We start from the raw sequence: 141,298 nt of genomic DNA, 5'->3' as shown, positions 1-141,298 counted from the left end.
AAATATAATTAGATGATTGTGAAAAAAAATTTATACAATTAATACATAAAAATTAAATTATTATTATTTTCGTCGTCATCTAGAAGTGTAACTTGATTGGAAATTTCTACTCATCAATCATGTTAATTGTAAATGTTCAGAATCATTGATCAAATAATATTTTTATTGCAGGACTCATCATGGTAAAAATTGACGATTAACTAATTGACATAGTAAGGTGAATTTTGTAAAGAACTAAATTATCCATGTCAATTCCTATATCATCTTAAGAATGATTTGGCTTCTTTTGTACTAACTTCCTTCATGATTTCAAGGATGAACTAAAGGACTAATGACATTTACTCTGCCAACTATGGAGCAAAGAAATTATCAAAGGATGTAACAACGTCTCTCCCACTACGTGTATATATACGTACAGAATTGGATTTGAGTACACGAGATTAATGCTAAAAATCATATATGATAAGAAGATAAATTATTTTAGTGGCTGTTGCGCCATCTGCAATGTTTGATCTTGTTTGAGAAAATTATTGTAAGGTGTAATGGTGGGTACAAAATTTCTCATCTTGAATTAGGAATTCAGATTTTTCCATCATGTGAATGTAAATAAAGATGAATGTTGAAAATAATTATATCTTCTCTCCCATGTTAGAAATAAATTATATAGAGAGCAAAATGAGAATGGAGGGGAAAAATCCCACCCTATGATATCTTTTAATATGATTCCTCCTTATTGTTTTTTACATTTTTTTTAATTCTTTTGTATTTTTTGGTTTGGATTAATTATTACAAGTTTCACGTCTCTCATAAAATTTTTAGATAGTTTATAATATTAATAAGACATTCTCAAAATTTAATTTTATATTGTTTTTTATAAAAAAAAATTAATTGATAATTTTATCATGTGCCATTTAACTAAACCCTTATTTTTTATAACTTTTTAGATCTTTTAAAGATATTTTATTATTTTATTCAATATCAAAATATTTTGAGAATATTTTTGATAATTTATCAATATAAATTTTTTTCTCTTAAAACTTTAAAAAGTTCAATAGAATTAATGAATCATTCTATATTTAATCGGTTCACTCAATCTCAATTCTAATATAATACTAGAGTCTAACCGATGTAATGCTATTATTTTTTTTTATTTGAATAATTAAAAATAAAAGGAGTACAAAAATCAAAATTTATTCCTTTTTTTTATATGTATGTTGTAAATAAGTATTTAAATATTTTTAGAAAATTTAAAACAAATACACAAATAGTTTATTATATGCAAAAGTCAGTTAACACTTAAAAGAATTTTTTTTTTGGGTTCAGCTAATCTTAACTTATCTTATAAGTAATAAAAAGTTTTAAATATTTTCTTTTAATAAATACATTGAAAATTTAATTTTATATTTTTTTTATAAAAACTTTTTTAATTGATAATTTTATCATGTGTCATTACCCTTATTTTTTATAACTTTTTAGATCTTTATTTAAAGATATTTTATTATTTTATTCAATATTAAAATATTTTGAGAATATTTTTGATAATTTATCAATATAAAGTTTTTTCTCTTGAAACTTTAAAAAGTTCAATAGAATTAATGAATAATTCTATATTTAATAGATATTAATAAGTAGAAAAAATCTAAGATAATAACACAAAAATAAGAAAATAAATAGGTATCAAGGAAGATGAGAAAAGTTTGTCTTTATTACACTTGTTGTATACATATGATGATTGATGAGTGATATGCAATAGATCTTCATCAAATGTTCCTTATGTGGTGTTTAAAGTACTACCTGATTGATTTCACAAACATTCAAAGAAGACAAAAGAAAACATAAATAAAAAAGAGCGTGACACGAAACACATTCTTAGCTTCACATATATATACGGCACAGTTGCATACAAAATTGGAAACCCGAACCACAATTTCGCGCTTCAAAACAAAGTGCTACGACTATGAAATTTTCACAAGTGTTAACTACTACTCTTAACTAAAACACATTCTTCTCGCTTCTTACTTCTTAGTACTTACCCAATCCATGGAAAAGAACGCATCTTTCCCAACAAAAAAGCACCTTCACAAAAACGACTTCGATCCACCACCACCACGCCCATGCCACTGCCTGCTAACATGCATGCTCCTGACTCTTCTCTTTGTGGCCTTGGTCGTCGTGTTATGGCCCGGGGAACCGGACGTGAAGATCACGCAGCTGAGCGTGAAGCGCGTGAAGGCGACGGCGATGTTCATGCTTTCCGTGACGATTAAGGTTCAAAACCGCGACGTGTACTGGATGGATCTGAAGGAGGTGGACGTGGGGATGAAGTACAGAGGGAGAAAGCTGGGTCACGTGGAGTCTGGGAGGTGGCACGTGAGGGGGTGGGGATGGTGCCATGTGTACGGTGATTTAGAGTTCGGTGGATTGCCTCCCGTGGATGTGGTGCATCTGATTGAAGATATCAAGAAGGGAAGTGCTTTATTTCATGGTGTTGCGGAAGTTTCTGGCCAACTTGGCTTTTTTGGATTTCGCTCTCCGTACGTCTTTAAGGTATATACATTAACCAAAGAATTTTGAAATATGGTTTTGCATTTATATATATAGGTGGAAACTCAAGTGCAGTCGACTTCACGTAAAGTTGATAATAGAGAGTCGTTAGATGATTTGACTTATTTGACTAAATTTGCATGTAACGACTCTCAGCTATTAACTTTCCGTGAAATCGAGATTCCACCATATATATATCATCTATCTATTTTTTTTTAATTTGAATAGAGTGCATTAATTTTGTAATACTGTCACTATTCAATAGTATACTTTCAATTTAGTTTAAGAAAAAGGTTAGAAATTAGTTTTATTTCTGCCAACAAAATGTAGAAGGGGAAGAAAATATGGTTTGGATTGTTATCTTAGAAAGGGAAACATAAATTTAACTTATAGAGAAAAAAAATAGTTATTTTATTTAGAGTTTAATTTTGATGTACTGATATATATAATCATTCAATTATATTTATTTTTTAAATGATCAATTATGTGATCAATGTAAATTAAAGATAATTATTTTTGTCGACTTGACATTCTGTAATTAAACGTACATATAAAATTGCTTTCACACTGATAATGTATCAAATTAAATTTTTTATTTAATAAAATATTTACTAATCTATATATATAATTCATAATAAAAAGGTTGATCATAAACTTTATTCAAAATAAATAGATATGATTTAAGTTCTCTTAAATCTTTATACCAATATGTTCTAAAATAATATGTTAGACTTGTGTTTATACCATAGTTGTTTCGTTATATCTATACCTACATTAATTTGGATCGGATTTGTATGTCTCTTTCAATATAATATGGTTTGTAAAGTATATAAAAAAGAGAGTTAGAAACTAAAATTTTTTTGAATCAATAATAGTTTTCTGATGATAAACGAGTGATATGGGAAAAATATATGATGCCAAACTATTTTTGTTGTTACTCGTACGGAGTGAAACATCGTGAAAAAGTTAAGAGAACTAGGGCGGTAGAAGGGTCAAGAAGAAATTAGTGTTCTAAAATTTTCAATGTCATGTATGTAATAATGATTAGTAACTTTTTAGGAATTTCCCTTTATGTTTTCTGGTTTGATTTAGTACTTATTAGTAGGATCCTTAATTCTCTTGGGGTCATATTTTGTACTCTTGTTCCATTTTTAATTTTGACTAATGATGATGATTGATGAAGTTTCATTATCGGAAAAAATAAAATTAATGGAAATCTAAGAGTTTTTAAAGAATGTATGTTCTTCTAGGTAGACCAAAAATAAAATGTTCTTTGTATGAACCATTTTAGAACAAGTATCAATTACTCTTATTTCCTCTTCTATTATCTCCTGTGTTTTTCTTAATAGTTTGAATATTTTAATAATGATCTTTATCTTGAAATATCTCAACAGGCAGTACGGGCATGTGACGTTTTGGTTAATACAAAAAATCAAACAGTTGTTCATCAACATTGTATCCGTAAGGTAATGAGCTTAATTACATTATTATTCTAGATTGAATAATAATAATAATAATAATAATAATAATAATAATAATAATAATTTTGCATTATAAACTTATTGACTCATTTTTTTATTTAATAATAAATAAATGACTCAGTTTGATGTAAAAAATAATAAGTCACTCATATATATGTGAATTTTTTTATGAAGAGTAGTGGAGTTAATCGAAATGTGAAGATTTTTACTAAAATTTTAAGACAGTGTATATTTTATATGATATTTTTATTTTTTAAATATTTTTTATCATGATACAACTCATTCTAAAAGTTTAAGCCGATAGAAATAAATAACATAAATAGTTATATCTTTAATTTTCTCCCTCAAATAAGAGATTTTTTTTTAATTTTTTTTATTTTTGCATGAGTCTTTTTTTTTATTTTATTTGTCTTATGATATTTTTTTTTTTATTTTTAGGATTCACTAAAGATCAAACTCTAGACCTTTTTAATATAGAACTCTAGTATCATATTATGATATTACTCATTTCAAAAATTTAAATTGATAAAAATAGACAATATGAATTATTATATTTCTTAACTTTTTTTATTGAAAAAAAAAAAACAATTTTTTACTCTATTAAAAAACACACTTTGCCGTAACATTATCCTATATATACTGTTTTATCAATGGTTTGGCTTCTATTATACTAACTCTGTTCATGATTTGAATGAAGGACTAACCACACTGGCTTTGCAACTATGGAGCAAATATCAAGATATAATAACGTCTTATTATTACTTGATATGTATATAATAACGTCTTATTATTATTAGCTAGCGGCACATACATATTGCAAGATCAAAGATAACTTGCTTGCATTGGGAGACATATAGAATCATCCATTTTGAATCACAATCGATATCAAAACTTTAAATCAGAGTTTCAACCGTCATGAATCAAACATGATAATGTATTATGTAAGATATAGTTAAAAAAATTTTAGATTCACTACTACATGTATTTTAGGGAAAAAAATCCTAGCAATATTTCTAGTCAAATTTGGCATTTTATTAATACATGGCTGGCTATTTTTGTCATTTTCAATGTCCAACATACCCAGTTAATATCTTGGGAGAAATAATATTTTAGAAAACCAAGAGGTCTTTTAAAATAACAATGTAGATTGAAAGATGTGGGTTGTAATAATAGTTATACAAGAAAAGAATAAATAATTTTTGACTTTTTAGTAAGTAGATATTTAAATTTTTGAAAATATATTTAAATTTTTGAATTTTTTAAAATTTAGATAGATTAATCCTTTTGTTTATTTGAGTCTGTCAAACTTAACGAAAAATTAAATGTGACTCCCATTATACTAATCTGGCTGATACAGATATATATGCAAGAGAGTTTTTAAAATTGGACAAATTAGACAACCCAGATATTGATGTGTCCAGATTTTAAGAGAACAAGAAACTTAAATATATTTTCAAATCTTCAGAGACTTAAATATCCACAGACCAAAAAATCATGGATTAATTTATTCTTTTCTCATAGTTACGCTAAATTTTAAAGAGATAATTTTTTTTTGTTTTTTTTAAATAATATATATAAATAAATAATCAACTTCAAATCAATTATATATTTTTTATATTTATTCTTATTATTTTATATATTTTTAATATATAATTTTATATTTTAAATTATCTAATAATTAATTTTTAGTGTGCATATATATAATATTATTTTTTTAGGTCAACATCTTTTCTTTTCCTTCTTTGATCCCTCTTTCCTCCACCCAATCAATGACCCACAAATTTTCTACGTAAACATTTTTAAAAGTAAAATAATCCACAAAACTTTTCTATATGCTACGTTGGCTAACTTTCTTTTTGGATGCATCGTTTCCATTTTTTCATCCTAAAAAGAATGTTTCCATTTTACTTTCTTCGTCACTAACTTTATGTATGTTCATTATTTTCTTTTCAATTTTGTTTTGAATGTTCATATTTTCAAACAATACCAACAACAACTTGCCTTTGAGCTGATTGGGTTGGTCAAGGCCGAAAGAAGCGAGCAACTAAAAGTAATGACTCATCATATCCCAAAATAAATAAATAAATAAACAAATAAATAAAGGAGATAAGATACCAATGACTCATACAATTGTACAACAATGACTCCAAAAAAAAAAATGCGCATACAGCTGAAAGAAAATTATTTTGATGTTCAATAATTCAAGTAAGCCAAACTAAGGGGATTATCTATATTTGTAAAATAAGAACAAAATCATTTTTGAGATAATACTTGTTACGATGGGTAACCGGAGATTATTGGGCTGGACTCACTGGGTTGGCCCGATCGTCTGAGGAAGGAAGCCTTCGAGCGGGTCTGCGTCTTGGGGGCCTCCGTCCGACTTGTGAGTATGAACGAATGGGGGGTGATACCTGCAAAGACACTCTGATGCCTAAGTTAGCAGGGGGTTAAGCAGGTTTAGAATGTATCGGAACTTAGAGATACCTGAGAGATGTCAGTGTATTTATAGTGGTGAACCAATAACCACCGTTGAAGTAGTACCACTTTTTAAGGGGAATAACCGTCCCTTTATCTTAGGGTGGTTGAGATATGGCTCCTGGAAGTGGTTAGAGAGATTCTAGGGGCAGTTATCCTCTTGAGGGAGGGTTTATCTGCCAGCTAATCCTCGTACCGACTTCTTTAGAGCAAGTCGTGAAGATAGCCGACTTCGTGGTATCTGGTCGGTGTAATGAAAGGCTCAACTCTTTTGGGTTGGGCCTTTTTTCTTGGATCTTGGGCCTTAGTGTTGGGCCAGGGTATGAACAGTGCCCCTAATCGAGCCCAATTTCTCTTCAAGATTTGGGTTCGAGTATTTTAATCGGGGTCGTAGCTGACTTGTTGGAGGACCGACGTGACGGTCTGTAACCGACGTGACCTTTCGTGACCTTTTGGTTCTGACAGTTACGTCTAATCAAGGGTCGCGTCCGTTAGGAATTTGCGTAGGGATTGATGGCCTTGGTAACGGTGCATTCTTATTAATGATTGCTCCGCTTTTACCATTATGCCCCTTGCATGTTTATAAATACTTTCCCTCTCCTTCGTTATTTCGTTTCTGCGATTTAAAATTTTCTCTTCTACTTTACTTGCTCGTGGTGCAACCTCTGTTCGAAGGTTTTCATCTTCCTTTCCTTCACGCCCAGACAAAGGTTAGTCCTTTCTTCTCTTTTCTACGAAAAAATGCTTCTGGCTTTCATGCTTAGAGAGAAGTTGGTTTGTAGGTTTTGACTCCGTGTTCCCCTTAGAGACCATGTTTTTTATTTTTCTTTTTCTTTTTCTTTTGTAGGTTTTTCTCACCTTTTAGGAAAAATAATGGCCTCTGTAGACATTCTTGCTCAGTGGGTCGATGTCACTGTATTAGGAGAGAAACCTTTGGTTGATGCCGAATTTATCACCCACCTTCGCATTCATCACAGGCTTTGTACGTCTGAGGAGGATGAGCCGAAATATAAGTTAGTGGCCCCGGGTCCGGAGGACCGGGTGTGTTTTGGGAGGGTCACTGAGGCGGCCCCTCATTTCTTCTTCATGTACGAGAGCATGATTACCCGTTTGGGTGTTTTCTTCCATTTTCTGACTTTGAAGTTGATGTTTTACGCCACTGCCGAGTTGCTCCTACTCAGCTTCATCCCAACTCTTGGGATTTTTTGAAAATTTACCAGTTCATCAGTCATGCCCTGGAATTTCCGACGTCTTTGAGGATTTTTTTCTATCTCTTCCATATGACCAAGCCCTTTAGTGGGCAAAATAATAAACAACAATGGGTGTCCTTCCGAGCTATCCAAGGTCGGAGGGTTTTCACCCTTTTTGATGAATCTTTTCATGACTTCAAAAATTAATTTTTCAAAGTGCAAGCTGTAGAGGGTCACCGCCCCTTTTTCTTGAATGATGACTCTTCTCCTCGCTTTCCTCTATATTGGCTAGAGGCCTCCCCCTGTGAGAAATATGGCCTGGATGACCTGGATGAAGTGGAGGCAGCTATTGTGGGGTTCCTCCGAAAAGTGTGGCGGAGGGCCCCATATTTGGACACTAAAAAGTTTCTCCAGGGGTCTCCGACCTTTATCCAGGCACAACTAGGTGGCTTTTACTTGTTTATCAAATTTCTGACTTGTCTGATTTGCCTTTCTGACTTGTCTAATCTATTGGTTGTTACTTGTTTTTACAGAGATGGCGAAGAGGAATTCGAATGAGTCTTACCAGAGGGTGCAGGAAGCTAAAGCGAGGTCCCGGACCAGGACTGGTGGGGCCAGGGCGGTTATCTCTCCTCCTCCCCCTCCTCCCCAAAATTTGGGGACTCCTTCAGAGCCCATTGTGATTTCAGCTTCTTCTCAGCCGCCCCCCTCTCCCCGTCCTTCTCCTGAGCCAGAGAGAAAAAAGCGCAAGGCTTTGGAGCCTGGTTAAAATTGATGCTCCTGCATTCATCCGGAAATACATCTATCCCCATACTCGTATAGGTATGGATGATGTTTCTGTCCGGAACCACCTTACCTCTCTGGCTAAGGAGAGTATCAGGGCAGCGGGGGTCTGTACCAAGCTCTTAGATATCTTTGAGAAGGGTCCTCTTAGTTCTTTGGGTTCAACCTCGAAGGTTGAAGAGTTAGAGGGAAGACTTCTCATGTATCAGGAGCATGAGAGGGAGTTGAAGAAGGAAGTTACTAAGTTAAGGGAGGAGATGGATAGTCTTCGAGAGAAGGAGAGCAAGCTGCAGGCTCAGTGCAATATGGAGGTGGGCCTGAGGAAGACTGCCCAGGAGAGTTACCAGAGCTTGTTCGAGGACCTTGTAGGGGTTAGAAAAGATTTGCTGAATACTCGGACTGCCTACGCCGAGTTGGAGGACTCCATTGCTGAGGGATCTGAGGAAGCTTGAAGGATATTTAAGGAGTAGGTCGGGGTTATTGCCCCCGACTTGGATCTTTCCCCTTTAGATCCCGACAAGGTTGTGATTGATGGGGCCATTGTTTATCCCCCAGCTCCTCAGGTTGTCTCCGAGTCAGAGTTGAAGACTCGGCGTCAAAGAATCATTGAGTCCCCTCCTCGTTCGAAGGATGCTCCGAGTTCCTCAAAGCCCCAAGGTTCCTCATCTCCGACTCCTATGGATACTTCTCTCCCTAGCCCTGAAGCTGTTCCAACTACTCTTCCTGGTTCTGGTGGTGATCCGTCTACTCCTCTGCAAAAATAATTTTATTGGCTATATGAGGGCCCGGCCTGTGGGTCCCCCCTTTTTAAACTCTTTATATTTGTTTGTTGGTGGTGGTGTTTGTTTGAACGATTTCTTCTGGCCTTTTAATTAAGGCCGTAAACAAAAAATACCCTTTTTGATAAGGGTTTGAGTTAACAAAATAAATAACCTTTTTTGGATAAGGGTTTAAGTTACCTTATGCGTGTATGCTTTTCTGATTTTTATTTTTCGAAGACCCCTTGATCTTTTCTGAAAACCTTTCCTTCGGCTTGCCTGAACCTTTTTGTTTTAAGGGTTCTAGGATAGCTTTTAAGCTTTTTCCCTAGGTTTTTCAATCTCTTTTTGTTATTCCTCGTACTCAATTTTGTTTTATTGAGTTCTTATGACTTAGGTTATTTTTGCGATTCGCTTTCTTTTCTACTCGATTTCGACTTATGAGTCGAGATGTTTCCGAGTTTTTTACGATCAACTTTCATAACCTCTTTACACCGACTTGTACCTCGTCGTTTTATCCTGACGACCATCTAGGTCGGTTCATGGGATTTTCACGCTTTGTCGAGCTTAAGTCGGCGCGTTTCGTAGAAAGACTTAGAAAACAAAAAGGAACTTATAAGAGATATTGAAAAAGATCTTTATTTATTGGGGAGGTACCTTTTTGCTACTAAGGATTTTTGACAGCCTATTTTCCCTTAGCCTCTACTATGATGCCTCGTTAAAAACCCTACTCCAGAAAAAACCCTTTATTTTCGGGAAAAAATCATGAAGTTGGAAAAAGAGTACATCAGGGAGTAGAGTTCGCTTTTAACTATAGTACCTTTTCATATTACAAGCATGCCACGACCTTGGTAACTCGGTGCCGTTCAGGTCGGTCACCTTGTAATATCCTTTTCCTAAGACCTCATTGATTTTGTATGGTCCCTTCCAATTGGCGGCGAGTTTTCCTTCCCCCGACTTGTTGACCCCAATGTCGTTTCTGATCAAGACCAAGTCGTTCGGGGCGAAGGTCCTTCGAATGACTTTTTTGTTGTACCTTGTAGTCATCCTTTGCTTCAACGCTGCTTCTCTTATCTGGGCTTCTTCTCAGACTTCGGGCAGCAAGTCGAGCTCCTCTTTGTGCCCCTGTATGTTTCCGAACTCATCATGGAGAATCACCCTTGGGCTTTGTTCATTGATTTCTATGGGTATCATGGCTTCTATGCCATAGACTAGTCGGAAGGGCGTTTCTCCAGTTGCGGATTGAGGCGTTGTCCTGTAAGCCCATAACACTTGTGGGAGCTCTTCAGCCCAAGCTCCTTTTGCATCTTGTAGCCTTTTCTTCAGTCCTGCCAGTATGACTTTGTTGGCCGCCTCGGCTTGTCCATTCGCTTGCGGATGCTCCACCGAGGTGAACTGGTGTTTAATTTTCATACTGGCCACCAGGCTTCTGAAGGTAGAGTCGGTGAACTGGGTTCCATTGTCTGTAGTGATGGAATATGGTATCTCATATCTTGTGATGATATTCTTGTAGAGGAACCTCCGACTTCTTTGGGCTGTGATGGTAGCCAGTGGCTCTGCTTCTATCCACTTTGTGAAATAGTCTATTCCCACGATCAAGTATTTAACTTGTCCTGGCGCTTGGGGAAAAGGAACCTAACAAATCCATTCCCCATTTTGCGAAGGGCCACGGAGAAGTTATACTGATGAGCTCCTCGGGGGGAGCCACGTGGAAGTTTGCATGCATTTGGCATGGTTGACATTTTTTCACAAATTCTGTGGCATCTTTCTGTAAGGTCGGCCAATAGAATCCAGCTCGGATTACTTTCCTGGTAAGCGATCTGGCTCCGAGATGATTTTCGCAGATCCCGCTGTGGACCTCCTCTAATACCTCGGTGGTTCTCGAGGTCGGTACGCACTTTAACAATGGTGTTGATATTCCTCTTCTATAGAGAATATTTTTCACCAGAGTGTAGTGTTGTGCTTCCCTCCGGATTTTCTTAGCCTCTTTTTCCTCCTTAGGGAGGATGTCGAATTTTAGGTATTCGACCAAGGGGTTCATCCATCCGAGGTTTAGTCCGGTTACCTCAAGGACCATTTGCGTTTCCTCCGTTTTTACCACAGAGGGTTCCTGGAGAGTTTTCTAGATCAGGCTTCTGTTATTCCCTCCTAGCTTGGTACTTGCTAACTTAGATAGGGCGTCTGCTCTGCTATTTAGATCCCGAGTTATATGTTTGATCTCGGTTTCCGCAAAGCGCCCAAGATGCTCCAGAGTTTTTTCCAAGTACCTCTTCATATTTGGGTCTTTTGCCTGATACTCTCCACTTATCTGGGAGGTCACTACTTGGGAGTCGCTATATACCATCACTTTTGTAGCACCGACTTCTTCTGCCAGCTTTAACCCGGCAATTAGAGCTTCATATTCTGCCTGGTTATTTGAGGCTGAGAATTCAAATTTGAGGGAAACCTCTATCTGGGTTCCCCTTTCGTCCACTAATATTATGCCTGCACCGCTCCCTGTCTTATTTGAGGATCCATCTACATAGAGTTCCCATGTCGTTGGTTTTTTCTCTTGATCTCCTGCGTATTCTGCTACGAAGTCGGTAAGGCATTGGGCTTTAATTGCCGTCCGAGTTTCATACCTCAAGTCGAACTCGGAGAGCTCTATTGCCCATTGAACCATTCTCCCTGCAACATCCGTCTTTTGGAGGATTTGCTTCATGGGTTGGTTCGTGCGGACTCTTATTGTATGAGCTTGAAAGTAAGGCCGTAGCCTTCGTGAGGCTACCACTAAGGAGTAGGCAAACTTCTCTAGTTTGTGGTACCTTAGCTCGGGGCCTTGTAGAACTATGCTGATGAAATACACCGGATGCTGACCGACCTCGTCTTCTCTTATCAGGGCTGACGCGACAGCCTTGTCTGCTACAGATAAGTATAGGACGAGGTCTTCTCCAACTGTAGGTCGGGTCAGAATCGGGGGTTGACTCAAGAATATTTTGAACTCCTGGAACGCCTCTTCGCATTCAGGAGTCCATTCGAACTGACATCCCTTTCTCAGAAAGGAGAACAAGGGAAGGGATTTTAGTGCTGACCCTGCCAAGAATCTGGAGAGGGCTGCAAGTCGGCCGTTTAGCTGCTGGACCTCTCTTAAGCAAGTCGGGCTTTTCATTTCCAGGATGGCTCTGCACTTATCGGGATTTGCTTCGATTCCCCTTTGTGTCAGCATGAACCTAAAAATTTTCCAGCTTCCACCGCGAAGGTACACTTTGCGGGATTTAGTCTCATCCCGTGTGACCTTATGGTGTCAAATACTTGCAAGAGGTCTGACAAGAGGTCGATTTCTTCCTTGGTTTTTACTAGCATGTCGTCGACGTAGACCTCCATTAAACTTCCAAGGCGGGGAGCGAACACCTTATTCATCAGCCTCTGATATGTGGCCCCTGCATTTTTCAATCCAAATGGCATGACCACATAGCAGAAGTTGGCTCTGGGTGTGATGAATGATGTTTTCTCCTGGTCTGGCTCGTACATCGGGATTTGGTTATACCCCGAGTAGGCATCCATGAATGATAAGTATTGATATCCCGAGCTGGAGTCTACTAGGGTATCGATACTTGGTAATGGATAAGGGTCCTTGGGACATGCCTTATTTAAATCGGTATAGTCGACACACATTCTCCATTTGCCATTTTGTTTTTTGACTAGCACTATGTTAGCTAGCCATGTTGGGTATTTGACTTCTCTGATGAAGCCGGCTTCTAGGAGCGCTTGTACTTGTTCTTCTATTACTAGGGCTCATTTTGGGCCGAGCTTACGTCTTCTCTGTTGTACAGGTCAGGACCCTGGGTATACCGAGAGCTTGTGGGACATAAGCTCGGGGTCTATCCCGGGCATGTCGGAGGCTTTCCAGGCAAAGAGGTCGGAATTGTCTCTTAGGAGCTTAATCAACCATTGTTTTAGGGCTTCCCCTAGGTTGGCTCCTATGTTGGTGTTTTTTCCTTCCTCTTTGCCGACTTGTATTTCCTCAGTTTTTCCTCCCGGCTGTGGTCGCAGCTTTTCTCGGGCCCTTGCACCGCCGAGCTCTATGGTGTGGACTTCTCTGCTTTTTCCTCTCAGATTCAGGATTTCATTGTAGCATTTCCTTGCCAATTTCTGATCTCCCCTCACCGTTGCTATTCCCGCTGAGGTTAGAAATTTCATGCAAAGGTGGGGAGTGGATACCACTGCTCCGAGTCGATTAAGGGTAGCTCTACTGATTAAAGCATTATATGCTGACCCTACGTCGATGACTATGAAGTCTACACTCAGAGTCTTGGATTTTTCTCCTTTTCCAAAAGTGGTGTGGAGGGGCAAAAATCCCAGTGGTTTTATCGGCGTGTCGCCTAGTCCGTACAAGGTGTCGGGGTAGGCTCTTAATTCTTTCTCATCCAACCCTAGTTTGTCAAAAGCGGGCTTGAAAAGGATGTCCGCTGAGCTTCCTTGGTCTACTAGGGTTCTATGGAGATGGGCATTGGCTAGGATCATAGTAATTACCACTGGGTCATCGTGCCCAGGGATTATTCCTTGCCCATCTTCTCTTGTGAATGAAATGGTGGGAAGGTCGGAAGACTCTTCTCCGACCTGGTAGACTCGCTTGAGATGTCTTTTGCGAGAGGACTTGGTGAGTCTCCCTCCCGCGAATCCTCCAGAGATCATATGGATATGTCTCTCCGGGGTCTGCGGTGGTGGGTCTCTTCTATCCATATCGTCTCGCTTTCTCTTCCCATGACCGTCCGACCTTTCTATGAGATATCTGTCGAGCCGACCTTCTCTAGCCAGCTTTTCTATCACATTTTTAAGGTCGTAACAGTCATTTGTCGAGTGACCATATATTTTATGGTACTCACAGTAGTCGCTGCGACTCCCCTCTTTTTTATTTTTAATAGGTCTGGGAGGAGGCAGTCTTTCGGTATTGCAAATCTCTCTGTATACATCCACTATGGAAACCTTTAGAGGAGTATAAGAGTGATATTTTCTTGGTCTATCGAGACCGAGTTCTTCCTTCTTTTTGGGTTCCCTCTCCCTCTTTTTTGTTGAGGGGAGATGCCCAGGTCGCCAACTCGAATCTTTCAGCCTAGCATTCTCCTCCATGTTGATGTACTTTTCAGCTCTTTCCTGTACATCACTTAAGGAGGTGGGGTGTCTTTTTGATATGGACTGTGAGAAGGGACCTTCTCTAAGCCCATTGACTAACCCCATTATGACTGCCTCAGTGGGCAGGTCTTGGATTTCTAAACATGCTTTGTTGAACCTTTCCATATAGGCTCGTAAGGATTCTCCGACCTCCTGTTTTATCCCCAGGAGGCTTGGCGCATGTTTTACTTTGTCTTTCTGGATAGAGAACCTCATCAAGAAATTCCTTGAGAGGTCTTCAAAACTGGTGACCGACTTCGGGGGGAGGCTGTCGAACCACTTCATCGCCGCTTTCGACAAGGTTGTCGGGAAAGCTTTGCATCGCGTAGCATCAGAAGCATCAGCCAGGTACATCCGACTTTTAAAGTTGCTTAAATGATGCTTCGGATCTGTGGTTCCGTCATAGAGGTCCATATCGGGGCTTTTAAAGTTTCTTGGAACTTTTGCCCTCATTATGTCCTCACTAAAAGGATCCTCCCCTCCTGGGGGCGACTCTTCTCTATCGTCACGGGAGTTCCGACCTTTGAGAGAGGATTCTAACTTTAAGAGTTTCTTCTCTAACTCTTTTCGTCGATCCATCTCCTCTTTTAGGTGCTTTTCTATCTCCCTTTGTCGCTCCCGTTCCTGTTCTAGCTGTTCCAAGCGACTTTGGTGGACATGGACTAATCCCATAAGTTCAGTTGCGTGGGACTGTTCATCCTTCTCCGAATCGCGCCCTTCTGAGGAATTCACCTTCGGAGTTTTGACTCCGGAGGTACCCTCTTTGTGTTGATCGTTGGTTCCCTGGTGGAGGGTTAAGTCCACGTCATTATTTTCGGTGTCCAGATTCTCTTGTTCGGAATCTGCCTCCACATGACCCTCTTCAGGGGATCTGTCCGCCATCACTGGTTGATCTCTCGGGTCCCCGGCAACGGCGCCAATGTTACGATGGGTAACCGGAGATTGTTGGGCTGGACTCACTAGGTTGGCCCAATCGTCTGATGAAGGAAGCCTTCGAGCGGATCTGCGTCTTGGGGGCCTCCGTCCGACTTGTGAGTATGAACGAATGGGGGGTGGTACCTGCAAAGACACTCCGATACCTAAGTCAGCAGGGGGTTAAGCAGGTTTAGAATGTATCGGAACTTAGAGATACCTGAGAGGTGTTAGTGTATTTATAGTGGTGAACCAATAACCACCGTTGAAGTAGTACCACTTTTTAAGGGGAATAACCGTCCCTTTATCTTAGGCTGGTTAAGATATGACTCCTGGAAGTGGTTAGAGAGATTCTAGGGGCAGTTATCCTCTTGAGGGAGGGTTTATCTGCCAGCTAATCCTCGTACCGACTTCTTTAGAGCAAGTCGTGAAGATAGCCGACTTCGTGGTATCTGGTCGGTGTAATGAAAGGCTCAACTCTTTTGGGTTGGGCCTTTTTTCTTGGATCCTGAGCCTTAGTGTTGGGTCAGGGTATGAACAATACTCAATTTGGTTCCTAAAGTTACACTTGAGCCTCAATTTAGTCCTTAAAATTTTAATTGTCTCAATTTAGTCTCCAAACTTTTCAATTGACTCTGTGATGGAAACCACTGTAGGACTAACGTGATTAAAATTTGAAAAGTTCAGGGAGTAAATTGAGACAATTGAAACTTCAAGAACTAGATTGAGGCTCGAGTGTAACTTTAAGGACCAAAATGAATATTTTCTTATCATTTTCCGTTGATAACTTATAAAATATTATTAGATTTATGTATATTTAGTTTACTAAAATAAAATACTTTTTGTCTTTTTCCTTTGCCATATAATATATATATCTTGTTTGAACTTGGGATCCTATATATATTATTTAATAATATTCTATCTATATTATACTCCCTAAGGCTAAATCTTAATTTTATTTTTCTTTGCTTTTTTAAAGATAGAGGTTACAACTAAAAAATGGTCTTATTGATTATTTAATTTGAACTCCTATTCTATGTTTGGGCACCCTTACATAAATTAAAATAGAGAAAATAAAAAAAGGAAAACCAAGTGAGAAAGTAAAAGTTCCAAGATTGTGAGGTTCATTTTTGGTATTAAACACTAAAAACTAAAAAATAAAAAATAAAAAATAAAAATAAAAATAAAAGATAGAGAGAGAAAGAGAAAAATAAGTTGAGAGAATAAAATATTTAAGATTATGAAAGAGCAAAAAGATATATATTAAGTAATTATCTAAATGAATATATAACTTGGATAGTGGTGGGCTTGGATTCACGGTATATGCTCTATACTTTTCCATATCCACCTTGGACCTCATCACATGCATGTAGATTTTGGTTCCTTTTTCATCATCACTTGATCAGAGAAGCTACTTGCATTCTTCTTTTCTAATTCTAAATTAAATTAATGTAAAAACTAAGGTGCAGTTAATTTTATATGAAGTTGATATATAGTTGAGAGCAGTTAAATAATTTGATTAATTTGACTAAACTTTTATGGTGAAAACTCAGGTGAAGTCGACTTTACGTACCTGAGAGTCGTTGGATGAAAATTTAGACAAATCAGTCAAATCATCTAACAGCTCTCAAGCATTAATTTCAGGTGAAGTCGACTTCACCTGAGTTTCCACCAATTTTTATTTAACCACTTTTAGTAATCAACTTCAGAAAAAAAATTAACTGCACCTGAATTTATATCTTAATTTATGATTTTGTGAGTTAGTGGTGTGGGTTGACCAAAATTATATTCTATTTTATTTACTGTAATATCCCAATACTAAAAAATATTTTATATAATTATTATATAAAAAATATAATATAACTGAAATTTCTAATTGTTTATACATTTGCTGTTATAACATTATTGAGAATAAACGGCTAACCTATTGACTTCAAAAGCAATTTAAAAAAAGAAAAAGAACATATATATCAAAGCGAGATCCAAACCAACACATGGCATAAATAAAATAATGGATAACTGATATTGACCAGTCTTAAAATTTGGTGAAGTTTCTTGTGAGTCTGCTCAATTTCAAAATATATATGTATCACACACACTTCAAGTCGCCGACCAACGTTTATTTATGATATATGGTATTCCTGTTTTGAAAAACATTGCGCACCAATACACACAGAAACTTCCTCAAATTGTTCCTAGTTTTCAGGGGTATTATTGCAAATAAAAAATAATATTAGTTAAAAACATTAGCAAGACTGAATTATTACTTGTATACATGTTAAAAATATAATTGTTCATGATTTTTTTATCAATCTAAATTTTAAAAAAACATAATATTAAAAATAGATTTAAAATTTCTATGACCGAAAAATCTAGAGTTCGATCTTTAGAATTTAAGCATAACACTAATAAAAAATAAAAGAAAGCATATGCAAAAAAGAAATTAAACAAATTCAAAAAGAGACTTTTTCTTGAAAAAAATATTAAAAATATAATCATTTTTATATCTCTTTTTATCAATTTGGATTTTATATATATATATATATATATATATCTTTGAAAGCTTTTAGATTTTTTTTTTCTGGAAAAATGTTATCTGTCTCTAATAATTTTTATTGGGACATATGTCCCAATTGTATAAATTTATGTTCTACGACTATAAAAGATATCCTAATTTCATATTCAAAATATATTCTTTGTGTAAAAAAAAAATTATGAAAGGTAAATACGTAGCAAATAGTAGAAAATACTTAAAAAAATTATATATAAAGTGATAAAAAAAATTTACATGTCAATAATTTTAATGTAGACATAATATATAATAAGACAAAATATAATGTTTGAATTATGTAACTAACCTCACTGTGACTTTAATATTATTATTTTACATAAAAAATATTATTAAATAAGTACTTATATAAAATACATAATAAAATATAAATTAAATAGATGTAAAATAACACATATATACACATTTTTTATTTACATATTATTAGTCACTATGACTAATAGTCTTAAATGAAACCTAACCACAAAATATTTTTTATACATGTTATTATCTATTAGTAGCAAACATTTACTAAATGTTTAAAGAACTCAACTAAGTACCTACTACTAGTTTTAATTTGCTATATTATTCCGCGGCTTCATTTATTTATTTTAATTCTTTTATCATTTATTAAACTTATTATTGTTAATGCAAAGCGGACCGGCCCGTCCCAATCCGCTCCACCCTGCCTAGGTCCGTCTCATAAACGGAGTGGACCGGCCCGCCTCGCCAACTAAAATGGGTTCAAAATACTAGCCCGTCCCGCTTTATGGCGGATTGGCGGGTCAGCGGGCTAGCCCGCTTGATTTTTTTTTGAAAAATAAAATTCATTAAAATTAACTAAAAAATAATAATTAAAAAATCAAATACAAATAAAAAATAGTCAAATTATAATATAATTTTTTTACTATCTTTTTTTTAATTTCTAACTTCAATAAAATTGTTCAAAATAATATTTGTCAATAGAACTATCTTTATTTTAAAAAATAAGTAACATAATTCGAACAAATATACGAAATTGTAAAATAAAATAAAATAAATAAAGTTAATAATTAAAAGAAGAATAAAAATAAAACCAAAAAAAGTGTTTAAAAATTTTATAATAGTAATCATTCTTTTATTTAATAAAAATAAATAAATAAAAATTTTCGACCTGGCGGACTGGCCCACCCCGCTACGCCAAAACCCGTCAATTTAGCGGATTTTTTTAATTGAGCGGGTTTCAAATCCTAGCCCGATCTGCTCTTTTTAGCGGGTCGGCCGACAGGTTAATCTATTTTGCCATCCTCTGGTTATAGCAACGACCTTGACCATGTGACCCACATAGATTACATCCCACAAAACACTTTCTAAAAGTCATCTAATTGCAATGCTGACATCCCTATAAGAATTTCTTTTTTCTTTTTGAATAATATAATTAGTAGAGTCTTTATTAATTACCTTAATCCTATCCCACTATAAAGTATAAACCATATGCTGAGGTGTTAGTGAGTAGGTTCCAAGAAAAAGATAAAGAAAAAAAAAAGTGATGACATTGATGCATAGATTCATGCTCTCATAATTAATAGTGTCACTCTATAAATACAAATAGCTTCTCATAGTTGAACCATATTAACTCTTATATGCTCTCTTCTATTATTATTTCTTATTACTAGTACTTCTCTGTTCTCTATGGAGCTTGAAAATTGCCAGTGTCTAAGCATGATTACAAGTTATGAGAGAATTGGTGGTGGCTATGATGATTCTTCTTCTTCTTCTTCTTCCATTATTGTGTGTGTGAATGATGAAGAATCTATGACAAGATTGAAGATGGCTTGTTGGAGAACATTGTGGAGGAAGATCAAGAAGGAGAAGAAGAGATTCTTCAACAATAATAAGAAGAACTCTTCTTCTTCTTCACATGTTCTTCATTATCAATATGATCCTAACTCATACTTGCAGAACTTTGATGATGGCTACTACTGTTCTTCCTCTGATCCTGACATATTCTCTAGGTCATTCTCTGCTAGATTTGCCATGCCTTCCAAGTTTTTTGAGAAGAATAATGATGAAGTAGCCATTGAAGAAGGAGAAGAAGAAGAAGAAGAAGAAATTCTAGATCAATGATGATTATTAAGATAAGAGCAACTTAATTAATTAATTAGTGTACATTTTTAGTATCCCTTCTCCCTATTATTATTACCATGAAAGGAGATTAATCCTAGGTAGTTCTTTTGTATAAAAAGTTTTCATTTTTATGTTGAATTATGATGTAATCCTCTGTACATATAACAAAAAAAATGTGGTATTTTTTAAAGATATGTCTCTTGGTATTTTATTTTTTTATTAAACAGGTTTAAATATTTTGCTGAATTATGAATAGATTAGCCAAGTTGTTAATTTTTTTTTCTGACTATTAGATGCTAAAAAAGTGAGTGTTCTCACTTCTCATTAATGTGGCCAATTTAATTTCTTCTTTATTATGATATAATATACTACTAGTAATATTAGGAGACAAAAAAAACTGCGAGAATTTATCTTATTTAATATTTATTAATTATCGCAATAATTAATAAATATTAAATAAGACAAATTATAATTGTTTTGACTAATTTTCTTTAATTACCAATCATTTTCGTTATACATAAGATTAGCCAACTTGAATGTAAATCTATTTGACTATTTTAAGGGGTTAAAAAAAGTGAGTGTTCTCATTATCATCATCATCATGAGTGCTGATGCTTCTATTTTCTTGTTTATTCTGTCTTCTCCTTTTGTTCCTTTTCATCTTTTTCTCCAAACAAGTGATGTAGTTGATGACAGAATTTCATCCAATTTGGTATTTCAATGGGCCCTATGACTCATTACACACAACTTTTGAGTCATTTTAGAGTCTCAATCTAACAACAATTTCATAAAAAAAAAAAAAAAAAAAAAAAAAAAAAAAAAAAACAGCATTCACAATATCATTAAAGAATCAATATGCATGCCTTGGTGCCTACAACCTTAAAATCTTCATAGCTTGCTTACACTGCAAAATCATTACCAATAATAATAACCATAATTAAAAATCACAATTTTTCATCACAAACTTGGATTTGATATTATTATTATTCCGAGACTAAAGGTGTGTTTAGTTTATGTTTATGTTTTTATTTTTTGCTTTTTTTTTTTTTTACAATTTTATGAAAAAAATAGGATGTAAAAACAGAAATATAATTTTATTATTTTTATACTTTTAACAAATTAAAAAATAAAAATAAAAAATACAAGCCAAATCGCACCTAAGATATTTTATTTCATCCTAATAACTATCCCTAATAAGGAATTAAAGACATTGTATGCTAAGAGTTTTAGCAAGGAATTTGTCTACTACTAATATTATTATACCAACCAACAAAAGGATTAATAATTAAAGAACTTGTATATTTTAATCATGGTGTGGTCCTATATATATACATAAGAAACTGCTGATATTTATGGACCACATCATCTGCTTAACCAGAAAAAGGAGTTAACTGCAGCAAGCCATGTGCTGTGTGTGTGTGAACATGATGTGTAAGTGTAAGTGCTATCCAACTCTCCTTCAATTCTTTATCACTTGGGAATTTATTTCTCCTTTTCTATCCACAAATCTTTTCTTCTTTTTTTTTTTAATATTTATTTTTATTATGTTTTTTAGCTAGCTTCTTTTTCTACAGGACCTGATTCAGCTATTTAATGCTAAAAAGTAGAAAGTAATCCATGCAGAAAAAAGCAGGGGAAAAAAGTAGACAGCGTATAATTTGTTTTAACGGTTCCCATAGCATTTTTTTTAATGAAGATCTAATATATATTATACGAAGAGTTTTAAGTGTACTGAAAATACTGGTATTCTAATTATTTTAATCGTGGATTTAAATTATAAAAAATATATATAATATATATTAATTAAAATTAACGGTTAAAATAACTGAAATACCGATATTTTCAGTACATTTAAAATTTTTCTTATATTATAATATTGTACAAGTATTAATTTATATTTATTATATTCCAACTTCTACAAATAGAGCACCTAATTAAATGATAGTGTAGTCTATTTTATTCTTTTAAACAAAAGTAGTAAAATTACCATTAATTTTAATTACTAAAATAGTAATTCATAGGACAATCAAATCAATCACTGAACTGTGAACTAAATCGTCAATTTTCTTTTTTATATATAATCAACAGAACTAAAGTTAAATAAAAATAAAAAAAATTATTTTGAAAAAGATATCTCTAGCTAATATCAACAGAAAATTAAAAAAAAAATCACACTAATAAATAAATTATAAACATCTAAATAAAAAATTTAGTGTGTCCAAATTTATTTAATTCATTCACAGTCTTTTTTTTTTTTTTAAATACGTGATTAAGTATCACATTTCATTTTTTAATTAGCAAAATCTATCAATTAAACAAGAGAATACTATATTGTGTTCATGCACAAATTAAATCATTATTATCTTTATTTTTCACATTAATCCCACTTTAATATAAAAATTCTTAAATTTTTAAGATTAATTATAACCTACTTGTTCATATTCCTAAATATTTAAGTAAATTTTATAGAAATCACCTTAATTAAAGTAGCTCTTCAAGTTTTGTCAACATTAATTATAAAAGTACTTACAAATAACTAACTAAAATAATGATCACATCTACAACTAGAATTGAACATTGAATCATTGTTGAATTTGAGTATATTAATTCTTACCCACTTCTAACCATGAAATTCAAAAGCACAGTAACATTTTTACCATCATATATGAATGAACTAAAATCAAATAAATATAGCAAAAGCAATAGGGAACTTTTTTTTCTTGGATTCTTATTGGTTCATCTTTATTACCTACCTATCACTGAAGGGGTTCAGCCTACAGAATCTTTGAGACAGTTGCATTGGTGGCTCATGGAATTTAATGCTTGTCCTTATAAGTAAGCTACCATTATAACCCTACCATACCTTCTCATTATACATTGGACCATGCTGTCTAACCATGCCAACAATGTCCTTACAAAATTAGAGACAAGGACACACTTGGGACCTCCATAAATTCACTACCCAATTAAGGAAAAAACATTTTTGGAACATCAAAATTATTTTGTATTTTATGAGGATATTTATTTTTTAATTTTAGTATGGTTTTTGCTTTTTTAATTTTGAATATTCAAGACTAATCACTAAACTATATATAAAATTACCACTTTTTTCAAAAATATAATCTCTTAATTTTTTTATCATTAGATTTTATTGCATTTTTTTTATGGCATTGGTTGTTGAATTGTGACACAAGCTTTTATTCAGTGATCCAGAAAAAAAATTTTAAGATTTAAAATTTTAAATCCACATATAAAATTTAAAGTTAAAAACTTCGGCTAATTTGTTTTATATGGAAAAAATATTGGTGTTTTTGTTTAATATATAATTATTTGGTATAATTACAGGTGGGTAGATTTTGCACGTGAAGGGTCAACACGTAGTGTGTGTTGGACACACGTGTCATCATTCTCATAACGTGCAAGGTACGTGTTAGACACGTGTCATCATCCTGACAACACGCAGAGTGTGTGTTGAAAACGTGTCAATATTCTGACTTGTATTAGCTAGACACCATTTTTGCACATCTACAATACTGTAATACACTTCAAATATCAATATTCAACTAAATCACTATCTTTATCTCCATATTAAAAATAATTTCTGAAAAAAGTTCTGAATAAAAACAAAATATATTTATATCATTTCATTCAATGGTGTTGATATATCGCAAGTAATAATCAAATGTCCAATTTTGTATGTTTCATATACATTAGTAATATTAAGGAGACAAAATCTAGAATTATCTTATTTAGATTGACATTTATAATTTTATGTATATAATATTTAAAATTATATATTTATTAAATTTAATATTATATATTTATTTTAAAAATAATTAATAAATATAAAATAAAATAACTTTAAATTAATTTAGATTAATTTTTATTGTTTTTCAAACATTTTTGGCCCTACACATATGTGCTATGCTTCTAATATAAGGTTCAAAAAAGAAGGAAAATATTCTAACAAATAATCTCTGCTCTAATAATAAATGCAACAAATAACCTCATGCTTTCGATAGCTCATATGTCATCATAACATTAACCAAATAAATGGCAGTTTAGTCACAGGAAAAACAAAAGAGATTGAATCATTGAAAAGGACTTATCTCTTAATGAATTGATGTTGAAATTTAATAGTAAATTAGTATAATAATCTAAATACTAGGATTGTGATTTAAATACTAGGCAGTCTAACCGGAGGGAATATAATTTTATAAAATGTGTTGTGTATAATTGTTTTTAATAGTTGGTAAAAGTATATAAATGACTTCATATTTTAGAAAAATGCTAAATAAACAAATATATATTTGTAACCAAGTCTACAATTAAGTCTTATTATATTTTAATGAACATCTCAATATATCTCAATTCTCACCTTATTTAAAGTGTCAATTTACATAATTTTAGTGATTTTTATTATGCCAATAAACTATAAAAAAAACTTAATTAAACTTAACTACCAAAAAAATTTGATCATATACGTTGTAGCACCATTCTATATTGATATATTTTAATAAACTTCTTAGTTTTTACGTCAATAAATTATGATAAAAATTCATATGCAGTTATCTTTTATGTGAAGTTAATATTTTTTATTTAAAAAATTGACTAAATTATCATCTAATAATTTTTAACTATAAATTTTATATGTAAACAATTGTATGTGAGTTTTTATCGTAAATTATATATATAAAAACAAAAAACTTTTTCTCGATCTATTTAAAAGACTTTGGAGAAAATAAACTTGGAACAGTAGCCCCATGCCCCCATCCTTTAGTTACAAATGGAATTGGAACCACACAATCTATATATATGTGTGTGAGCGTGTGTGTCAATATATAGCAGATAGGCATGATTGCTACATATCATGCAAAGAAATTAAAAATTGGTTGGTGGTAGGCCTCAGTAATTATTAATATGGATGGAAACCGTAACTTTTATTAAGTCACATGCAATCAAACAAGTTCTATTAGTAAATATTAAATAACACTCGATCAAGAAGGTGTAATGAGATTCAGTGATGCACATGGCTAAAATAAAGAGTACAATTAAATAATACCTAATAAAACAAATCAAATATATATGATGGTGCCTAGAAAGTTTGTATGTTTAGAACGTGGACGAAGAGATTAAAAATATTTTTTTTTAAGACGTTTATATATATTATGATATTATTGGACATTTTTATTAAATTAGTTAATAATTTATTTTTTTATAAATTAAAATAAAATTATAAATCCAATTGTTTGCATTATAATTATTAGACCCGATTTGATCCGATCGATTTACACAATTTGAATCGAACCATGTTTAAATTTTTTGATAAAAAAATATATATATATATTCTTGATTTTTATTTAAAACAAAAAAAAATCAAAAAAACATGGTCCAGTAGATTTTATAAATTGGTCAGTTCGACTGAATATGATAACAATTGAGTTTATTGTTATTGTTATAAAAAAATTGGTTTTATTCTGATTTGTTAAGAAATTAAAAAATAACCATTAATACGTTCAATAATAATACGACACATAAGTGTCTTTATATGTATAGAATTTATAGAGATTTTACCCTCTAATAATGTCACTATAAAAAAATAATTTATTATCATGCTTTAAAAGTATGTCAAAAAATGAAAAAAAAAATATAAGAATAAAAATCATGTTTTTAAATTATCGACACGCTTTTAAAATGATCATATCTGCGACTGTATCAATTGTTTTATCACCATATTTTTATCGATTTATTAACATACTTAATTTTTTGGCACATTTTTATATGTCTATTACAACATTGAATTCAAATTAAACCATAATCTTCCTTTAAATTAAATTTACAAAAGAAAAAACTTCTATAAACTTTACATTCTTGCTACTTAACAAGAACAAAAGTTAGCTTCCTCCTCAAGAGTAGTTTGCTTCAAATTCTTTTCTAAATGAAAAATAAAGGAAAAATTTCGACTTCCAACACATACACTAATTAAATTAATTAATTTCTTGGAAGAAATAAACTCTTTATTTAGTTCCATCAAAATTGTTTTAAAAACTATATCATTTCCCATTCCACAATAAGAATTTAAACCAAACAAACACTCAAATGAAGAAGTTTCACTCAGAAAACAAAATTCGAAACAAACAAACCCTAATAACAAAACGAAAATATTTAGTAACAAAAAAAATTTAATCAAAATCAATCGAAATTTATTTTATTTAGTATTCATTAATTACTGCAGCAATTAATAAATATTAAATAAAACAAATTCTGACGATTTTTTTGTCTTTCTAACATTACCATTACCGTAACAAAAACCTTAAACCATTGAAACACCACATACAACAATCACTAAGTAAATACTGCAATCTATGAAAATCCCTCTAATGGCTTGATATGCAACCAAACCTCTCTCCAAGAGTCTCACTGCATCTCCCCAGCTTTGTAGATCCACAGGGTCTTCATTTACGCCATTGGTTTCTTCTAGAAGCTTCGCTTTTTCGCTATACAAGCGACTCAGCACGATTGTGACATTGGTTATCAAGAGTATGTAAAGTGGTCTCATGGCTTCCACCCTAGCCGAAATCATGTAACAGAAAACAACTATCATTGCTATCATCAAAGAGCTGAGGGCTCGTTTTGTCTCCGATGCTATGATGCATGCGTTGAGCTCTCTTGAGGAGAAGAATGGTGCCGGCTTAGGCGGTCCGGTTCTCTTTGACCGCTTTGCTTCAAGGGCTGCTTTCATCTGAGCAGCCTTTGAAGCTAGCGGCAGTTTTATTTTGCCACTATTGTTTTCGTAGCCATCAATATTCTTTGACATATTATCTTCTTCGGAATCTTGTTGCTCCAATTGTTTCTGAATGTCATAATCTTTAAAATTTGAGTACCTAAATCCACCCTGATGTTTTAACCTTGACAAAGCTGTAGAGGAATCTTGTTCATTCTCAGAACCACCTAAAAAAAATGACAACAATAATCTCAAAAATTATGGATCTATCTAAATGTATATTATTAAATAGTCGACTTCACGTGAAATTGATAGTTGAGAGTCATTAGATGAAAATTTAGTCAGATCAGTCAAATCATCTAACGGCTCTCAGCTATCAACTTCACGTGAAGTCAACTGCGCCTGAGTTTCTACCATAATTTAATATCATATCAATGCATCGATATTAAATTCAATATAATTATAAATTTGCATGACCTAAAAATATAACATGTATGTATTCGTTGTTGTAAATATTATGAAATTTCTTTGCATTTTAACTTATTATTTTCCCTTTTTCATTCAAATATTAAAAATCAAATTATATGAAATATAACTGAAGCATGCATAAGATCATGCATTTCTAATCTGGTGTCATCACCTACACTGTCAGATTCCTCTCACACTAACTAGTCACTATTTTCTAAGGGTTATTACATAATTGCAATTTTTATTTTATTTTTTATTGCTGCATGCATAAGATCATGCATTTCCAATCGTCAAACAATTATGGAGATGAATTGCAATGACAATTTTATTATTGTATCGGGTGATGATTATTCCAAGGGAATTTAGTTCTTTAAAAATTTTATTAATTGGATTGCAAATATAATCGTGATCATATATTACCAAGAAGATTGATTAATTGATATCTAAATTTTGTAACCATAAATATAATTAGTTCCTTTCATAAATTTCGTTTTAAACCTTAGCAGGTAAAAATTGAATCAAACTAATTGTTTTTGCAAATAAAAACATTAAATGTGAATATTACCCATGTACTCTTCTTCATATTCAGAAGCAAATGCAGGGGACAAAGATTGAGGACGCAAATGACGAAGAAGATCTTCAGCATTGTCCAAATGCTTATCGAAATTTCCTAATGATTGCGTTTGGTAATGATGGGGTTGCCTTGGGGAGGAGGTTCCAGAGGGAGGTTGCGGAGGAAGGGTATTGATCTTACCAGTAATCAATGCCATTCTGTCGCTACCTCTCTCTGCGATCCTCCTCCTCCTCTCTTCCTTTTCCCTTTCCTTTGCGGCCGCTTTTCCATTGTTGCTAGTAGCCATCTTTCTCCCTCTCCTTCTCCTTTTTTTTTCTTCTCTTTGTTTTGTTTTCTTTGTTTGTGTTCTGAAAAGGTCTTTCTGTTATTTCTGTTATGAGAATCTTTAGCATTGAAGTACGCATGTTTTCACCAATGCCATTTGATAAGACATTTTCTATTTTCCTCACACCAATGACTACCCACCTCTCAATTCTAATCAACATTTAATACATAGATAACTTATTAGTAGCATGGCCAAAATAATTCACATAGATACATAGATACATTTTCTATTATTATTATTATTATTATTATTATTATTATTATTATTATTTACCACGTGTATTAAATTTATATTTTTATTACAATTTAGTTTCTGTATAATGTTTATTAAATATATTCTATATGTAGCACATTCTCTTCTCTGTATATAATATATACTTTTAAAATTCTATTCATTTTATTTATAGGAGGGTACAAATAAAAAGTATTGATTACTAAATTGATTATCTCATTACTTTATCAGTTTATCTGTATGATATCTCTATATATCGCAAGTAGTTAAATTCTATTTGTGTAAGACGAAAAAAAAATATATATATATATATCCGAATTTAAAATACACAAGTTGCTAAACTAGAAATAATAACAACAATAATAAGGCGCACCGAATGCCAATCTGATTAACGAATACACCACATTTATCGTATTATTTGCTTTACTTAGTGTATTAGGAATCAATTGAATATTATATCACTAGAAAAACATTTAATTAGAAAAGAAAAAAAAATATAACAAAAACTTATAATTATTTCTGTATAAAAATAAAATAATAACTATATTATTTATACACAAAAAATTAGTCATAAAATTATTTATTTATATAAAATAATATAAAATATTACATATACATTAAAAATAAATTAAATAATATATATTTATTTGTACATAAATATACAATGATTGATTTAGTGATTAATTTTTGTATAATTTTATAAAATAATTGAACATTATAATCAACACACTTATTTTTTCTCCTAAGCCTTAATCTTTAAGGTGTCTACTAATATATTCTTTATTTTACTAAATATATTACTAAATAACTTGCATTAATAACTTCGTGATACAGTTGTATGTTATTATTAGCTCTGAATTAAATGAATTAATCGTTAATTCAATGTTCTCATGAGTTTTAAAGCATAATTGTTAGTACATTTAAATTGGCATTTAAATAGAGACATTCTTTAATTTCATATTTTCATAAAATAAATTTGAACTCCACGAAATAATATCATCTATTTATTTAAAAAAATTTAATAAAATAAGAAAGAGAAAAAAAATAAGAAACAATAAGTGGTCAATAAATATATTTAAAATGTACTCATGGCCCATGGGTATAAAAAAAATTGATTTTCACATTATAAAAAAATATATTTAAAAATGAATAAATAATATATATTTATTTATACATAAATATACAATAATTGATTTAATAATTGATTTTTATGTAATTTTATAAAATAATTGAACATTAGAATCAACACACTTATTTTTTTTTCTAAGCCTTAATCTTTAACGTGTCTACTAATACACCTTTTATTTTACTAAATATATTACTAAATATCTTGCATTAATAATTGTATGTTATTGTTAGCTCTGAATTAAGTCAATTAACCGTTAATACTTACGACGAAAGTTTATGTTTTTTCAATTCAATATTCTCACGTGAGTTTCAAAGCATAATTGTTAGTGCATTTAAATTGGCATCTAAATGAAGATATTCTTTAATTTCATATTTTCATGAAATAAATTTGTGCTACACGAAATAATATAATCTATTTATTTAAAAGATTTTAATAAAATAGGAAAGAAAAAAAAAGATAAGAAACAATAAGTGGTAGATAAATATACTTAAAATGTACTAATGTAGTATAGGAAAAAATTGATTTTCACATCATAAAAAAATACATTTTAAAAATGAATAAATAATATATATTTATTTATACAAAAATATACAATGATTGATTTAGTGACCGATTTTTGTGTAATTTTATAAAATAATTAAACATTAGAATCAACATACTTATTTTTTTTCTAAGTCTTAATTTTTAACGTGTCTATTAATATATCTTTTATTTTACTAAATATATTAATAAATAACTTGCGTTAATAAGTTCGTGATACGGTTGTATGTTATTATTAGCTATGAATTAAGTCAATTACCCGAATTTTGTCGATGAGTAATAGCTCAAATGGCATAAATTCTCCATACTCAATTAAGAGATTGCGGGTTCGAATATCATATCTTTGGTTAACAAATTAAAGAATTAAGTCAATTAACGGTTAATACTTATGCCAATAAATTGGCGTCTACGATAAAAAAATATATTTTATAAATAAATATAAAATATATTTATTTATAAATACACTTATTTTTTTTTCTCTATGCCTTGATCTTTAATGTGTCTACTAATATATCTTTTATTTTACTAAATAACTTGCATTAATAAATTCGTGATACAATTGCATGTTATTATTAGCTCTAAACTAAGTCAATTAACCATTAATACTTAGGCGGAAGTTTATGTTTGTCTAATTCAATGCTCTCACGTGAGTTTCAAAACATAATTGTTAATACACGTAAATAAATAGAGACATTCTTTAATTTTATATTTTCATGAAATAAATTTGTACTCCGCAAAATAATATCATCTATTTATTTAAAAGAATTTAATAAAATAGGAAAGAAAAAAAAAGATAAAAAACAATAAGTAGCCGATAAATATACTTAAAATGTACTAATGCAGTATAGAAAAAAATTGATTTTCACATCATAAAAAAATGCATTTTAAAAATGAATAAATAATATATATATTATTTATACATAAATATATAATGATTGATTTAGTGATTGATTTTTGTGTAATTTTATAAAATAATTGAACATTAGAATCAACACACTTATTTTTTTCTCTAAGCCTTCATCTTTAACGTGTCTACTAATATATCCTTTATTTTACTGAATATATTACTAAATAATTTTCATTAGTAAATTCGTGATATGGTTGTATGTTATTGTTAGCTCTAAATTAAGTCAACTAATCGTTAATACTTACGCGAAAGTTTATGATTTTCCAATTCAATGTTTTCATGTGAACTTCAAAGCATAATTGTTAGTGCATTTAAATTGGCATCTAAAAAGAGACATTCTTTAATTTCATATTTTCATTGAATAAATTTGTGCTCTACGAAATAATATCATCTATTTATTTAAAAGAATTTCTTAAAATAGGAAAGAGAAAAAAAAGATAAGAAACAATAATTGATTGATGAATATACCTAAAATGTATTAATGTAGTATAGAAAAAAAATTGATTTGCACATCATAGAAAAATATAATTTTGAATAAATAATATATATATTTATTTATACATAAATATATAATAATTAATTTAATGATTAATTTTTGTATAATTTTATAAAATAATTGAACATTAGAATTAACACACTTTTTTTTTTCCTAAACCTTAATTTTTAACGTGTCTACTAATATATCCTTTATTTTACTAAATATATTACTAAATAACTTGTACTAAACTATCAATAAATTTGTATACGGTTGTATGTTGTCCTAACATGATGAATGTTGTTCCCACATTCATGGTGTTGGGATGCGATTTAGTAATTCACAGTTGTTTGGAGTATTAAAACTCCTCTTAAAAAGCTAGAAATAAGTTACAGTTTTATAGTTTAAATAATATTTTTTTTGGGTAACAGATTAAATAATATTTGAGCTAAAGTTATTTTTTGGTTTTTACTTAGATCTATTTTATGTAACACCCTACCACACTAAGTTTTACGCTTAAGTCGTAAAATAGAGGTGGTGTGGTATTACCACCTCTAAAATAAAATGAGTACATATAATAGCAGAAGAATTATAATATGTTAGGAGTCTTGAAGAATAGGGGAAATAAAAGTCGCGAAATAAAAGCGCAACGCTCAAGGAACGAGTTAACTTGCGTGCTAAGAAAACCATAACTATTAAACATAAGATAAAAAAAAGTAGGAATAGTGTGCCAAAGATACAAAATAACAAGCTTCTAACTCAGCCTGCGAAGTCAAGACTGGCCGGAGAATATTTACACATATATACATACATATCCAAAACCCAAAAGTACATATACACAATCCTGCCTCTCCATAAATCTCTAAGAGGATAAAAAAGAACAAGTTATACGGAGAGAAAGCTAAGTACATATTTATACATCACTGTACAACAACATAGTATGGAATGAGAACCGGAGGTTCTCAGTATGGTAAAGGTCACACACATAATATATAAGGTCCTGAGAATGCCAGAGGCAATCCTAGAACGCCGACACTCAGATTATAGAGCTTAAAGTATTAAACAGGAGTCATAAAAGGTGATTTTCTAAGAGTATCTAAACCTAACTTAACCTTAAATCTAAGTCCCATACTGCCATTCCTCCATACCTCCAACTCCATCATGCATTTTCACAGACAAATAGACAGATAAAGGTAAGCACAAGAAGGTTACAATTACTACAGGTAACAAATACACATTTAGCATGGCAAGTACATATAGTCACACCCAATTAAAGCACAAGCAAGTAATTCAAGTAATATGAATATGATGCATGCCTGTCCTATGGTTGATGAGGCTCATCTGTCGGTTATCCAGCCAACCCGACAAGTCTGAATTGTCCTTAGACTGTCCCCCGACGTGCATCCCTAAGAGTCTATGCATAGCTTTTTCTCAAATAATCAATATTACTCAATGGGGGTAACATTCCCGGGAATTTATATAGTGCCCGGTCACACTTACGTCGTAGGGTCAACAGAGTATCGAGTTTTCAACCTGGTACACGTGGTGGCAAGCCACGGCACTTGATCCAGGGAATCTCGTATCTCAGATTATTCAAATTCATAAGCCATATAAATAATTCAATTATAATTCATCAACATCCACATCATTCTCAATCGCATCTCATTCATCATTATACGTCAATCATATTCAATCCTTATCCTTCATTATCACACTTCACATTCCGTCCATCAATAGTTCCAATTCAAAACATAATTCATTCTTTTTTAAATAAATCAAACTTAAAACATGCTCATTTTCTTAACAACTCAAAATCAAACTATATAACCTTTGAATCTAAATCTTTTTAAATAATCATATAAACAAAATCTCTAATTTTTATAAAATTTCGGCAGCATCTCCTCTAATTAACATTAATAAAATACTAAAATTTAAAAAAAACGTTACTTAATAAGTAAAGATGAGAGATTAATATTTTATAATTATTTTATAGTTTTTATTTAAAAGTATAATTTTAAGTTAGTGTTAATTTTTTAAATATTAACTTTTTCAAAAAATATAATTTTTTGGTATTAATTGTTTAATGATATTATCAATATACAATACAAACTCTATTAATAGAATACCTCTTACAATAATATGTTAACGTATATTACAATATTAATAATGTAAAGGAGTTTTAAAACTCCAAACATTAAGAGAGTATTATAACATCCACTTTGTATGTTATTGTTAGCTCTGAATTAAGTCAATTAACTGTTAATACTTACATGGAAGTTTATATTTTTCAATTCAATGTTCTCACGTGAGTTTCAAAGCATAATTGTTAGTGTACTTGAATTAACCTCTAAATAAAGACAATCTTTAATTTCATATTTTTATGAAATAAATTTGTGCTCCACGAGATAATATCATCTATTTATTTAAAAGAATTTCATAAAATAGGAAAGAGAAAAATAGATAAAAAAAACAATAAGTAGTGGATAGATATACTTAAAATGTACTAATATAGTATAGAAAAAAAATTGATTTCCACATCGTAGAAAAATGCATTTTATCAAAAAAAGAAGAAAAAAAAAAGATAAAAATAAAATATCGGGTAACGTTGTAAAATAATTAATACCTTTGACTGTTTTTCTAAGCATAAAGATTTGTTTTCTGAAAAGCAGAAACAATCTCCCAATTATTCTCCAAATTTGTCAAAAAATGATACTAATAAAATATTAAAGATCTTGCTAAGCAAGAATACCCATCTTTTTATAGAATCAAATTATTTTTTTTAAAAGAGATTCGGTAAAAAGTTTGAATTCTCAACCATGCTTTTCACCAAATTCCTAATTCCGTTAAATTAAATTAAATTGCTAAAATAATTATGCACCATAGAAACGTCAATTTTATTTCTTTTATAAACCACTGCACTCTCCAAAACCTTCACTAAAATCATAACCAAATCATGCCCAAGAAGATTAAAAAATCTCTCAAACATTACATATCCAAGATCAAGAACACTTCTCACCCACAAATTCATTTAGTACCCTCCAAGAAATGGGTTCTCTCAAGTTGCAAGCATCCAAGGACACCTTCTTTTGCCTTGGAAAACAAGAAAAAAGACACCAACAAAGATGAAGAAGCGACCCTAGCAGATGTGGATCGCTTCCTCTTCGAAAATTTCAAGTCACTTTACTTGAAAGACGACGATGAAGAAGCTACCACTGCCACAACCGCCACAAAAAATAAGGAGCATAATAAATCTAAAAAGGTGGCGGAAGAAAAAAGCTATGATGATGAACACAAAGGTATAAAAGTAGGATCTTCTCCTATTTTTTATGATGACATAATTGATCTAGGTGGATCTAATAGATTCTTTATGCCACGTGCACTCTCAGAGTCATATTCGTTTAGGAATACGACTCTGAGAGGTGATGACGATGAAATTATATCAAATTCAACTTCAGTATCAACACATAATAATTCGTCACCATCTTCACAATTATACCATAGTGCAAAAACTTATGTCCAAGGCCATAATCATCACGATCGTGATTATAGTGAACGTGATCATAGGCTTGTGGATAACTGTGTGGCCGTGTTGGCATCTTCGGAGAGCCCTTATGAGGATTTCAAGAATTCCATGCAAGGAATGGTGGATGCAAGGGTAAGGAACAACCAAAGGGTGGATTGGGATTTCATGGAAGAGCTCTTGTTTTGTCATATAAATTTGAATGACAAGAAGTTACACAAGTTCATACTAAGTGCTTTTGTGGAGTTGGTCACTGCCTTGCGCCAGCAGCCGGAGAATAATCCTCCGGCAACGGCTGGGAAGCCACGGAGCGTTCGAACGGTGAGAAGTGGAAATTTGGAAGGGAGGTAAGGAAGAAGACCAAAGAGGTCATGGTGGAATTTTGGTCTGATTAAGGTAAATTTTTCATGGTAAAAAAAAATGACAAAACAGCAAAAGGTATAAGATTATACGAGAAGATTGAATTCAAAGAAAAAAGTGTTGAGTATTTTTCATTTCTTTAGTTTTTATGTAATTTTTTTTCCATTATCGTAATCATATGCAAATAAGATGGTTTAAATTTTTATGGCAATCACCTAATTAAAGAGATTTAGCTAGCATTGAAAATTTGTATTTAGGTGTATTGCCATATTTATGACAGTGGGAATTTATATGTCATTTCAATTAGTCAACGCGAATGGATATATTCAATATCAACAATGATAATTCATCATCATTCAGATTTTTTGTTAGGGAGACTAGCATCTATATGACTATATCTCCTTTGTCTCTCTTTTGAGATCACCAGATAAATTAACTATTAAACAACTTCTAGTGGTTTGACTGAAATATTTCTTCAATTTAGCTAATATTGTGTTGATCTTAGAGACTAAACCAAAAAATACCTAAATAATAATAATAATAATAATTTAACAAAGCTATGTCAAGGGAAATAGGGCCAAAGAAGTTTCGCCAACGTTGTAAAACAACTACTCAAAATTACATTAAGAATTCAGCTATAATAATAATAAATAAATTGACAGCAGCTACAAAATTGGGATATTTAAACCGTTCTATTTAAGATTTTCCATCTCTATGATCAATTCCAACCCTAGGGTATCTTCCCATGATCCCAAAGGGTGAAAGAAAAAAAAAATTGGATCCCTGTGCTCTAGAAAACTGTTAATAAGGTCTAAATTTTCTGGCAGCTCTTAATTGCTGCAGTCTCTTTTTGTCGTCTTCAAATTTGCTCTGCAGCATCATGATCTCTGCAAGAAAAGCAAAAATGATTATCTCAATAAAAATAAGGTGCAAATTCAACAAATCCTGTACAAAGTTACGACTTAGAAATTCAAAATAAAAGTAAGGAAGCTTCTGCATACACCATTTGATTAGACTATTTGTTTTTGAAATTGAAATGATAAATTCAATGCAGCTCATACCATTTCTCTGGGCTTCTTTCTTTTGAAACCGGTAGAAATCTCCCTTCACTTCTTTGTTCTTCTTTTTTGCCATTTTGTTCTCCACTGCAGCTTGTGCAACAGATCCCACAGCTACTCCGCTTTCGGCATCGGTAGTTTTCTTCCTACCCTTATGATGTACAACAACAGTCCAACCCCCTTCTGCTGCACGTTCTTCTCTCTCTCTCCTTTCCTGAATTGTGCATAACATTGGAAACCAAAGATATGGAGTAAATTAATGTTAAGATCTTACATTTGGCAATGGATTGTTAAATATCAAAATATCATTGGAATAGAATAACTTGATATGATTTAACAATATATAAAATGGCTTAGGATTCAGCCAGATTATGGAGAACAGATATACATTTCAAATGTGTAGTTTTGAACAGAAGGGATTAACAACTGGAACATGTTAAAGTCTACCACTGGATTGTTATTTTTCAAAGCCTTGAAACTACTATAGGGAAATAAATGCAAGCGGGTTATTAAACATTTTACCTGCTCCAGTTTTTCCTCATGAGCAGTTATGAATTCGTCAATTTGCTCCTGCAATATATTCAGCCCTGGTCTACTTTGATGGTATTCCGTGATCCACTCTGCAGTTTTAAGTAACCACGTCAGAAATAATAGGCATAGACGACATCAATGCAGAAAAATAAAAATGATGAATTTGAATCCAACTTGCTTCAGGACCAGTAAATAGTCGATAGATAAATATTAATCATGTTATGACTACAAATGCTTAATATATAAGTCCATTATCCATGCATGAATCATGCAAATATAAGATCAATGGGCACAATTTTTCTAAAGAAATGCAAACTAATCCCAATCCATTCGAAAATTCATACTTCTCATTCCTTTTGAGAAGTCCTCATCCCCAGAAGAAATAACATAAATTTGATCCTGATCAGGGTCCCCTCCCTTTTTTGGAGAATTTTCCACCTCATTTACAAAACTAGCTTCCTTTTTCCTCTTCTTTTTAGATTTCTTTTTACCTACAAGAGAAAGACGAATTCCATGAGTAACTAAAAATAAATGGAAGTTCAGAAAGGCCATTTTATTTCCAATAAATAAAACCAAATTGTTAATTACGGGATTTGATGGCTGCTCCAGTATCAGCATCTCCATGCTCCTCAGTATCTTTGATTTCTTGAGCTTCAGAAGGATGGTCATGAACAATCCCATCTAATAGAAGTGGAAACAAATTTAATATCAACATATGGCACTTTGCTGAACCATTAAAATGAAATTCAATGCTTATTGACACTAGCTCACCACTATTCTCCTCTAAATCAACTTCACCCTTTCGACGATTTTTATCTTTATTCTTCCTCTTTCTATTGATAGAAGATTTCTCCTTTTTCTCCTTTCCAACTTGCATTCCATTATCCACTGAAACAGTACAGTAAGCCAGTTGTTTCATTAATAAATAAATGCGACATGATAACATTTCAAAAAGGGGAAGAAAAAACATCTATCAAAATATTATACCTTCAGCATTCAATGTATTATCTGTCTCAATGACAACAATTTTTTCCAGCTTCCTTTTCCTCTTCTTTTCCACGGCACACTTTTCGGTTTTGCTTTTTAATTTCATCGTGACAAATTTGAAACTGAAAACAACAGCAGAAGGCCAGGATTTATTTACTTTCTTGCAATGGCCATAAAACAACCCAAAACATAATGAAAACATTAAATCAATTGACAATACCACTTCAGGAAAGGATAATTGCAGACCTCCAATCACAAAAAAATAACAAACCGGAATAGCTATTAATGTTAATTAAGAATTGGCTCGTGAAAAGAAGCTATAGCTCATTTTTGCAGCATTATAGGTACTTATGCAAGAGGGGACAAAACATCCTTGAAAATGATCAAAATCATCGCAATTTTATTTAACATGGAACTTTGCATCTCATTTGTGGCCTTGAGCAAACACTTGCACAATCTTAGAACAACATAACCAAAGCTCAAATTGCAACTTCAAAACTGACAGCCAACAAACAAAAATACCATATGTCATTACTCAAGTTTGAGAAGTATTTGTTGACAAAAAGGTTCAGGGAAGACCTCAGGTAACAATTAACCTCTAATTTCATACTAAACACTGCAGTTCTTTCAGTTGTTCTATCAGACATTTATAAGAAGTTCAATCAAAACTGTAAAATTTTACTGCAGCATCACTACCATAAGAATCCATGGTTGGTTAGCTTTATATGAACATCTGATGCTTAAATAAATAAGTAATCAAATGTACCGAGCATCACAAAAGTAAGATATATTCCTTCTTGTGCAACTTTGCACCTGCATGTGTGGATTAATAAACACTGTCAGCTCCAACCCAACTGCAAGCAGTGTTTTTTGATATTCCCCTCTCTTTCATTATTTCTCTAAGCTCACTAACACTATCCCATTTCCCAGCATCAGCCAAAGTATTGGATAGTGCAACATATGCCCCCGGCCTTCCATCAGAATTTAGCTTAAAAAGCTCATCTGCAGCTAATTTTGCCATCTCTACATTACCATGGAGTCTGCATGAACTAAGTAGAGCAGCCCACACATCAGAATTGGGCTTCTCAGGCATCCTCATGACAAATTCCCATGCCTGATTCAGCCTCCCTGCACGTCCTAACATATCAACCATGCAAGCATAGTGCTCCATCCCTGGTTTTACCATGTACTCATTGTTCATTCTCTCAAAGATCTCCCAACCCTTTTCTACAAGCCCAGCATGTGCACAAGCTGAGAGAGCACTGAGGAATGTTACAAAATTGGGTACAATAAAGTCATCCTTCTGCATCGTTTCGAACAGCTCAAGTGCTTCATCAGGAAACCCATTCTTACCATATCCATCAATCATGGATGTCCATGTAAATACATTCCTCTCAAGCATGTGGTCAAAAACTCTTCGGGCATCTACAATTCTTCCACATTTGCAATACATGTCTATAAGAGCACTTCCTAATTTAATGTTCATAAAAAATGGAGTCTTCATCAGCTGACTTTGTACTTGTTGACCAATTTCAAATGATGCAAGCATTGAGCAAGCACCAATTATGCTAGCAAATGTAGACATATTTGGCCTGAAGTTCATTCTCTGCATGTCAATGTAAACATCAAGAGATTTCATGGCAAATTCAGCTGTTCGACTGTAGCCTTCAATCATTGCATTAAACACCACTACATCCTTGTTCAATGTCCTGCGAAATATACATTCTGCATCCTTGGTGGAGCCTTGATCCATGTAACCAGAGATGAGGGACGTAGAACATATCACATTCTTCTCAGACATCACATCGAACACAGTCCTAGCAAAAGCAACTCTCCCATTCTTAACATAAGAATCAATTAGTGATGTATAAAGAACTTCATCTTTCTCAGCATCAGATTTGATTATATGGGCATGTACCATTCTGCCTAGATCACTAATCATAGGAACACCACAACCCAAAGTAGATGCCTTTAACACCATTGAAAAAGTAAAACCATCAAGCCTTTCACCAGACACTAAAAGCCTATGCACCAAGCCAAGTGACTCTTCTACTTGCCCTTGTTTGAGATAGCCACTGATCATATAGTTATATGCAGTTAAAGTTTTATCATGTAAACCATCAAACATCTGGCGTGCATATCTTAAACAATTGCATTTAAGATACAATATCAGTAACTTTATGGAGATGTTAGTGTTTGGAACAAAGCCAGATTTCAGAATCTGGGAATGGATCTTTTGGCCATGGTAAGGGTTATCAGAATTGATATAATTCTGCAGCGCATTGGATAGAAAGGTAGGCTGAGAAAAAAAGAGATTGTATTGCGAAAAGAGACGATAAGCTGGGGTCAAGGAACAAGTAGTGTGACATAATGGTATCAAAGGCCTAAATATTGGATTATTCATCATTCCCAATGGAAATGCCAGTGCCACGTTATGAAACCCAGGGTTGCAGGGCAAACCTGCAGAGAGACGGTCCAATATGACTTTGGTAAATGTTACCTAAATCAAGCTCTCTTACTGAGCAGAAGGTATATCTGATTTATCAGACAAAATAAAACAACAAAACACAATCAAACCTTTTAAGACAAATTCAAATGGCATAACCAACACTGCACTCATCTGTTAAGAGTTGAACACAATTTTTCTTTCAACTAAACCAAGTATAGATTTCTGATATGTGTTTGAATTGGTTTTAAACTAAAAAAGTCAATCACTAGTTTTTTTTCCTTCTGCAGTTCAGTCAAAATTATGAAAAGTTCATGTGAGAAGTAAGATTTCACCTAAAAATATAGAAATATATCAAGCTCAACATTAAACTAGTCTAAATAGTCGACATTACATCTCAACATACAATAAAAATAAAATACAGTATTTAGCAACAACAAAAACTAGAACACAAATAGAACAATTTAAATCAAACTGAAACCCAAATAAAACTTCCAGAACAACACAACAGCTCCAAAACAAAAGAAGAGAGAGAAAGAGCATACTAACTGAGCATACTAATAGTAAATGAGAAAGAGAAGCAGATTCGAACCAACAAACGACAGAAAGAAAAAAAAAAGGAATAACAACCTGTGAACGTCGGTGGCCGGAGGGAGTAAATCGCAGTTCCCGAACCCGCGGGTTTGAGCTGCTAAGGGTTTTGTGTGTGCACGAACCCAATCCAAGTCTGAGGATAATTAACTGCATTTTTTAAAGACTTCTATTAATGTAACTAATATATCTATACCAACATCTAATATAAAATAAAAGAAATAAAAGAAATGTAAACGAATGTAAAGCACGCAGCTATAAAAATATATACAAACCAAAGCATCAGTTGCTTACCAGCCAAATAAAGAACGAAGAGGACGTCGTTCACCGCCGTCCGCCGCAGAGCTGAGAGAGGGGGAGAGAGAGAGAGAGCACCTTCGCAGCTGTGAGGGAGAGAGAGCCAGGTACTCCGGTGGGAGGGAGAGAGCCGAGTCGTCGCCGCCGGTGCTCTCTTTGCTCTGGGCTGTGCTACGAGAGAGAGAGAGGGAGAGAGAGCTATGAGAGAGGGAGGGATGATATCTTATTCCGGTGCGTTCGAGACGTGAGGGAGAGAGAGCTAGGGACGCCAGTGGCCGGTGCTGCCTGTGCTGCGAATGAATGTCGCCGGCGCCGCTGGAGTGAGGGTGAGCCTGAGTCGGAACTTCTGAGGGCAGAGGCCGTCTGTTTGAAGTTTGAGCCCTAATCCTCTTAATTTCATATTTATATTAGCATATATTTTTTTTTTACTTTTATAAAACCTACAACTAAAATTAAAAATTGAATACTAAATTACGGGCAATTTACACAAATAAAATGAATGAATGAAATCTTTATGCAAATACAACAGCTAATTTTTTTTTATATTGGTTAAATATATGTGTAATATATTGTTATTGAAAAATTAGGTGTTTTTTTTTACATGGTGTTTTATTCAAATCGGACGGTCCGATTTGTTTGATAAAAAAAAATAAACTACAAATCGGAGAGTCCGAGTTGCTTGAAGAAGAAAATAAACACCAAATCGGAGGGTCCGATATGTATTTTTTATTTTTTTAATTTGTTAAAATGAAAATCGGACGGTCCGATTTCAACATTAAAATTTTTTTATTTTCGAAATTACAAATCGAACCGTCCGATTAGTTTAGTTTTCTTTTTTTTTTTCTTTTTTAAATCAAAACGGACTATCCGATTAGGATTTTTAAATCAAAACGGACCATCCGATTAGGATTTTTAACTTTTTTTATTTTTTTTTCAAACTTAAAATGGAGGGTCCGTTTTCTACTAACACCATATATATATATATATAAAACATCTCTCTTCTCCACATTGTTGTATTGCTACATTCTCTTCTCCATATAAAAAATCAAAAGCGAAATACAACATTGACAATTTTCATACGCAAATACAATAAACGCAATTGTATATAATCCGTTATGCCCTGTAGCGGAACTCAATTGCACGTAATCCGCTACAAGCTATCGCGAATTACGTTGAGGATAATAATAATCATAAACCGCTACACCTTGTAGCGGTTTATGCTCATATGGTGCTAGACTCATAATCTGCTACACCCTCTAGCGGATTATGAAGAGTGTGAAAGCTTGGGAAGATGCCTATCAATACTAGTCTAACAGTAACAACTCGTGATGCAAAATGTACGAAGTTATACAAATATAGTCTCCATAAACAATAAGCCGTAGAAATATAATAGGTACCAGGCATTAACACTAACACATATTTAATTTCTACATTAGTCATAAGTCATAAGTCATACAAATAGGTCGGAACCAACACAAACACAAACACACCAAAAGCACTAACACTAACACCCGAAAACGTAAATTGCTACAGGAGAATATAAAATTCAAAAAACTAGAAGTACACAGACTAGAAGTCCTACGAACTACCGGCAATGGTGGAGCCTCTCTGGAGGCAAGACCTACGCGTGTGCCCAGACTGTCTGCAGAGCCCGCATCGCTTCGGTCGGTTAGGGTCGGCCTCATCCATGTTGTTCCGGATTCTGGTAGACCTCGGTCGCCCATCACGACAACGCCTCAAGCTGGGGTCCGGAATAACAGTCGGGCCGTCATAAGGTGGCCAAAGTCCCTCTGGTATTGGCGGCACAAAACCCATCTGATACACCCTGAACACCTTCTGCATGGTGTAGACCTCATCGACATAGATAGACCAGTCAATTCGTGACTGAGCACAACATGCAATCGCATGGCAACATGGGTAATGGAGAGCCTGAAAGTATCCACAATCGCATGTACGATGCTGAAGGGAAACTCGGTACGTCCCAAGTAAAAAGCTCCCGGTGGGCGTCGTCTCGGCAACGGTGTACTTAGACTGGTGTCTATCGAACAGGGTGACAGTGAAGCATCTGGAGTATTTCAAGTTGCGCTCCATCTCTTTCATAAAAGACTGGCAGAACTTGGCACCGCTGGCCAATTGAGCCTCTGCCGTTTGACCACGAATCACGAACAACTCCGCTAGCTGACCATATATGGACTTCACTAGGGCGGTAACCGGAAGATTCCGTGTACCCTTCAGAACAGAATTAATACACTCAGGTATATTGGTCGTCATGTGACCGAACCGTCTGCCACCATCCTGGTGCCGAGTCCACTTATCGTATTCTATTCTGTTCTCCCAATCACACATTGCCGGATTCTCAGTCCACATTATATCAAACCAATAGTGAAAATTTGCCTCAGTCTTCGCATAAGCAGCGTTCACAAGCAAACGCTTTGCATCCGTGCCCTTGAAACTGAGTGCAAAGTTAGCTGCAACATGTCGAATACAAAATGCTCGGTACGCATGCGGGGGTAACCACCCACTGTTAAGGTTCTCTAATGCAGCCTTGATGCCGTTGTGCCTATCTGAGATGACCAGTATCCCCTGTTGCGGAGTCACATGTTGCCGCAGGTTGGTCAGGAAGAAAGACCAAGACTCGGCATTTTCCCCCTCCACGAGACTGAAAGCAATAGGCAAGATGTTGGAGTTTTCATCTTGAGCGATGGCCAGGAGCAAAGTCCCTCCATACTTGCCATACAGATGAGTACCGTCTATGCTGACCAATGGCTTGCAGTGTCGGAAAGCTTCAACACAAGGAGGAAACGTCCAGAAAAGACGATGAAAGTACACGGTTGAGTCGTCGACGTCATCACCGACTCAAACCAGAGACGTCTTCAAGAGGAAAGATCTTCGCATAGATCACGTGATAATCTAGTTGTCGGTGGTCACTGGATATCGATGTAGCCAAGCATGTGTGTGGTCCGTTGTACTGCCGAACCTCCCAAGTTCCCTTCCGTGCTCGAAGGCTGATGCGAATCATCCACGTGCAACCCTTCACAAACTCCTTGCATCTCCCATGGTACTTAAGATGATCCGACTCCATCACTCTATACTCAACACCACGCCGAATGCTGTAATCCTTTACAGTAAGCACATCTTCCTCCTTAATGTGGAAAGATTGGCCAACTAGAAATTCAGCTACATAATTTTTCTCGTGCAACCCTTGACCCCCAAAGGTTGGTGCTGACTCCGTCGGTTGGCCGGTGGCTCCCAGATCCAGGGTAGAATAATGTGCAGGTTGCTCATGTGTGCCGGCACTTGACGGTGGTTGACATGTTGCTGGGTTTGTCGGAATTTCATCATCGTTGTCCCCTCTAATGTCAGCAGGCTCTTCGTCGGAATCATCCTCTAGCATAGCATTTTCCACCCGATTTGGTTCTCCTTCATGTCCTACATCTAGAGATGGATGAGTTGAGGTGAATGTCCCAACTGGATCGGCTGGCCGATACTCCAACAAACACTCAGGTGCAACGATGGGCATCAAGGTGGAGGCACCCCCCATCGTGGTGGACTGGGAGTTTGGAGCGGATGCACCAGAACTATCGATCTCATGTTCCAGGTTCGCAAACAACTCATGTATCCTCACTTCCAGAAAACTCCGACGACAATGAAACAACACCTGCATATCTTCATCTGTTCGTAACACGAACGTGTCATATTGCACGCCGGTTGACACAACCGCAATAGGGATCTTGTAGAACAACTTTTTCACCCACTTTGTGCCACCCGCGCCCAACTTCTACAGTATACTACTCTTCAGATCCAACAATGTATCAGACGACCTGATAAAAACACTCAGCGATTTTTTATCTGTAAACTTCACACCGTGCCTCTTACTCTTTTTTATTTTTCCAAAATGGTGCACTAACACCAAAAAGCTCTCTTTACTCTCCATTCCCCAAGTTATGAATGAATGAAAATTACACTCTACACAACTTGTTGGGTATATATAGGCATCTTCCCAAGCTTCCACACTCTTCATAATCTGCTAGAGGGTGTAGCGGATTATGAGTCTAGCACCATATGAGCATAAATCGCTACAGGGTGTAGCGGTTTATGATTATTGTTATCCTCAGCGTAATCTGCGATAGCTTGTAGCGGATTACGTGCAATTGAGTTCCGCTACAGGGTGTAGCGGATTACATACAATTGCGTTTGTTGCATTTGCATCTGGAAATTGCTAATGTTGTATTTGCGTAAAGGTTTTGTTCATTCATTTTATTTGCGTAAATTGCCCCTAAATTACTATAGAGTTATTCTCCACATATAAGCGTTTTTCCATACAAGGCATACAAGTCATTTATATTCACGCGCTTTCACGTTTTTCTCTGTGCCTCTTCTTCTTCTTCTTTTTCTGTGCCTCTTCTTCTTCTTCGTAATTTTTCTTTCCCGTTATCATCGCCATCAACACCACCTCTTCTTCCTTCTCCTCTTCCTCCTTCTTTTTTTATTGAAATTTCTTCTCATCTTTTCTTTTTATTGAACCAGAACGAAATTGATTATTGTTTTGAATCCAATCAAGTGGCTAAGGTGTGGTTTAATTTAGAAGAAAAAATATAGCATTAGAGAAAATATTTTTCTGCAACAAATTTGGGTGTAGCATGAATATATTTGGGTGTAACACGAAGATATTTGAGTATATTTTAAAAAATTTTGGGTGTATTTTTATTCTGATAAGTTATGCGTAATTTAAAACTATTCCTCTTCCTCCTTCTCATCTACTGTTTCTTCTTTTTTTTTTTTATCATCATCACCATCTTTTTCTTCTTTTTTTCTTATTCATATTTTTCTTTTTATTTTACCTTCTCAAGTTTCTTCTTATTTTACTCTCTTAACAAGAATAAAAATAAAAAAATTAAACAAAGAAGAAGAAGAGAAACACATAATGCTGCAAAATTACTTGAAAGAGGATGAACTTACATTCATTTAACTAAAAGAAAGAAAGAAATAAGGAAAAAAAGAAGAAAAAAGTGCAGCATTATAGAAAATATTTTTCTGTACTTATAGCAAATTTGGGTGTAACACGAAGATATTTGGGTGTAATAAGAAGATATTTGGGTGTATTTTAAGAATTTTTGGTATTCTGATAAGTTTTGCATAATTCAAAACTCTTCCTCTTCCTCCTCCTCTTCATCTTCTACTGCTTCTTCTTCCTCATATTCTCATTTCGTTTTCTTATAATTCTTCTTGGGAGAAAAAATAAATAAAGAAGAAAAAAATATATAATGTTGCAAAATCAATAGAAAGAAGAGGACGAAAAAAATGCAGTAACAACAACAGTAATAAAAAAAACAACGATGAAAATGACACACGCGAAGAAAAAGAAGGAGAAACGCAAAAAAGAATGAGAAGAAGAAGAAGGAAGAGGAGGAGGAGAAGGAGGAATGTGAAGAAGAAGTATCTTCCATAATGGTGAGTGAGAGCGCGCTTTGAAAACGGTTAAGTGACGCGCGTGTTATCACGTTCTAGTGGGTGAATGTAGTTTTTGTTAGACTTTGCCCAACTTGCAAGACTTGTAAGCCAAAAAGACTTGTATGTGTAGCACAATGTTCTGAAAATCGGTTCGAACCAACCGGTCGGACCGGTCAAACCATGAATCGGACCGAAAAACGGATCGGTCAATCATTAAAATCGTGAAATTAAAAAACTGGAATTGAACCGGCAAACCGGTCGGTCGAACCGAACCGTGACCCGGCCGGTTTTTAAGTTAGCAACAAAACGCTGCCGTTTTTTAGTTTTTTTCCCTCTGAAGTCTGAATCCCTAAATCACGAAAACTCCTAAGGCTGAGACTGAGATCCCTAATTGGCTTCGCTGCTCTCTCTGCTTCAATGGTTCCAATTGTTGATGATTCTTCTTCGAGCAAGCTTGCTTCACTGAAGTCACTGGCGTCACCGCGTCACACAAGTCGAGGACTCGCCGTCGAGACACCGCCGTCGCGCCACCTAGAGCCGTCGAGAACTGAGAAGTGAGAACACCTTACTCTCACACGGGTCGAGCCACCGCCGTCGAGCCACCGCAGCAGTCGTGGAGAACTGAGAAGGTGCCTTCGCTGTCTCAGTGTCTCCCACTCTCCCTGTTTTATTTTTCTTTGAACTATGTAGTGTGATTAGTTGATTACTCAAACTGATTGGAGGTATTTTACTTTGAATTGAAACTGAGCTGTGATTCAAGATGATGAACACCGAAACTGTGAACTTTGAAATTCTGTCTCCCTGTTTAATTTTTCTTTGAACTGTGTAGTGTGAAACTGTGAACTGATTCAAGATTCAACATGAAACTGAACTGTGATTCTCCCTGTACTGTGATTATTGACTAGTGAGTGATTAGTGAAACTGATTACTGAAACTGAACTGTGATTCAACATGATGAACTGTGAACTTTGGTTAATAATTGTTGTTTACTCATTAGTGATTAACTGATTACTTAAACATGAACTGATTTTGGTTTGTTTACTAAACTGGATTTTGTTGTTTGTTGGATAATTGTGAATAATTTTGAATAATTTTGGATGTTGTTTGTTGTGAACTTGAGAGTTGAGATTATTGGTAATGTTTAGTACTTTTGAATAATTTTGAATAATTCTGGTTTATGTAGTACTTTTAATTTGAATGATATTTTGAAGTTTAGATTAGACTATAATTATATTTTCATGTGTTTATTTATATTTTATTTATTATTTTATTATAAAACGGTTTTTCGGTTCAACCACGGTCGAACCGATTAAACCTATGAATCAGTAAATCAGTAGCTAGAGCGATTTGATGACCGGTTCGATTTTCAGAACCTTGGTGTAGCATAACTCATTACTATAATAGTTTTATGGGTGGATATTATTATTCTTCATTTATAATTTTGTCGTTGTATATCATTTTCAAATTATTTTTATAATAAAAAGCTTTTTCTTCAATTTTTTCTATATGAAAGTAAAATATACTTCCAAACTAGTTTAAAAAATTTTATATTAAACAATTTTGTATTCTTATTGTTTTTAATTTTAGATCTTCGAAAATTATTCTCATAGTATAAATTGATGTTTTGATTAATTTTAATCAAATTTTAAATATATATGTTAGATAAATAATTTTGTAACACATTTTATTATAAGATAATTAAGACAAAAAATATTACTATACTAAAAATTAATCATTTTCATAATTTAAATAGATCTATTCAAAATAATTTTTTAAAAATAAATATCTTGGAGATCAAAATATTTTATATGTAATTTTTTGAAACTAATTTAATTATTTAGTCATTAATATATAAAGAATAATTTAAAAATTAGTGACAATATTAATTATGGAGTGATTATTATTATTATTAGTGTAAAGTGACAAATAACCTCCTGAGAATTTCGTATTCGGACAATTTAGATCCTGAAAAAAAAAGTAACAATTAAATTCTCCAAAAAATAAAACGTGGATATGTTACATCCTTCTGTTAGTAAGACTAACAGCGCCTTTGATATAGACTGTTAATGTGATTGAGGTGTCCGTTAAATGTTACATTGAAATTACTCTAAACGATGAGAACAAATTGGTCCTTGAATGTTGTTTAATTTTAACATGTTTCAAACTCTAATTGTCCAGAATCCTCAATTATTCACTCTGAAACAAAACCTTAGCACAACACAGAATGAATAGCACTGGAAGTTCCAGAAGCACAAGGTGCCAAAGAGAAAGAAATGAAGGCAGCGGTTGAAATTATAGGGGTGACTCAACACATGCAAGAAGTTTCAGCAATAAAATCGTTTCCAAGTGTAACTGTCAGCTATATGCAATAATATACAAGTCTGGAACAGTTGAGAATCCAAATAGGTTTTTCTTAGGGTGCCTAAATTATAGGGTAATTATTAATTCAATTTATTTTTATTTTTTGAGTTTTGAGTGTTCCATTAAATTGAAATTTATATCTCTCATTCATGGTATGTTTTTTGGTTATTATAGGACAATTTGTCATACTATAAGTTTTTTAGATGGTTGAATGATGTTATTGGAGATGTGGAGGTTCAAAGTTCTAAGCAGAGAGTGGAAGATAAATTAATTGATTTGGAGGAGAGAATTGTGAGATTGAAAATGGATTGTAGAAATCAGAAAATTCCAAACAAAATTTTTTATAATAGATTTAGAAATGTCATGTATTTTATGGCTGGTATTTTAATTATAATTATTGTGAATGTATGGAGCAAGAGTTTTGAGTGAATCAAATTAGATAGCTGATGCATGAATGTATTAGTATTTATAATTGTATTATTATGAATACAATAATGAATAAGTATTTTTGAATCATTAAATGATTTATCATGGATGTTAGTGTTAATGAATATAATATTCACAATGATAAAATGAAAGAAAGAAATCACATAACCATAATAGCCATAAGAGCATTGTTATAATATCTAAGCTTCTAAAAGATTGTTTCTAATTACAGGGGTTAATTCAAAAAGAGACTGAACACTTGGGTAGTGTTTGTTTTGAGGTACTGAGACAGAAATTGGGAGACTGAAACTCAGTATCATGTTTGTTGGTTCAGAGACTGGTACTAAATTTTATGTCTCTGTCCCCAAAATTTCAGTATTTCAGTACCTCCAAAAAATAGGGACACAGGGAACTAAAATTTTTGGAGATAGAGACTGAAATTTTAATATTTTATACCTAAAATACCCTCATTTCAATTAATTAATTTCAATTTTACCCTTTGTGCAAATTAAATTAGAGTTTTATTCTTGTTTCAATTTCTGTCTCCCACTTTACACCAAACAGAATATTGATGAATGGATTTTTGACGGTTTAGAAGTTCACTAATGAAATCTCGTTGCAAGTATAGTTTCGAAACCAACAATAATCCTTTCATACAAAAATTTAGTTGTCACTAAGTAACAAACCCCTAAGATAATAACCGAAGTATTCAAACCTCGGGTCGTTCTCCCTAGGAATTGTAATAAAGTGTTCTTGTTATTGGCTATGAAGTATGTTTGGGATTTTTGAGATAAGAGACATGAAAGATAAATGGCAAGAAAGTAAACTAATAGCTAAAAAGGTCTTAGCAAGGTTTGGTGGTCAAGGATCTCTATCCCTATCACTAACCACAACATGAGAATTGGCAAGGATCAATCCCATTAAATCATCTTCTAACTAGTAAAGGAAAGTCAAATGAGCTATATCAATCCAAGTCCATAAGTCCTAACTCTCCACCAATTCAATTAGTGAGACCTAGAGTTAATGGCTCCCAATAATCAATTACTTGGACATTAGTAACCTAAGTTACATTCCCAAACCAAGAGCATAAAATTCAACTCTAAAATCCAACCAAGCATTTTATCAAACACTTGGAAGGCACAAAAGGAAAACATAGTAAATCAACAACAAAAATAGAATCTAACAACAATTATTGCAAGGAATTAACAACAACAATCAAAAGAAGCACAATTATTATGAATTACCTCAAATTGAATTGAAAGAAAGTAGAAGAGACAATAGTAGATCTACAACAAAGTATAGCAACAAAATAGAAGAAATTACAACAAAAGAATAGAAGAATGATGATTGCAACAACAAAGAATTGAGAAGCAAAAGTAGAAGAAAGCACGAATTAAAACCTAGATCTAAGATTATTGAACTAAACCTAATCCTAATTCTAATCATAGAGAGAAGTGAGAGCTTCCCTCTCTAAAACTAACTAAAATAATCCTAATGAGTGTGAATGATGTGAAGTGATGAGTGAATCGATGATTTCCCCTTCAATCCTTGGTCCTTTTATGCATTTTGGCGCCAAAGTTGGTTGTAGACTGGGCCCACAGCTCTCAGAAATCGCTGGTCATGTTTTCTATTTAAAAATCACGTGCGGCCACCGATGCGTACGCGTACAGCACGCGTGTGCGTCCCTTGATATTTTGCGATCCACGCGTACGCGTGGATGAATATATCTAAATCTTTGACTTTTCCATGTGTTCTCCATTTTGCATGCTTTCCTCTTCACTCCTTTGATCCATTCCTAGCCTTTTTGAATCCTGAAATCACTAGCAAACACATCAAGGCATCTAGTGGAATCAAAGGTGAATCAAAATAATCAAATTAAATGTCTAAAAGCATGTTTTCCCATTTAAGCACAATTTAAGGGAGAATCACAAAACCATGCTATTTCATTGAATAAATGTGAGAAAAAGGTTAATAAAATACTCTAAATTCAACACGAGATAAACCCTAAAAATGGGGTTTATCAAATACTGAGATTTATTTCAATCTCTGTCTCTCCACCAAACGCTACCTTGAAGTCTATGTTACTAAATCAAAAGAAAACCTACATGGAAACATTAGCATAATTGCACAATATACTGTGTCTAATTCAAAATAGAAATTAAGTCCAAAGAAAGTATGCACAAAATACTAGACAATCATATCCAAAATACTAAACAATCATATTTAAAATACTACAGTTTCATCCATTTAAGACTTCAATTAAGGCTTAAATCTAGGGTGGGAGTGAACTGAAACATTCTTAAAGCTGTTCCACTACTTGTTGCGGCCAAAGTTTCTGTAGAAATACCATCAGTTGAACTTGTTGTTGATTGTTGTGGTGGGTTTCGCTGTGTAGCCCGTTCTTGTAGTCTTTAACTCCTCTTCACCTTCTTATATTCCTTCTTATTTCGACATTTAGGGGAATTGCTAAGTACAGAAATATCTTCATTAGTAACTTTCTTTTCGTTTGGAGAACAATTACTGCAGCCTTCTTCTTTTTCATCACTCTTGCATGCTCTTCTTCAATATCAATGTCTGATTGGTCAACACCAGGAGGTGGGGGCTTGTACAACTCATCTTCAGTACTCTCATAGCCATCATCATCACTGTCATCATTAGAAATAGGAGGATCACCAGCTTCATCACACCCTATAGCATCTTTACCACAAAAAATATGATGCTCAAAATATATATAGAACTCCTCACACTCTTTGTTTTGAATTTTGAGCTCCCTTAAAGCATTAATCTCTGAATCTCAAAAAATTGGATGCAAATCAGCTTCAAAATTAGTAGTATTCATTCGGATCAAACTATATTATTACTTTATAATCATCGTATCCTAAACTCTTGAACAATTCCTTCAAGCCAAAGAAGTTCATAAGGCCCAGATCCATCTCTGAAAACTCCTCAACTAACCCATTCCGGTAACTCAACTCTCCTCATTTGTTTTTCACAAATTTTCTCCCATCATAGTTAAACATAGAAATAGAAAATTCATCCATCTGTTAAGTAGAAACACAATTATCATTTGAATATATTGGAACAACAATTAACTAAAGAATCAAGAACATGTTTATCTTTTTTTTATTATGACATAAAGTGATACTAGTCTTTCTGCTAATTATTAGTTTCAGTAATCATAAACAAATAAGCAGAAATTCCAAAAAGTAACAACAAATGCATAAATAATTCTAAATGTGGTAAAATGTGTCATACTCAATAAAATAAGTTAAAACTATGCTTTGCAGAAGATTAAACAATTTGTTCCAAACAATGGGATCACCATAAAAGGAACTGAGAAAGAGATACACTAACTGATAAAAGCATCAACATTTTTTACTTGAGTAAAAAATGTCTCTGCTAACACCAGTTTTCTTGACGACGTCTTCTTCGTTGCTGATACTTCGAAGGAAGAATCGTGACTTTTGTTATTATAGAGCCAAGACTCTTTGACTTCAACTTCTCCCTTAGGGTTAAGGGCAAAGTGAAACAAATATGAAGGAAGGAAATTTCAAAACGACGTCGTTCAACCGCAGATGTGGCAGAAACAAACACGTCAGTTCACGTAACGGGACAGCAAAGTAACTCCGTCCCGTTTTGTTACATGGACTAACAGAAGGATGTAATGTGTCCAACGTCTCATCTCCTAAGAGATCTAATTGTTACTTTTTTCCTCAAGGTCTAACTTGTCCGAACGCGAAATCATCACGGATCTAATTGTTCACGTTACTCTTATTATTATTATTTGATAGGTAATATATTTTAGAGTAGAGTGACAATTAAGTCTTCGAAAATTAATTAGTCCTTAAAGAAAAAAAGTATCACTTCGATCCTTCGATAATAAACGGTAGACACATGATATCCTTCTATCAATTTATCACCTAAAACGTGACCGTAATATTTATATGTACTGTTAATTACTCTAACGTATCTATTTATGAAAGATAGTCATGTAAATAACAATTTTTGGAGTGAAACTTTATTTGTTTTAATAAAATTTGTGATATATAGAGAGCAGTTAATAGAAAGAATATGAAAACTCAAAAAATAATAAATATTTTACTATTTAAAATTATATTGTTTTCCTGCTTATGTGACAATAATGAAATATCCACAAATGTAAATAACGAAATATATGAACAATTCCATTTTGTTTCGTACTATTCAAAAAATAATAAATATTTTATTTAAAGACTAATTAGTCTAAAATCAACATCTTAAAGGACCTAATTATTACTTTACTCTATATTTTTATTGTTAAATCTTTCTTTAATTAATTAATAATCAAATAATATTCTATTAAAAAATCTTAAAAACCTAAACTAGAAAATTCTTAATTCTATTGTGTAGTCCCCACTGAATCTTCAGTCTTCTCTTTACGCCTTTGGGAGCTGCCAATTGAAGTGGTATTTATAACACAGATTATTCCTGAACAAAATAACAGAACCTCACAAACCTTTTCTTTCTGTTCCTTCGTGGATCCCTACTTGCTACGCCATCGCCAGGTATAAAACCCTATTCCTTCATTTTCAGATTCACGTACCGTACTTTTATTTTCTAGATCTGTTCCTTATGCTTCATCTTGATGAATCTGTAATTGTTGTTCCTGTTCATTCGCAATTTCTCGATTTCAATTTCGTGTAGTTTCCTATCTCAATTTTGATGCAATAGTCTATTTTTTGTATTTATCAGTGTTCTTCTTCCATTAATCGTTGATAGTGCGTGTGTGTGGGGATTTGCTTTGCTGAATTTAGTTGTTTGTCTTAGTAATGGTATGCTGTATAATTCTAATGATCCTCCTATATACTAAATAAGGGAAAGAAATAGATACAGTTACTGTCTTGTAATCTTAAAGTATAATAAATTCGTTCTCCATTTAGTGTTTAGGAGGATTGATCAGGAAATTAAATCATTTTTCTTCATTTTATTAAATTATGGTTTGACCATTTGATTCTCCTTGTTATTTTATGCGTGCTGTTATGCACATCAATGTTTAGAAAATTGGATCAGATCACTCAGTTGAAGTAGTTTAGTATTGAACTGATTATCAGTACAGTCTTTGTCTAATCATGGTTCAATAATATATGTGACCTACCAAATATGTTGCACACGTACAGAAGAATAGGGAAGGGAACAGAAGAACACATTTTATGTACAACTATGAAATCATAAATAATCAAGTGTGACTAAATTATATGATAAATATGTCTTTAATAATGTGCTAATTCTAGTCTTTTATCGAAGTATAACGAAAAGATATCAACAGGTAAAGATATATAAAGAGGCACATGATTTGAATATATAAAGCATTAGTTGATTCTTTTGAGCTGTTAGCTGTTGTCTAAGGAATTTGATTTATCATTTCTTTTTACATTTTTGGTGCAACTATTTCCATTTATGCAAGTGAGATTTCTGTTTTTGTCTTCACCATGCTTCCCAGTTGTAATTTTTTTTTTTGGCAGATTTTCTTCTTGGCTGGCGGATCAAATTTTAGTTAGCAAAAATGAGCGTGGTGGGTTTTGATTTTGGCAATGAGAGCTGCATCGTTGCAGTTGCAAGGCAGAGGGGAATTGATGTTGTACTTAATGATGAGTCGAAGCGTGAAACACCTGCCATTGTGTGCTTTGGTGACAAGCAACGCTTTATTGGGACTGCTGGGGCTGCATCAACTATGATGAACCCCAAGAATTCTGTCTCACAGATGAAGAGACTCATTGGCAAAAAATTCTCTGATCCTGAATTGCAGCGGGATATCAAGTCTTTGCCTTTTAATGTCACAGAAGGCCCTGATGGATTCCCATTAATTCATGCACGCTACATGGGTGAAGTTAAAACATTTACACCTACTCAAGTATTTGGAATGATGCTGTCAAATCTTAAGGAAATAGCCCAGAAAAATCTCAATGCTGCTGTTGTTGATTGTTGCATTGGAATCCCGGTTTATTTTACTGATATTCAGAGGAGGGCTGTCTTGGATGCAGCCACTATTGCTGGTCTGCATCCGCTTCGCCTGTTCCATGAAACAACTGCAACTGCCTTGGCTTATGGGATTTACAAGACCGATCTTCCTGAGAATGATCAGCTGAATGTTGCTTTTGTCGACATTGGACATGCTAGCATGCAAGTGTGCATTGCTGGCTTCAAAAAGGGACAGCTGAAAGTATTGGCTCACTCCTATGACAGGTCTCTGGGTGGTAGGGATTTTGATGAGGTTCTGTTCCATCACTTTGCCGAAAAATTTAAGACGGAGTACAAAATTGATGTTTTCCAGAATGCCCGGGCTTGTTTGAGGCTTAGGGCTGCTTGTGAGAAGCTGAAGAAGGTGCTTAGTGCAAATCCCGAGGCACCTCTGAATATTGAATGCTTAATGGATGAGAAGGATGTCAGAGGCTTCATCAAGCGCGATGAGTTTGAGCAACTAAGTCTCCCAATTTTGGAACGTGTGAAGGGACCTTTGGAGAAGGCACTAGCTGAAGCAGCTCTTACAATTGAAAATGTTCACATGGTTGAGGTGGTTGGTTCAGGATCTCGTGTACCAGCTATAAATAAAATATTGACAGATTTCTTCAAAAAGGAGCCTAGACGAACAATGAATGCTAGTGAGTGTGTTGCTAAGGGTTGTGCCTTGCAATGTGCAATTCTTAGTCCAACTTTTAAAGTACGAGAGTTTCAGGTAATATTTCCTTTGAACTTTCTCTATTTTCACTCCAGATGCACTCATGTAAAGAATTTGTTGTGGAAATTTATTTGTTATTCTCTGAAGTGCTTACTCACGATAAAACTCTGCAGGCCTTTAGGAATCATGAGTTTTATCTTCCTATTCTTCTTTTATAAAGGGGAACTTTTGCAATTATATTTGCTATGTCTCTGCAGTAAACTGTTCATACACCAAGACTAAGTTTCCCTTCTCCATCCGGTATGACATTGTCTTCTTATGTTGGACTGTGTAGGTCAATGAAAGTTTTCCTTTTGCAATTTCCCTTTCATGGAAAGGTTCTGGACCAGATGCACAGGGAAATATTGGATCAGATAATCAGCAAAGTAGCCTTGTTTTCCCCAAGGGCAATCCCATTCCAAGTATTAAGGCATTGACATTCTACAGGCCAGGAACATTCTCTATTGATGTACAATATAGTGATGTGAGTGAACTGCAAACACCTGCCAAGATCAGTACATATACTGTAAGTCGTATTTGAAGTTTTTTTCTTGTTTCTGTAACATTTTCCCCCTTTACTGGTCCTCTGACTCTCAAGTGCATGCAGATTGGTCCGTTCCAAACTACAAAAACTGAAAGAGCAAAAGTTAAAGTGAGAGTTCGTTTGAATTTGCATGGAATCGTATCTATTGATTCAGCAACTGTAAGTGTAAAAGCTTTAGTGGTTTATTTTTCTCGTTTGACATGACTTCAGAGACCATCTGCTCCTGTGATCTAATAACTTCTGCTTTCCTGTTTTAGCTATTGGAAGAGGAAGAAGTTGACGTTCCGGTTTCCAAAGAATCAGCTGCAGAAAACACCAAGATGGATACTGATGAATCCCCTGCTGATGGTGCTGCTCCTCCAACCTCCAATGACACTGATGTTAACATGCAAGATGCGAAGGCTAATACTGATACCACTGGGCCTGAAAATGGTAGCCCTGAGACTGGAGAAAAGCCTGTTCAAATTGACACCGATACTAAGGTTTGTCCCGGTGAAAGGAATACACAAGCATATGGAAGAAGCTTTCTGTTTTCAATTAACTTTGCATTCATTAAATTTTGTGACACCACGTTAATTATTTTTAAAATTTTATACTTCTGGGTTTATGTGGCTTCCCGCAATGGAGCATTGACATTCTAGAACTAGCTGCTTATTTATATTGGTATCTATGTCAAGAAGAGGATGTGCTTTTTCAGGGGTTACTTTTGCATTGTTTAATTTAGTAGGATGATGTTACCATATTTTTCTGTTCAACAATCTGAGAGAACATCATATACATGATAGTTTTGCAGATATGACCTCATCATTGAGTGTATGTGATTCTTTTTATTTTTTGGTGGTATTTCCATCAGTTCACATAATATTGGAATCAACCTGCATGAAGTCTCTTCGGTTTAAAGTGAATCTTACACCTTATATTGATAATTTGCTTACTATCATGCATAATTAATCATAAAATATTGTTGTTGTCCAGCATGAGTCGGTATTTATAATTTGGCTTAGTGTGCCTTGAATGTTGTTGGTTCAGGCTCCGAAGAAAAAGGTTAAGAAAGCAAATATTCCTGTAGCAGAGGTGGTTTATGGAGCTATGGAACAAGTGGATCTCCAGAAAGCTGTAGAGAAGGAGTTTGAAATGGCTTTGCAAGATCGCGTGATGGAAGAAACAAAAGACAAGAAAAATGCCGTTGAGGCTTATGTTTATGAAATGCGGAACAAGGTGAGGCTTATCTTTTCTCGTTTCTTGCCTAATTTTTCAAGTACAAATGCCCATTATTTGATGTTTATTGAAGTGAAACTTTTGTTACCATTTCAGCTTAATGACAAATATCAAGATTTTGTCACTGCTCCAGAGAGGGAAGATTTTACTGCTAGACTTCAGCAGGTGGAAGACTGGCTATATGAGGATGGTGAAGACGAAACTAAAGGCGTATATATTGCGAAACTTGAAGAACTTAAAAAGGTAAGAACTAAGAAGTTTGCGGGCTAGAGAACCCTGCTTGTCCCCCATTGAAACTGTAAAACTTCATAGAAAAAACAGGGACCGAAAATTCCTTCATGTTGCTGCTACTTTCTTTGTTGCTAGTTGCCACACAGTAACATTAGCAGCAGGAAGTATTTCTGTGATTTTTTCTGTAATTTTACAATCTTAATAGAGTTTTGCATTATTGCAGCAAGGTGATCCTATTGAAGCTCGTTATAAAGAACACACGGAGAGGGGCACAGTAATTGATCAGCTCAACTATTGTATAAATAGTTACAGAGAAGCTGCAATGTCAAGTGATCCCAAATTTGATCACATTGACATCAATGAGAAGCAGAAGGTAGTTGCTTGCTAATTTTCTTCCTGCCGGTGATTCTTCTATGGTTAACAACTTGACATCAATGACATAAATGTTTGTAGGTCCTAAATGAGTGTGTTGAGGCTGAAAACTGGCTTAGGGAGAAAACGCAACAGCAGGAATCACTCCCAAAATATGCCAACCCTGTACTCTTGTCTGCTGAAGTAAGAAGGAAAGCGGAAGCTGTTGACAGGTATTTCTGGATTTGATTTATTTCTTGTTATGCTTTGCTGTCTTCCAGTTTGTAAAACAAACATCTTGGACAGTTAGTCACTGTTCCTTTTTAAATTATTCATTTTAATAATTATTTATGTGACAGGTTCTGCAAGCCAATTATGACAAAGCCAAAACCAGCCAAGCCAGCTACTCCCCCAGCACAAGCAACAACCCCACCACAGGGTGGTGAGCAGCAGCAACCTCAGGGTGGTGCAAGTGCCAACACTAATGAGAATTCACGGAACGATGGTAGTGACATCCCACAAGAATCGATGGAGACCGAGAATAAACCATAGAACACAGGGTCTTCATAATTATTGCTTGTTTATTGCGATCAAGTTCATTGAGTCAAAGACCAATTATTCTATTAATACCTTCTATATAAGCATGCTGATGGGACTTGGGAAGAGAAAGGTGGGTTTTGTGCCTTGTGATTGAGTGGCTGCGCTGGGAGGTTTGGGTTTTGCACTCTCGCTTGGTTGGTTGGTTGATTGGTCAGGTTTTTAAGTACTTAATATTATGGTGATCTTTGAAATCCGGATTTTTTTATCAAAGGGTTTTGAAGAGGATAATGTGCGGTCTGGATTCCCAAGCCCAAGGGGAATAGGCCAATTTTATGTACGATGTTGATTTCTAGAGGTTGAATTATAATGTTTGTTTCCCATTTTATAATTAATTTTCATTTTTAGTGACAATGTAACCTTTTTATATCACCACGATTTTCCTTTTATTTTAGTCTTACAAATAAAGAATGAATTGTTAGAAGTTAGTGCAATATTTATTGTTAAAACAAATGGTCGAATTTTTAGGTAATCGATTTGTATTTGTTGATGGGCTATGATCTGAAGTAGACAAGACCAAGAGTAAGTTGAGTAAAAAATCAATATTATGAAGTTCTTTGATGTAAAGTAAGGCTCAAGTTACTTAATTTGAAAGTCCACTCAAATTGGTTTTCAAACTTCTTTTCGGTGATTTAATTTAAGAATTTAATTTTGATGTATTTATTCATTTATCTAATTTTGTTTTGGATAATCTTTTATGCAAGGAATGTAAAGAAAAGCAAATATTTTTATTGGTGTGGCAACGTGATATGTAATTTGATATTTGTACAATTTTTTTACATTATATTAAAGTTAAATTTCTAATTTCATATGTGAACTTAACTTTTATAACCAATCAAATCATATTTGGTATATTTTATCAAGAGAAATGTTAAAAAATTGCTAGATTAAATATATTAAAGTAATGGCTAAAAGTACTTCTTTGCTTCGTTTACGCTACTATGATGTAGATAGTGAAGAGCTAAGTTCTTTTTTTTTTTTTTTTTAACCAAAGATAGGAATATTCGAACCGACGACCTCTAAATGAGTATGGGGAGACTATGTCGTTTGAGTTATAGCTCGTTGGCTCGCGAAGAGCTAAGTTGACGATGATGTGATAATAAATGATATGGAATCAATTTAGTCTTATTTTTTCAATTCTAGTTAAAAAATATAAATATAAATTAACTTTTATGAATTAACAATAAGCTTTTATATATATATTTTTCAAAATTAGGAATGTGATTCGAATCCGCAACTTCTAGGTGGCATAAGCTCGTTGGCATAGTTATTCTATATTCATCTAAAAGTTGCGAATTCAAGTCTCACTTTGAAATTTAAAAGAATTAGCTTATATTTTTTTTCATTTTAACTTTCTTTTTTTGAAAAAATGTTTATACGCTCCAAATTATGGTTTTAAAAATCGGACCAAATAGTCGAATCGGTCCAACCGAGAACTGACAATGAAAACAGTTCAATTCGCTATAAATAACCGTTTATTAGAAAATTGCTCGAAATCGCTAAACCGGCAGGAAACCGGACGGTTGGACCGGACCAGTAACCGCCCGGTTCTTGTTAAATGGCACCGTTTTGGTTTTAAAGAAAAAAAAAAAAAAATCCCCTAACGGTCAGCCCTCACTCACCCCTTCTCCCAACACCCCCTGTTCGTGATCTATCTCTGAACTCAAGCAAAGTTCAAAATCACCCAACCAAACCCTAGGTTCTCCCTGCAACGGTTCTGAGACAGTGCCGCCGCCGTCCGTGCTGTCGTCGCCTCCGCGTCCTCTCTTGTAGCCCAGGCCCTCTCTTGTAGCTCGGCGTCCTCCTTCCCGCTGTCCCCGTCCTCCCTGGCTTCTCTTTCGAGGTTGGAGTAGCTCGCCGCCGTCTCGCCGGTCGCCGTTCGTGTCTCCACTGAAGGTTAGTGGCACTGCTTTCACTTCTTCGGTTCTTCTCTTCCTTTTATGCTCTGTTTGCTGATTTTTGAACGTGAAATTGTGAATGGATTAATGGAAATCAAATAATTGATTTTGTGCTGCTGCTCTTTTTTTTTAATTCCTGAAATTTTTGTTGAAATTTTCTTGTTGCTGCTAAAAATGGAAATCAAATCATTATTGAAATTTTTTGTTTAGCTTTATTGATTTCAGGTTTAGTGTGATTAGGGATTATTTGTTGCTGTTTTGTAATGTTTGTTGCTGAATGTTAAAAATCGAAATCAAATCAAATGCTGTTTGTTGCTGAATGATAATTTTTGTTGCTGAATGCTGAATGCTGTTGGTAGTATTAATTTTGTGCTGCTATTAATTTTCTGGCTGTAATGCTGCTGCTGCTGTGGGTTCTGGATTCTGGTGTGCTGTGGTGTGTTTTGTGGCTCTGCTGTGTTGATCATCTTTCTCAACTGTCAATGTTCGCTCTCCACTCTTCACTTGCGTTGTGTTGATCATCTTTCTCAATTGTCAATGTTCTTTATCAGAACTGAGAAGGAAAATGGCAATCTGAACCAGCAAAAGGAAATAGATTTCCACAGCATCAGCGCATGCTCACACTCGCAGGAACAAGAAAACTAACTCTTTTTCTGCCCTCTGGTACCTCTTCATCTTTCCTTCTATTTCTGCACTCCTTCATTGTATAGTAAGTCAACTCTTTGGATTACTGGTCTGGCATAATTGAATTGGAGATTCAAGAGACACAGTTAATTTCTTAATACTGAAAATTCACCCTTAATTTTGATCTAATTGTTTTGTTTAGTAGGAACTAATAGAATCTCTTCATGGCTTTATCATTGTTGTTTTCCAAGTTATACTAGTTTCTTGTAAGAGAATTAAAGCTAGCTAGTCTTGCCTTCCATCTTGCACAAATAGGAATATGTAAATAGGGCCATCTTATCAAAACTATAGTCACAATTAAGAAGTTTAATTTAATAATATATGATGCAGATATGCCTATGGTACAGATATTTGAGTAGAAACGAAGTATTTGTACATTATAGCTTGCATATGTTGCGGAATAGGATAATAACAATTAAGAATATCGAGTATTGATATACTTGTTCTCTCTCTTTGAAATGTTACTTTCTGTATTTACTGTTTTTAATTTAGCTTTGCATTCTCTTAGGACTTCTTGGAACAGCGATTATAGTGTTGTTTATTGGGTTTCTTTCAATATATCATGGTGTTATCTGATATCTTCACACTTTGTACTATTTGAATTGGCATTTCTTTCAATAGTCACTCACAAGCTGCTTCTATATTCTAGAAGTTTATTTATAATTTATTTATTATTTTATTCTAAAACGGTTTTTTTGGTTGAATCACAGTTAGACCGGTTGAATCAGTGAATCAGTGAACCAGTGATTAGAGCGGTTCAATAACCGGTTCGGTTCTCAGAACCTTGCTCCAAACAAAATAGAATTCCCTAAACAAGAGAGAGATTACAGTACAGACGCCAGACGCCAGACGCCAGACGCCGTTGAGAGTTGAGAAACTCCAACTCTAACTAGCCAACCCTGCGGTTCTTCTTTGAATCCCCATATGAGAAGCAGCAGCAGAATACTTGTAAAGCTCCTCAAACGACATTCACACACTGCCACGTCATCATCACGATTCTCCACTCCCCCTCCCCACGAAGTCGTCGAACCCTTCTACGACCTCTCAGACGTCATCGTTTCAGCCTCCCGTGACCCTCCTTCCCCATCCCCATGGCTCCCCCAAATCCTCTCCCTCCTCGACGGTTCCCCTTCCATGGAATCCAACCTCACCTCCTTCTGCAACAAATTCCTTATCACTCTCTCCCCCAACTTCGTCTCCCACACCCTCCGCTCCCTCACCAACCAACCCCTCCTTGCCACGCGCTTCTTCCACTGGGCTCACTCTCAACCTAGCTACTCCCATTCCCTCCATTCCTACGTCTCTCTCATCGAAACCCTCTCCTTTTCTTCATCCTTCGATTCCACTGTGTTCCAGAACATTCTACAAGAATTCAAGTGCCGGAAGTTTAAATTAACTGCCGCCGCCGTTAACTCCTTGCTCAGGAGCTTTGCCGCAGTTGGCATGGTGGAGGAGCTGTTGTGGATGTGGCGGAACATGAAGGAGGATGGCCTTGAGCCGAATTTGTATAATTTCAATTCGTTGATGAACGGATTGATTAATGCCGGTATGGTGGAATCGGCGGTTAGGGTTTTCGAGGCGATGAGGGAGGTTAATGTGAGGCCGGATTCGGTTAGTTACAATACGGTTATTAAAGGGTATTGTAAGGTTGGGAAAACTAGGAAGGCCTTGGAGATGATTAGGGAGATGGAGGCTGGGGATGATGGTGGTAATGTGGGGCCGGATAAGGTTAGTTACATGACGGTTATGCAGGCGTGTTATGGCGAAGGGGATGTGGATTGTTGTGTGAGGCTTTACCATGAGATGAAGGAGAAGGGGTTGGTGGTTCCTCCACATGCTTATAGTTTGGTGGTGTGTGGGCTTTGCAGGCAAGGGAAGGTTGTTGAGGGTCTCAATGTGTTTGAAGAGATGAGAAGGGATAGTTGCGGAGCCAATAAGGCGGTGTACACGGCGTTGATCGATGGTTATGCAAAAACTGGGAATGTTGACGGGGCGATGAGGTTGTTTGAGAGGATGAGACAGGAGGGGATTAAACCGGATGAAGTTACTTATGGGGCGATTGTTAATGGTTTGTGTAAGGGTGGGAGAGTGGAGGAAGCTTTGGGTTATTTAGAGTTTTGTAAAGAGAATGGTGTCATGGTGAATGCAGTATTTTACTCGAGTTTGATTGATGGCCTTGGGAAGGCTGGGAGAGTTGATGAAGCCGAGAAGTTGTTTTATGAGATGGTTGATAAGGGGTGCCCCCCGGATTCTTATTGCTATAATGCACTTATCGATGGATGGTGTAAAGGTGGGAGGATTGATGAAGCATTGGCACTGTTTAAACGGATGGAGGAGGACGGTTGCGAGCAGACTGTGTATACGTATACCATACTTATCAGTGAGCTTTTTAAAGTGCACCGGAATGAAGAGGCATTGAAATTATGGGACATGATGATAGATAAGGGCATAACACCAAATGTTGCTTGCTTTAGGGCTCTTTCAATTGGACTCTGTCTTTCGGGCAAGGTAGCGAGAGCTTGTAAGATCTTGGATGAGCTGGCACCCATGGGGATTGTTCTTGAAACAGCTTATGAAGACATGATTAATGTGTTGTGCAAAGCCGGCCGGGTGAAGGAAGCCTGCAAGTTAGCCGATGGGATTGTGGACAGAGGTAGAGAAATTCCTGGAAAAGTTAGAACATTGATGATCAATGCGTTGAGGAAGGCTGGTAATGCAGATTTGGCTATAAGGCTGATGCATAGCAAGATTGGTATTGGGTATGACCGGATGCGTAGTGTTAAAAAGAGAGTGAAGTTCCAAACCCTTATTGACAGCTGACTCTGTTTTTCGCCAGGTATTGCACCTTCAAAATTGACAAAGGTCAAAGCTTGTATATGTATGGAAGTATAGCCATGCCTGGTTGTTGCGTTGTTAGTGAACTTAACTGTTTGTTGATACCAGGAACTATTATTAATTGACTGGGTTGGGATGATTAAATTCAGGATCTAATATTTCATGTTCAACCGAGGCGATTCATGTAACATGAGTCTTGGTTACATCTCTTCAGGTGCTGGAACCTTGGTTAGTAACTTTACAAGATTAGAATGTCGATAGTTGTGGCGACCGGCAACCTATTTGTCACCACTGCTGCAGGTTTTGCTGCATCATATTTATTGTATTATACAGAATCAAGTTTCGTGGAAGGTGGAAGCTTTTGCCGGCAGCATTCTTTGCCTACATTTTCCCATCTAAATGCATTGATAACATGTGCACTAAATCATTGATCATGTGATAGAATGTCATTAGTTAGTTACTTGTATATAAGGTGAGAGAAAATCAGTTGAGAAACTAAGGGGTTTTGGTGAGTTTTGAGGAGAAAAAGGAGAGAAGCTCTTGAATGAGCCTCTCATCCCTGTATTTAATTCAGGTTCTTGAATCATGTTGACTAATATCTTATTCAATAAACATATTTCTTACATTTTTTTAATACTGCTCTTCAGTCTCTGAACTAACTTCATCATTGTTAGATTCTTATAATGGTACTACATTATGGGACCAAAATGCAAATGGCGCAAGAAATCTTTCATACATTGAAAAAAAAATTGTACAGAACAAAACTAATTTCTTTGGCACTCCAAATTTCCAAATCCTAACTTGCAAGTACACATTGTAGCATTCAAATTAACAAAGTTGACCCCCTTTTCACATGACTAACTAGAAGAGGAAAGGCTCAACATGAAAAAAGGGTAGAGAGGGTAGTTTTTTTATGGCGAACAAGAACAAAGAAAAGTTATTGTCATGTTACGTATAACGATATTCAATTTGCATGTTACATACTCTTCAAAAGTAATTCATGTGAACCAATGAGATCTACTTGGTCCCCCCTCTTTTTTTTTTCATTCTCAGTACTTTAGGGCAGAATTGGTATTTGGTTTCATTTTCTATCTTTCATTATTGATTTTATATCTTACATGCTAATAAAAGATTTTTGCAATTTCCTTTTTAATATCCCCCTCTTACGTGAATACCAGGTGAAGAATTTTGCCCATTAATGTGTAAAATTGAGTCACTTCTTGAAGACGAATAAAAGACCTTGCATCAAATCCATAGCACTCATGAATTTTGTGTGGAGTATTGGTGTTTCATATCACTGCATGTTTGATAACCAATACTAATTAGTTTGACCCAATTTCTTGACTTTTATTTTCAATTAGAACAAAAAATAGAACATTAGTCTTATGGTCGTGCCATCAAGTATTGATGATTAATTCCTCAACTACCAACTTACTTTTGAATTCTCCATCAGTCTTATGTCCGTGCCATCCAGTTGGATGATAAGATGGTCTTTGATTTGGTTGAAAGTGGAAATATCTCATAAACCAACCTTCATTTAGGAAGGTACTCCTCGTTAATAATGAATTCTATTTTCTTGCAAATCCTTTCATGAATTTTTGGAGGCTGTTCGACCACATCCAATTGTTTATATTCTATAACTATCTGTGAAATTGTCTTCGGGTTTTTCTATATGTAAGGGAGTTGAACAATTTCAACAAGCTTTGGATATTTCATCACAATGTGTGCTTGCACAATATGAACTTGCTTTTGGGGCTCCTTTGTTTAGCAAAAGATTGCATGAACTTGGGACCATTTATGTGGGGGGCTTCTTTGTTAGAGGTTTGTTTTATAGAAATTGTTTGGATGCTGTGGCATTCGTTTTTAAGTTCAAATAAAATCTTCCATTTAAACAACTTTTAGTAACGCTTGAATTGACTGCAGGAAGCATCTGAGGTTGCAAGAGCAAGTGCTTATTCTGTTAGGAATGTCTCATGTATTGGGAAATTATATGTTGATGTTCAGGTATCATTTGTTTTGTTAGTATTAAAAGGATTTCTTTGTTTTCAACATTTTATATTTTCAGGCATATGTTGGTGTCATGGCATGGACGTGGATCTTCTTCTCTGGTAATATATTATTCAATGATGTCTTATTTTCAATTTCTGGATGGCCTATCATTGTTAGTTTCATACTTATGAACTGATTTTTGCTGAGATTCAATATTAACAGAGGCCAATTCTCCTTGAAGATTGAGTGTGCCTTAAATGCCCCATTAAAGAGTTGTTTAAGACATGATTCAGGAACTGGATAAGAACATTCAGAAAATATACTGCAGCATTGCTATCGGTTGCATTGCTGAGGCTTGCTTGGATTGACCGACTACCCTTGCCAGATATATGAAAAGTAGTATGAAAGAAGTTTACATGTCAAAGATAGGTAGTTAATGCAGTTATGCGTATTTCAGTTTATATGTTTATGCCTAGCTATGAAGATGGAAACTAATAAGCTAAAGCCTTATCTCGGTTGTCAAACCCGTGAGTTGTAATTATTGAACCAAATAATTTCGACAGTGTAGCATTAAGAGTTATAATACCAGGAAGTTCATGACCACGGAGGTATGACCATTATAAAGCAGCCCGCGCGTATGCGCGGGTCATACACTAGTTGCATAAAATTGGCACACAAGTTTATATAAAAAAGCAATAATACATGAATTAGGTGTTCTTTGATCCAAACTCATAAAAATGCATAATTAAAAGAACAAATAAGTAGTTGATATAGATTAGACAGCTATTGAGCACAACGGAACATCCATCCATCCTGTTCTAGTTTCAAAGATATTGCAACAATAATGGCAAAAAGCATGGATCATAAATCACAAGAAAAATTGGAAGGGGAAAAATGTTTCAAATATAATGTTAATGTAGCAGAGTATGTCACATAACAATGTTACAGAACATCAAATGCCACCCTTACACTAGTCATCATTCTCCTCCTCATCATCATCTCTCTGATGTAGTTTTGAAATTTCACTCTGAATTCTCTCTAGGATCTGCCTCTTTTGTGTTTCAAGATCCTTATGGAACTCCATCCTCATCTTTTCCAGTTCCACCATCTGCTGCCTTCTACTGCTCTCAATCTTCTCATATATCTCGCCGAATTTCTGAATGGAATTGGCAAGCAATCTGAATGAGGATGCATCATAGTCGCTGTACCTTGCATACCTTCTTTTCTTATGTTTATGTCCATTTGAACCTTGTTCGCCAAAGGATTCAGAATTCCCAGGACTATCCCTCATCTGATCAAACCCATTTGCGCGGTTCAAATAAACTCGAGGATTCGTAAACACATATTCTCCGGAGTCCAAACCGCATGAGAGACCTGATTGCTGCGCTGGAGAGGACATCAGCTTATCCATCCTCTGAAAATAAACCCACTTGCAAGTTCCACTACCCATTTTCTCTGATTTAGCCTTCTCCTTCTTGTACTTCTTCTTCAAGGTATCTAACCGGTTTCGACACTGAGCATCTTTCCTTTCAATCTTGGAAACTTTTGATACCTTCTCTCCAACTTCTTGCCATTCCTCAGACCGAAGACTCTTCCTCCCATGTTGAAGAAACTTATCACCCCAAGCATCAAGAAGAACGAAAGTCTCGCGCTCGGTCCAATCAGTAAGGGAGTTCCTACCACCAGAAGATGGTTTAGGGGTTGAAGGAGCCGCAGCCGATGGCGCTGGTACCCGGGGTGCAAATTCATAAGCTGAAATCAAACTCTTCAGCTTTCGCTTTTTCGGGTGCCACTCCATATCATCATCAACCTTCATGCTATATATTTTCGGCTTAGCATCATCATCATCTTCCTCATCCTCCTCATCATCCTCCTCCTCGCCATCATCATTGTTACCACCAATTTCATCCCCATCCCTGTCTTCATCATCACCTTCCTCAACATTGTTGGGGACAGCATTCCTTTGGGAATCAACATCATCACCATCATCATGATCTTCTTCTATTATCTGTTCTTCATCTTCATCTTCTTCATCCTCCTTCTCCTCCTCATTATCATTGGCATTGTCATTATGTTCCACAAAATCATTTGCAACTGGCTGAATATACTGTGAAGTCCGAACCGGAAGTCTCCTATGACTCAGATAGCCATAACCCTGGTGATTAACACCATATGGGTTAGAGGGATACCTTAGATCATCATCCTCAGTTCCATCCATTTAGAAAACAATAACCTCCAATTGCAAGGAAATAAAAACAAGAGAACAAATATTTCCCTCAATTATTACTTTTTTCTTTTAAAGGAAAAAATTCCAAACTTTGAACAATAAAATTGTCAATTAACAACTCATATTTGGACACAACATTTGAACATATGTTACATATCCCAGGTTTGATTCCCAAAATCCAATCCCTCCAGGTAAATAGATTCTTATTCCAGATTCAACTAAGGTTCAATAATTTATTGAAAAAGAAAAAAAAAAAATCTAACATGAAATAAACTTATCCTTTGTTTCTAATATGGAAACTGTGAAGCTTCATTGGCACAAATCAGTAATGCAGGGAGAAAAAGAAAAATGCTTCAACCTCTCAATTCCCAATTATTTTTCATCTTTCATTTCACAACTTAAATCATCATAGAAATAAATAGGGATGATACCCAGAGAGTAAAAAAAAATTGATTGAACTGAAAAGGAAAGTAGAAATATTTTAAAGAGACAAATAATTCAGAAGCTCAAATCAAATTAAAAGAAAATGAGGAGACATGACTCTTACCTAAAAGAAGGGCAATTTTTCCATAAACGGAAAAGAAAAGAAGGAAAACAGAATTCAAATTCACAAACTTTACCCTCTGAAGTGATTGCAAAGGATGCAAAGTTTGTAAATTTCAAATTGAATGAAGAGCAAAATCGAATATTGAAGAAAAGTAATGACAAGAAAATGGGTAGAGAGAGAATAGGTGAACTGAAAAAAGCAGAAGCAGGTGCAGAGTATAGAACTACAGATACTATATAGATAGAAAATAGTTGCTGCTAATGTACGCCTCATGTGTTCACACTTGCTATATTTTATTTTATTATTTTTTCAGTTATTAATAAAATGATATCTGAAAATTTATATTAATTATTTTAACATTACTATATAATTTTTTTTAATATACATGGATAATATAATATTCAAATATATTATATCTAATTAAGAGGTTGCGGGATCGAGTCTCCTATTTTTCCAAATTTTTTGCCAATGAGTTACAGCTCAAATGGTATAGTCTCTCCATACTCAATTAAGAGGTTGCGAGTTCGAGTCTTATATTTTGGTTAAAAAAAAAAAAATTTAACACTGTTTGGATCAACAATTTTTTTAATTGGAGTCAACACATTTGATTAATTATTAGGTCGGCGGCATTCATCAATCAATTGGTTTTGGATTTTTTTTATTGCTATTATTATTTTTCTTTATTAATCATGGATTAATATTTTAATATCAATGTTTAGAACGAATCATTCTAAATGGGTGTCCCACATCTAAAGTGGCCCATTTCAGTGATTTGCAAGTAAGATACGTACATTGGCCACAATATACCAAAAAGAAGAATTCAACATTTGTAGCTCTTTTACTGTTTCTTGCTCAAATAATTTTCTAAAGAATATATTTAGGAATAAGTTATTTTCGTGTTGGCATTTATATTTTAAGAATATAGTATAAGTGTATAACTATTCTAAAATGCCTCCAATAAATTCAACTCAGAAAATTATTCAACAACTAATCAAACATGTTCTACATATAAGCATTTAAGTCCATAAAATTTCACCAAATTTTCAATTAAAACATGATCTTTATACTATAGAAAATTGTACTTTGTGCATTATCATCAACAGAAAATTGTGCTTTCTAATTTAAGTTGAATCACTTTTTCATTTGTTGTAACATTTACTCATGTTTGGGTTCTTTCCACAAATTGGGGGAGTAAATTCAAACTTCATAAGTATGATATGTCAAATCTAATACCTAATCAAACCCGCTCTAAGGGCTAGCTATGAATTCATGAAAAAAAAAGCATTGATTCAAGTCACTTTTGTGCCCAAAACATGGAGTTAAGACGACTGGTTAAGAATCACAGAGACAAATTCAGATCTATCTTCTGGTGCAACTGTGAAAATGCTGTCAAGCAAGTTCTTGTTCATCACAATGGTAACGGCAGCCCTCATCCTTTGTTCAACATTCAAACCATCAATGCCTTTCAGGAGTGAATTTAGATTCTGTGCTCGTTCGGATCGCTCTTTCTCAAGCTTGAAGCAAGAAATGAATTCACTTACAGCGTTTGCTAATTGCTCCTGAGAGCTATGGATCATGTTGATTGTTTCATTTACTGTGTTGAGCACATTTACATCACCATTGTTAGCTCTTTTTCTTTTCTTGTTTGCTTGGATAGTAAAGGCAGAAGAAGCTGTATCATCCTGTGATGTATTCTCAATTTCAGGCACCTAGAAGTTCAAGAAAGAATAAATTCAACTTGATAGAAGATAGCCGGAAAAAAACAGGGATCTGAACCACAGAATCAGAGTTTCTCACAATCAATTTGATTATATATTTATACCTGAGAATCAGCTTCATGTTCAGCTTCTACTTCACCAACACTTGAATCTGAATCCGAATCCGAATCCGAAGCCATTGCTATTTGACTACTACGATTCAACTTTCTTCTCTTATTTTTCTTCTTGAAATGCTCTACAACCAATTCTAAACAAGTTATTAGGACCTTCATGGTAAGACAATTCAGCATATGCAACTGCACAATGAACATTGCAATAATTTTCTCCTTCTTGTTTCGCAAAGTTTGATCATCCATGCTGTGAAAAAAATACCAAAAAGCATAATCTCAAATTTCAGATGAGAAAACGCATTAACTTTAACATATTAGCTTAAATTGTTCAATGTTACATCCCAAACTAAGAAATTATCATCCAAAAAAAATTATGAAACAATTACAAAGCAATCTAAATTCTAAACCTATATACACATATAACCAAAGCAACATGAAAAACAAAAATACATGGAGATTTATACAAATTCAGAATTCTAACCCTATAATTGCACAGAATGTGGATTTCGTACTCCAAATTTTGCCAACGATTGCGTTACGTACCACTCTTAATCTGTAATTGATTGAGTTTCCATAAAAAAATTTCACTGTGTTGCATCTACGTGTATTCACTTGCATTTTATCGTTATATGAATAATTTAAAAAACAAATGAACGAACGAAAGAAAGCTAAGGAATCACCTTATCGCCGTGGAAGGTCACCGGAGAAGTGGTTCCGTCGTCCGCTTCTGTCGTCGATTGTAAGAAGGAAGAGACGAAATGGGAGTGGAGAGTAGGTCAACAGTGAAAAGAAAATGGGATTTTGGGTAAATTTTGAGCGTTTAGTTTTTTTTTTTTTGGAAAAATCTAGGCCAGCAACTTTGTTAAATTTTGGCTGTAACCAGTAAAAAAAAGTGAGCCATTGAATGAAATTTCACACCAATCTCACACCATTAAAATTATCATTAGTGACTATTTGATGGCTACAAATCACAAATATTATTTGTCCCTAACATTCTTCTTTTTTTTTTTTCATTTCTAGTAATTTTTGTTTTTTAAATTTTATGCAAAAGAAGTCATCAAGTGAATACAGAAGGTGAATTTTTTTTTTTGGTGAATACCGAAGATGAAAATTTAATACACACTAAACAGAATTTATTATTTTTTACATTTTGTTTGTGAAATTGTATAAATAAAAAAATATTAAAAATAAAACATAGAATATAAATCAAATTCTTCTTTATTTTTTTTAGCAAAAATATTACTCACACTCAAAATTAGTCATGTCTTTTTCTAATTATTGCAAGAAATGTGGGATGCGTAATAATAGGTAATACACCACACTTCAACTGTAAAATGGCCTGGAAATTGGTGTTACTCAGAGTTATAGTAGTTGCCTAGTTGGAAATGTATAACTAGGATTGGTAATATTAATCTTATTGGCGGATATTCAATCTGATCTTTTCCGTTCGAATAGGGTCGATAATTCAATTTGTAACATGTCATGTTAAGAGCTATGAGTTTAAGCTAAATCTAATTTAATCAACTAGCATCTTTAAATATTATAATTATAATGTGTAATTAAAAATTATTATATATATATATATAGTAAAATTAATGGAGATTAAATTTGCATTCTCTTACTTTATAATTTTAACATGAATTTTATTATAATTTTATCGCTTTTAATTTTAATATAAATTTAATTTTATATTTTTTATTTTATTAATATGTTTATAAACTATAAAATAATTAAATAGTATGTTTGATTGAAAAAATTTATTTGTTGTGAATCGAGTTAAAATAGAATGAAGTGTAGAGTTTTAGAATACAAATAGAGTTAAGATCAAGAAATTTTTAACATTTGAATAAAATAAAATTAAATTTAAAAAAAAAATTTACAAATAAAATTAAGATAAAATCTAAAATTTAAATTCTATCCTACTCTATTTATTACCAACTTTATATATAATCTTGATGTGGCCAAATGCAGGCTTCTCGCCCAGCTGTAGTCCATATTCATGCATAACTCCACCTAGTCCCAATTTGGGGAATTCTACCATTTAATGTCCAATATTCAAAATTTTCAGTCATAATACACCCGATGTTATTCTTCAACACAAACTTCATGCTCAGCACCATAGTAATTAGGACAAAACACTATAATAAGCCAACATGAATCCAAATTTACCTATATGAGCCAAAATGAAAATCGATACAGCAATAAGCCAGATCATATTATTATGTAATTCGAACCAGGCTAGTTCGAACTTCATCCTCAAATAATTCTAACCAGAGCAGTTCGAATTTCAAAGAAAAAATTGAATGTAAATCGAACCAGACTGGTTTGAACTACTTATGCAAGTAATTCGAACCACTCCAGTTCGAATTATAGGGAAATGAGTTCTTCATGTAATTCGAACCACCCTGGTTCGAATTACGCTTAAGTTAGGTTGTTAGTAATTCGAACCACCCTGGTTCGAATTACTAGGGAATGGGCTATATAAGGAGTTCGAATCAGCCTCATTCGAACCATTCTTACCTTCCCCTGCCCCACCAAATCTCAGAGAAAACGACCCAGATTCTCACCGCGAAAGACCTGAACGCAATACTCTGCTCATGGGGGACGATCCGGCGCGGTTATATCGCTTGGACGGAGTCGCCCATATAGCTGGGGTCATCAACGAAGAGGTTAGTACGGAAATAACTTTGTTTTACCGGTACATGTGAGTTTGTGGTTTGGCATGCGAGTAAGATATTGGTTTAGTTTGTGGTTTATTTTAGTGGTTTATGTTAGTGATTTCTGTAAATGGTTTATGTTAGTGGTTTTTGTTAGTGATTTATGTTGGTGGTTTATCTTAGTGGTTTATGTTAGTGGTTTATCTTAGTGGTTTATGTATGTGGTTTATGTAAGCGGTTTACGTTAACGGTTTACGTTTGTGGTTTTTGTTAGCGGTTTATGTTGGTGGTTTATGTTAGTGGTTTATCTTAGTGGTTTATGTTAGTGGTTTATGTTAGTGGTTTATGTATGTGGTTTATGTATGTGGTTTATTTAAGCGGTTTACGTTAACGGTTTACGTTAGTGGTTTTTGTTAGTGGTTTATGTTGGTGGTTTATCTTAGTGGTTTATCTTAGTGGTTTATGTTAGTGGTTTATGTTACTAGTTTATGTATGTGGTTTATGTAAGCGGTTTACGTTAACGGTTTACGTTAGTGGTTTCTAGTAGTGGTTTATGTAAGTGGTTTAGTTGTGGTTTTATAATGTTAGATCTTTCATGTCAGTAGCCTATGGTGGTTTCTAATTTAAGTTTCTTATGCAAATGGTTCTCGTTCTTGGTATTTTTAAGCGGCTATACATAGTAAGATTTTTTGGTTTATCAATTATCGTGTTGGTTATGTTTGTCACCGGTAATTAAGCTGGTTCTAAGAATGCGGTTCATTTCTTCCGCAGCCTCAGCGATGCATCAGGAGCATGCGGCGGCAGCAGGGCATGGTCCTGGATGACAGATACGTTCCGTACCTGCAGATGGCTGGTCTTTACCATCTTGCAAGGCTGAACGATAGATGGTTCCGGTTGGACGAGGCCCTTATCAGTGCGTTTGTTGAGCGATGGCGTCCGGAGACTCACACGTTTCATATGCCGTTCGGAGAGTGCACTATCACACTGCAGGACGTGGCATACTAGCTGGGTTTGCCAGTGGACGGGCGTTACGTCAGCGGCTGCCTATCAGAGTTCCATATATACATCGAGGGTGGCCGTCCAGCCTGGGTTTGGTTCGAGGAGTTGTTTGGAGTGGTACCTCCTCCTAGCCAGGTTCAGAAGTACGCGGTCAACTGGAGCTGGTTTCAGGAGACGTTTGGTGAGTGCCCGGAGGGAGCTGATGAGGATACTGTACGTCGTTATGCCCGTGCGTACATCATGATGTTGTTGGGCACGCAGCTTTTTGCGGACAAGTCGGGCAACCGGGTTCACATCAGATGGCTTCCGTTTGTAGCTAGGCTGGAGGACATGGGGACCTACAGCTGGGGTTCTGCAGCACTGGCATGGTTGTACCGGTGCATGTGCCGTGTGGCGAACAGAAATGTTATCAAGCTAGCGGGCCCACTTCAGCTACTTCAGTCATGGATTTTCTGGCGATTTCCTCGGTTTAGGCCTGCAGGATTTGAGACGTTCAGCTGGCCATTGGCCTCGAGGTACTTTACTAATCTTTGTCTATTTCAATTTACTACACATAACCGCGTGTTCATTCATAATGTATTGGATACCCTAAGCACACATTTAAGTAGCGGTAACACATGTGCATGTTGCAGGTGGTCAGGTTACATCCCTTCCAGTAGCGAGAAGGGTCCTAGAGTTCAGACGTGGAGGCTCTGGATAGACCGGTTGCAGGATAGAGAGGTCAGTATGTTACTTAATAAGTTTTTTTATTTAACAACGATTTACGAGTTAGGATCACGAGTTGCCCTGACATTGTATCGTTCTGGGTGCAGTTTATCTGGATGCCGTACAGTAGCCCTGACGTACTTCAGGTCGTGCATCCCGAGGTTTTGGAGCCTCGGCATATGGTGCTGTGGCAGTCTGTTACATCGCTTATCTACTTTGCCGTCATAGAGTGGCATCAGGTAGACAGGGTTCTTCCGCAGTTTGGAGGGGTGCAGCCCCGTCCACAGGCCGCCCTGAACATCGACTTTCTGATGTCGAAGGACGGCAGAGGCGGCGATCGATGGTTCCCGTCCCATTTGCAGAAGTGGCATCAGTATTGGGACGACCGTACGAAGAGCGTGCTGCGATTCGATGTTGTTGCTGACCCTGGTCCGTCGCATCAGTTCTTGGATTGGTGGAGTCAGCACGGGAAGAGGTTTTTGTCTCCGGATCCGCAGTTGGGTGACCCGAGAGCCGTTGCTATTCCTGTTGAGGCCACACAGCGGGGAGCTGGGCAAGTACCTGAGATGGATAGGCCTGACGACGTGCCGGACAGGAGGCGGGTTGATAGGAGAGCACGCGTGGGCACACGTCGCAGCCAGCGTGACTGGGGGTGGCTTGAGCGTGCTATGGAGGCTGGCGACGAGGCCGGCCCCGCTAGGGGTCGACGACGACATCATCCTGGCAGAGGTAGAGGGCGTGCTGCGGTTCATGCCGCTGCACCTGACCCTGGGTACGACGACGATGATCAGCATGGGCCTGAGGGCGGGGATGGTGCAGGGGCGGCTTCAGTTGCTGGTGGTAGTACCCAGGATGGGGTTCACGGAGGTGAGTGGTATGGCTCCGGGATTGGTGACGAGGCTGAGCCTAGTGACGCTGGACTTGGGTCCGGTCCTTTTGGACATTACTTTGTTGGAGTTCCCACCGACGACCAGCCTCAGCAGGACGGTACTCCATGGGTTATTCCCGGATCACAGTGGCAGGACTTCCTTGGGGCAGATACGCTTGATGCGGACTTCGGCAGTCCACGGTTTCTAGCGGAGATTTCGGCTATCATGCAGGAGGACGAGCCGGGCCGGAGGCGTCCTCAGACCCCTGGCACGCAGGCACCCTTAGATGTTGATCTGAACGAGCCTGCTACGACACCTGTTGGTGACCAGTTTGCTTTGGGAGGTACCCCACATTCTGCATTGGAACTCGAACCGGCTGCCGCTGCTTCAGTGGTGGCATTCCGGTTCGAACCCCCTGAGCTGGATACCACATCAACCAACTTTGCCAACAACTCTGGTGTCCTAACCTCGGGAAACTGCCTCCGACATAGAAACATGACTTGCAGGTCCTCATCACTACCAATCGTGAAGCAATCATACTTCACCGTATCCTGCAAGACAGTGATTGGAATGCGATAGAAAAACTTCTTCACTCGCTTCGCACCTTCCAGACCGAGTTTCATCAGCACAGATCTAACAAGATCATCATAGCTAGTCGTTGGTTTCACGACGATACAGAGAGGATCCTTATCTGTGAACTTCACACCGGAGCGAGTTTTTCTCTTAATGGATCCTCTATGGTGAACCAAAACCCCGAAACTCTCCTCACTAGCCATATTACACCCTCTATGAGAGCAACTCACGTCTAGAACCATATATATACTGCACTGTCTACCACTAATTCGAACCGGACTGGTTCGAATTCATTTTGTGTAATTCGAACTAGCCTGGTTCGAATTACTTGGTGCAGCTCCTCCCTTTATAATTCGAACCAGAGTGGTTCGAATTATGTGCTTTGTTTTCCTCCCAAGTAATTCGAACCACCCTGGTTCGATTTACTTGAATGAATTTCTTTCTACATAATTCGAACCACTCTGGTTCGAATTACATACGAATAGAGTTCGAACCACACTGGTTCGAATTATATAAATATAGGGTTTGGCTTATTGCAGAAACGAATTTCACTTTGGCTTATTTAGGTAATTTGCAACTTCCCTTGGTTTATTCTAGTTTTTTGCCCTAGTAATTATTTTTATGACAAATAAACTTCTAAAGTTTTACGTTTTGGATAGATTAATTTAAAAAAATATATATATCAATAAAATTTTTTATAATAATAAATATATAAATTAATTTAAATTAAAAAAAATTTATTTTAATTATAAAAATTATTTTTAAAATAATATATTTATATTTGTTATACTAAAATATTTTATTACTATTTTTTTAAGATTAATTTGTCCCAAACTTTAAATTTTTAAGAGTGTATTTATTATTTTATTCTTAATCCTATGTCTTTAAAACTTGAGTTTCCTCAATTATTTCATCAAGTTTTATATACTAGAAACACCAAAACCAACCTAGAGCAATATTAGAATTTAGGAAAATTAAAACATTATTACTAGTTTTATCAATGAGATACTACAAGATTTTTTATTCGTTCTTTAAACTTTTGCCTTTTCTCTTGCAGACAAAGTTTATTTATTCTCTTTTTTTTAAGAGAATCTCGTCTATTCCTTGTTTTGACCTTCAACATCTTCTATAGAATCTTTCTTATCATAATGGAATATATCTTTCTTCGGGAAAAAAATTAATTAAAGACGAAGAAAAACTATAAAGATGTTGCTTCACTGCTATAACGTTTTATCTTATCATTACATTTCTTCATGAAGTTAACAAACTCTAAATCTTAGTATTTAGATTAGAGCGAGGTTAAGCTTCTTTTAATATACTGTTTATATATAAGAAAACGATTAAAGAACAATATGTGAAGGAAAAATACGTTGAAAACAAAGTGATTATATTTTAGTGGGAACTAATATATAGTTATTTTTTTGGAAGTACGAAATTATCTAACAATTTTTAACTATTAATCTTAGGAAAAGTATATGGAACCAAAAGGTGACCGGCTAAAAACTAAACAAAACTTAATTTATATTAATAATTAATTTTAAATTTTTTAAATTAAAAATTTAAAAAATTTAAAATTAATTAAGTAAACCTAATTAAAACCTATAAAAGTCTTTTTCTTCTCTCTCACATTAACCTACCCACCTCCAACAATCACACACAAATCTCTCTTCTACCAATGCTGCTGGAAGCGCCGGCGACTTCCATGCTCTCCGCGACGCCTCACAAGCTTCTCCTCTTCCCTCCTCAACCACCCTCTTCAAACCCTATTCACCTTTAACCGCGACGTCACTCGCAAGAACGCTTTCGATTCCCCCGTCACACGCTTCTGCAAGCTCCAACGCAGATGATCATCTTCGAGAATTATAATCATCCGTCGAGCAACACCTCTAACCGATGTGATGAAGGAGGTATTTAATTAAATACAGTAGCATTTGCACGTGTGAAAGGCATGCACTAAACTAATAAATAGTAATAAACAGGATGGAAATCAAGGTAATGCGGATGCTGCCGTTCTTACTCCCATTGTCATAATAGATCAAGATTCCGATTTCCATTGAGAAGGATGGTGGATGATGGAGTTTCTATTTTATATTCAACACACATGTTTATAATTAGGGATTTGTTGGAGATGTTGTTTTCTGCGTTTTGGGATATTAGATACCGTTTTAATGATTAAAGAGACTGCAAACTACACAATTACAGAATTATAAAAAAAATATTTATTTAATATGAAAAAAACATTCTAATACTTAACAAAAGAAACATTCAATTATATTTTAGTAAAAATAATTAAATATCTATAAAATTTAAAAAAATATATAAAATTATTAAAGAAATAGAGACATTTATATTTGTAATACAAAAGAATTCGAAAAATATACAAAAGAACATTCATTTAGAATGAAAAAGAAACATTCTGATACTTAACAGAAAAAACATCCATATATATTAACTCGTAAAAATTTTAAATTCACCCAAAAATATTTGGCTGATTTTTTACTAATACTCTTTTGGTTCCTTAGCTTTGCTCTTAATCTTATATAAACACAATTGCGCGGGTCTTTGCCTTATATTTTATATGAACTATTATTTTTTATTTTTTAATGTATTTATAATGCCGTGGTATTACATAAAACATTTTAGCATATGAGGTGGCATCACAACGTTCACGGATTAAGGATAAAGCTATCCCTAGCCAATGTGCTTACTTGTCCTGTTTTCAATGGCCAAAACTATAAAAGAATGATGATCCCAATTAGGGCACGTGAAAAATTCAAAATTGTAAGTTTGTAACAAAATCCAATTTCATACAAGTAGTGATAAGAAATTATACATACTTTGCGGTAAAATATTGACCTTAGGATTTGATTTTTTGGCTTCCTCTTTATACAGTAAAAAGTACCATTTGATTTGAAGCATCTAAATCTTTGGACACACTAAAAATGTACCAAAAAACAGAACTATGAGCATTATTAATTTCAATTACGATTATGCTACACAAAAGGTGTGTTTTTTACTAACTCTTTTATGCAGGTATTATAATTGAAAACTCTATTGAACGAGATTATAAGTTATAATTTTACAAGTTCTATTTGGAGAGGGGTGGTACCTTCAAGAATAGAATTTTTTGAATAATTTGTCCTAATTAGTAGAGTTAATACTAAAAAAAGGTTGAGTAAATTAGGAGTTATTTTTAATAGTGATAATATATGTGTACTGTATAAAAAAGAGATAGAATTTGTACAACATTTATTTTTGGTTTGTGAGTATACATGGCAGATTTGGTGCGCTTGGTTGAGAGCTTTGGATAGAGCTTAGACTATTTTAAAGAACTATTTGAGAGTTGGACTGGTATGCACAATCGAAAAGAAGCACAGAAGACATGACTAATAGGATTTTTTGCAGTGATTTGGAACATCTGGTTGGAACGCAATGCCAAAATTTTCAATAATAAAGATACAGGTATTGATAACATACAGGAAAGGACGTTTTTGAGTTACAAAGAATGGACTGGTAGCAATCCTTTTAGTTGTTGATGGCAATGCCGGAGATGACAGAAGTTCATAACTTTTATATACAGATTTAGTTCATATCTGTGTGTATATGTTCCACTCTAATGTGTTGAGCTTTCTTTGCTTCAAAAAAATAAATTAAGTTAATAATTAATTTTTTGTATGTATGTAATATTTTTTTTCAGCATTTTTGTTTCACTTAAATAAGAATTATTGTGTTATTTATCATGTGTGGAAATTAGTGCCTTCTATTTTATTATAGAAACTCAAAATAAATTGCTTGAGAGAAGTAAGAAAGAAGAATAGAGAATAAAAAAGGAACAATTGCAACGTGTACAAATAGAAAGAACTTTTATTGACTAGAGAAACTAATAAATTATTATTTTTGAATGCATTTAATAAGTCAATTACAAATTTCAACAACCTACCAAAATAAAAAGTAAGACTATTATTTATACTAAACATGTGTAATTGAATTTAACAAAAATCTGTTAAGTAAACCATGACCATTTTTATATTGTAGACTCTATTTTTACTATTTAAAAAGACTGATCTTCAATATCTATTGATTCCACTTAAGAGATAGTAGCACACAATTATAAATGTTTAAAAATATTTTTATTGTATCGTAATTAAAAATATTATATAATTAAATATTTTTATGAAATATTCTTATATTAATTTCTTTTACTCACAGAATAATTTGAATAAATCTTATCCGACTAGACGAAGATTTTATAGAGAGAGGAGTCTTCAGCTAAATACGTCTTTGTACTAATAAACTAAAATAAATAAAAAAATAATAAATTGGTAATATATTTATTTATTAAAGTGTATATATATAAGATTAGATAACTGATTAAGAAGAATGGTAACTAAATAACTGATTCTGATTCATACTTGAGAGAAAACGTGATCGCTTCTTGCTTCTTGCTTCTTTCTTCTGAGTTCTGAGTTCTGAGTTCTGAGTTCTGAGTTAGTTAGCTTCTAGAAGAAAGACGCATCCAAAGAAACTAGCCATGGGGTTTGTGGCGGGAAGCTTCTTGCACTCTCCACTACCACCCTTGCCGTTACGCTCTTCTTCTTCTTCGGCAAGAAATTCACACACTTCCAAGTCAAAGTTCAGAGCATCGTGCTGCTTGCGCCAAAACCAAGACCAAAACGGCGTCGTTTCATGCACGAATAGGAGGACGCTTTTCTTCATGGGAATCTCGGTTCTTCCCCTTCTTCGTTTCAAGGCCACCGCTCTTGGTAACTTACTTTTTCTTTATCCTTTCATTCACCATTCATATCATCTTTTGAGCTTCATAGATAATCATCATTCATCATTGTTATCTAATAACGTCAATTGTGAGGAATCTTGATATATTTATTTATTTTTATTTAAAATTTACCTTATGTACTGAAGGAAAATTTGCAGTTCTTGGATAAGGTGAAAGTTTCTTGGCTTAGGAGAAGAAGATCTTGTTGAATATAATTTTTACGTTCTTTTTTTAACTTGAGGAAGTAATGTAAAGTTGGCTTTTCACATTTCAGCTTTTAGCACACACCGTAGACCATAGCTGATTTGTTCATTTATTTCATCCTTTACGCTTGTGATTTGTGATGTATTAGCAGATAGATTTGTTAATTTGAGGTTATGTGTCCATGTAAAGCATTTTCCATCTTTCTTTTATGGAACCCTAGCGTGCATTATCAAGCACAATTTTGGTCCTTGCTTCGTAGTGTGTATTGTATGTAGATATAGATTCCTTGCAAGGACTTGAGTTATTTTTATGTCAATTGCGGATATATCATTTTTACATTTTAATCTTTTCATAATGTGTTGGATTCTTATATTTTGCATATTTGTTGTTTCACATTTTAGAAGAAAACGATGAGGGGAATACACTAGAGAACATCCAGAAGGAAGAGGTGACTTAAGCTCTGATACAAATTGAGAATAGTAAATTGTTAGCTATGATTTTTTGTAATTGGGATAGTTCAAGATTTTCTAAACTGCGTAGCTTCTATCAACAGACAGCACTTGGCAACGACAGACCACTATCCAGTTCATTTGTGGCTCTCTTGAATGTAATCGGACTACTTTCTTCGGGTGTTCTCGCTGCTCTCTATGCTACGGCGCAGAAAGAAACGACAGCTGCTTTTGAAACAATACATCTAGTGAGCTTCTTTAAACGTTTACTTTATGATAGATTTGAATTTTGAATGTTACTAATACCATGATATGGAAGATACGTGAGATATATGTTTCTATAATAGGATATGGGGAATTCCCCTGGTGGATAAGGATTGATATTGGGGTAGTGTCAAAATAGTTAATTGGGATGTATAAAATTATTGAGTTGTAATTACCTCAGGGAATTGTTTGACACGAGTGAGAGGGATGAAATTGTGAGTATGTTTCTGAGGATGGGTTTGCAACATTGTCCTTAAAAGTTGTAACATGATAGAGTATGCAGCTTTGTCAATGCAAAAGTTGAAGTGCAGTGTTCTGCTTTTTTTTTTTTTTTTTTTTTAAATCAAAAGTTGTATTGTGAATTGTGATGTTGTATGCAGTTCATGATAGAATTAACCTCTTCCTCATACATGGATGTAGATGGCTGAACCATTTTTGAATTTGCCTAATTTCTATATTTGTATTATCTAAGCTTTCGTATTTATGCCGCAAACATGTAAATAAGAGGATGTGGCATTTTCCCCAAGATTTCATTTCCTTCTTTTTCTTATTAATGGAAGAAACATTGTTAGTTTTTTTTTTAACTAATTTGCTTATATTTCGGTTAAATCACTATTAGGATGTGTTTTAGTTCAGTTTATGAGTTTCTAAGCCATATATTTTGCTTGTTAATATGCACAGATGGACAGCAAACTGAAGGAGAAGGAAGAACTGATTGCGTCTTTGAAGAATACCTACGAATTCAAGTTACTGGAGGAAGAGGAGGAACGAACCAAGCAACTTGGGGAAGCAAAGGAGGAGCAGCAAGCTTTGATAAGTAAACTTAGTTCTGCAGAAATTACCATCATCCGGTTGGAACAAGAGGTAAAGGGTGAGAAAAAATTGGTTGAGGAGCTGAAGCTTCAAATTGACAGCCTTGAAACCATACTTTCGAAGACTAGTGCAGAGAAAAAGGACCTAGAAGAGAAGTTGAAAGAAAAGGTGGACTCTACTGAAACTTTAGAGCAGAGAATTAATATGCTGAATTCAGACCTCAAGGACAAAGAAGCTGGTGTTCAGAATCTTGTGTTGACCCTTGCAGAAAAGGAGTCAGAATTGATGAATTTGACTTCGACCTACGAGAAAACTAAGGATGACTTATCCAATGCTCAACTGCAGATTCAAGAGTTGAATGATGAACTGCTGAAAAGCCGAAAGGAACTAGAAGCTAAGGATTCTTTGGCAAATGAACTTAATTCAAAAGTTAGTGCCTTAACTCATGAGAATGATGATTCAAGGAGGAAGTATGTTGACATGGAGAAGGCATATAACTACCTAAAGTATACTTCTGATACTTCCGAAAATAATGCTGCGAGGCTTTTAAGAGAAAGAGAGGAGGAGCTTGATCAGCTAAAGGAACAGCTTCAACTTGTGTCCGATACAGCAACCGCAAACAAGTTTGACATTGCCAATTTATCTCTAGAAAGACAACATTTAAAGGAGTCTTTGGAGAAAGAATCTGAGAAAGTTAACAGTCTGCAGTCTGAACTACAAACCACGCAAGCGGATCTTGAAAAATCGAGAGAAGAGGCTTCAGTATTGGAGAAGCAACTCAATGAGTCAAACAAATTGCAAAAAAGCCTTGAGGCTGAGGTGTCAAACCTTTCATCTGAACTCACTGAAGTTGACGAGTCACTACAGAGGAGCCTCGAGAAAGCAACACAAGAGATCCAAATGCTAACCAATGAGCTTAGAACGACGATGGAACATTTGAAGAAAACACAAGCAGAGCTGCAAAGTAAGTCCCAGGAACTGGCATCTGCTCTTGAAAACCGTGAAAGCCTAGAACGAGAAGTGACTGAAATCTACAAGAAGGCTGAGACCACCGTCGAGGATTTGAAAGAAGAGAAAAAGCTAGTTGCTTCTTTGTACAAAGAAAGAGAGGCTTTGGAGAAGCAAGTCTCAAATGAAAAAGAGGCACGAAGATTACTTGAGGTGGACCTGGTGGAGGCAACAAATTCATTAGAGGAAGTCAACCAAAAGGCAATGGTCCTCAACAAGCAACTAGAGAGGGCTAATTCCATCATTTCTAGCCTTGAAAACGAGAAAGAGACGCTTATCAAGTCCCTTCAAGAGCAAAGAAATGCATCCAAAGTGGCCGAAGAGAACATGGAAGACGCCCAAACCCTCATCAAGAAACTTGGCATAGAAAGAGATAACCTGGAGAACAAAGGGAAGAAATTTCAGGAGGAATTGGCTTTAAGCAAGGGTCAGATATTGCTGTTGAAGAGCAGGGTTGCCACTCTGAAAAAGCAACCGTCGAAAGATGAAGGTGAAAGCAAGGTCCCTACTGTGAATAAGCGAACGTCAAAGGCTGAAAAGGAAAGTAACGTTGCTACTGGAGATGAGCAAGTGCCAAAGGATGAAGGTGAAAAGAAGGTCACTGTTAGTGCTAGAAAGAGTAGCAGAAAAAGAAAGACTAATTCCCAATGATCAGATAGAGAACCTGATTACCTGAACACCTCCAAACTTTTTTTACGATATTAAGGAGATTTCTAAACAGTCAAAGTTTTTGTGAGAATGGTGTATGGTATGGATGCTTCTGATGATTCTTTTGGCTGTTTAGGAAGATTGCTTTTCATATTAGACAATTCTTGTGTAGTGTTGTTTTTGGAGTGTAGTTATTAGTTGAGTTGAATGCGGGAAAGTGGAAACTGAGTTGCATTCTTTATTTCTTACCGAGTATTATTGAATGTATTTGTAGAAATAACCAGAGACAACGAAAGAAAGGGTGGATAGGATCACACAGAGAGAAATAATAGGAATAGGAATAGACGAATAGTAACTGTGAAAAAAGAAGAGCAACAATATAAAAGAGGATAGGATCACACTTAGAGAAATAATAGGAATAGGAATAGGAACTGCTAAAAAAGAAGAGCAACAATATAAAAGAAACGACCACAGTGGGAGTCGAACCCACGACCTTTTGATCCGAAGTCAAACGCGCTAATCCACTGCGCTATGCGGTCATCTGGATGCTAGGTTTCTGTGTTTTATATACTTATAAATTGATACATATTATTTGGTTTATGTTAGCTTAATTAAGAATCTTGAATTTAATTTTAAACTCCAAATAGATAGTTGTCTTAAATTTTGAAAGAGAAATCTCAAGGCTGGGAAAATTCTATTCAAAGGGGTCGATTTTCTTTCTTTTTTTTTTTTTAAAGAAATTCAACTTAAGAAAATACACACTGTTATTAAAAAGAAAATATTTATTTCATTTTTAAATAACTTATAACTTAGAGTAAAATAGTTGATAACCTAGTAATTAGATTAAATTAACAAAGAGTTTAGCTTGAAATACCTTTTACTAAACAATTAACAGAGAATTCAGCTTCCTTTTTTAATTTTTCTTTTTCTTTCATGGTTAAATGGAATTTGGCATAATTAGAAAACACAAGTAACAACTCCCAAAACGACGAATTATCGAACCAAAACGACACATTGTTTCAGAACTTTACGTTACGCTTATTCCCTCATATCTGCAGTTCCTTCTCCTCCAAAACTCTGATCTCTCGCCATCGCCGGAGAAACCAAAAGCCACTCACAATTCTCTCTCCTCCATCTTCATATTACAAAAGAACCGAATTTTTTCCGGTGAATCCTCGCAAAAGTCCGAATCTACATATCTTCTTCTTCATTCGATTCCTGCAACAAAGTATGAATCTTCATCCCATTCGTGTTTTCAATTCCGTGCAATTCTCGTTGATCGCGAACTGTTTTAAATTAGGGTTTCTCTTTTTGGTTTTATCTTTTTATCTTTTATTTTTTCGTTGTAACAGTTTTCAGCATCCAGATCTGAGTGCGAACGGGAGCACCATTTCAACGTGGCAACCTTGATTTGAGGGTTCTAAGCTGATTTCGGAAAAATGGTGTATGATAAGTTCTGACGAATGACGACTGGTTTGGGTTCAATTGTTGAGTTTTGAGCAATTGTGTATGTCTGGGTGATGGCTTAAGCAGAGAAAGCTTGAGAATTTTGGGGTTTTGATTTGCTTAAGGAATTTTTGGCATTTTTTTTGGAGGATTTTTTTTGAAAGGTTTTCTGAGTAGTTGTTGTTGTTGTTATTATTCTTCTTATTGTTAATTGTTTTGAAACAAAAATAAGCTTATTCAAACAAGCACCATGTTCTATGGTGCGGTGGTATGGGATCCTTGGCTCATTGTTGCTCAGATTGTGTGTCTGCAATGCTTGTACTATATAACTCTGGGAATCTTGTTGTCCTTGCTTGTTGGAACTCGCGTGTCTCGGCTGAGCCTAGTGTATTTCTTTGACTATGCTACCATCACTACCTCCACGGTTACCGGTTGGTGTGTTATTGCTGCGATTCTGATCAGCTCAGTTGCAGGGTAATTGTTCTGCTCCATCATAATGGCACTAAACAGTTTATATATATATTGATGCTCGAATTTGTAATTAGCCGTTATTGATAGCACATCATGTTCATTTATGGTTGTGTTATGATTTATCACTCTCTGCTTGTAGCTCCAAATATTTGGATTGTAGTTTACTCGTGCAAATATCAAGGTTGGATTCAATTTTATATATATCTTTTATCTTTATTCAAATTATTGCTGAGTCAGAAACTCAGCATAATTAAAGCTAGATTTTTGAAAATGTTTGTTCTCATATCCTTAGGTTGGTTGTGATTTATTTGAGTATTTTGAAAGAAACAAAAAACACGTAGGTGAATTTCTTGCTTTCTTTTTGGTGATTATCTTGTGCAGTAAGAGGGAAACAAGGGAGGCATTTGTTAGCTATAAAGTAGTCGATTTATGTGTTACTTACAAGTTACATCACTATTGTTTAAAGCAGGGCCATATATATGCTTTATTTGATTGAAAGAGCAAAAAAGTGCTTGGATTTTTCAGCCACTCTCTACATCATTCATCTTTTCATATGCATTGTATATGGAGGCTGGCCCTCTTCTATAACATGGTGGATTGTGAATGGTACGGGACTTGCAGCAATGGCTTTACTAGGTGAATATCTGTGCATCAGGCGTGAACTCCGGGAGATACCTATAACACGATATCGTTCAAGTAAGCTTCCTCTCTAAACTATGTTTCTTTGCTGATTAACTGAGCATGTGCGATTTGAAGATCTGTTTATCTGTGGACACCATTTGTTAATTATGAATTTTCTTTTTTCTTATACTTTTTTTTTTGTTTTAATTGGTTGGCTAGTCCTTTAATTTGATTCATACATTCATTGCAGATGTTTGATTAGCTGAAGTTACTTGAGTAATGAATTTAAGAAAGGAGTTACATCACATGATCGTGACAGCTTTTGTTTCTATACATCTGGCAATCAGCAAGATTAAGCCCTGCAAAGTTCATATTTCTATCATGCCACTGAAGGATCTTCATTTCATTTCTATTCTTTAGTTGCCACAGAGAGTTCAAACCTAGATAACCAATGAGTATAGGTACATCATTCTTCAGAAAATTCTGAAATCCGTAATGTAAGTTCTTGTTTCCCCCCCTCTTTTTTAGTTTCAGTTAAGGTGAGGTGATGTGTTTAGTCGATAGGGCTTCTATTCGTGTCACCCTGTTTATGAGTTCTGAGACCTGTTTCAATCTTGCAAATATATGTTAAATGTGCCATTACTTTTAATGGAGTTGTTATATGAGAATGCAGAATGAATCTCTTAGTAGTTATAGTTTTATAATTGTGATGCTCCCTCCTTTCCTCTTTATTTGGAGACTTTTGCAATTCTTTAGATATATTAATCTAAAGATGTACTAAAAAATAAAAGCACAAGATACAAAGGAATGGAGGTAATAACTGGGAATTCGAAAAATTTGAATATCCACGAGAACAAGATGGATAAAGTTTTAGGCTCACAATGTTGTCCCCTTTTTCTTTTTCTTTTTTTTCAAGCTTGATTATTTTGAAATCATGTGTCCAATAGAGGGTGAACATTAGAGCAATTGTAACATTGTTACTTTGTGGCTTCCAGGTTACAATAGCATTATAACATTCCAAATAGATTTTAGAAAGAAATCTAAACATCTCATACTTAAATGGTTCAAAGAGACAGTGTTTGACACCTAGATTCTAAATAATAATAAAAGCACTGTGTAGAGAAGAATATATATGCAGGTCAAGGTCATTAAGATCTCCCAGCTCATTGCATTTAGCACTGCACGAAACACTTCATCAGAAATCGGTTGTGGATAGGCCGGGTTCTCTAAACTGAGAAAGTGAGGAATTATTACCCTTGCATGATTTTGATGGGATTTTGATAGTTATTCGGGTGATTGATCTATCACTTCTTAGTTCTTACTTTTATAACCGCCCATGGAAGATCCAAATCAACTGAATCAAACATGCCTGTATTGGGTCTCGAGATATCATAATCGATCATCCAAGGTCAAAGATCGAAATTATAGTGGTTGTTGGTGGTCTTCTAGGTTGAAATGAGTACTACACCATGGGAGGATATAGGAGTTGGTTTCTATTGTTTGTTCATTCTTTAACCAAAACACATCATATCCAGTATCCACGTTTGAACTCCATGGTGTTGCCTCTTTCCCTCTTCTGATAATCACTTTCTCTTATGTTTGGCATGTGATTTATAATGCACATTGGCATTGACATTAGTACATCGAAAGGAATCAGATTTGAACTTATGATCTCATGCTAATTGTTCCATCCTCTCGCGACTAGTCCGTTCACGGCGACGAGAGTAGGATTATTGCCGGCGAACGAATACTAGTCTAGTAGCTCTGACTTTGAACTTGAATTTGAATTGTGGTAGGGAAAAGAAAGAATATAGTCACATCAAGCAACAATATTGTGACTAAAAAAGTTTGGTGGAAGAGTCAAATACCAAGTCTCCAATTCTTTGTTGGTTCTTTCATTAAAATATCCGCAGGAATAAAGTCATCAAAACATATCTCGCTTTGATTCTTTTTGCCTCTAGCAAAAGAAAAAAATGGACAAAAAGCAAAAATAGTTGGTAAAAGGACCCTCTTAGAATGAAACTAGGCCTTAATTGTTCCATGAACTCTCTCTCAAGTAGGCAAAATTAAACTTCCGAAGGGTTAGGCCAAAAGTTGGAGAAAGATGTTAGTTGTAACATCTCTTTCTTGTTGTGTCCTATGAATTCATTTTTTTAAGGTAAATCATCAAGGTTGTGCTTTCCAAGAGGATGAAATGTCAGCCACAGCTTCAGCAACTGTGAGATACACTCCTTTCAAACCAAAGGAATCCAAAATGTTTGATTGATGCAACTTTTCCATGACACTTCCAACTGGATTTGCCAACACCAGCTGCATTGAACAAATTATAAAATGTTAAAAGGTTATTGGGAAAAATAATAATAATAACAAATTGAGACAATTCTTTTAGGCCTTTGAATGTGTTGCAAATTAGTATCTATACCTGAAGTGATCTTTTCTCCAGCATCTTTCTAAGTTCACATAAAGTGTCTATCCCACTTGTGTCTATGGCTGTCACAGCTGCAAAATAAATAAAAATATTGTTAAGTGGAATTATTCAAAAGCTTGATTAACAAATTATTCTGTAAGGTGAAGTTATTTGAACATCTAAAAGTAAACACCCAACAAAATTTAAAGGTAAATTTTGCAAGTAAAATGAAATATTTACCTGTCATGTCCAAAATTATGCACTCCAATTTACTTCCATTGTTTGCTTTGATATGCTCTTCCTCTTCTCTAACCCATCTCAAAATCCTGTAGCAAGAAAAGTTCTGGATCATTTGGAATCATGTAGAATAAACTCTCAAAATAGCAATGAAAATATACATATTTCCTTATCTAACCTTTCTTGAAGGTAAGTTGAATTAGCAAAGTAGATGGGAGACTCAACAGCCAAAATGAGGAATGAAGGGATTCTAAGAGCTTCTCTATACTGGTTTACATTGTGGAATATTGTTGTCCCTGGTATATTCCCCAACACCAATGTGTTTGGTCTTGAGACATGAAGCAATATCTTGAACACTGATATTGCCACCTGAATGAAGATTTTGACAAAGTTAGTTGCCATTGATCACATAGCATTACTGCTTGAAAAATTGCAATGCTGATAGTTGAAAATTGTACTATGTTTGACAAATTCTCCCAATCATCTATCGTTTTCATTTGTGTTAAGGCAGTGTCTATGAGAATTCGGATGAATTTATCAAACGGAATATATCTAACAGGTCAATGAATTATTGGCATACCGCAATACTAAGGCCTAAAGGCACTGAGATGAACAGAACTCCGAAAAAGGAGCACATGCAGGCCAAGAAATCAAGCTTGTCAACCTTCCATAGCTTATATGAAGCTTGGTAATCTATTAGGCCAATCACAGCAGTGATGATAATCGCTGCTAAGACGACGTTTGGCGTGTAATAGAATAGTGGCATTAGAAACAGAAGAGTCACAAGAACTGCTGAAGCCATGATTATATTTGAGACTGCTGTCTGTGCTCCAGCATTATAGTTAACAGCCGATCGCGAAAAGGATCCTGCGAATAAGAATGTATTTTGTAGTTCAATTTTTATATACTGTCAATATAAGAGAGTTTTAAACAGACAACTAATCAATAGTCACTGTATCAAACAGAATCACTTTTTGTCTAGAAATCAATGTTAGTAAACATGGACAAGTGAGAGAAGAATCATTACCTGTTGTGACATAGCATGAAGAACAAGAGCCAGCTATGTTCATGATACCAATGGCCATCATTTCTTTGTTTCCATCCACCTGGTAATTCTTAAGTGCAGCAAATGTTCTTCCAACTGCAATTCCTTCCTGAAAGAATTAATAATTGAATATGTTAATATTTAATAATCACTTTGTTCACCATCCTAATAAGACTATGTAAAATATGCAATTTTAGTAAAATATTCTGTGAACAATAATAATAATGTTTCTAGGTTCAGTAAATCTTACAGTTAGAGACAAGATCCCAGTAACAATTCCAGTTTTGATAGCAAGAGCCAAATAAGGGCCACTAAAGAATAACATGTTTGATGATGGTGGATTAAGGCCTTTTGGCAATTCACCAATCTGTAAGATAAAAATAGACATAAAAAGAGTTATTAAGAAGAAAAATTATTATACCCAGAGACAAAAATGTTATGTGTACTTATTTTGTCTCGTATACTGAGTCGGAAAAAAAAAAAAAAAACTCTTTCGTCTGATATACTAAACAAAATGAGTACAAATAATATATCTCAATGTATGGTGTATTTTCTTACAATTGCAATTCCATGAGCCTTGTTTCTTAGGAGAAAGACTAAAATTGTTGAAAGAATAACTGATGCCAATGGAGCAGCTGCTGAAACCCAGAATAAGTTTGGCTTCCTTAAGCTCTGTCACAATTTATCAAAATTTTCAGAGGTTAAGAAGCAGATTAATTTCCCAAATTAAAGAACAATAATTTTAATATAATAATATGTAAGCATGCAATATAGAGAGAATCTTACAATGTGTCTTGTTATCAGGAGGAAGGCCAAGAAGCCAAATCCCAGTACAATAGTTTGCCATGACCACTGCACAATCATCACAAGGACAAATATGTAAATTCATCTATTTTTTAAAATTGCTTTTTATTTTGGAATGACTTTCTTTTTGTTGGTTGATTTTGATCAATATAAATTTAATCAAAAATGCTATTTGTACACCAAAATCAGCCAATAAAATCAGCTACCAATATATTTGTGTATAAAACGTGTGATTTAATTTATTTTCAATATGTATTTTAACATATATTTTATACTGGTGACTGATTTTGGTGTACACATAGTATAGTCCAAATTTAAGTAGGGTAACTCTACAAAGTTTACTCAATATTTTAAAAAATTATATTATTTATTATTTTCTTAAATTTCATACTATTCCATTATTATTTATTATAAAATGGTGCTTTTTCCTTCTTTTTTATTTCCATTTGAAAGTGATGACTGATTTCTGATTGCATTACTATTCCACTAATGATTGAATTAGGAAATGATACTGTTTTTTTTCTTTAATTTTCGAATCCGATTCTATATAGTATATATTTATAATCTTTTATAATATAATAATAAAAAATACTTGCATTCGGCGAGCAATTTCATGACATTGTTAATTAATTCTTATCTTAAAACAGAATCAGTGCACCACCACCCCGAAACACAAACCAGTGCTTTCAGAATGTTTCAAAAGTCCATGGTGGTGGAAAATTTTTTCTTCGAAAGAAAACAATCTTCTAATAAAATTTTTGTTAAAAAAATTTAAATTCTAAATAAAGTAAAAAATTTATATTAGAGTCAAATTAATAATTTTAAAAATATAGCAACACCTTTTAATAAAGATAACACTTTTAGTTTATGCCACATATCAAAATTTTAGTACATAATAATCTATTAAATAGACATAACATCTTTATTCAAAGAAGATTTAAACGTCTTTACTTAAGTTTTCGCCAACCAATATATATATATATATATATATATACATATATATATAATATTATTTTATCATATCCAATTTAATTTTGACTAAATTTCAGTTAAATTTTAAATATTTATATCTCTAATATTAAATCCTAAACCTTAGTCACAAATTTTTTTTTTGGAGAATAAATTAATTCGGTAGTAAATACAAATTGACTAAGATGTGAAATATGAAAATAGATACCTCGTCTTTTTGTTTGAAAACCGAGGCTAATACTGGAATTATTTGCATCTTGCTGGTGAAGTGCACTATTCCAAGCAACCCTTTCAGCTGCTGCAAAGATACAATTATGGCTGCACCAGCCATGAATCCTACCAGTGTTGCCTTTGACAGAAAATCAATCACAAATCCTAACCTGTTTTCAACCATAAAAGATTGTTTAATTATTCCATCATAAAATATTTCAAACTTAATTATTCTAACCAATGAAAAACTGATTCACTTATTATTAATTATTAATATATCAACAAAAATATTTGATTCCACTTCCACCAACCATTACTTTACTTTCAAATTATTCTTTTTCTTCCCATTCATGACACTGAGATTAATACATCTTAAACAATACATTCGTGCATAAATTAAAAAAAAAAAAAAGGAAGCGTACCTTAATATTCCCAAAGAAGATTGGAAGACACCAGCAAAGAAAGTGGCAGTGAAAGCCAATTTGAGATAAAGAATTGGATCTTGTGTGTAAGAAACTGTTTCACTTAACATTGATCCCATCACCAAAGATGCAATTGAGACTGGACCAACTCCAAGATGTTTAGAGCTTCCAAGCAGGGAATATATCAATGGTGGCACAAAACTTGAATCTGCTTGCATCAACATTCAACAATAATATTCATAACATTCACATTAAAAATGTTGTTGATCTCAATGCATGCATGAAGAAATTAAACAGAGCATACTCACATAATCCAATAATAGGTGGCAGGTTTGCAAGCTTAGCATAGCTGATTCCCTGCTCACAAGAACTAACATCATTACATTTGAATTTTTTTTGTAAAAACTTATATACTGTGACGTAATAGTTGAAAATCATTAAATAATTTGACTGTGACTAAATTATTGTTTAATGACTCTCAGTCTATTAAATTCACGTGAAGTTGATTCTACACTTTAAATTTTTTAATAATAAATTAAAAAATTGATTCTTAATAAAAGAAAAAGAGGTGTTGAACGCCTAGCAACCTGAGGAATGGCGAGGCTGGCAATGGTGAGGCCAGAGATGACGTCAGAACGAAAAAGGGAAAGGTTATAGGTTGGGCCCCACTGGAAGATAGGGAACATGCACTGAACACCGAGCATGAGCTTCACCAACCATGACGGTTGGTTCTTGAACCGGTGAAGTGGATCGTCCGGGAAGAATATGTCTGAGAGCCTCTGCCTTAGCTTCTGTGAGGTGCTTCGCCGTGGCGGCAACCGCACGTTGTGGATCTCCAACGGCGGAGATGCCACTGAGATCGGTAACTCCGATTGGATTTTGTTGACGGTGGTGGTGGAATTCACGCCCATTGGTGGATGGACTCTGACTCGCTGACTCAGTGACTCAGTGAGTGAGGGTGTGGTTGGTTTGAAGAAAGAGAGAGAGGTGCGGTGGGTATTTATAGAGAGAGGGAGGGAAAACATTTTCAGCATGCAATGCACAGAGAAAAGACTTGGCGTGTGTCTGTCTTGTGCTCTGATGTAGGGGTAACTTGGTCATTTCATTTAATCATTTTTTTTGTTGCCTTGAATTATGTATAAATTTGTATAATAATGCATGGACAGTTGGACACGAACGGGGACATATACGAGATGAGATACGTTCTAAAATTTTATAAGATAAGGAAAAACATACATATTTATAAAACATAAAATATTTGTTAGATAAATTATAATAATATTTTTATGTTTTATTAATATTAAATATAAATTATTTTTAGTTTTTTATTTTAATTATATAAAATATTTTAAATATTTTTATTTTAATAAATAATAATATATATTTTTTAATTTGTTTTAAAATATATATTAAAAATAAAATTAGATAGTACGTAATGATATTTAAATGTGTTAAAATATATCTGAAAAATAATTTTTTTTATTAAAATATCGTTAGACATAATATATACAAGTATTGGACAAATGTTAATGAATGTCGTATCTACATGTAAATACGACAACTTAGCAAAGTGTTTATGTTATAGATAAATTTTTATGGATGCTCGTACCAAAAATATGTTTAATGCGAAGAAAATAATAATTAAAAGAGTAAAATGATAAATAAAATTTTAATAAATTAGTCTCCAATAAAAAAAAATCAATAATTTGTTGAAAACTTATTATATATTTGTTATCGTTAAAAATTTGGTTAGTACTTTTTTTTAGCTTAATATATTTAAAATACAAATTTTTAAAAATTTATTTATCACTTTAATTAAAATATCAACACATACAACTAATATATTGATTATTTGGGTAAATTAATGTATATATAAGACTAAATTTAAATTTTTTAAATTTATTTAAATAGATTAGTGAGTTGATTGTTGGAGCAACTCAAATTGGTTTCGGTTATTTTTCATTGAAACTAACAACATAAAATTTTGGTCAATATATAATTTGCAAAAAAAAAGTAAATACTTTTACACTATTAGATAAAATCTTACACTATTAAAAATATTATTATTAATTATTTAATGACTATAAATCACAAAAATTACTGATCTCTTAACATTCCTCAGTAATTTAAGTTACTAATGTTTCTTGGTACTTTCTCTCCCTCAATATTTCAGGACTACTACTAACGACATTTTGGTTGGAAAACAAAAGATTGGAAAATGTGTGAATGCTGGCATTAACTTTGTGGACAAATGCCTATCATTATATATATGTTTGATTTTTGTAATGTGTAGGTTTGATTTTAGAAAAAGTTAACATCCTCAAAAATACATTCATAGGCTTTTATAAGATTTAAAGGTTGTAAAACAGTTACATTATTAATTTTTTATATACTATCAAAGTAAAAGAGTTTAACACATATAACTAATAGTATATTATTGTTACATAAACAAAAGATAACAAAAATTTTAACTTATCAAAATTAAACTATTAATTATATATTTTTTTTGTCTAATTATATCCTTTTAAATGATCATCATCCTAACTACTTTTTCAATATCTAAACCAATAAATAAAAGGTTTATGCTTATATAACAATAAATGCAGACCTTTTTCTTATTTAGGAATGCGAAGAATAACTTTTTCTAATAATTAATAAACATTTATGGGTACTTCAATTGGTTTGTATTTTTATTATTTATTTTTAGTTTTAGTTTTTTTTTTTAAGAAATTTTAAAAACAATACGAGGTGGAAAAAAAATATTGTTTTCATTATTCTTTTACTTTATAAAATTAAATCCTAAAATCAGAAAATACTAAAAATTGAATGAACATTCAATTTATTTACTAATTTTAAACCAGGCTCTAATAAATTAATTTTAATAAATTTATTATAAAATAATTAAATTATAAAAAATATTATTGTATGACAAATTACTGAATCAATTCATTTTGTGTACTTTGTTGAAAATTAAAGCATCCAATCTAAATTTTAGATGTTTACTTTTTTTTCTTAAGAAACTAATTTAAAAAGAAGGCTATCAATAATAATTACTCTATCAAGTAAAATAAACGCAAAAGCAACGTTTCCACATTCCACATATTTGGGCATTCATGTAGTAAATCCTGCTAGCTTTATGCCGAAAGCTAAACTCTCCATTTTTGCGTCCATGGCATTCCTTTCTTTTCTCTTCCTCACTTTTCACCTTTATTCCATCTTCTTAACTTGCCCATGTATTTGTATTGTTCCTTTACAAATAGTGTTCAAAGTTCAAACATGTATTAAAATATTATTATATATATATTAATAACTGATACATGTTTTAAATATTTGTGATATTAAATGATCAAATATTATTTAAAAATTATTAGTTTATTTTAATATATTTTAATTTTTATTTATTTAGTTATTAGATTGAATTTTATGTTTGTAAGTTTTAAGGTTTTCTTTATTTTAATATAATAAAAAGTTATAAATACATTTTTAGCTATTATAATCGCAGTATTTAGTGATTAGAGGTTTGAAAATTCCTGTTATGTGATAAAACCTGAATAAGTGAGGTTGAGCGACTCTCTCTTATTACATCAGAAAATTGGATAGAAAATTAAAAAATCCCTTTGATTTAATTTTTAAACTATAGCGTGAATAAATTAAGTTGAGAAATTTCTTTTTTTTAATAACACCATCACCATCAGTTCTCTATTCTCTAATCTTTATATAAACTCAGCACAGCAACATTATTATTGTCTCAACATTATTCCAACTTGTATCCAAGTAGGTAATGAAGTTACACATAACCTGTTCGGTTCTTCGGGTTCCGGACAGGTCAGCGGAGTTCTCGGGGTGTGATGGTAGAGACTATCCTTGATCTGGGTTTGGAGGATGAGGGCAGAGACTTAGCGACCTCTCGAACTGTTGTGGTGTGAGAGGGGGCGCCACCTGCAATGACATTTCAACGATTAAGTCAGAATTTGTACAAATGGCAATGAGAGCAATGTGATAGTGATGTATCGTAGGGGAGGGGTAAGATCCTCCCCATATATACTCTGTCAGTAGGGTGGGTTCCACAAGAGAGGTCCCTTTTCTGGAAGTTTCCTCTCCCAGCTGTCTCGTAACTGGCTGCCAGAGAGCAGGTGTTCAAATCGCAATCCGGACATATGAAACCCGCTGGGTCGGCCGTTCAAGTCAGGAACAATGCACTAGTTGGGTTGGGTCGGAACATAACCGATTTATACTTAGTTGCTTAAAACATATGTATTACAATTTAAAAAAAATTTTTTGGTGACTTTTTTTTTTTTTTTGGTGACTAATTTAAAGGAGTTGTATCGTTTCTTTTTCACTTTATTACCATAAGCAAATTAAAACAATACATCTTTTTACTAACATCTACTGGATTATTAAAGCGTGGTACGTAGTTATTTATTTTTCTTAAGCAGTAGTAATCTTCCATTCAAGTGTTTCTGTATGGATTGGATCGGATCTATATATCCAAGCATATATATCCGATGTTAAAATAATTTTAGATCGTTGCATCACATATGATGTGTTCACAAATGTTAAAGTTATATAGATTTTATTAATGAAATATTTCAAATTATTTTAAAGAAAAAAAATCACACCATGCAATGATATTTATTATGACTGTCACAATACCTAATATGATAAAAAAAAGTTATATAATTATAATTGGAATTTAAATCACATGTAATTTTGAGAAGAAAAAATTTTATATATCTAATGGATGAGAAATAATACTTTTATACGTAAACAACTATAATTTTTTCATTCAATAAATGTTAATACACTCTGAAAAAAATAAGAAATACATTGCTTCTTAAAAACTTATCTATTATTAAATATATCAAATAAATTAAGAACTTTAAACTTTTATTTTTTCAATTTAATTTGAACTATTAATATAAAATATAATGAATAAAAATTAAAATTAATTTAATTAACAAAAAGTAATACTTCTTAGCTAGTATAAGAAACATTTAAAAATAACACCTTTATCTTTATCACGTGTAATTAGTAAAAATGGAATTACCTAATGTGCACAAAAAGAAAAGGAAAAAGGAGGCACCTATTTTGAAGTGCTCTTTTGTTGATTGGGCTTTATAAGTTATCCCCATAATAATTTAATAACCAATTTAATCAAACACTCTTGCATGCTATGAAGAAGCAACTAACACCTTCCCAAAAGCCATTTTCCTTTTGGCACCCTAATAAGGCAAAGGCAAAGAAGTGAGAAGTGGCAATTAAGATTGCTTCAAGGACCCAATTCTCCACATCAAGAACAAATTCTCCAAATTCTATGGATGCTATTTAAAAATCAAGAGACGGCTATAGTATATAGATGTGATTTTTATATATACACCCTCTTTTCATTCATGTCAAAAATTTGGGTGGTTTAATTAAATATAGAATAATAATTAAATAACACTATAACAGTCAAGATTAATTAGAAGCTAATAAACTATACATATATAGTTAACTACTTCATGTTTTTGAGGTCTAAATGCCTAAATGGAAATAAGTGATTGCCTTGTCAGATTAAACTATCCCTAATAAAAATCATTTAACTAACTTACCGAATATTCAGTTGATTTGTTTTAAACAAGTATTGGAAGTTTAAATTTTATCTTATACATGTAGCAATTTATTGACCAGTAATAAACTTTTAAATAGAGCTTAACTCCCTACTCTATTGCTGTCGGATTAAAAAATATCGTAGACAAAAAAAAAAAAAATAAAAATCTTCTTTACCCATCTTTTGACTGAAAATCTAAAATGGTGGGACAAACAAATTTAGACCTACCGTTAACTCAGATATGCTATCTTTTAGTTTTAGATAAATTTTAATGTATTATTATTATTATTATTATTATTATTATTATTATTATTATTATTATTATTATTATTATTATTATTATTATATGCACCACTGATGATAATTACAGTTTAGAAAATTTTTATTATATCTTTACATTGATTTGACTTTTTTATCTCTTTATTTATTATTTTATTTATTATTTATTGTAATCAAGTAGTTACAACAATTTGTTGTTACAAAAAACTTTTGTTTGAATTGAATGAATTATTAATATGCAGGAAATTATATATATAAATGTTTTTTTTTTTTTTTTGGTGACATATAAATGTTTAAACTACGTAACTAAATTTTGTGTCAAATTAATTATAAGAACTTATTACAATATAACTAAAACTGATTCAAATGAACATTAAACAAAAAATTTGTATCATTTACTTCCTTCAAACATTGATATTTCTAATATTCTTCATAAGTTCGTTTTAATCAACATACAACTTATAAGTTATAATAACATCAATATATAAATCAAACAGAGAAAAATATAATTTGATGGGCGCATTAAGAGCTATATATAGAAGATATATATGATTTTTTGTATTGTAGATATATATGATTATTTTAATAGGTTTGCTATTTAGTAATAATAATTATAGGATAAACGCTATCATACCCTAAAAGATCAAAAACAAAAAAAGAAGAAGACGCAAAAGAATTGAATGATGTGAATAGTTATGTAATAATTTGAAGATTATTAACCCTTGGAGTAATGTTAACACCTGGATTGCTGCTAATTATAAATAAATTAAAGCTAAGAGATAATAAAAAAACCACATAATTATGATCCCACCCATAATTTGGCAATAGATTTTAATTAGTGGCATCTTGATTATGGATACCATGATCCCACCACGAATTCCATATATACCAAATACCACTTCATTTTTTTTCTATGGATTTTAGGCTTCAAATATTTGTCAATCGAAAATTAATGATTAATCAAAGATAGTTGATTGACTACAAAATTTGTTGCATACACATCGCTTTTAAAAATCAAATTCGAGACAGACAATCGATCATAACACTTAAACATTCTGGACAACTAATTAAAGTGCGAGACCTGATCATTATATATACGGCTCTTTAATTTTTTTTTTTTTTCTTAAATGAAAGGACTACGACTTCATTTATATTGATGGGAACTATATGATCTAGGGCTTATCTCAAAGTTCTTTAATTTCTAGGTAAATTGGAAATTAGTGATGATTCTTCGTAATGGTCCCTAAGCTAGTGACTACATATATACTACTTGTGGGAAATATTGAAACCTGAAATTATTAATGTTATGAAAACTGAATAATCCTTATTGATAAATTTTGAATCGTTTCATGTGATCATTATTTACAACCTTTTTTTTTTAATAAAAGAAACAAGTTGATAAATTGAAACAATCCCAACCAATAGTGCCATAAAATTATTTTTTCTAAAAATTTAAGTTGATAGAAAGAGGTAATATAAACGATTATATTTTTACACAATTTTTTAAGTAAATTTAAATTTTTTTGATTTTTTGCATGTCTTTTTTCTTTTTTTTTATCTTATGTTATTTTTTTTAGAGTTTACTAATAATTAATTTTTTTTATTATTATAAAATTACTTCTCTAAAAAATTTAAACTAATAAAAAAACATAAATAATTATATCTCTGCAAGTAGTTGATGGCACAAACCAAACTTAGGTTATTGGTTATATGGACAATTGGTCCTTCTTCCCTATTTGCTATTGTTAAGTTGCTCCCTTTCTTTATATTATAAAGAAAAGTTTATATATAACTATATAAGACAAAAACTAGGGGTGTGCATGAGTCAGGTGAAATTGGGTTTGATGTGACCTAAATTCGACTTGAAATATATACTGAGTCTATTTATTAGACTCGAACTTGGTCATAGACCCGATGAAACCTATACACTTTTGGACCATAATTATACCGGATAAAAACCGGGTGAAAACCGAACCGTTAACATTACATTAACTTGATACCTTCTTATAGTTAGCATGTGAAAATATCCAAATTTTCAATACTCCAACCATTATTTGACATGGTAAAATTCACTTAGAAAAATATAACAAGAACCAACTATTTTCTAAAATTAAAGCATAATCATAATCAATATTAATATTGTCTAATAACACCAAATATTTAAATCAATACAAATAACACAATATTATGCATTAGTCTAAAATCTTATGCATTTTAAACATAAAACATTAAGTTATAGCGTCTTATAATAACTAATAACACAAAATATTAAGATTTACAATACTTAAATTCTATGTAAGAATAGCCATCATCTATCACTAATAACACAAAATATTAATTATGTATGATTATCGGACTACCCGGTCGAATTCGGGTGACTCGAGTGATGATCCGGATCCGACCCGAAATAATGACCGAGTCTATTTTTAAGACTCGTACCCGACCCTAGACCCAGTAAAATCACACCAAATTAATTTCTAAAGTGTTCGGAATCAAACCGAGTTTTTGAACCGGACCGGACCATGCACGCCCTTAGCAAAAATTCTCCATCCTCAAATAAATTTTCATGTTGGCTGTTCTTTTTTTTTTTTTTTCTTGTTATTGATTGCCAATTTCTTTTTCACAAAGATAATAGTAATAATTCCCATATATGAACTTGCAAATGATGCATAGCATCAAATTGAATAAGAGAGAAAAAGGTTATAAGTGGTAATAGTTATTGTTGTATAGAATCATTCAAAGTCAAAAAGCTTCTCCAGGCTATCAACCGATGCTGTTCTCACAAAAATATATTAACAACAACAACCATTGATAAGGAGACACCTTTTTCTAAATCGCCCCATCTCTATATAGGCCTCTCAATATAATTAAAACACTAATACTCAATGTTATATAATAATAAAATCAATGGAGAGTCCAATCCAGGCTTGTCTGTTTAATAAAAATGCCTGGTGGACTTTACATTATCTTTAGATGGAAATATTGTTATCATATTTTAGTCACACGATAAATTTTAGGTAAAAATTCAGGTGAAGTCGACTTCATGTGAAGTTGATATCTGAGAGTTGTTAGATGATTTGATTGATTTGACTAAATTTTTATCTAACGATTCTTAAATATCAACTTCACGTGAAGTCGACTGCACTTGAGTTTTCACCTAAATTAGAGTGTACTTATTAGGAGTCAAGACTTGTGTGTTGAAGTCAAGGAAGAGAGAGACAGGCACGTCAAGGTTTTCGGAAACTGAACAAATAGTTGAATTGAAGGAAAAAAAAATAGATATTTCAAAATTTAATCAAAATTAAAAATTATATTATTTTAAATAATAAATTAGAATTGACTGATTTTTAATTCAAAAATATTTGAAAATAAAAAATTAATAAAAAATAATTAAAATTTATTTTTTTTAATATTTATTAATTATTACAATATAATTAATAAATACTAAATAAGATAAATTACTATTTTTTTTCTAACGTTACCATTTTAATTAAATTATGGGAAAAAAAACATTATTGCAGAAATACACATCACAATCATAATTGCAACCACATTTTATAGCCGTAACCTCAATTTATTAGGACCCTAAATATCATATTTATTAGATGACTTGGCCTTAGATGTTGGACTTGGGACATCACCATGTATATATACCAGATACCACCCTCACTCAAAATTACACTAATCCTGCATGATAAATAATATAAATATAATATGTTAAAATTAGTTAAATAATATATATTTACACAAATATATAATATTTAATTGATTGATTAATTATTTTTGTGTATATAATATTTTTGTATAGAGGTACATTAGACATAGATAATAAATGAAATAAAACAAATAATTAATTTTATTCTCAGATAACTTGAGAATTTCTCTTGTATAATTCTTATTCTTGTGTCTATTCAATTGGAGAATAACCAAAGAGAAAAAATACATAGAATGAAGTGCATATGCGGCGGGAGGGAGTAGTATTGTTTGATTGCTACCAAGGAAATAAATGGATTGATACAATATAAATTAAGGGGAAAAAATTAAATTTTTTAATAAGGTAAGGTATCCACAATTGATGGATCATATAGTTAGCCAATTCAATGGTGGACCACATTCTTTTTGAACCCATTTTGAAAGGTTCTCCGATTAATCTTGAAAAGAAGGAATTAATAAAAGAAATAATTAATAATAAAAAAGGTTTGATGGGATGAACACATGGCTTTGCCATTTGCCATGCATCAATTAGAGAGGTGATGATAATCTTGGAGATTGAATAATGTTGACGTTCGTTAGTTGTTGAGGTCTTAATTCATTGTCAATAGTCAATACATCAATCCCCATTTTATTTATTATTTATTTTAGATGAAATTAAAGCTAAGGAATATGGTTCTTTCTTTATTTGCAAATGGTGTAGCATAGCTAGGTTTCTTTAAAGCCACTCCTTTCTATATAGCTCAAATGAAATTCAAATTTAATCGGAGAATCTGTTTTTGGCTGTACACTCGGTATTCTTAGTCGTACTTTGATTTCAAGGTTTGTAACATGGTGGATTTTTTATTAATAAAGATTTGAGAAAAACCCAAATAGGTCTGAATTACTTCGAAAGATAATGAGACTCTTGAAAAAAAATTCAACCCGACTCCTAATCTCGAAAGGACAACGAGATTTTTGTGCTAAAGAAAAGTCAATGTTATTTTTTTTGTCATAGAGGCTAATCAGTCCTAAAAAAAAAGATTAGAAATCAGATTGGGTGTTTTTTTTTTTTTTTTGAACCTCATTATCTTTTTGAGATAATTGTCAGGATTGGGTGGGATATTCACTCATAAGATTTTAATAATTAAAAGTGGCCAATGATAAAAGTGATAATGCCAATTAGTTATAATTCAAATGACATAGTCTCTCCATACTTAATTAAAAGGTTTCTGGTTCGAGTCTCCTATCTTTGGTTAAAAAAAAAAAAAAGAGGTAAAAGTGATAATACTCTAAAACCTAATTAGTATTGGTAGTCTTTTAGTTCATTTTGATGTAAGTAAAATGCCAAGCTGAGAAGAAATTAAATCATGCAAGTTATCATTAAGCAGTATACATGTGTTATAGATAATTTGAATTTTTTTCTTCACATTATCACCAAAACTCGGGATCAAAAACTAATAATTCGTTATAGATCTATACTGTATAAATAAATTGAGATTCGAATTTTTGATATTTATTTAAATAAATGAGTGAGTTATTGATTATAAATAATTTGAATATATAATCATATATTGAAATCTATTATTATTATTATTATTATTATTATTATTATTATTATTATTATTATTAAGATTGGAGTTAGTTGCATACTTGTATTGTTTACTGAATTTTCTTCTTAAAATGCTATTTTTTATCCTAAAAATAAATCAAGAAACTATTAGTTGAGAAACTAAAATACTTACTATTCACATTTATTATTGTAGTGATTATTAACTCACTAATATAATTAACAATAAATAACACAAAACACTATATATACTAATTTGAGTTGAATTTTCATGCATGATGATTAGTATAAAACTCTTTATTCTTATATTATATACTATTCAATAAGCCATTGTTACACATAAATATATAGTTAACTTCATATCTCTATATCTTTAAAAAAACACACTTTTTTTCTGTGCAATATTAACATACACCTAAATTATATGTTGATATAAAAGCATTTACCCTATGATATTATATAAAAATTAAAGGTTAATTTTTTTTTATACGAAAAAAAATTGTGTGTAATTCATCATTATGGATAATTAGTGTGTTTTTTTATATGAATCATTTTTTTTTTAATTTTAAGTTACAAATCGACCCCTCAAATTTGAAAAATATAACAGAAAAATCTGAAGGTCAAATTTCATAGAGCATAAATTGAAAAGTCCGATTTGTGTTGAAATAATTTTTTTTTACCGTGAAACAAATCGGAATATCCAATTTAAACATTTAAAATTTTTTTAATATTAAAATACAAATATAAGAATCAAATTTGTATATTTAAAAAAATTTAAAATAAAAAATTTAAATTTAGGTATTTAAAAAAAAATTGAAAATCACAAATCTGAGACTCTTCACATAAAAAAATATAAACTATCCACATTATTTGAAAACACCATTAGAATTCCAATCACAAAAATAAAAAACGAAAATTAAACACTTCATCATCATCATATATATATATATATTGCTTATTAGGGCTACAAGGAAACATGAATGGAATCCACAATGTTGTCACTGAGGAAGACAGAAATAAAAGTGGCGAATGCACGATGGGAATTGAAGTAGTAGCATGTAGTAGCACCAGCTATTTTATTAGGAAACCAATTAATATCTATGGTGCTTTAATTTCAGTGGTGACTAGGGTCATTCCTACTTCTTCTTCTAACGGTTCAACGTGAAAGCATATGACAGCTTTGTTAAAGTGGACAAGTTTATTCTTCGAATATCCCATTAGCTCTTAATTTTATTTCAAGACTTGTAATCATTTACCCCATTCATTTCTTTAATGTTTTTTCTTTTTGTTTTTCCTTGACCAATTGGTAGATAAAATTAAGAATAATTATTCAAATCAGTCTCTAATAATTTTAAAAGTGGACATTTTAGTTTTTTAAAAAAAGTAATACATAAAAACATCTCCAAAATTTTATTCAAATAGATAAATTAGTTTTTAGTTTATTTTTCGGTAGAGTAATAACCTAAATCAGTTCTCAGTTTATTTTAAAAGTGAGCTATTATATCTAACAAAAAAAACGTTGGGAATCGATCTGTGTATTAATTTTTTTTAGGGACTAAAATGTCCACTTTTAAAATTATTGAAGGCTGATTTAGGTAATTATTTTACTGAAAAATAAACTGAGACTAATTAAAAATTAAAATATTTATTTTTAAAATTTTTGAGGACTGATTTAGATAATTACTCTAAAATTAATTATTTTTTCAAATATAAGCCTTGATTGAAAATGGAAAAGGGAAATACAAAGTAAAAGAAGGTTTGCAATATATTTGTCATTTTACATATTCTCACCATTTAAGATAGCACTTTGAATAAAAATTATTTAATGATAATGCAAAAATATGGGAATAATTGATAAAGCAAGGGAATTATTTAATATTTTAATGATGATGCAAAAATTACTTAATGAACGATAGCTAAAATATAATAAGGACTTTAATGAATTTAAGTCCATAAATTGGTGGCTTTACTTTTGGCACATGGACATATGATGTTTGCAATTTATAAATTTTATTTATTTTGTGTTTATTTTTAGGATGCCTATTGAAGTAGTAAGTGTTAAAATTTAATTCGTTAATTTTGTTAATAAAAAAATATATGATTAGATATTTGGGAAAAAATTGATCATGGATATAAATTAGCTCTCACTAATTATTTTGAATAATTTTGGAAACACAGTAAAAAACTATAGCATCATAATTTTCAATAAAAACTATAGCGAAATTCATATAAAATGAACTGAAATAACCATGATTAATCCATTTCCTAAAAAAAAAAAAACTACATCTAAGGTTCAATAAACCAAAATTTATTACATTATCCTTAGCTTACAGTTAAATTCTAGCATAAGTATACTATTAATCTTATTAATAGAATAGCCTTAAATTATAGAATATTTATATTGGTAGTTTGGTACTGAAATCTCATTTATAGAAATGAAAACCCCCAATTAAAAGTGAGCAATACACAAATTCTATATGAAAAAACATTATAAGTCTAGATTGGTGAATAGATTTTTATTCTCCGACTTGTTTTTTTTAAAAAGAAAACATTCTCAAAAATTTTATTTTTTGAGTCAAATAGCTTTTTAACAGTTTTTTGGTGGTTAGTGTTTATCAACATTGAACTCTCTAGTCTCCAGTTTGATTAGTGGGTTGAAAACAAAATCCAATTAAAAAGAAAAATTGGTTTTATTTTATTTCTGGACTTTACTTTAGTGGACTTCTTACCATAGACCAAAAAATTAATTACTGAATTTTAAGCATAACCCAACCCACAAAGGATAGCCCAATTCAGACATGAGACACCATCATCAATTTTTCAAATTTTTTAAATGTTATATACGTTATTTTGCTAACCAAAAAAAAAAAAAGAAGAAGAAAAAAGAGCATGTTATTGCAATATTGCCTATTCATCAAATATAATTTAAAAAAAAAAAACCTTTAGTTACATAGTATTGTATGAGGTAGGATATTCTCAAGTTAAATTCAATTCTTAAATTATTAAATAACTTTGTATTTAATATTTTTTTAATAAAACTATTATTTGGATTAAAATTAATTATTATATATAATAATTATAAAATTCCAAATTGATTAAATATTTTATATGTTACCGATCATAATTATAATTATTAAATATTTTGCACAGTTATTTAATAAAAATATATTTTTTAATATTTTAAAAATTAATTACTTTTACAATATAATAAGTAAATAATTAATTTTGTTTAGTTGAAGAAAGAAGGTATTGTTAAGTGTTAACACCATTTCCAGCATCCCTTACTAGCAGTGGTATAGTCGTAAATACTTCCTTAACTGCAAAGCACAACACTTCTCTTCTTTCTTCCTCCCTCAATCGATCGTATCTACATTTTTACACTCTGCTCTTTCCCCAACCCAACGCCAAAAACCTTCTCTCTCTTTCTCTCGGAGCTCGATCTCGTTCTCTACCTCTTCAGGAACTCCGATTCTGATCTTCGGAGAGTGTTCTACGTCGATTCCACCTTCTTCCTACAATCTCCACAACCAAAATGGTGAGCTTCTTCTTCCTCTTCGATCCGTTTCCTCGTACTAACGCTTCTTAGATCTGGAACCAACACTCGCTTCCATTTTGATTTCCTTATTCCTGTTACGCGTCTCTGATTTTGAGATTTTCAATCGTTTCTGTTGTCTATCTATGTATGTATATGTGAACCTGAAAAATGTGACGCTCCTGGTTTTGCTTTGTTTTTTCACTGTTAGTTCGTCTGTTTTAGCTCCGAATTGGATCTAATATTGAATTGTGAACTGACTTGTTTTTTTGCTTGTTTGTTGTTCTGCTTGCGTTCGCAGCCTCTCAGACTCGAAATCAAGGTACGATTTGTTCTTTTGTGTTTTGGATTATGAGGTTTGTTTATGTTTGGTTGCTTAGAAAGTTTTCTAGTTTAGCTGTGCCGTGAGGTTTTCAGTGAATTAGGTTTCTAAGCAACCAGGCATAGTGCGGATGTTTAGCTTATGTTAATGCTTGAACTCACCTTTTGCCATAATATTTGATCAGCGAAAGCTTGCTCAAAGATCTGAGAGAGTGAAGTCTGTGGATCTACATCCTACAGAGCCATGGTAATTAGGCCTTCTCATCTACTAAATGATTGTTTTATGATATGATGCTGAAGTTAAAACAGGGCCTCTAATTTAATGCTTATCATATATGTAACTACTAACTTATTCGGTATTTCTCTAGTGTGGCATCTATGAGGATAGCTTGTGAACGTTTCTCTTATGAGTGCTGCTGTTTATTAACTGTGGAAAATGCTGATATTATTTTAAACCGAAACCCTGTTGATATTATATTATTACTGTGGAACGTGGAGAGTAGATAGATCGGTTTATACGTACTTTACGTTTTACTGAATCTCGTGATGTTGCCATCAATAATGCAGGATTTTGGCAAGTTTATACAGTGGCACTGTCTGCATATGGAACTACCAATCTCAGGTATGGCAGCTTTTATTTTATTTTATTTTTTTATAGTTAAGATATTTTGTTAGTGAATTCCTATGTCTTGGAACTTGAGTCAGAAACAGGTCTTTGTTGATTTATCTTTAAACAAGTGACATTTTGCATGGTGCCTATGTATAACGAGCAGCTAGTTCAGGAATGAAGCGTGTTTATTATTGCTTTCTTCATATTCCAAGCAGCCTCTTATTCTTTTTCTTCTAGTGAAATTTGAAAATTACAATAGTATGTGGCTATGCTACTAGATGACATTGTTCAAAGATGTTTGTGCTTTAAATATCTTAATTTGCAAAAGATGTACTTTTGCTTTCATTAAAAATCAGTCCTGGTAAACTTCGTATGTAAGGAATAACTTCGAGTGTTTTTGCATGCATCAGTTGATTGAGTTCCAATGAATCCATTAGAATAGTCAAACTGATAATTATGGCCTACAAACAAATTTGTAGTTACTATCTTATTGTATTATTCTTCTCTGTGTTAATGATACTCTTCTTTATCAAAATTCAAAAGAAAATATTGTAGAAACTGTATATAGTCTGCCTCAGCCCTCATGCCATTTCCAAAGAAACAAAAAGTGAATATTACGACTCTTCTATTGATGTTTATGTTGAAAAATGGTTAGAACTTACTACACCATTTTGTACCTAGAAAAAGAATGAAATATAAGTTGTGTGAAATATATATACCCCGTTATATGGATTAATAAATACCAAAGAGCCTTTACACACTTGACACCAAGTATACCTCTTTGATCCTGAGATTGAATCCCAACCAGCTGAACTTGACTGCGCTCTATCCTATGATTGCCTTCACCACACGAGCTCATGACCTCCTTCTCAATCAAAACGGAAAAACTGATATCAATACAATTTGTTTTACTAACATGTTATTTGGATGCTGCAACTGACAAATAACCTGTCAAAATGTCGAAGAAAGGCTAGTTATCCACTTCTTTTTGACAGAAATGTCAAAATCCATCCTTTGCAATATTTTAATGTGATACCACTGTTAATAGAGATGTTGGAGACACATTTTCTCATAGGAGACCTGTATTCAAGCAGGTCTATATTACAAAGTGTAGGAAAGATGGGTCTTGGACATTATATTAGATGCTTGGGTCCCAGTTGTATCATATACTGAATGAAACAAAACTGTGATTCAAGTCTGTTAAGAGGTAAGAGGCAGTTGGATGGCTACAGGAAATTGGCAATAAATAAGGGATGTAGAATTGGAGAAAGTTGGTTAGAGATTTGTACAGATAATCCATAATTGAGGGAGAGATTGGAAGGAACTGTTGAAATTTCAAGTGGAGCTCCAAGCCACATTGTTCCGGATCAGGAGTTTACCAATGGGAATGAATACATGATTACTTTATTTCATCTGTTTCCTTAAATGCTTGAATTAGTGCCATCGTTTTTGTACTTGAGATGAATTTTACTGTTGTACATAGTTTAGCACATACTGCATATTGTATTTGCTAGTTCTACTTTATTAGGTAGCATGCATATGTTTTATTTATTTATTCTTTTTTTCTTTTCCATTGCATTGTGGTTTCTTCGTGTCATTTCAAAGGTTTCTGATGCATTCTGTGTAGTTTTATGTGTTCTGACTGCCTTTAAATGTCCTGTTCCTTTATTTAAATCCTTCACATGCCTTTGTTTGTGCAATTAACTTTAATTTCCTGGGTTCTATTTCAGACCATGGCTAAGTCTTTTGAGGTAGCTGAATTACCAGGTACATGAACTTTGGTCTGTCTGTATTGTTGTTTACGTATCAGCCACTTCATGCATTTTGTTTGTAAGCCATTTTCTTCTTTAAATCTTTCATGGCTCTCATATACTGCATCATTTTGCAGTTAGGTCGGCCAAGTTTATTGCACGTAAACAGTGGGTTGTTGCCGGAGCAGATGATATGCATATTCGTGTATATAATTACAACACAATGGATAAGGTTAAAATATTTGAGGCACACACAGATTACATTAGGTGTGTGGCAGTACATCCTAACCTTCCTTATGTGCTTTCATCATCTGATGATATGCTCATAAAGCTTTGGGATTGGGACAAGGGCTGGGTTTGTACCCAGGTATTTGAGGGGCATTCTCATTATGTCATGCAAGTGACATTTAACCCTAAAGATACCAACACCTTCGCAAGTGCCTCTCTTGATCGCACCATAAAGGTATATATGTGTTCTTTATGAGTTGTTTCCTGTATAATTTTGTTTATTTCCAACATAGGGCATTAATGCCGTAATCTTCCTTGCAGATTTGGAATCTTGGCTCTCCAGACCCTAATTTTACATTGGATGCTCATCAGAAAGGAGTGAATTGTGTTGATTACTTTACAGGTGGTGACAAACCTTACCTAATAACTGGATCTGATGATCACACTGCAAAGGTTTGCTTTCTGTTTTTCATTCTCTTTACACTTTGCTAAGATTTGTTTGCCTTTTATGTATATATCGATTGGAATTATTACATGGATAAAACCTATGAAACAGGTATGGGATTATCAGACTAAAAGTTGTGTCCAGACTTTGGAGGGTCACACACACAATGTATCTGCTGTATGCTTTCATCCTGAGCTCCCTATAATTATTACTGGTTCTGAGGATGGTACAGTACGAATATGGCATTCCACAACGTATAGGTAATTGGAGATTCATAGAATACTAAGTTCGAAGCTTATCTTCAATTTGGTTAGTTCCTTATGCCCTTTCGGCCAATTGTCATCAATGGCTTGTGGAACTTTAATAATTTCACTAACCTTGACTTTTGATCTTAGGCAATGAGGGCTTATAACACTTTTTTCTCCCCTAGAAAGAATGATATTTTTTCTCATGTTTCTTCTTAACCTTTCCTCTCATGCTGTTTTTGTTAAAAGATTATACTCTGTAGAGAGTTCTTTTTCATGACAATGATGCCTGGATTTGAGATTCACCAGAGTGGAATGGATTTCATCTGATTCTTCTAATTGTATTAACTATTTTCCCATCAATTAAGCTTTCCTTTCTAGACTTGAAGATTTACTAAAACTAGTTTGAAGTATGGTTGCGATAATGAATATATGTGGCCATTTAACAATTTTTATGGTGGTTTAATCTGCTTTCAGACTTGAGAATACATTGAACTATGGTCTTGAAAGAGTTTGGGCTATTGGATACCTCAAGGGTTCACGTCGGTGAGTTCTTTTTTTTTTTAAATTAGATATAGTTTCTCCAAGTCTTATAGAGGCTCATTGCTTATATCCCCTTGAATAATGTTAAGTAGGACAATATTGTCATCTCTTGCCTCAATAATGAATCAAGTCTTCACATTTGAGTAAATACTGATAAGAAAACTGTTTTTTCTCCTTATGCATCATCGTATTCTTTAATTTCGTCAGAATTGCCTTCAAGAGAGATTTACATGTAAATGATTTAAACACAGATATGTTCTATGGAAAGGTACTATATTGTCATTTGATCCATGCGGCCAACCCTACCAAATGGAACACGGCTTCTTTGTTGTTATTGAAGCTTTTGAGTGTCTTGCTTTGCTTGTTCTTTGTTTTATAAATTTCCAGTACATCTTTGTCTGCAGGGTTGTGATTGGATACGATGAAGGTACTATTATGGTCAAACTTGGTCGAGAAGAACCAGTGGCCAGCATGGATAACAGCGGGAAGATTATTTGGGCTAAGCATAATGAAATTCAGACTGTCAATATAAGAAGTGTAGGAGCAGACACACAGGTATTTGCTGAATTTTGCCCACTTGGGCTTTTGGCTCTACAGTTAGCAAGCAGGCAGTGAAAATCTGGCTGTCCTTATTAACTTTTTACCAAGAGAATTCTGTCTTTCTTTGTTGACACATACTGGTGCTATGTATTTTAGATTGCTGATGGGGAAAGGTTACCTTTGGCTGTTAAGGAGCTGGGGACATGTGATCTCTACCCACAAGTGAGTTAACACACTTCCTATTATGGTGTTTCATTCTTGTATTATTCTCTAATTTAGATTGTTTATAGTCTCACTTGCAACCTTGGATGCATTTTAGGAAAATAGGTATATTTTATATTATGATTTTTTTTTAAATAATCTTTGTTCGTTTGTGTTTGTTTTTGTTTTACTAATTTGTTTCCCAACAATATTGGTTAAGGAAAAAATAATGGAAAGTATGTTAAACTTAAAATCTTATCTCTCTCTCTCTTTTTTTTTTTGATTCCTTAATTAGTGCCCTAAAGTTTCTGGTTTGCAAAGTAGGAAAAAAAAACAACTTACTGTTGTTAGGAAATCAGATGTTTTGGAATGTCTTCATCCTGATCTTGCTTCGTTATTGCTCTGGTGATACCTTATATTCATATATTTCTCTTGATCCCTGGCTGAACTTTGTTTCAGTATTTGTATGCAAAAAGTTTGTTATTTCTCCGTTGGGTTAGTGTTGTCATGATCTCCCTAGCTTTTCTTCCCTGGATATGCTGTATCTCTTCCCAGTATAGATGAATATTTATATGTTGTGTTATGCTAGTTTTTGAAGTAAAAAACATTGGCAACTAGTTAGTAGGTCGTTCAGAAGTGGGAACTGTAACTAGAATTTTGTTTTCAATTATTACAACTTGTATGTTTCTTCATGCATATTAGCACCTGGTGATTGACTAGTGGTCTGATTATGTTTGGTATTCAGAGCTTGAAACACAATCCAAATGGTCGGTTTGTTGTTGTTTGTGGAGATGGTGAGTATATTATATACACTGCTTTGGCATGGAGAAATAGATCGTTTGGCTCGGCATTGGAATTCGTCTGGTCTTCGGATGGGGAGTATGCTGTGAGAGAAAGTACATCAAAAATTAAGATTTTCAGCAAGAATTTCCAGGTTTCTAATTCATTTTGAACTTTTATATTCATTTGATACTCTTTCCATTGACAAAAGTGATGATGAAAACCTATATCCTACAATAATAAAATGAGGAACAGAGAAAATGATAATGACAACCGACACATTCATTGGGCTTGAACCTGGGAAACTGGTATTATATATCATATATGTAGTTTGGAAAGTATGAATGAAAAAATTTACTTTTGCATGGATAATTACCAAATTTATTATTTTTTATTTATGGGTTAAGTTAAAGACAAATTAATATTAAAATCTAATTATTTATAAGTTAAGAAATTTTTTTTTTTGGGGTAAAATTTAATTTAAGCATTATAAAACAACATTGTTTCCATCCGAAATATATTTTAATAAATCTAAAATTATCTACCTATGGAAATTTACCTCAATAAAATCCTTGTTTGACAAGGAGCTAAGTGCTTGCAATGCTTTGACGTGGGCACTATATTTTGAAGTGAAATAATTATTCTCCAGGGGAATTTGATTGTAGTGAGAATTATGTTTTCTTTCAGGAAAAGAAGAGTATCCGGCCAACATTTTCGGCTGAACGAATATTTGGTGGCACTGTACTGGTAATGTGCTCAAATGATTTCATTTGCTTTTATGATTGGGCTGAATGCAGGTTGATTCGTCGGATTGATGTTAATGTGAAAGTAAGTGCTTTCATGAGGTGATGTGTAGTTTTCTGTTTATTGCTATCTAAGTCGTCGCTAATCTTTTAAAATATTTTTTGTGCCAGAACCTCTATTGGGCTGATAGTGGTGATCTAGTGGTGATTGCAAGTGACACATCATTCTACATCTTGAAGTACAACGTGAGGGTTCTAATTAACTTTATCCTTTTATCTACAGTTGATTTTATCTGAACACACAAAAAAAGGGGGGAAATTTTATTGGGTTGCAATTTGCTAGTGAGACAGAATAAAAATGTTAACTTCCACTTTTGCAGCGTGATGTTGTTGCATCATATCTTGACAGTAAAACGGCCGTTGATGAGCAAGGTGTTGAAGATGCCTTTGAGCTCCTCCATGAAATGAATGAGCGTGTGAGAACAGGGATCTGGGTTGGGGATTGTTTTATCTACAACAATTCTTCTTGGAGGCTTAACTATTGTGTTGGTGGAGAGGTATTGCCAATTTCTCCTATTTGATTCAATTTGAAAAAACTTCTAATTCTCATGTTTATTGAACTCCTTGTTATCACCTCTACGTCTTGATAAGTTTATTCGTTGCGGAGAAAAGGATTTATTTTACTACTTGGCTCTGTTAAGGCTTCTTGATAAATACCATTATGAATTTAGGTGACTACAATGTCTCATTTGGACCGTCCTATGTACTTGTTGGGATATCTTGCCAGCCAAAGTAAGGTTTACTTGATAGACAAAGAGTTCAAGTAAGTGCAGTGTTTGTATCATTTGATATCACATATTACGCTAATAATGTAGTGCAGTGCTTGATTATATTTCTGTTCTTAATGGTTTCAGTGTAATGGGATACACGCTACTGTTGAGCTTGATTGAGTACAAGACTCTTGTGATGCGTGGTGACTTGGATAGGGCCAATGAAGTTCTACCATCCATTCCTAAAGAGCATCACAACAGGTACTAGCTCATTAATAGCACATCACTTCTTGCCCACTTTGTTATGGTATTCTTAACACTGAATTATTGTTATTGTTATTGCTTGATGTTCTTTCATGATACAAGTGTATAGTCTCATATTTTGCGGTTTTACCCCTCTTCTTAATATAGAGGGAGTATTGTTCTACTTTCTAAATTAGGAGTTCAGTTCTAAAGCTTGGTTCTAAGATGTCATATATGGTCCTAGTTAAAATTATACACTTGTTTTTATGGTAGTGTGGCTCGATTCCTGGAATCACGAGGCATGATAGAGGATGCTCTTGAAGTAGCTACTGACCCTGACTATAGGTTCGATCTAGCCATGCAGCTTGGGAGATTAGAGGTTGCAAAGGTAAGTTAAAAAATTTTCATGTGCCTGAAAAAGGAGATAGCCTTTGACTTATAAAAGTTTTATAATGTAACTTACTGATTACTTTCTTGTTTCACTTTAAATTATGAGAACTACTCATCCTTTTTTCTCCTCTCCGATCAGAGCATTGCCACGGAAGTGCACAGTGAGTCTAAATGGAAGCAGTTGGGAGAATTAGCCATGTCTACTGGAAAGGTGTTTTTCTTTATAGATGCTGATCATAGTAGGATTTTAAATATTTATTGTTATTGTCACTGTCAGTAATGATCTAGGGGCTTTGATGTTGATCATTCTTCGTCACCCTTCTGTTCCATTACATCTCACTATGTTATCCATTTCCATTACATCTCACTATGTCATCCATTCTTGCAGTTAGAAATGGCTGAGGAGTGTCTAAAGCATGCAATGGATTTGAGTGGATTATTGCTGCTATATTCTTCTTTAGGAGATGCTGAAGGAATTTCAAAACTTGCATCTCTTGCTAAAGAGCAAGGGAAGAACAATGTTGCATTCCTTTGCTTATTTACACTGGGTAAACTTGAAGATTGCCTTCAACTGTTGATAGAAAGGTAATATTCTACACTACTCTTATTCATTGTTTATTAGAGTGGATTGATGATCAAAGTTATGCTTTTTGCAGCAACCGGATTCCTGAGGCTGCTTTAATGGCTCGATCTTATCTCCCAAGCAAGGTGTCAGAGATAGTGGCAATTTGGCGAAAAGATCTGAACAAGGTAATTTCTTTTTCAGATATATCGTGTACTTTTATTTCTCAATAATGGAACTGTCATATTTATTACGTTGTTTATTTGTTAATATGAATAGGTTAGTCCAAAAGCTGCGGAATCATTGGCTGATCCTGAAGAGTATCCTAATTTGTTTGACGATTGGCAAGTTGCACTTGCTGTTGAATCCAAAGCAGCAGAAACAAGGTCAGAGTGGGAAATATATACTTTCCTGCAGCTTTGATAGTTATATCGTGTGTTAAATATCCCAACGAATCTCTTTCCCTGAACTACTTTTATTATTCTTTTTCAGGGGCGTTTATCCTCCTGCAGAGGAGTACATCAACCATGCTGATAAATCACACATCCCTCTTGTTGAAGCTTTCAGAAACATGCAGATCGAAGAAGAGGAACAGCCTCTAGAGAATGGGGAATCCTACCATGAGGTAGGTTTATCATAATCCTCTCAATTTTATTTTGCTTCTACGGGATTAAAATAGGTTGACGTTATTCTATGTGCTTATGTTGCAGTTGGCCGAACAAAACGAAGAGGAATATACAGAGGAACAAAATGCAGAGGAAGGAAGCCAAGAGGAAGTTGTAGTGGATGCAGATTCTACCGATGGTGCAGTCCTCGTTAATGGTACCGAGGCTAAGGAAGAGTATGAAACCCCATCAACATAATTCAAATTGTTTGGGGCGGTATGAAAATCGAAATTTTGTCTTTCTGGTGATGAATCGTTTCTGTAGTTGCCATTTCTAACTCCCATTTTGACAACTAGCTGTTTTTACTGTTATGTTGCCATGCCACCTAGTCCTTCCGATTCTGGTTCTATTTTTTAGTGTATCATATACTTCATTACAATTAGGCTGTATATTTGGGAAATTAGAGAGGAAATTAAATATTACTTCCATTGTCGGTAGCGGGAACATTGTTGTCTTAAAATCTCACAACTCATGACGCATTTCTTCATAATTTTGTACGGCGATTTGGCTTGGGATTTTTGTAATATTTATTGCTCGAGTAATCATTTGGGGTATATTTTCACTTTTGTTCTCCTTTTCAATCGAAGATCAGATTTCTTGATGTAGCCACCAACATTTAATTCTTATCCTTATTTTTAAGAACTAATTCGATTTGATATGACAAAGTTTCTTAAAGGGGATAGAGCTTATGAATGAGGAGTATAATAAATTTTTGGATGTTGATGTTTCAAACAAAATATCAGTAGATCTGACCACTTACTTCATCCGGTAATCTCGTAATTTTATTCGGGCTTTACCGAAGATCTTCTGGTTGTATAACATTTACAGAAGAAAATCCTAATTTTTCTACGACGGAATTGTTGAACCTGTCAACCTGTAATTTTCCTTTTACGTAATGGGCACCTGAAGTAAACATTGAATGAAAAAGCTAGTTAGAATTAATACATAGTAGAGTATAATCTAGGTTTGAATTAAAAGGTGAAACTGAAGAGTATACTCACCTTTAAATCATAGTGCACAGTTAAACTTGATGTACTTTATTTTATTGATTTGGATGTGAATGTCCACCATTTCAGTTTATAACTATTATTTTTTTTCATTGGTGTTATATGATCAAGTCATTTTGTAGTCAAATTTACCAAGTTGATTCAATAGAATTTAAGGATTGATAACCAGAAATTTTAGTTGAGGAAAGAGAAGAAGAAGAAGCATAAGGAAAAAAAAAATTATTTGAACTTAGTTACAAAAACTGAATATTTACCTAGCAATTATTTTTGTCACTGGAACGACCGAAGGAGTATGCTTCTTCATACCCAATAAAATCAAATCCTGAAACCAAGCCTTGAACCCGACCCGGAAGGCCCAATTCAGACACATGAATTTCATCATCGTTTTATAATAATAATGCTTCTATCCCTATTCTCTCGTGTCCGTCCCTGTTCTTTGTATTTTCTGTAAAATGAAGATGGAGGTTCAGATAAACCTAGACACATGAACACTCAACCCCACTAATCAGTATTACCATTGCACCCCAACTTTCAAATCTTCTCCTTTATTTTCACTCATTTCTCAGATATAGAGGTACATATCTCTTGTTATCTCTACCCTTTCTCTTTTAATTTTTTTCCCTCAACTTATTTTGGTTTCTAGATTTCGAAGCTTCTTATTTTGTGGAAATAGTTGTTCAAAGTCTGATTTTTGGGTTTCATATTTCTTATTTATTTTGTTTAATTTGTGTTCATCACTACCAAGAACCAAGCAGCGATGTCATTATAACAATGTTGCATTCATTCCCTCTTTCTTTTTTCTTCGTTTAATCTTATCCTGTTGCATTTTTTATTTTGTCCTTAATTTTTTAATAGTTGATCTTTAATTTGAATTGATTGTTCCTGTTGTAATTGTAATAGTGGTGTTGTTGTTGAACCAGTTTGCCAACCATGATTCAAAATGGTTGCATTTTATTAATTGAGTCCAATTAAACTTATGGTTTGATTTAGCTAAAAAATTGTGTAATTTTTTTAAATAAAATTTTATTCTGTATCGGTAGTTTCATATGTTTACTAAAATCTTCATCTAAGTGATAGTAGAACCAATTGTTGTCAGCTAAGATGTACAAACAAAGCACAATACTCTAGGCTCTGGTGTTTACTAGCTTACTCTATGAATTCAGTTTGATAGTTTGATGATACTTCAATGCTAATGTTTTACATGTTCTGATGTTATTGTTGTTGTTGAGTCAGTTGGCCAACCATGATTCGAAATGGTTGTGTTGCATCCCCACAAGTGTGTGTTCCTTTGAATTCGAGGCCGTGGAAAGGTGTCATGCCTTGTGGCTCTTTCTTATGCTGTACTTCTCAGTTTCCTGCCAAGATTGCTGTTTCCAACATTCAGAGCTCTTCCTCTTTTGGACATAGTTTTGAGTGTAAATCCTCGTTGCAAAGAGGTACTTTCCATGCTTTAGTTATTTGTAGACATGTTCAATTTTTCATGAATAGAAGAAAATAATTGCGGTTTAAGTTTCCAAGATTATTACTTCTGGCACCGTAGTTTGATTTTCCCCTTCTTTGTAATAGGGAAAATGTTGCATTGTTTTTAAAAATAATCTACACATATTTTTTACTTAATCTGGTGGTAGGAGAAAAAAAAAATAGCTTCAATGTCCTTGGTGTAATTTATCATAAATTGGATAGTTTGAGTGATATCTTCTCGAGGATATGAATATGCTACATTGGATTGGAATTATGAGGATTGGGATTCAATTCACTGATTGAACATTAATGTTATATAGCTGCATGTTTTGATTGTGTATATGAGAACATTGATGAGAGATACAAGTCTAGAACTAACTATTGTTGGTGACAGATTCAATCAATAATAGTCCTGCATATATGATTACCAACAGTTAGTATATAACTGAAACTATCATCTCTAGGATGTATTCTCTATTCGATACAAGAGTTAAATTTGTTGTATAGATCCATTGCCATACTGTGTCTAATTGTTGCACAATAAGTACAATGATGATCTTATTTTCTAATTAGTAATGCTACTCGTCAACATGCTACATGTAGCACATTCTGAGTGGTTGAAAATTTTAAAGTATTCCAATCATAGTTTTTCAGTTAATTCTGGAATTAGTTTCTGGCTGAGAAGTATTTTCCTTTTGTAATTGTTTATTTCTCTGACAGGAATGACATTCTCGAACATGTCTGTTGCATCGAGCCTACTCTCAAGTAGGGGTCATAATCCTCTATTTCGCACAATCCCTGTGTTACCGAAACGATGCAGGTCTACTACAACCGTTCAAGCATCAAAGGACGTCCCAACTAGTTGGCGTTATCCACAAATGACCAAGAAACCAAGATGGTGGTGGAGAACATTAGCGTGCCTCCCTTACCTCATGCCTCTCCACGAGACATGGATGTACGCTGAGACAGCATACAATCTTAACCCCTTTTTGGAATACTTTGAGTTCTTGACATACCCTTTTCTGGAGGCTATTGGCATGCTGCCTAGCTGGTTTCTCATGGCATACTTCTTCGTCGCCTACCTTGGAATCGTGAGGAGAAAAGAATGGCCTCACTTCTTCAGATTCCATGTTGTGATGGGAATGCTGTTGGAGATTGCATTGCAGGTTATAGGAACTGTGAGTCGCTGGATGCCGCTATCGGTTTACTGGGGTAAAATTGGAATGCATTTCTGGACCGGCGTATCATTTGCTTATCTCTTCACCGTCTTGGAGTCCATAAGGTGCGCCCTCGCCGGAATGTATGCCGATATCCCCTTTATATGCGATGCAGCATATATCCAAATACCATATGACTAAGGAGAGGGAAATGTAGGGAAAGTTTAGCTCTACAATTCCATTGTCATTTTGTATTGTATCAGAGTTTGTTTTGAGAAGAACTGAAGAACTAGCTATCCGAATGTTACTGTTTATTACTTTATTTAGAAAAGTATCTATTGCTTGTGATTTTCCTTTTGTGTATTATTTATTTGTTTTCTCTTGATTTTCATAAGCTATTGCAAAGGCAAACTACCTTCTCTTAAGGTTTGTTTAGTCTACATAGCTATTATATGGGTTTGTCTAATGAGTGCTCTAAAGAATACAAAAGTTCCAAGTTTTTTAAGTTTATGCATTTAAAATTCTCGGAAACATAAATAACTTATGCCATAGTTTGAGGAATGGATTCGTTCAATTTTTTTTCAAACCAAAAAAGAAAAAAAAAAGGTCTAGGGGATACACACTTTCTATTAGAGCATCTTTGTGGAGTTCTCTTGAATTGAGGAGCTGAAATCCAATTCTATACGCCAAACAGGGACTAAGAAATATAGAGATTTTTCAATGAAGGGTATAATACATTTTGATTATTTTTGGGTAAAATAATAAGTTTTGATTTTTCATGTTTGAAAACATAATTATAAAAAAGTGCTAGAGAAACTGGTCATTTTGGTCAATAAAAATATTATTTGTACACTAAAATTATTTATTAAAATTATTTATTAATGTATTTATATATAAATTTATATGTAATTTAATTTATTTTAATGTGAATTTATATTTTAACATGTATTTTATACTAATAGTTGATCTTATTAGCTGATTTTGGTCTATAAATGTTTTGTCAAATACTCTATTAAACATGTGTAACGTCTCTACAATGAAAGACATTGATTCTTCGTTTCTTCTAATACCATCCAAAAATGAATGAAAAAAGTAGAAAATTCTAACCTTTATTTATTTTTTTGGTAATTAACTCTAACCTTTATTATTTTCAAATATGGTGATTTATTTTGCCCTTAAAGGATTACATACTGTTATGTTACGTTGCCCGACTTATGTGAGTGAAGAAATGGGGGTGGTACTGCAAAGACATTCCGATGTCTAAGTCAGTAGTGTCAGTGTATTTATATTTTATAGTGATGATCCATTGTTGAAGTAGTTTCACCTTTTGGGGGTGGATAACCGTCCCTTTATCTTAGATAGTTGAGATATGGCTCCTGGAATGAAGTGGGTTGAGAGATTTTGGGTGCAGTTACCTATTTGAATAAGTGTTATCTGCCAGCTATCCTTCGAGCCCGACTTCTTTGGGAAGGAGCCCGTGTTGAATCCGACCTCTTCTGAAGAGGTTGGTAAGCGGTCGAAGGCCAATCTTTGAATTAGGCATTTCTGTGTATTTGCACTTGGGCCACAGTATTGGGTCAGGATATGAACATTATTAATTAAAAAAAATGACTTTAATAATATACAATAGATAATAAAGAGAAAACTACTAAAATGATATTCAAAAAATCACATGGCTGACAAAATAACCTAAATAATAACCTAAAAAATAATGACGACAATTGACAAATAAATTTCCAAAAAATTTAAAAACGCGACAAAAAGATCGATATAACGTACTTGTTTGGACATCATTATTTTGATAAAAAGGATCTTTTTCAATGAAAAAATATATTTTTTTATTATTTAATGTATTTGATAAATTTCTAGTAGTAAAAATAAAAGCATTAAAAAAATAAAAAATATCTTTTTTGAGAAGTTGCAATTTATATCTTTTTATATGAGATATCAAAACATAAAATTACTTTTACTTTTTCATATAATCTTTTAAAAAAAGATAACTCGAAAAAAAATATTTTCTTAAAAGATCACCCAAACAAGCCTATTAAATATATATTATAAAAAAACTTTTGAAATAAGATTCTATTGTAAAGGTTTGCAATCATTATTAAAAAAATAAGATTGTTTCATCTTTAAATTTGTTAATTTTATGTTAAGTAATTTTTTTAAAATTTTTTTTATTATAAATGACCATATTTTTCTAAAAATAAAAAAAATTAGAAATCAAATTTTACTTTATTATTTTGTGCACCTTCTAAATATTTATTTGGATATTTTCACAATAATTTAGTGCTTATTTGGGTGCTATTATTTTGATAAAAAAAATTTAGTAAAAAAGATCTTTTTTATTTTTTAGTGTGTTTGGCAAATTTCTAGTAGTAAAAGTAAAAGTACTAGAAAAAGAAAAAAAAAAAAATTTTGAGAACCTACAATTTACATCTTTGTTTTAAAAGATCTTTTTTTTTTTAAAAAAATATTTTTTACATAATAAATAAACAATAGTATTTTGAGTTCTCATGTTCAAGCTTCGGTTTGTATAACTTTGTTGTTTTGCTGGCAATTCTTTTTAAGTGTATTTGTTGTTTTTTGCTAGGATCCATATGCGCCACGAAGATGGGAACACCCAATGAAGGTTCCTGTGAAGGTTCCTACTTGTCTTGCATCACATCTGAAAGTGATTAAAATCAAAGAATATTTTGAATCCAGAGATGATAGAGATTTTTTCACCTATGTTCTTCAACATGGACTTGTTTTGGAGTCACTTGATATTCAGGTGGATCGTGGGAGAGCTAAAGGATTTGCAGAAGAATTATCCCTTTTGCCAAGGAGTTCTAAGGCGTGCCAAATTAACTTTTGCTGGAATCAGGTACCATGTTTTCTTTACCATTTATGTGTACGTATCCTACTAACTGTACATACAAATAACACAATTCATCCGACATTAAGGTACCTTGCAGTGAATTCTCCTTTCAAAATATCTCTTTTTTTTTGTACCGTTTATATTGCTAAATTTTTCATATCTGAGACAAGTTCTATTGTAGTTTGAGTAGATTCCCCCAAGTGATAAATTTTCTGTTACAAAATTTTTATACTTAATAGTTTTGCTGCATAGCTCATAATTACTTCTATTGCTATTGTTTTGGAATATATGGTATGCATCAAAATTCCTGTACTTAATTATTTTGTTGAATATATATATATAGGAAAAGGAGGAGAAGGAGGCGTCACCACAAGAATCACAGCAATGGCAACATCTTCGAACACTACAAGAAAAAGCACTATTGGAACTGTTTAAAAAAAATAGAAATTTGTAACAAAATATTCTTAAGTACGGACCGAATTTTGAGACCGCCCAAATATTAAACATCTTAAGTAATATTATAGTTTGCGATTAAATTATGTGATTTAGATTAAACTCTTTTTTTTTAATGATTTTTTTAAATAACATTGTGGTTGAATTTGGAGACATTTTCTCATAATTTATGAGTAAAATTCTCAAATCTTTTTACTCTTATATTAAAATTGAGAGAACATGTATAATATGAGATAAAATTTGCCCTTGAATTATCTTTTTTATTATCCTAACAAAAAAAAATTATTATGAAAACTGTTTTTGTTAAAATTTTTATCTAGAACTGTTTATATTATGCTATTATTTTATTCTTGGAATCAAAGTAATATAATCAACGTTATTTAATGTTAAAATTTTACAACATATTTTGTTTATTCTTGAGTTGAAGTAGTTATATTTGTATCGAAACAATTTTTTTTATTAGTTTAAAAAACTACTAAAACTGCTGAAGATAATATAAATACGCAATTGAATGCATGATATTTTATCACAACGATGATAGATTTATTAGTCCAAAATAATTTACAATGTTTTCTCTATTTTAATTAAGATAGATATATAAAATATTTTTAATTTTTTAAATAAAAATACGTATAGTAATTTTTGTTATAAAAATTTTATAAAGTTAATTAAATCTAAAATTTAATTATTTTTAATATTAAAAATAATAAAATCAATGAGTAATAGTTTTATTTTTAAATTTTTAAAGTATAATAATTACTTATTAATAGTAATATATAGTTTGTGATTAAATTGAATATTTATATTAGAATTTATCTTTTTAAAGATCTTTTTAAATAACATTATTAGCTGAATTTAAAAATATTTTTTTACGATTTATGAGTAAATCTTGAAATGTAATTATTCTTATGGTAAAATTAAGGGTTAAGTACTTTTTTCGTCACTAAGATCGTCTGAGGCTAAAATTAAAATCGTCCCTGACCTTTTTTAATTATTAAAATCATCCTCAACGTTACAAAACGTTATAAAATCGTCCTTTTCTACTTTAATTTTAATTTTTTACCAAATTATCTTTAATAATTAATATAAATAATAAAAATAATACTAAAAAATAAAAACCAACCCTTTCCTCCCCCTCTATCCCTACTCCCGTATTTCTTCCTTTTCTTCTCTCCCCATCCCCTTCGTCGGATGAGACGTCTCTCCAGCATAAAACACATAGCACTCCTTTTCCAATACCTAGGTTGTTTCTTAACTTCCATTACCATGGTGCTTACAAGCACTAAGTAAAACAGTCCAAATAGGTTCATCAGGGGTAAATCAATCCAGCAACCCTTGCCAACCAAACCAGCATGACTACAGGCATAAATCAATCCAACAAATGTCACGTCATTCGGCTTAACACCAGTCGAAACCATGCTGTCATACAAAGCCAATGCTTCCTCATCTCTTCCATGCTGCGCACTGCCGACAATAATAGAAGTCCAAGAAACCACATCTTTCCTCCACATCCCAAAGAACACATCCTTGGCCGCATCAAGGTCGCTACACTTGACATACATATCTACAAGCTTTGAGGGATTGGGGTAGGGGGTGGACATGAAGAAGGGAATGGGGAGACAAGGAAGGGAAGAGATACAGGAGTAGGGGTGCAGGTGGAGGGGAGGGTTTGTTTTTAATTTTTAATATTATTTTATTATTTATATTAATTATTAAGAGTAATTTAGTAAATAAAATAAAATTAAAATAAAAAAAGACGATTTTATAACGTTTTGTAATATTAAAGATATTTTAATAACAAAAAAAGTCGGAGACGATTTTAATTCTGGTCTCAGATCTTAAAGACAAAAAAGTATTTAATCCTAAAATTAATTTGAGTAAGTATAATTAAACATTAAATGAAATTTATTTATTTTAGTCAAATCAAATAATTAATAGAATTGATTAGTTATAGTCAACATGATCAAACAGAATATTAAATAATTTGCTATTTATCTCAACCAAATAAATAAATAATTGATTAGAATATTTTTAAAAATTATTAATCAAAATATATAAGATGAAAAATAATATAAATTAAAATAAAATTAATTTATTTATTTTAATCAAATAAAATAATTAATATAATTAATTAATTATAATTAATATGATCAAAAGATATTAAATAATTTGATATTTATTTCAATCCAATAAAATAAATAATTAATTAATAAACATACTTAAATGAAGCAAATAAAATATATCAGTAAATATATTTAAGAATATGCCTTGTCATCTATGCTATTAATTAAAAAAATATGACTTTAAAAACTCCTAAAATGATATTCAAAAAGTCACGTTGCTAACAAAATGAACCCCAAAAAAATACTAACGACAATTAACAAATAAATTCTCAAAAAATTAAAAAATGTGACAAAAAGAAAGATATAATGTGTTTGTTTGGACGCCATTATATCTTTTTTTTTTTTTTTTACCAAAGATAGGACTCAAACCCGCAACTTCTTAATTGAGTATGGGGAGACTATGCCATTTGAGCTATTACTCATTGGCGGACGCCATTATCTTGATTAAAAAAAGATCTTTTTTAATGAAAAAATATATTTTTTATTTTTTAGTGTGTTTGACAAATTTTTAATGGTAAAAATAAAAATACTAAAAAAATAAAAAAAAATCTTTTTTAAGAAGTTGCAATTTAAATCTTTTTTTAAATCTTTTTTTTGAACAAAAAAAGGATGTTTTTCTTTAAAAATATCTTTTTATATGAAGTATCCAAACATAAAATTAATTTAACTTTTCACAAGATCTTTTAAAAAAAGATAATTCGAAAAAAGGTATTTTCTTAAAAATCACTCAAACAAGCCCATTAAATATATATTATAAAAAAAACTTTTGAAATAATATTCTGTTGTAAAGATTTGCAATCATTATTAAAAAAATAAGATCTTTTTATCTTTAAATTTGATAATTTTATATTAAATAAATTTTTTTATTATAAATGACCATATTTTTTTAAAAATAAAAAAATTAAAAATCAAATTTTACTCTATTTTTTTTTGCACTTTCTAAATTTTTATTTGGATATTATCGTAAAAATTCATATCAAATAGAAAAATAGTTGCTAAATTCAAAAAAATTTTATTACTCAAAAAATATAGTATTTGTTAATTATTCTAAATTTATGAATAATATCTTTTAAGAATCAATTCCTAAAAAATATAGTATTTGTTATCATATCTTTTATTACTCATAAATAATATCTTTTGGTACGGCCGTACGGATAGTTAACCCGAATATAAAATTATAAATAGATTGGAGGGAATGGAAAAGAGGGAAGTGCCGCACTGGGAGTAATAGAACACAGAAGCAAAGAAACCCTAATCGCCATGGACAGGATCAGCGACCTGCCGGATTGTATACTCTTACACATCCTCTCCTTCCTCCCTACCAAAACCGCCTTCTTCACCACCGTCCTCTCTCGCCGATGGACCCACCTCTGCCACGACCTCCAACACTTCGACTTCAACCAAATCCAATTTCATAACAGCAGCCATGCATGGCCAGAGTTCTATTCACGAAAGCGATTGTTCGCCATCGTTAATCGGATTCTCTCCCGCCACAAAGCGCTGCCAATTCGAACCTTTCGTCTCACCTGTGACCTAGCTCAATTCAATGAATACACTATTGTGGAGTGGTTCATTACAAAAGTTTTAGGGCCAAACCTCCAGGAATTGAACTTGAACATCCAACTCTCCATGGTCGGTCTCCCCGATTGCAAAGTCGTTATTCCCAACAGCGTTTTCAGCTGCGCTTCCCTCGTGACTCTCCGTTTAAGCGGCGGCAACATAACATTCCTTTCGCCTTCTTCTTCGTCGTGCGGTTATCACTTGCCATCACTCAAGACTCTGGAGATGCACAAGGTCGAGGCCTCTATTGATGACGTGGCAGAGCTTCTCTCTCACTGCACTGCTCTTGAGACTCTCATTCTTGACTTAAACCGTCAAGTCAGCGAGGTCGGATTGAGAATTCACTTTCCTCTTTCTTTGAAGAAATTGAACTTCCGATCAGATTTCGACCCTATTAGAATTTATGGACTCGAATGTAGGCAGCAGTTTCCTTCGATCTGTGTTTCCAACTTGCACAATGTGGAGGAAGCTACTATCAACGTTACTTCGCGAGACTTTGTGCTCAAGTTTCTTGTGGAGTTTCGCTGGTTAAGGAGTTTGGTCCTGGGTGACTTGGTGTTTACTTGTTTGCCCGAGGCTCCTCCGGATCTTATTCCGGAATTTACCTCATTACGTAGATTAGAGCTTGCTGTTAGGTATTTCGACACGAGATATATAATGAATATGCTTGAGAAGTGTCCCATGCTTAAAGTTCTTGTTATTGTTTTTATCACTGACTCTGTTAATAAGGTAATTTGAGTTCTCATGTTTAAGCTTCGGTTTGTATAACTTTGTTGTTTGCTGGCAATTCTTTTTTAAGTGTATTTGTTGTTTTTTGCTAGGATCCACATCTGTTACGAGTTTGGGAACACCCAGTGAAGGTTCCTACTTGTCTTGCATCGCATCTGCAAGTGATTAAAATCAAAGGATATCTTGAAACCAGATATGATAGAGATTTTTTCGCCTATGTTCTTCAACATGGACTTGTTTTGGAGTCACTTGATATTCAGGTGGATCGTGCGAGAGCTAAAGAATTATCCCTTTTGCCAAGGAGCTCTAAGGCGTGCCAAATTAACTTTTGCTGGAATCAGGTACCATATGTTTTCTTTACCATTATGTGTACGTATCCTACTAATTATAAATACAAGAGAAAAGGACAAATAGGTCTCTGACCTTTTGTCTCGCGCGGACATTTTTGTTCTTGACGAAAAATACTTTTAAGTCCTTGATCTTCACAAAATTTGGACAGATGAGTCTCTGACGGAGGCATTTGGACGGATCGGTCTCTGACGGAGGCATATGGACGGAGGGACTGATTCGTCCAAATTTTGTGAAGGTCAGGGACTTAAAAATATTTTTCAATGGTCAGGGACGAAAATGTCCACGAAACAAAAGGTCAGGCACCTATTTATCCTTTTCTCTAAATACAAATAACACAATTCATCCGACATTGAGGTACCTTGCAGTGAATTCTCCTTTCAAAATCACTCTTTTTTTTGTGCCGTTTATATTGCTAAATTTTTCATATCTGAGACAAGTTCTATTGTAGTTTGAGTAGATTCCCCCAAGTGATAAAGTTTCTGTTACAAAATTTTTATACTTAATAGTTTTACTGCATAGCTCATAAATACTTCTACTGCTATTGTTTTGGAATATATACTATGCATCAAAATTCCTGTACTTAATGATTTTGTTGAATGTATATATATATAGGAGAAGGAGGCGTCATCACGAGGACGACAGCAATGGCAACACCTTAGAACACTACAAGAAAAAGCACTATTGGAACTGTTACAAAAAAATCTGAATTTGTAACAAAATATTATTAAGTATGGAGGATCGAATTTTGAGACGGCCCAAATATTAAACATTCCGAGTAAAATTTTAGTTTGCGATTAAATTATGTGATTTACATTAAATTCTTTTTTTTAAAGATTTTTTTAAGTAATATTGTGGTTGAATTTGTAGACATTTTCTCATAATTTATGAGTAAAATTCTCAAATCTTTTTATTCTTATGTTAAGACTGAGATAATATGTATAATATACCTTGAGATAAAATTTATCTTTGAATTATCTTTTTTATTATCATAACAAAAAAAAAAACTATTATGAGAACTGTTTTTGTTAAAATTTTTATTTAGAACTGTTTTATATTATGCTATTATTTCATTCTTGGAATTAAAGTAATATGATGAATGTTGTTTAAGTTAAAATTTTACAATATATTTTGTTTACTCTTGAGTTGAAGTAGTTGTATTTGTACCGAAACAATTTTTCTTATTAGTTTAAGAATCTATTGAATGCATGATATCTTATCACAACAATGACAAACTTATTGCTCCAAAATAATTTATAATGTTTTCTCTATTTCAAGGTAGATAATAAAAATTTTTTTAAGAGAAAATAGGATAAAATTTATACTTACTATTTATGAATAAGTACCATTAAATATAATTACTCATGATTCCTACTAAAAGACGAAAAAGAAGATGCACAACAGTTTTTATTTCATCACTCAATCTCTCAAATTAAAAATAATATTAAGCACATAAGAAATATAATTTAAATATTGAGATAACTCAACATATAAAGAGTTATGATATATTAACTTGTATGGAATAAAAATGATAAAATTTATAATAAAAATTAAAAAAATTTAAATAAATAGAAACAAAATAAAAAAAAATAGAAGTGATAAACTACCATAACGAACAACAATATTTTATAAGTTATAAAAAATTCAAAGAGTAGAAATAATGCATTATAAAAAGAAAAAAGTATTACTGCATAGAAAAATAATTGGTAAAAATAATTTTTTTTAGCATATATGATTTTTTACCGTAAATAAGTGATGAAATACATAAATACGTAAAAAAAAAAAAGGAATGAATTATTTTTTTCAAAAATTAATAAAATATTCACTATAATATAATTGATAGTGGATATATAACTACTAGACAATAAATTATAAGGAACTATTAATAAAAATATTAGATTTGATATTAAAATAGAAAATATAAATAATGAATACAATTTGAAAATTTAAAACAAAAGTATTTAAGATTAAGAAAAAAAACGAAGAAAAACTTTTAGTAAACAACTACTCAAATATTTAGGTGACAATAAATTGAATCAAATAATATATAATAAAATAATTAAATTAAATAATTAATATGATAAATTAATTATAATTGTTTGACTCAATAAAATATTAAACTAAGTTAAATAAATAAAAAATATCTTATAAATATGTCAAATAAAAACTATAATACCTTAAAAAATTATTAATTAAAATACATAAGACGAAATATGATTATAGTTAACGTGGTCAATCAAAATATTAAATAATTTAATATTTATCTCAATTAAATTCAATAAATAATTAATTATGACATCTTTAAAAAATATTCATCAAAATATATAATACAAAAAATTAATATAAATTAAAATAAAATTAATTTATTTACTTTAGTTAAATTAAATAATTAATAAAATTGATTAGTTATATTTAATGTATTCAAATAAAAAATAAAAGAGTCACCAAAAAAAAAATAATTTAATATTTATTTTAATTTTATTAATTAAATAATTATTAATTTATTTAAATAAATTAAATAAAAAATTATTTTTAAATATACTACGTTAACTTGCTATCGAAGAAATTTGATTTAAATAATAAAAAATATTATTCGTATATTAAAATCAGCTTATATATTTATATATAAATACATATATGGTTTAATATATTTTTAGCATGTATTTATATTTCAACATATATTTTATACTAGTAGCTAATTTTGGTGTACACGTAATATAGTCATTAAATAATATATTATAATTTGACTATGCTATATGCACACCAAAATCAACCACAAGTATAAAATAGATATTAAAATAAAAATCACTACAAGAATAAGGCCGATTAGCTACTACATAAATTGTCGTAAAATCGTCGCTAATATGACGCAAAATATGATTTGTGATGGATTAGCTACCGCCTAGCAACTAATGCTTTCCTCGCTAATTACAAGTCGCAGATTAGTGAGGCAAACGCAACAGTTGCTAATTCATCGGAAAGTTTTTTAGCGACCGAATAGATAGTCGCAAATCCATCACTTTTATAAAAGCTAATTTCATAGAAGAAATAGATTAAACGATAGTCGCTAATTAGCGACAAACTCTACTGTAGCAGACTCATCGCTAAATCCAAACTAACTTCGTAGACAAAATGAAATGCTTAGTTGACGTTAATTAGCGAGGAATTTTTCCGAACCTAACTCGTCGCAAGTTGGCCCTAATATGTTTGCAAATCCATCACATTTTGTAGTAAATCTATAGCTAATCTTTGAAAAGACTTTGATCAAATTTGTAGGAATTTTGTCGCTAAACCAAAGCTATTCTAAATGAGAAAGAAAAATTACGAAGTAGTCACTAATGAGCTAGAAAATAATATATAGTCAATTAATTATAATACTATCGCAAATGTCATTGCAAATTCCTTTTAAACTAGTAACAAATTGATAGGTATGTGGCAAATATTTCTCGCAATATCCTCTTTAATTTGTCACCATTATCGACGAGTTTAGAATACCAATTTTTTCGGTATACTAAAATAAACCTCAAATTATTTTTTTATTTGAGTCATTTAAGTAAAATATTACAACGCATACAAATATAATTAGTTCATCAAAATTATAAATGTTTAAAAAACTTCAAATCATGTTTAAAAAAATTAGATATTGAATCTTAACCTAATAATAACCAAGTCTTTGACTTGATCAAATGCCTATTCTATCTATTCAATAGCCCTAAAAAATATGACTTAATTAGTAAAATAATAAAGAAAAAACCTCAGTTACAATATCATGTAAAAGTAAGGGATAAGTACTTTTTTCATCCCCAAGATCTGGGGTCAAAATCAATTTCGTCCCTAATCTTTTTTTATTATTAAAATCATCCTCAACGTTACAAAACGTTATAAAATCGTCCTTTTCTACATCAAATTTATTTTTTTGACCAAATTACCCTTAACAAATAATAAAGATAATATTAAATAATAATAACAAAAAATAAAAACACCCCCACCCCCTACCTCTTCGAACTCCCCCTGTTCATGTTCCCTCCCCATCTCTTCCTCCTACTCCTCTTCGAATTCCCCATTTCTCAAACCCCAATTCTTCTTCTCAAGCTTAAAGCAAACACCCTCCCCCTTCATCCAATTCAGCAACAACAACAACAACCACAAAAACAAAAACAAACCCTCCAACTCTGTCCTTGCCACCGATATCTCTTCCCTGTTCTCTCTCTATTCCGTTTCTGCTACTCTCTTTGAATTTCTCCTTCCCCAAACCTCAATTCTTCTTCTCAACTTAAACAAAAAACCTTTCCCTTCAGCCAATTCAGCAACAACAACCACAAAATAAATTTTAAGGGTTAAGTACTTTAGATTTAGCAACAACAAATTCAGCATTTTCAGCCAATTCAACAACAACCATAAAATAAATCAACAGAAATTTTAGATTTAACAATTCAACAATCATCATTAGCTACAACTTCAGATCAAAATCAGCAATAATAGAAATTTTTTATGTTCTTCAAAAAGTAAAAAAAAAATAAAAAAAGGAAGAACGAAAAGAGGAAGGAAGTGACAAAAATAAAAAAAATTCCTCCTACTGCTGCTGGCGTTAGCACTGTCGCAGCTGTGGGTGATGGAGCTCGACGCTGACAAGAAGAGCTTTCTCTGCAGACCCAAACTTGATCCGGCCAACGGCTTGTGTGATCTTGCGTGTGGTTAAAGAGGATGCGGTTGCATGTGAAGATCCCGTAGACCTCGCAGTGGCAGAGATGTGGGAGTGCACGGTCTCTAGAAGGCAGAGGGCCAGGGCTCAAAGTTTCAATCTTGGTGCCGAAAGCGAGTCTGCGAAGGTGATGGATGGGAACGAAGCAAGAGAAGCATGTGCGGAGGGAGGAGTCGGAGGGAGCGAAGAAGCAGAGGAGAAGGGACCCACCGCCACCGTCTTCATAATCCACGGATCTGGCTCCGACACCGGTTGGCTCTTCCAGAAGATCTGCATCCTAGGCCATGGCCGCTCCGATAGTGAACGGGCTTGATCTTCTCTGCACCGCATGGAAGTGAAGACGAAGAAGATGAAGAAGAAGATGAAGGGTTGTTGTTGTGAATGAGAAAAAGAAAGAAGATATGAGAAGAAGAAGAAGATGAAAGGTGGGAACTAATGATGATGATGGGATGGGATGAGATTTGGGGTGGAGGGTCAAAGAGTAGGAGGAAGGGAAATTGGGGGTGGGTTTGGGGTGGGGGAAGAGACGAAGAGATGCTGGGTGTGGGTGGGGTGGGGTTTTATTTTTTTAATATTATTTTTATTAATAGTTATGGGTAATTTGGTCAAAAGAAATAGAAAATGACGATTTTATAACGTTTTGTAATGTTGGGGATGATTTTAATAAGAAAAAAAAAAGTCGGGGATGATTTTGATTTTGACCTCAAATTTTAGGGACGAAAAAAGTACTTATCCCTAAAAGTAAGTATTCACTCACTTATTTATAGATGTTTCAATCTCGTTGCACAAATGTAATCCTGCTTCCATAAAATTTATTATATATTATACATCTCAATTTCTCATTACACATTAAAAATTAAAATAAAAAAATAAACAACACCTAAGACTTGGTAGTTAATAAAATAAGATAAATGTATTAACCCGCATACTTACTTCTTCAAAACTATAGGTATCTACATCAGTATCTATGTTCACAAACATATATAGTTGATTGATTTGCTAATATACTGATGGGTAAGATAGAAATATTATTTTTTTTCATCATTCTTTCCTCTTATTATTGTGCACAAAATATGAAGAGAATCATCTATTTTAATATACTACCTGCAGGCATGAGCAAAAAATTAAAAGAAGATAAACCTTAAGTGGCCTCTCATGGCTAAGAAGACACCACATAAACATTATTAATGATATCATAAAAATATATTTAACTTTAAAATATTTAAATACATAAAAAGAAACAAACCTTTATACAACCCCTACATTTGGTGGTAATAATTGAATTTTTTGGACCTGCAATGGAATAGAACAAAGAACTAAGATCAAATTTCAAAATAATAATGACCACACTTTTGCATGTTCTCTTGACATTTAAAATATACTTAGATAATTCACTTGGCAATTAATATCTGAAGTTTGAGAATAACAAAATTAAAAATTATATGTAAACACTAACCACAAGATATAGCCGACAAGAGGAAAACTTTAACAAATAACAAACTTACTGATGCTTCATCAATTGATATAAAAGGCAGTGTCTTTTCTGTTGCAATGACTACACCATTTGCAGCTGCAATAGTGAAACACAACTACATATTACATGGTCTTGTAAAAAATAGAGAGCTTTTCTACCACAAATGATCATCATATACTGAACACATTGTTAAAACTTTTGTCTTCTGCTCAACTAATATATCACCAACATTTAACTAGAGAGCAGATTCTTAAGAGTATCATTTTTTTACAGTGGCTCTTATAAAAACCTAATACCAAAAATAAGTAGAAGCCCCACACAAATTTAGTCACTAATTTCTTCCCTACTAAACAATTATAATTAGTTACAAGTACCAGTACAAATAAAAAGAAAAAGATGCCGAAAGGGAAAAGTAACGATCGTTACCTTCTTCAAATGACGGCCATGGAGAGCAAGTTGAGCAACGAGCAACAAGTTTAGCCACCAGAAAAAAACAGAATAGCAGCAACAACCTTTGGCGGCAGTGACAACAACAAAATCCTGCTGAATTTTAGAATTAGCAAAATGATAAAATGAAAAACAAAAAATAAAAAAATAACGGGAGAAGATCTACCGGTGGCAGCGCAAGCAGTGGAGGTGCAGTGTTGCGAAGAGAAGCAAAAAAATCACACATATTTATACGCAAATATATTAATGACGAATTTTAATACTAATTTTGGTATACAAATAACATTTTTAATAATCAATAATGTATGAGGAGGAGGGAAAAAGTGGGAGCTGTAAAATGGGAAATTAAAAGAGAATGCAGAAACGGAGAAACCCTAATCGCCATGAACAGGATCAGCGCCATGTTGGATTACATACTCTTATTCAGTGACGGATCCAGAAAATTTTGATAATGGAGCGAAATATATACAACATGATAATTTTTATAATAAAAATATTATCTTTACATAAAAAAATTAGTTGTCAAATAATCTACTATGAATTTCTGTATAAATATATATTATAACTTATTTTTAATATATATTTTGTATTTTAAAATTTATTCTGTATAAGTGATTATTTTTTATATATACGTAACATAATTATTGTTATAATTATATTTTATTATTATAAAATATGATTAATCTTTAAAATATTTAATTACAAATTAAAACACTAAGATAGTAATTTAAATAATAACATATGTAACACTCTACCACACAGAATTTTACGCTTAAATAGTAAAGTAGAGGTGACGAGGTATTACGACCTCTAAAAGAAAAGACATATATAAATATAGTTGAAAGAATTTTGTAACTAGGAACCTTGAAGAAGAAGTTAAGCAAAAGCAAAAACAGAAAATCGTGTCACACTTGTATGGATAATCGTAAAACGGATAGATAAGCTCAAAAGAAAGCCAAAAATATAATATACAGATTAGAGTTTCAAAATACAGATATAACAAGTTCCAAACTAGACCTGCGAAACTAAGGCCGGCCAGAGTATGTAATTATATATATATACAACCCAAAATATAACTCAAACTACAGAATAAACATCTGTTTCTCCAAGTCAACCTCTAGGAGGGACAAACATAAAATATATACAGAGGAGAATCTATATACATATACACATATCATAAATACAAAATACAACATCCAAAAAAAAAACTTCGCTTGCACAAGAAACTCCAGACGCTCAGTGAGGTGCCTCTCGACATGCATCTGAAAAACAACATGAATATGTATGAAATGAGAATCGGGAGTTCGCAGCATGGTAAAGGTGCCCGTATAGTTAATATAAAAGGTCCCAAAAAATCAGAGGCATTTCTAGAACTCCGACACTCGAAATTAAACTTAAGGAAAATAAACTAAACCAGAAAGTAGGTAACTGTCTAAGGTTCTCAAGTTCTAAATCAATTTCTAACTTAACCCTTCACTTTCTGCTTCCTCCAGCCCTCCAAAACACCGATACACAGACAAGCAATACTGACAAAGCAAACACAAGTAGGATACAGATACACAAGGTAGTAAATATAGCAGGTAATTAAGTATAATAATCATATAAGCAAGCCCAATTAATGCACAATCAAACAAAACATACATATGTATATGATGTATGCCTGTCTAATGGTTGATGAGTCTCATCTGTCGGTTATATAGCCAATCCGACATGTCCTGATAGTTAACCATTGGACAGTCCCTCTGTGTGCACATCCTCAAGCTCAAAAATAATATCCATAGAGTCAAACTCCAAGCTCAAATATAATATTCTATGGAGTCAAACTCCAAATTCAATAATATAATATTCAAAATCCACACACACACACACACACACACACACACACACATATATATATATATATATATATATATATATATATATATGCCCATGAAAGAACCCGGGGAGTTAAAGTGTCCGATCACATCTTGCGACAGAAGGTCAACAAATAGTCTCAAATATACAAGCCACATAATAATTTTTTTTCTTTTTAAAATAACACTTCATATCAAAACTCTAACTATTTTTATAGAAATTTCGGCAGTATCTCCTTTAAAACTCAAATTTCTAGTCCCAACCACTAAATCAAACACCTCTCGATCATTCAAATCATTTCCAGTATCAAATTATTTCAAAATCAAACCAATACCAATATTAAATATTTTTCCAAAACCAACCAACTCCTAGCAAATCATTTACAACAATCAAATCACACATCATATACCATATACACAATCCATCAATAATTCTTTCAGTTCATTCCTATCCTAATCAGGTCTTTTAACCTAAGTTTTCACGTGATATTAAACATTAACTACGAGAAACCAAAACTATACTTTAGCCGATTCTTTCCTAATGTCGAAGCACCACAAATACCTCCGTTTCTCAAGTGTTCAAAACCTCGAAGCCTCACCAAACGAAAATCCAACTTTTACGGTTCGCTTTCTAGTCACGGATATCGCAAAATTTGCCTCCGAAACATATATCTCACTCTAATTCCACATAAATACCACAAAATCAATTTATTTATTTCAGTCAAATTAAATAATTAATATAATTAATTATATATAGTTAATATAGTCAAATAAAATAATAACTAGTTTGATATTTATCTCAATCCAATCAAATCAAATAAATAATTAATTATAATAATTTTAAAATCATTAATTAAAATACATAAGACAAAAAAAATTAATACAAATTAAAATAAAATTAATTCATTTAGTACAGTCAAATTAAATAATTAATATAATTGATTAATTTTAGTTAATATGGTCAAATAAAATATTACATAATTTGATATTTATCTCAATCAAATTAAATAAATGATTAATCATAACACATTTAAAAATTATTAATAAAAAATATAAGATGAAAAAATTAAAATAAAATTAATTTATTTAATTCACTCAAATCAAATAATTAATATAATTGATTAGTTATGGTTAATATGATGAAATGAACTATTAAATAATTTAATATTTATTTCAGTCAAATAAATAAATAAATAATTAATTATAACACTCTTAAAAATTATTAATCAAAATATATAACGCAAAAAATTGATAAAAATTAAAATAAAATTATTTCATTTATTTTATTTAAATCAAATCATTAATGTAATTAATTAGTTATAATATTTAATTGAAAATATTAAATAATTTTATATTTATTTTTATCCAATCAAATTAATAATTAATTAATAAATACATTTAAATAAATTAAATTTAAAAATATTTTATAAATAGGATTAAAATAATAGAAATAGAAGAGATAGAATACAATAATAAATAATAATATTTTATAGTTTATAAAATAATCAAAAAGTAAAAATAATGCATCATAATAAAAAAAAAGGTATTAATGAATAAAAAAGTAGTTGGTAAAAAAAATGAGATTCTTTTTTAGTATATATAGTTTCTTACATTAAATAAGTTATAAAATACAAAAATAAATTAAAGAAATATTCACAATCATATAATTGATTGATGATGAGTACATAACTATGGCTGCGTTTGTTTTTGAGAACAGGACATGACAGGACACTGAGAATAGTACAGGACAAGATACTGATGGACAAAGACACAAAATTTTGTGTTCTTGTATTCTGTTTGGTGATAAATTAGAACAAATTATGAAAATCCAATTTATTTTCATTTTTTTATTCAAAAAATTTGAGATGAAAAATATAATAATAAAAAATATAATTATGAAAAATTAACAAAAATAATGAAAGAAAAAATAAAAAATAAGTTGTGTTCCTTGTTAGTGTCTCTTAGGGGTGTGCATGGACCAGGTGAAACCGGGTTTGATGTGACCCAGACCCGACCCGAAATATATATCGGGCCTATTTGTTAGACCCGAACCCGACCCTAGACCCGATGAAACCTATACACTTTCGGGCCACGATTATACCGGGTAAAAACCGGGTGAAAACCGGACCGTTAACATTATATTACCTTGATACCTTCTTGTAAGTTAGCATGTAAAAATATCCAAATTTCTAAGAGTCCAATCATTATTTGACATGGTAAAATTCACTTAGAAAAATATAATAAGAACCAACTCTTCTCTAAAATTAAAGCATAACCGTAATCAATACTAATATTGCCTAATAACACCAAATATTTAAATCAATACAAATAACACAAGATTATGCATTAGTCTAAAGTCTTATGTATTTTAAATATAAAATATTAACTTATAGTCTTATATATAATGACTAATAACACAAAATATTAAGATTTACAACACTTAAATTTCACATAATAATAGTCATCATCCATCACTAATAACACAAAATATTAATTATATATGATGACCGGGTCACCGGGCCGATTTCGGGTGACCCGAGCTATGGCCCGGACCCGACCCGAAATAATGACCGGGTCTATTTTTGAGACCCATACCCGATCCTAGACCCGATGAAATCACACCAAATTAGCCTCTAAAGTGTTCGAGATTGGGCCGGGCCGGGCCATGCACACCCCTAGTGTCTCTGTGTCCTTCCTGTTAGGATGGACACAAAATACACTAATTCAGTGTCTCTGTCCTGTCTCTGTAAACAAACGCAGCCTATTAGATAATAAGTCGCCAAAAAATAAGTTGATATTAAAATTAAAAATATAAACCATGAATAAAAATCTAAAATTTAAAATTAAGAAAAAAATGAAGAGAAATTTTTAGTAAATAACGACTTAAACATTGACGTAACAATAAATTGAATCAAATAATATATATTTAAATTTATTAAATTAAATAATGGATCTAATAAATTAAATAAATAAAAAAATATCTTATAAATATGCCATACAAAAATTATGATACTTTTAAAATTCATTAATCAAGATACATAAGACGAAAAAATTAATGTAAATAAAAATAAAGTTAATTTATTTATTCTTGTCAGATTAAATAATTAAAATAATTGATTAGTAATAGTTAATATGATCAAATAGAATATTAAATAATTTGATGTTTATTTCAATCAAATAAAATAAATAATTAATTATAATATTTTTAAAAATTATTAATTAAAATATATAAGATAAAAAAAGATACAAATTAAAATAAAATTTATTTATCTGTTTCAAAACAAATCAAATAATTATTATAATTAATTAGTTATAGTTTATATTATCAAAAAAATTATTAATAAATTTGATATTTATCTCAATCAAATAAAATAAATAATTAATTAATAAATATTTTTAAATAAATTAAATAAAATAAATCAGTAAATATATTTAAAAATATGCCCTGTCATTATGCTATTAATTAAAAAAAATATGATTTTAATAATATATAATAGATAATAAAGAATAAACTACGAAAATCATACTTGAAAATTCACGTGATTGACAAAATGAACTCAAAAAATACTAACAACAATTAAATTTTCGAAAGATTTAAAAATACGATGAGAAGAACTATATATTAAATATATATTATAAAAAAAACTTTAGAAATACGATTTTGTTGCAAAGTTTTACCGTTTTTATTAGAAAAATAAGATCTTTTTATTCTTAAATTTGGTAATTTTATGTTGATTAATTTTTTTAATTTTTTTTATCGTAAATAACCATATTTTTTAAAAAATAAAAAAATAAAAATCAAATTTTGCCCTAATTTTTTTGTATGCATCTTTCAAATA

At 32.8% G+C, this 141,298-nt stretch overlaps 19 protein-coding genes, 1 long non-coding RNA gene and 2 other non-coding genes across 30 annotated transcripts in view; 14 read left to right on the top strand and 8 right to left on the bottom strand.

The window, feature by feature from the left end:
* Positions 1-741, top strand: part of LOC107614635 (uncharacterized) — a 2,568-nt gene extending 1,827 nt beyond the window's left edge. Inside the window, exons 3-4 of one of the 3 annotated variants that reach the window (XM_016316777.3) lie at positions 172-217; positions 315-741. In XM_016316777.3, coding sequence (XP_016172263.2) covers positions 172-186 — 15 coding nt within the window. In that variant the 3' untranslated portion in view covers positions 187-217; positions 315-741. The remainder of the gene's footprint in view (positions 1-171; positions 218-314) is intronic. The other 2 variants (XM_021111003.2, XM_088500112.1) reach the window with 2 other exon arrangements.
* Positions 742-1,965: 1,224 nt separating this feature from the next.
* On the top strand, positions 1,966-4,901 carry LOC107617209 (uncharacterized). Its single transcript, XM_016318966.3, has 3 exons — positions 1,966-2,547; positions 3,939-4,010; positions 4,723-4,901. Exons 1-3 carry the CDS (start codon positions 2,041-2,043, stop codon positions 4,726-4,728), a joined length of 585 nt encoding a protein of 194 aa, XP_016174452.1. The 5' UTR covers positions 1,966-2,040; the 3' UTR covers positions 4,729-4,901.
* Positions 4,902-19,513: 14,612 nt separating this feature from the next.
* On the top strand, positions 19,514-19,948 carry LOC148543541 (uncharacterized). Its single transcript, XM_088498178.1, has one exon. It carries the CDS (start codon positions 19,514-19,516, stop codon positions 19,946-19,948), a length of 435 nt encoding a protein of 144 aa, XP_088354304.1.
* Positions 19,949-26,237: 6,289 nt separating this feature from the next.
* LOC107614637 (uncharacterized) lies at positions 26,238-28,039 on the bottom strand. Its single transcript, XM_016316778.3, has 2 exons — positions 27,706-28,039; positions 26,238-26,899 (listed from the first exon to the last, which is right to left on the bottom strand). The coding sequence occupies exons 1-2, from the start codon at positions 27,998-28,000 to the stop codon at positions 26,262-26,264; spliced, it is 933 nt and encodes a 310-aa protein (XP_016172264.1). The 5' UTR covers positions 28,001-28,039; the 3' UTR covers positions 26,238-26,261.
* Positions 28,040-34,274: 6,235 nt separating this feature from the next.
* On the top strand, positions 34,275-35,518 carry LOC107614638 (transcription repressor OFP14-like). The gene has a single exon (XM_016316779.3). It carries the CDS (start codon positions 34,275-34,277, stop codon positions 35,190-35,192), a length of 918 nt encoding a protein of 305 aa, XP_016172265.1. The 3' UTR covers positions 35,193-35,518.
* A 257-nt stretch (positions 35,519-35,775) lies between these two features.
* LOC107617213 (uncharacterized) lies at positions 35,776-40,865 on the bottom strand. 2 transcript variants are annotated; one of them, XM_016318970.3, is made up of 8 exons: positions 40,854-40,865; positions 37,778-37,899; positions 37,562-37,678; positions 37,379-37,471; positions 37,135-37,281; positions 36,782-36,879; positions 36,263-36,473; positions 35,776-36,088 (listed from the first exon to the last, which is right to left on the bottom strand). In XM_016318970.3, the coding sequence occupies exons 2-8, from the start codon at positions 37,881-37,883 to the stop codon at positions 36,003-36,005; spliced, it is 858 nt and encodes a 285-aa protein (XP_016174456.1). In that variant the 5' UTR covers positions 37,884-37,899; positions 40,854-40,865; the 3' UTR covers positions 35,776-36,002. The 2 variants fall into 2 exon arrangements, with proteins under 2 accessions (XP_016174456.1, XP_016174455.1); XM_016318969.3 differs by lacking the exon at positions 40,854-40,865 and adding an exon at positions 38,544-38,682.
* LOC148543540 (Tetratricopeptide repeat (TPR)-like superfamily protein) lies at positions 37,843-40,184 on the bottom strand. Of its 2 annotated transcripts, none has more exons than XR_015900127.1 (2): positions 38,544-40,184; positions 37,843-37,899 (listed from the first exon to the last, which is right to left on the bottom strand). XR_015900127.1 is itself a non-coding variant. In XM_088500475.1 (2 exons), the coding sequence occupies exon 1, from the start codon at positions 40,182-40,184 to the stop codon at positions 38,604-38,606; it is 1,581 nt and encodes a 526-aa protein (XP_088356601.1). In that variant the 3' UTR covers positions 37,843-37,899; positions 38,591-38,603. The 2 variants fall into 2 exon arrangements, 1 of the variants encoding a protein (XP_088356601.1); XM_088500475.1 differs by having other exon boundaries at positions 38,591-40,184.
* A 12,851-nt stretch (positions 40,866-53,716) lies between the features above and the next one.
* LOC107617210 (heat shock 70 kDa protein 15) lies at positions 53,717-59,408 on the top strand. Its single transcript, XM_088498311.1, has 10 exons — positions 53,717-53,893; positions 54,851-56,061; positions 56,339-56,569; positions 56,651-56,746; positions 56,845-57,069; positions 57,617-57,805; positions 57,902-58,048; positions 58,260-58,409; positions 58,490-58,620; positions 58,747-59,408. Exons 2-10 carry the CDS (start codon positions 54,892-54,894, stop codon positions 58,937-58,939), a joined length of 2,532 nt encoding a protein of 843 aa, XP_088354437.1. The 5' UTR covers positions 53,717-53,893; positions 54,851-54,891; the 3' UTR covers positions 58,940-59,408.
* Positions 59,409-60,547: 1,139 nt separating this feature from the next.
* On the top strand, positions 60,548-65,035 carry LOC148543539 (pentatricopeptide repeat-containing protein At1g03560, mitochondrial-like). Of its 3 annotated transcripts, none has more exons than XM_088499497.1 (4): positions 60,548-60,880; positions 61,434-61,545; positions 62,075-62,131; positions 62,277-65,035. In XM_088499497.1, exon 4 carries the CDS (start codon positions 62,491-62,493, stop codon positions 64,384-64,386), a length of 1,896 nt encoding a protein of 631 aa, XP_088355623.1. In that variant the 5' UTR covers positions 60,548-60,880; positions 61,434-61,545; positions 62,075-62,131; positions 62,277-62,490; the 3' UTR covers positions 64,387-65,035. The 3 variants fall into 3 exon arrangements, with proteins under 3 accessions (XP_088355623.1, XP_088355622.1, XP_088355624.1); XM_088499498.1 differs by lacking the exon at positions 62,075-62,131 and having other exon boundaries at positions 60,631-60,880; positions 62,277-64,402; positions 64,616-64,828; XM_088499496.1 differs by lacking the exon at positions 62,075-62,131 and having other exon boundaries at positions 60,587-60,880.
* Positions 65,036-65,819: 784 nt separating this feature from the next.
* LOC107617211 (uncharacterized) lies at positions 65,820-66,954 on the top strand. Its single transcript, XR_015899776.1, has 4 exons — positions 65,820-65,946; positions 66,081-66,222; positions 66,325-66,509; positions 66,613-66,954. It is a non-coding gene; the product is annotated as an uncharacterized LOC107617211 (transcript).
* Positions 66,955-67,270: 316 nt separating this feature from the next.
* LOC107618647 (uncharacterized) lies at positions 67,271-69,374 on the bottom strand. Its single transcript, XM_021110670.2, has 2 exons — positions 69,165-69,374; positions 67,271-68,623 (listed from the first exon to the last, which is right to left on the bottom strand). The coding sequence occupies exon 2, from the start codon at positions 68,606-68,608 to the stop codon at positions 67,361-67,363; it is 1,248 nt and encodes a 415-aa protein (XP_020966329.1). The 5' UTR covers positions 68,609-68,623; positions 69,165-69,374; the 3' UTR covers positions 67,271-67,360.
* Positions 69,375-70,262: 888 nt separating this feature from the next.
* Positions 70,263-71,776, bottom strand: LOC107616654 (uncharacterized). Of its 2 annotated transcripts, XM_016318608.3 has the most exons (4): positions 71,673-71,776; positions 71,474-71,545; positions 70,987-71,239; positions 70,263-70,873 (listed from the first exon to the last, which is right to left on the bottom strand). In XM_016318608.3, the coding sequence occupies exons 3-4, from the start codon at positions 71,236-71,238 to the stop codon at positions 70,484-70,486; spliced, it is 642 nt and encodes a 213-aa protein (XP_016174094.1). In that variant the 5' UTR covers position 71,239; positions 71,474-71,545; positions 71,673-71,776; the 3' UTR covers positions 70,263-70,483. The 2 variants fall into 2 exon arrangements, with proteins under 2 accessions (XP_016174094.1, XP_016174095.1); XM_016318609.3 differs by lacking the exon at positions 71,474-71,545.
* Positions 71,777-74,978: 3,202 nt separating this feature from the next.
* On the top strand, positions 74,979-77,031 carry LOC148543538 (uncharacterized). The gene is made up of 4 exons (XM_088498176.1): positions 74,979-75,163; positions 75,281-75,368; positions 75,461-76,615; positions 76,834-77,031. Exons 1-4 carry the CDS (start codon positions 74,979-74,981, stop codon positions 77,029-77,031), a joined length of 1,626 nt encoding a protein of 541 aa, XP_088354302.1.
* Positions 77,032-81,043: 4,012 nt separating this feature from the next.
* On the top strand, positions 81,044-85,196 carry LOC107619085 (MAR-binding filament-like protein 1). 2 transcript variants are annotated; one of them, XM_021111134.2, is made up of 4 exons: positions 81,044-81,558; positions 82,178-82,221; positions 82,327-82,470; positions 83,168-85,196. In XM_021111134.2, exons 1-4 carry the CDS (start codon positions 81,327-81,329, stop codon positions 84,956-84,958), a joined length of 2,211 nt encoding a protein of 736 aa, XP_020966793.1. In that variant the 5' UTR covers positions 81,044-81,326; the 3' UTR covers positions 84,959-85,196. The 2 variants fall into 2 exon arrangements, with proteins under 2 accessions (XP_020966793.1, XP_016176783.1); XM_016321297.3 differs by having other exon boundaries at positions 81,092-81,558; positions 82,175-82,221.
* Positions 85,197-85,420: 224 nt separating this feature from the next.
* On the bottom strand, positions 85,421-85,494 carry TRNAR-UCG (transfer RNA arginine (anticodon UCG)). Its single transcript has one exon. It is a non-coding gene; the product is annotated as a tRNA-Arg (tRNA).
* Positions 85,495-85,827: 333 nt separating this feature from the next.
* LOC107617228 (uncharacterized) lies at positions 85,828-88,142 on the top strand. The gene is made up of 4 exons (XM_016318984.3): positions 85,828-86,183; positions 86,308-86,875; positions 87,342-87,568; positions 87,744-88,142. The coding sequence occupies exons 2-4, from the start codon at positions 86,652-86,654 to the stop codon at positions 87,749-87,751; spliced, it is 459 nt and encodes a 152-aa protein (XP_016174470.1). The 5' UTR covers positions 85,828-86,183; positions 86,308-86,651; the 3' UTR covers positions 87,752-88,142.
* A 1,198-nt stretch (positions 88,143-89,340) lies between these two features.
* Positions 89,341-94,621, bottom strand: LOC107617226 (putative sulfate transporter 3.4). Its single transcript, XM_016318982.3, has 13 exons — positions 94,175-94,621; positions 93,896-93,944; positions 93,588-93,795; positions 93,164-93,335; positions 91,969-92,034; positions 91,741-91,854; positions 91,433-91,549; positions 91,165-91,291; positions 90,718-91,004; positions 90,316-90,506; positions 90,141-90,226; positions 89,916-89,992; positions 89,341-89,803 (listed from the first exon to the last, which is right to left on the bottom strand). The coding sequence occupies exons 1-13, from the start codon at positions 94,619-94,621 to the stop codon at positions 89,660-89,662; spliced, it is 2,085 nt and encodes a 694-aa protein (XP_016174468.2). The 3' UTR covers positions 89,341-89,659.
* A 13,330-nt stretch (positions 94,622-107,951) lies between these two features.
* LOC107617225 (coatomer subunit beta'-2) lies at positions 107,952-117,847 on the top strand. The gene is made up of 24 exons (XM_088499793.1): positions 107,952-108,251; positions 108,550-108,570; positions 108,755-108,816; positions 109,137-109,191; positions 110,910-110,946; positions 111,068-111,393; positions 111,480-111,611; positions 111,715-111,863; positions 112,326-112,394; positions 112,796-112,946; positions 113,088-113,153; positions 113,878-114,066; positions 114,600-114,740; positions 114,827-114,901; positions 115,036-115,212; positions 115,387-115,478; positions 115,570-115,686; positions 115,942-116,056; positions 116,198-116,269; positions 116,447-116,643; positions 116,715-116,808; positions 116,900-117,006; positions 117,113-117,245; positions 117,331-117,847. The coding sequence occupies exons 1-24, from the start codon at positions 108,249-108,251 to the stop codon at positions 117,481-117,483; spliced, it is 2,733 nt and encodes a 910-aa protein (XP_088355919.1). The 5' UTR covers positions 107,952-108,248; the 3' UTR covers positions 117,484-117,847.
* A 680-nt stretch (positions 117,848-118,527) lies between these two features.
* TIC20-I (translocon at the inner envelope membrane of chloroplasts 20) lies at positions 118,528-121,258 on the top strand. The gene is made up of 3 exons (XM_016318983.3): positions 118,528-118,866; positions 119,526-119,728; positions 120,474-121,258. Exons 2-3 carry the CDS (start codon positions 119,536-119,538, stop codon positions 121,109-121,111), a joined length of 831 nt encoding a protein of 276 aa, XP_016174469.1. The 5' UTR covers positions 118,528-118,866; positions 119,526-119,535; the 3' UTR covers positions 121,112-121,258.
* A 2,370-nt stretch (positions 121,259-123,628) lies between these two features.
* LOC110267290 (uncharacterized) lies at positions 123,629-124,325 on the top strand. Its single transcript, XR_015899039.1, has 2 exons — positions 123,629-123,776; positions 124,114-124,325. It is a non-coding gene; the product is annotated as an uncharacterized LOC110267290 (long non-coding RNA).
* Positions 124,326-127,606: 3,281 nt separating this feature from the next.
* On the top strand, positions 127,607-129,700 carry LOC107614639 (FBD-associated F-box protein At4g10400-like). The gene is made up of 3 exons (XM_088500607.1): positions 127,607-128,635; positions 128,728-128,976; positions 129,599-129,700. The coding sequence occupies exons 1-3, from the start codon at positions 127,607-127,609 to the stop codon at positions 129,698-129,700; spliced, it is 1,380 nt and encodes a 459-aa protein (XP_088356733.1).
* A 5,233-nt stretch (positions 129,701-134,933) lies between these two features.
* LOC148543537 (uncharacterized) lies at positions 134,934-135,832 on the bottom strand. Its single transcript, XM_088498166.1, has 4 exons — positions 135,773-135,832; positions 135,586-135,702; positions 135,191-135,274; positions 134,934-134,978 (listed from the first exon to the last, which is right to left on the bottom strand). Exons 1-4 carry the CDS (start codon positions 135,830-135,832, stop codon positions 134,934-134,936), a joined length of 306 nt encoding a protein of 101 aa, XP_088354292.1.
* Positions 135,833-141,298: the final 5,466 nt, after the last annotated feature.

Source organism: Arachis ipaensis, chromosome B9 (assembly GCF_059453495.1).
Source record: "Arachis ipaensis isolate K30076 ecotype BB chromosome B9, ASM5945349v1, whole genome shotgun sequence".
Classification (NCBI taxonomy): domain Eukaryota; kingdom Viridiplantae; phylum Streptophyta; class Magnoliopsida; order Fabales; family Fabaceae; genus Arachis; species Arachis ipaensis.
Note: the sequence above shows the minus strand (reverse complement) of the source record. Positions and strands in the feature narration are given on the sequence as shown.

Coding starts and splice junctions, on each gene's coding strand:
- LOC107617213 (XM_016318969.3), bottom strand. CDS start 38,596: ATGCAGGTGCAAAGTTGCACAAGAAGGAATATATCTTACTTTTGTGAT. Junction 36,474..36,781: donor ATGAGGAAAAACTGGAGCAG/GTAAAATGTTTA, acceptor TGCACAATTCAG/GAAAGGAGAGAGAGAGAAGA. Junction 36,089..36,262: donor GAAAGAAGCCCAGAGAAATG/GTATGAGCTGCA, acceptor CTTTTCTTGCAG/AGATCATGATGCTGCAGAGC.
- LOC107617226 (XM_016318982.3), bottom strand. CDS start 94,621: ATGCTGAAAATGTTTTCCCTCCCTCTCTCTATAAATACCCACCGCACC. Junction 91,292..91,432: donor CTGGGATCTTGTCTCTAACT/GTAAGATTTACT, acceptor TAATTCTTTCAG/GAAGGAATTGCAGTTGGAAG. Junction 90,227..90,315: donor TCAACTTACCTTCAAGAAAG/GTTAGATAAGGA, acceptor TTCTTGCTACAG/GATTTTGAGATGGGTTAGAG.
- LOC148543539 (XM_088499497.1), top strand. CDS start 62,491: ATGAGAAGCAGCAGCAGAATACTTGTAAAGCTCCTCAAACGACATTCA.
- LOC107619085 (XM_016321297.3), top strand. CDS start 81,327: ATGGGGTTTGTGGCGGGAAGCTTCTTGCACTCTCCACTACCACCCTTG. Junction 82,222..82,326: donor AGAACATCCAGAAGGAAGAG/GTGACTTAAGCT, acceptor TTCTATCAACAG/ACAGCACTTGGCAACGACAG. Junction 82,471..83,167: donor CTTTTGAAACAATACATCTA/GTGAGCTTCTTT, acceptor TAATATGCACAG/ATGGACAGCAAACTGAAGGA.
- LOC148543540 (XM_088500475.1), bottom strand. CDS start 40,184: ATGATGAATAATCCAATATTTAGGCCTTTGATACCATTATGTCACACT.
- LOC107617228 (XM_016318984.3), top strand. CDS start 86,652: ATGTTCTATGGTGCGGTGGTATGGGATCCTTGGCTCATTGTTGCTCAG. Junction 86,876..87,341: donor CTGATCAGCTCAGTTGCAGG/GTAATTGTTCTG, acceptor TGTTTAAAGCAG/GGCCATATATATGCTTTATT.
- LOC148543538 (XM_088498176.1), top strand. CDS start 74,979: ATGGGGACCTACAGCTGGGGTTCTGCAGCACTGGCATGGTTGTACCGG. Junction 75,164..75,280: donor AGCTGGCCATTGGCCTCGAG/GTACTTTACTAA, acceptor TGCATGTTGCAG/GTGGTCAGGTTACATCCCTT. Junction 76,616..76,833: donor CGGCTGCCGCTGCTTCAGTG/GTGGCATTCCGG, acceptor CGCACCTTCCAG/ACCGAGTTTCATCAGCACAG.
- LOC107617209 (XM_016318966.3), top strand. CDS start 2,041: ATGGAAAAGAACGCATCTTTCCCAACAAAAAAGCACCTTCACAAAAAC. Junction 2,548..3,938: donor GCTCTCCGTACGTCTTTAAG/GTATATACATTA, acceptor ATATCTCAACAG/GCAGTACGGGCATGTGACGT.
- LOC107616654 (XM_016318608.3), bottom strand. CDS start 71,238: ATGGATGATCAAACTTTGCGAAACAAGAAGGAGAAAATTATTGCAATG. Junction 70,874..70,986: donor AACATGAAGCTGATTCTCAG/GTATAAATATAT, acceptor TTGAACTTCTAG/GTGCCTGAAATTGAGAATAC.
- TIC20-I (XM_016318983.3), top strand. CDS start 119,536: ATGATTCGAAATGGTTGTGTTGCATCCCCACAAGTGTGTGTTCCTTTG. Junction 119,729..120,473: donor TAAATCCTCGTTGCAAAGAG/GTACTTTCCATG, acceptor TTTCTCTGACAG/GAATGACATTCTCGAACATG.
- LOC107618647 (XM_021110670.2), bottom strand. CDS start 68,608: ATGGATGGAACTGAGGATGATGATCTAAGGTATCCCTCTAACCCATAT.
- LOC107614638 (XM_016316779.3), top strand. CDS start 34,275: ATGCCCAAGAAGATTAAAAAATCTCTCAAACATTACATATCCAAGATC.
- LOC107617210 (XM_088498311.1), top strand. CDS start 54,892: ATGAGCGTGGTGGGTTTTGATTTTGGCAATGAGAGCTGCATCGTTGCA. Junction 56,062..56,338: donor TTAAAGTACGAGAGTTTCAG/GTAATATTTCCT, acceptor TGGACTGTGTAG/GTCAATGAAAGTTTTCCTTT. Junction 56,570..56,650: donor CCAAGATCAGTACATATACT/GTAAGTCGTATT, acceptor AAGTGCATGCAG/ATTGGTCCGTTCCAAACTAC.
- LOC107617225 (XM_088499793.1), top strand. Junction 112,395..112,795: donor TACCTCAAGGGTTCACGTCG/GTGAGTTCTTTT, acceptor CTTTGTCTGCAG/GGTTGTGATTGGATACGATG. Junction 112,947..113,087: donor GTGTAGGAGCAGACACACAG/GTATTTGCTGAA, acceptor TATGTATTTTAG/ATTGCTGATGGGGAAAGGTT.
- LOC107614637 (XM_016316778.3), bottom strand. CDS start 28,000: ATGGCTACTAGCAACAATGGAAAAGCGGCCGCAAAGGAAAGGGAAAAG. Junction 26,900..27,705: donor ATATGAAGAAGAGTACATGG/GTAATATTCACA, acceptor CATTTTTTTTAG/GTGGTTCTGAGAATGAACAA.
- LOC148543537 (XM_088498166.1), bottom strand. CDS start 135,832: ATGTGTGATTTTTTTGCTTCTCTTCGCAACACTGCACCTCCACTGCTT. Junction 135,275..135,585: donor ATGGCCGTCATTTGAAGAAG/GTAACGATCGTT, acceptor TGTAATATGTAG/TTGTGTTTCACTATTGCAGC. Junction 134,979..135,190: donor TATCAATTGATGAAGCATCA/GTAAGTTTGTTA, acceptor ATTCCATTGCAG/GTCCAAAAAATTCAATTATT.
- LOC148543541 (XM_088498178.1), top strand. CDS start 19,514: ATGGAGCTTGAAAATTGCCAGTGTCTAAGCATGATTACAAGTTATGAG.
- LOC107614639 (XM_088500607.1), top strand. CDS start 127,607: ATGGACAGGATCAGCGACCTGCCGGATTGTATACTCTTACACATCCTC. Junction 128,636..128,727: donor TCACTGACTCTGTTAATAAG/GTAATTTGAGTT, acceptor GTTTTTTGCTAG/GATCCACATCTGTTACGAGT. Junction 128,977..129,598: donor TTAACTTTTGCTGGAATCAG/GTACCATATGTT, acceptor ATATATATATAG/GAGAAGGAGGCGTCATCACG.